General features: G+C 36.8%; 1 pseudogene; it reads left to right on the plus strand.

The window, feature by feature from the left end:
• Positions 1-30,024: 30,024 nt before the first annotated feature.
• LOC127198787 (ATP-dependent RNA helicase DDX18-like) lies at positions 30,025-82,897 on the plus strand (annotated as a pseudogene).
• Positions 82,898-144,179: the final 61,282 nt, after the last annotated feature.

A 144,179-nucleotide genomic window follows, 5' to 3' on the forward strand; every position in this document is an offset into this window, starting at 1 on the left:
AGGTTCAATGTCCCCTTTCAGTATTACTGTTTAGTGAATAGGTGGGTAGTATGACGATAGACTGAAAGGGATTTCTTTGCTATGTGCTACCAAGTAAATGTAGAGATCCGCTGTTTTAATATAAATTTTCACAAATGATCCTTATTGTTGATAATAGATTGACATGCTAATGCTTCCAGGGAAAATCACATTCACTCCAGTCATTGAACACCCAGTATCTTGTACAAAATGGTGACCTTAGAAAAGACAACCGGCCTAATTGCCAATGCAAATACTAATGATTTTTTTTTTTTTTCTGGAAGGAAAATGGTGAACAAAGGAGTAGAAGGCACTGATTGTGACAGTTGACTTTGGGAATGGCCAGCCAGCACAACTCAGGAAGTAGAACGGGCTGCAAGAAAATAGACCACCCAGAACTCAAGTTGACAGGCATCTGGCTAAGAATCAGGAGGCACCACGAAGCCACTAGAATGTTCTGTGTGTGTGCATGTGTGTGTACACATGCCTTCACCAAAGGAGGGACTTCACCTCACAAGACTCCTCACCCAGGAAATTAGAGTGGAAGAAGAGAGCCGTAGACTTCAAAGACGTAGGAGTAGATCTGAACAATAGAATCAGGATGGAGCTTGAGATTTTAGTACTAGAATCTCTACTTAAAGATATATCTCTTTGATGTCAATCCATAGCTAATTAAAAAATACCAATTGAAACTATCTGGTGTTTTGACCACTTTCTATACCAAAAATTTTAGACTATTTGGTTGCTTATTTACTTTGGTTGTGACAGGGTCTCTCTTTGTACTTCTAGGCTAGAGTAAAACTCATTGTGTTGCTTCAGAATCCTGAGTGCTGAGATTATAAGTGTAAATTTATATATTACCGAAGAAAGCTATGTTTCAGGCTTTTACATTTGAACTCTCTTTGTTGCCCCATGATGGAAAATTGTTAATGTTAGTCATTAAGAAAATCTTCATCCTTATTGTTAGCTACAGAGCCCTAAACAGATCTGAAGCAAACCATTTTAGAAACTTCCATAATTAAAATGCATTGTGTCAGCATGTCTGAAGGAGCTGGGGTAAGTCACATAGGAGTGTTTGTTTGGATATGGCTTTTAGGCTATTGACAGAAATTTGAGTTGGAGGCCAAGTAGATCAGCATGGGCCCAGGGAAAGACCAAAGGCAGGCATGAATATTTACTGACAGGCAGTTAAGCAAAACAGCCACTCTGCTGTTTGTCTTTTCACTGTCCTGAATATTTGCTTCTTATTAATCTTTTAGGATGCATTCTTCCTTTGCTGAATCTATTATTAAACACAGAACAGACATTGTGTTAGTGCTGCTGTTGTTCAGGCTGATGGGGGGAGAGACAGTCAATGCCACAGGAGGAAGTGGCCTTCCTGATTTAACGGTGTGTTTTCACAAATGACGTGTTATCATGTTCAAGATATACTGCTCTCATATTTGTTTTTAAGTGAGAAAATATATTGTAATAGTGGAATGCAAAGAAGCATCTCTTATGTCTTCTGAAACTTACCTCATAGTCTCAGGTAGTTTTAGAAATTTAAAAGATGGTGTACTGATAGAATTTTGTGATCTAAAAATATGCTGGATGTTTTATTTCACACGTAAGCTGAGGGTCGCTGTTCTATTAATCTGTGATTTTAAATAATGTCTTATGATAATTTAAAATAGTATGTAAAATAAACATTCAGTATCAATATAGTGGCAATTCCTTAACATCCTTGTAGATTACAGACAAACTGAGGACCAGTGACTATAACGGACTGGCTTAGCGATTGATAGTTATATAGATATTGATATTTATATTTAAGTCTGTCTACAAACATCTATCCTCCCAATATTTTTGGCTCTCTTCTCTTACATAAAGATGTTCATCCAGATTATACTTTCCCTATGGATAGGAAAAGGATGAGAAAGATGGTGCAGTCATGACTTGAGAGTATGGAATCAATAATGCTTCAGTGAAATAATAAATGGGCACCATCCTGCTAGTGCGCCTTTCTCCATTAGCTTTTACAAGTGAAGAATCCAATCGTGGTCATAGCGAGCTATTGAGAATTCACTAAAACAAGCGAGACACAAGTAATTTGAAATAAGATTCTGTTGTTTCTTCTATGCAAGAGATTTATGCTTTCGTCTTTTCATTTTCCAAAAGAGTCAATTTCAGGCAAACCAAAACTCCACTTCCATTTGACCTGAGTGGGTTGTGTGAAGCCGGGTGACTCACTGCTGATGGGTGGTGTCATGGTGAGTGGCATCTACATGGATAGAGTCAGTGATCCCAAACTTCCTAAAGCTCATGTTGTGTTTTAAGAATATATTTGTCTGCCCAAAAGAAAGCTGTGTTCAGTGGCAAGGAAGAAATTTTTAGTATTTTAAAAGTCAGTTGTGTTAAATTGTGGAACTCAATCAAGAATTAATATATTCTTTAACTCTCTGGATAAAATCTCCATTATTTGAAACCTATTTTCATGTAACACCCTGAATTATTTTGAAATGTTAAAATAAAAATAAAAAACAACCCCCCCAAAAAACCAAAGCAAAGCAAAATATTTGAGATATGTGGCCCAGAAAAACCTTTCAAAAACAATAGATTTGAGCTTGAATCTTACAGCTTATGTGAACTTGGGCAGAATACACAATGTTCTGAGACCCTGTCGCTCACTCTGGAAATAAATATGACATTATTTAGTCCATAAAGATTTGATATGTCAAGGGAGGTTTAAGTGCCAAAGCAGATTGCAAAATTAACATGTAAAGTGTCTCACTTTCACAAGGTTGCTTTATTTTATAATATATATTGATGTGAAATACACCAGAAGCATAGCTGCTGTGTCACTGTGTGGCAAATACTGAAGAGTAAGAATGAAATAAAGATTTTACCCCTCATTTCATACTCTTCTTCATTAAGAATTTCACAAGACACTATCTTGATAATAAGAATAGATTAAAAATCATTTAAGTAGTTCATATATATATGTATATATAGTTGAGAAATGGTAGGTATGTACCAGCTCACCCCAGTGCTGAAGTTGCTCTGGTCAAGAACACTGTGCACTCAACCATACTATAAACCTGGGATAGCATAGCTCAGATGCTATTAGCCGAATAGACAGGCAGTCCTCTAAAATGTACTGTAGAACTTAACAATTTATAGCAGTTTTGACTTATGAAAGCAGAATCTGCCTCACTATGTCACTCAGTCTCTAACAGGATGTGGTATTTCATAATATGCTTCACTTTTCTGTATGTCTTATTTTGAGAAAACTCCTTACAATGCCTCCTCTGGACTACTTTTGTATCTAAATTCAGATTTATGAATAGTTCAGATCAACTTCTGTGGATATTAGATGTCTGCTATGATACACTGCTAATGAGTCTGCAAGGCGAGCTTGGAACTATGCCAGGCTCAAACAATTCGGCCAGTGGTAGGGTTGTTTCATGTGGTTGATTTGTGGTAATTACTGGAGATACTGAATAACAGGACATTTTTTGCCCTCCAGAAGTTTCTGATCTGTATAGTTGTTATATTACAGATGCTAGCATAAAAAATCATTTCCCCCTGATTAATATTGTTTTATCTGGTATGGAAGATGCCCACACATGGGCCATATGACCGTTGTCATGAGTTCATTATTTTCTATTAGTAAATATAAATAAACAGTTCTTTTGCCTTCATCAACAAATGTTGTCTAAGCTCTTGGTCTCTGTGGTATATTGATCAGCCCCTAGGTAAACAGAAATAGTATGCGGCATATTCTGTCTTCTAGCTTGCTACCCAGGGCATAATTCAGGAAGAATAGTGATGCCAGACATCCTCTGCGCCAAAGAATGTCTCAGATCTCAATTTCTCAGCAGTTTAGAAAAGTACGGAATCACTTTGAGCTGAAACTGACCTGGGAGGCTTCGTGGAGGTAAGCCCCAGGAATCACTCCAACTATTGCTTTATGTGTGGTGTGTGTGGGATGGGACGGTCTAAGCAGAGCCAGAAGAGCTGATGGCATTTCTTCCTCCCACCTCTACTTGGTGGAGTCTTTCTTTTTGTGAAATGCCTTCTCTCTGCTAAGGCAGCTGAATTAAACTCAGGCATTGTTCATTTCTTATTAGTTGAATTACAACCAACAATTAAGCTAGATTCAAGTAAGTAGCAGCAAGCCATGCCATTCTGAGATTAATTAAGTGAAATGGAGGAAATGCAGACATTATTCTAGTTTCTTGTTGCTGAGTTCCAATTTAAGCCTGGGACTCTTAGGCCAGTGTGTAACAAACTGACCACCAGGACATTTTTTGAAGTTCTAGTTTGTGGTAGAAACTGACACTCATTGTATAGTTTTTCTTAATGCCTTCCAATATTATTTTACTGATAAAATACAATTGGAGGCTTTCCTGTCATAATTTTATTATATTACTAGAAGTTCAGCTTTTCAACAGCCTTGTCACATGTACTTTTAAAAATACAAAGGGCACATGGATTATTATGCTGGAGGTGTGTGTGTGTGTGTGTGTGTGTGTGTGTGTGTGTGTGTGTGTGTGTGTGTGTGTGTGATTCTCCCACCCCCAAAGAGGTGACTTCTATGAAGGAAATGAAAATAAAAATTTCATAGGGTGTAGGGCAGAGCAAACGCTCATCACAGACTCATCTGACAAGTCTCCTTCAAGAGCCTGTCCACAGATTGAAGATTCACTCTTTACTCAATTTGCATCCTTGGCCCAATAAATGTTTTATGACCTCCCTCTATGAGCACTCACAGCCAGAAGGAGGTAATGCAAAATTGATCGGTATATTAAAACTGCTGAGCCAAGCGGACTTGCTCCTGGAATCACACTGATTATGTGTGTGTGATTCCACAGGCCCCATTGAAACACTGCAGCATTAGAAATAGACACTCATCAGCTGCATTTTTATAACAACAGTTTTCTTCTTTTCCTTACTCTCTTAACCCTATAACCCAACTCTTACATTCACATCTTTACATCCCTTTAGGCTCATGAATAGCAATAAACATTTTCAGAAGAGATGATACCTCACTATTATATTCAGCAATATATTATCTGTAGGACAAAAGGAAAAACATGGGCCTTGGAATCAAGCACACAGTGGCTAGAATGCTAACCTCCCCACTTATCTGTTGTGCAGTTTTGAGCAAATTATTATATCTATAACCTTCATATTACTATTTGGAAGCACAGTTAATAATAACCTACCACCACGAATTGCTGCATATGTGACTAATGTTACTAGGCTTCTGCTGCCTGTGACTATAAAATAGGACCCACTTCATTTAGCATCCAGTTTATAATGGTGTGAAGTAATAATGGTATGAGAGGTTGTTTAAAACATACTCAACTATTTTAGAAGAGCATCTAAGCATTTTCTTACAATGGTCCTCATCCAGCTTCCTCATTTGTTCTTTTCTGAGAATCTACCAAGACATTTACTTACTCACCACAAGTTCTTATTTCATACATGTTTTGTGTAAGGGCGTTTTCTGGTGCACGAGTTGAATGATGAATTGGATGGGTGGGGCCCCTGCTTTTATGGAGCTTGTAACCAATGGCAGATAAAGGTTAGGGAGTTAGGAAAATGCATTAGTAATTACATGCAAGAAAAATACTACAAAGGAAATAAAATGGAGCAGTCTTGTATAAACAAACTGGCAAGGTGGTTAAGGAGGGCAACATTAGGGTTGAATATAGTTTTCTTTTAGGTCTTAATATTTGCCCCAAAATGGTCATGTTGTCAAGCTTCCTTCTGAATACTTACGATTATTTTTACAGATTTGCATTGTTCTCAACTTTTGATGTAGAATTTCTGTCTTGCAGAGGATTGTAGTTCATTCATTGACTATTAACTAGTCAAGCTATCGAGTATCAGTAATTGGAGTGAACATATGTGGATTGCTGGGTCATTAAATTAACTTTCCGACATCTGAGTGTGGCTCAGGGAGTATGGAGGAGCTGGAGACTGAAAGAACAGAAGATCACACACATGGGAGTGATATGAAGTGCTGACTTGCAGACACGACAGCTATTGTACACACCAACAGCAATGGTGGCTGTTTGCACAAGACACGCCGAGGATCAGGCCAGTCAACATTCAAGCACGGATGCGGAGGGTCTTGTAACACCACACTCCTGCTGGTAGGACCTGCTGGTATTTAATGCCTGCAGAGGGTGGAAAGTCACCTTTATTTAAATTTGAATTTAGACATGGTTGCTGTTAGCTTGCTCAGGCCTAGTTGATGGCCCCAGATATGAAATGTGAACAGCACTAATTGGAGTGAAGTTATGAATTAAAAATAAAGAAAAAGATGATCTGAAACTTAGAGATAGACAGAGTGGAGGGCAATCGGGGGAGTTGGAGGCAGGTAGTGGAGGATGGGTATGGTCAAAATAGATTGTATAAATGTATGACATCTTCAAAGAATAAATAAAATGTTATTGTGAAGACAGGGAAAAAGTATGGAGAGATGGATCTAAAAGGAAACCGAGTTTAGCTCACAGTATCAATCCCATGTTGCTCACAAATATGTGTAACTTCAGCTCCATGGGATGTAGTGATCACCTATGGAATATTTGGGCACCTATACACACACACACACACACACACACACACACACACACACACACACACTCCTCTATCCTATCTACACATAATTAAAAATAAATAAATAAATAAAAATAATACTTTTAAAAATCCAAAAAGAGTAATTGAGGTACTGAATGTGATCACTGTACACTTATAAGTATATATGTACATGTCATAATGAAACCCATATGGAATGAACATATATTAATAAAAAATATGAAAACACACAAACAGAAAAGGGTGTGATGGAGCCACTAACTGAAGATGATAGGAGAAGGAAGGATATTCAATCAAAGAAACAGAAAAAGCGAGTTCTGAGAATGAGCTATCAAGTTAGAACAATTGAAGACATGGATACATGGCTAACTGGTGAGAATGAGACGAAGTTTTACAGAAAAGGGCTGATAGTCACTTAGGCACCAGCTCCAGTGTGATTTTCAGATCAGGGCAGACCCATTAGGATGACTGACAGATGCTAACGTGTTAGGCATATGATTTACGTTTTCAGAAAAAAAAATTCTGGCTTCTTGGTAAACAACATTGAGATGTCAATTGAGAGAAGTAAAAATAGGAGACACTCCTCAGCCTTTCAGTAAGTGGCAGATACTAGTTACACAGTGAGACTAAACTGGTGATACAGAACAGAGAGGGGCATCATTGCTAGAGTAATTGTTTTATTAGGTTATTTATTTTATTTATCCTAATCAGAGCTTCCCCTCCCCCTTCTTCTCCCATTCCTTTCTCTCCCCTCTCCTCCCATGGATATAAACCAGCCTTGGCACATCAGATTGCAGTAAGACTGGACACACCTTCTTCTGTTGAGACTAGATGAGGCAGCCTAGTTAGGGGGAAGAGATGCAAAGGCAGACAATATAATCCAGAGACAGTCCCACATGAAGATCCAGATGCACAAATGTTACATATGTGCAGAGGTCCTAGGTCCATCCCATGCATGCTCTCTGGTTGGCAGTTCAATCTCTGTGAGCTCCTATGGGCTCAGGTTAGTTGGTTCCATAGTTTTGCTTGTGGTGCCCTTGAGCCCTCTGTCTCCTTCAACCCTTCCTTCCCCTCTTTCACAGGATTCTCCAAGCTCTGCTTAATGTTTTTCTGTGGCTCTCTGCATCAGTTTCCATCAGTTCCTGGGTGAAGCCTCTCTGATGACAATTATGCTAGGCTCCTGTTTGCAAGTCTAGCAGAATATCCTTTTTAGTTTCAGGAGTAGCCCCCCTCTTATGGCATGGGTCTCAAGCTGGGACAGTCATTGATTGGTTCTTCCCTCAAATTCTGCTCCATCTTTACCCCTGCATATCTTGTAGACAGGACAAACCGTGGGTCAAAGGGTTTTTTGTTGTTGTTGTTTTTGGCTAGGTTGGTGTCTCAGTCCTTCCAATGGAAGTCTGGTTACAGGAGATGGCCGGTTCAGGCTCCATAACCCCCATTCTTAGGAGTCTTAGCTAGACTTATCCTCATAAATTGCTTGAAGTTTCCATTGTCCTAGGTTTCTAGCTTGTCCCAGAGACGTGCCCCTAATCCAGTTTTATATTCCTCCATCCTCCCCGCAACCACATTCCTCTTGTTCCCATCCCCACCCACCCCCTACCCAGTCTTACCCTTCCATCCACCCATGTCTAATCTCGTTCCCCTTCTAAGTGAGATTCAAGCATCCCTCCTTGGATCTCTTTTAATCTTATCTTCTTTGGTTCTGTGGTTTGTAGTATGATTATCCTGTACTTTATGACAAGTATCCATGTTAAGTGAGTGCATACCATGTTTGTCTTTGTGTAACTCTAACCAAGCAAGTGAAAGACCTGTAAGACAAGGACCTTAGACTTTGAAGAGAGCAAATGAAGAAGATATCACTATCAGTAGAAGGAAATACTCTCCATGTTCATGGAATGGTAAGATCAGCGCAGTGAAAATGACCACCCTATCAAAAGCAATCCACAGTTTCAATATAATTACCAGCAAAATTCCAACACAATTCTTTTCAGACCTTGAAAGGAAAATACTCATCTTCATATGGAAAAACAAAACACCCAGCATATCAAAAAGAACCCTGTATAATAAAAGAACTTCTGGAGTTATCACCATTCCTGGTTTCAAGCTGTACCACAGAGCATTAGCAATAAAACCTGCATGATACTGGCATGAAAACAGAGGTCCATCCAAAAAATTGAATCAACAACCCAGAAAGCAATCCTAACATCTACGGGCACTTGATTTTTGACAAAGAAACCAAAATTATATAATGGAAAAAGAAAGCTAGAGTAATGTTTTGAGAAGATATGGCCACACTGAATACTTGCATTTTCTGTCTCCACGATTTCACTCCTTCAAACCTAGTTGGCAGTTTCCTTTTTGAGAAGCATGACTTCATTCTAATAAATTGTGATTAAAATTCACAAAGTAAAAAATCATGTTTATTGTCTTGAGCATATTCTAGAACTTTTAAAAAAACATTTCTGTGAGCAGCTTATTCCATGGAGCATTAGGACCTAAAAATTCATTCATGTTCCCACATACTAAATTTTGAACAATAGCTATTTGTGTCTTTGGAAATAAATCAAGCAACTTTTCAAATAGCATACAGACAGATAATGGTTTTAACCTATTTCTTCCAGTTTTGTGTTTTTTATTTAGAGGTTTTGGTCCATTTACATTTAAAGTAATACTAGAGCTTACATCAAGGTCCCTAAAGTCTGTGTATTAGACCAGGTTCCCAATCTGACATTTGGAGGTATTTTGCTCCAAGTTTCTTCCTTTCTCTCTCTCTCTCTCTGCTTCCTGTTTTTCTTGTGCTGAATAGGACGTGATACACAGTTGCTACTGTGCTATGAAGTTCTGTCACACCCCTGACCCCAAAATAGAATCCAATGGCTTTGCACTGAATCCTCTGCAACTATGAGCCAAGATAAAGTTCCTATACTGTTCTATTGGGGGGTTTGGTAGCACCTATGCAAAAGTAACTAGTGTCCTCCTGTACAATAATTTTCATTGTTTTTTTTTCCAAGAATCCAAAAGATTTATTACAATTTCATGAATGAAAGTACAAATATCTTTGGCCTTAGTAATTACCTTATGGTACACATTCCAATAAGAAAAAAAGACCACTTGTCCTATTTTAAAACAGAACAAAATTTCCTAATGCTGTCAGTGTAGCCCAACACAGAAATGTTGGTAATGACAACACTGTAAAAATTATGCTTTCTTTCTTTCTTTGGAAGACATATGGCAATACATATCTAAATCATAAATGTGTTCTTACTCACTGACCCACACGCAAAAGTTATCAGGGTCAGTAAGTAGTAAATCCCCCACATTCCTATCATTTTAACATACTTAATTATGTTGCATAATATTTTACTTCCAGTTTTTGCCTCCATCCATATAGTTACTTTATCAATTATATATAATTATAGTGAGTATTCAATTTAATACTTATTTTTCACTGATTATTCTATGGGTAGAATTTCCCTTATGTTTCTTTCATTTTATTTTCAAGGCTATCCTGGAACTCACACTCCTCCTGCCTCTACCACTGAAAATCTGGGATTTTTGGAGAATGCCCATTACTCTTGGGTCCCTTACTTTTACAATGCTTCTATTCATAATTTTAAATCTCTGTATGACATTCTATTGGACAGATCTTCCATATTTTATCTAAAAGTTCATTTTATGTGTTTTATTATTTGTGTTATAGGAATTTAAGTTAATAAGCATTTCCATGCACATATTATTTGTGTTTAAAAATGTTGTAAGGATAACTTTTGCGTGTGGGTCAGTGAGTAATTTTCATTGTTTTATCTTTGGCATTCTGCTCTCTTTTCCCTTCCAAACTCTTTGAATCCTTCTAGTATTTTTTTCATTCAGGGATTATATTTTTCTTTCTTTTTTTTTTCTTTTCTTTTTATTGGGGAGGGTTTCTAGACAGGGTTTCTCTGTGTAGCCTTGGCTGTCCTGGACTCATTTTGTAGACCAGGCTGGCCTTGAACTCACAGCGATCTGCCTGCCTCTGCCTCCTGAGTGCTGGGATTAAAGGTGTGCACCACAATACCCAGCTCAGTGATTATATTTTTCAACTTTAGCATTTTTTGTTTCTCTTTTGGAGAGTTTCTGTGTCCTTCCTTACATTTGTATTTGCTAATGTATCATTTTCTTTATGAAAAGTTTTCCTTAGTTTTTTAGGTATCTTTAACAGGTTTTAAAGTTTTCCCTGGCAGACATTCCCTGCTCTCCACTCAACTGTGGAGAATGGCCTGTTCCCTCTCAGATCCACAACATCTTTCTGTCTCTTTTGTATTAGTTTGTGTGTGTTGTATCATTAAGTGAGACATATTTTTCTACTTATTTGCATGTATTTTCCTTTATTTTTTGAAAACTGCATGTTTGAGTAATAGTATGGTAGTTTGTATGTTGTCTTGCTTTGACTACTGTAGATAGTCTATGTGCCAATGTTCAAGCTAAGGACTAAGCATGAGGTCTTCAGGGATCGTTCTACAGTCTATATTTGGACTGCTCATTCAGTTTCCAATTTTTATCAGATGCATAGTAAGGTTTCAATGTCAATACCTTTAGTATATAGCTAAAGAAAAGTATAAAAAATAAATAAAAGGGGACACAAAAGGGCAAATAATTCTTTAGTTTCCTTAGAAGTCATTCTCACTAGAGGGAAAGAGCCTAGGGGATGGTACTAGCAACAATGACCACTCCATCTTTTGTCTTTACCTCTGTGACTAGAAGCCATCACCTATAATCAGAGGACTAACTCCTAATCTTTAGAAAACAGATGTTTTTTGCCCATGTAGTATACACAAGCTGTATATGGTTGTCTGTGAAAGGCTGAAATTACAAAAAAAAAAAAAAAAAAAAATACATATATAGCCCCCAAACCTTGCTTGGAACTTGAAAACCTGCAACAGATCCTGAAGCTGCAGCATAGCTGTATCAGACAATTTCTTCCAGAGCAATTGTGTAGGGGGGTGATAGATTTCAGGTGCGTTGGGCTCTACAGTCTTCCCAGAATCTGTTCTCTAGTTCAACTTAGGAGAAAATGGATGGCTGCTATCTTGAACACTGGCATGCCTAAGGTGAAATTTTGACTATGGCTTTTTGGACCATCTTTAAATAACATCATATCTAGCACGTTGATGATATGGTTTGCTCATGCACATTAAAGCTGTTGGTTAAGTCCATATGTGCAATGCCCATTCTGTTGCTCTTGCCTTCACTCCATCTCAGTTGCTAAAATTTTATTTCATTGACAAGCAATATTTTCTTATCCCACACCCATCCCTGAAATATGGTTTGTAAACATACAGCTTTTGTGCAGGGTAATTTTAGATAGAATTCATAGCATTAAATGTTGTACATTTTCCCCATAGAAAAATGTGCATTATGGCTTTTTCATTTGTACAATTATGACTCACTTAAGATATTTTTCTACAAAACAAGATATTCTTGCTCCTCACAAAACATTTGAAATTGCCAGCACTGATAAACATTTTCACTTTTAAGTAGCAGTTGTCATAGGTCTAAAAGACAGCATAGGCTTAAGGAACAGACTGCACACTTTGCTAAATTAATCTGAGAGGACACATATCTAACGTACTTGCAGTAAAGTAATGATACCAGTTTTTCATATTTAAAATGATTTCCCAGGGAGACACAGGCTTTTGTTGTAAGTGAATCAGATAGTATTATTATGCCTAAGTTATAGGTAAGCACCTAGGGAGCAGGCACATTTTCTGTGTATAATTTTAACTACACTAGTATTTAAAATATAAAAATGAATTACTATAATGTATATTACTGCTAGTGGAAGTGACTAAATTTAGGTTATGGACTATAGTTCTGCCTCTATTGTTCCCTCTTCTGAAGCTTATTGTCCCAATTTATTAAAAATTGGCATTTTATTTTAGATGAATTCATCTTCAAATGTTCCCAGTGGACTTATTTATAATAATGGTTTAATTTGGCTTCCAGTGTATATTGAAAACAATTAACTATAGAACTAAATTTTTATTATGTCATTTTATTAATATTGCTTGCTATGTTAAGACTCCAGTTTAGTTAAATGATCACACTGGGTGAAGTTATGTAGTAAGAGAAGAAAAAGAGAGAGGAGAGAAAGAAAAAAAAGTATTTTGTACACTAAATAGCAGCACCCATCTCTAAAACTTTCTGTATGCTTATGTAGTATAATTAATGTAACCACAAATAAACAAAGAAAATAAAAAGTGTACATATTTATTGGGGTCAATAATGTGGCTCAGCATATAGAGGTAAGTGTGTCTAAGTCTGACAACCTCAGTTTAGTCCATGGATAAACATGGTAGAAAGAGCTGACTCATATAAACTTGCCATTTTACACACACACACACACACACACACACACACACACACACACACACACACACACACATACAATAAAAATTAAATATTTATTGTAATAATTTACTAAAGCTCAAGGCTGTTAAATGAAGATTGCTGACCCTGAAATAGAAAGTATTGAGACATTGTTAGAATATTAATCCTTTTGTATTCCTTTATTCTTTCACAAATTTATTCATTTCTTACTAAAGAACTTATTTACTTCTTCAATATATTCAGATGAAAGTTCTGATGAAAAAGTCTCTAAATTTTGAGAAAAATATGATGAAATAAACATATAATATGGTGATATTCCTTTTATTTTAGTGCAATTTTGGAGGAAAGTATTTTGAAAATTTTTATGAATACAGAGATGGTAGGAATTAGTGAGATTTGACAGGGTAACATTCACAACCACATTGACTGCATATTGCTTTCAACTTTGTGAGACAATTTCTCTGTGTGAGCCACTCTGGCTTCTGAACTCTCTGAGCAGCCCAGGCAGAACTGGAGGTTGAAATCCTTTGGCTTTACCTTCTTGATTTCTGTAATTGCAGATGCAGGCCACCACTGATGAAAACAAATCAGTTTTACAATTTTCCTTATCTTTTACTCATTGCTCAAGGTATTATTAAGCCCCATTACTGGCATGAACTCTATCTACTGTATATGGTCATTACTTAGGGATTTTCAAACCTAGATGTATAGATGCTAGCTTAAGAACACAACCAATATTGGCCAGTGCAATGTGTGTCCACCAGAGCACAGCTATCCAACCACACCAGGCCATGAATATTGCACCATAGCTGAAGCACAAGAAAAAAAAACCTTAAGACCCACTATATGAAATCATAGATGTCCTTAAAGAGAAAATGAATAAAGCCCTTAAAGAAATCCAGGAAAACAGAAACAAACAATTATAGAAAATGGATAAATCCCTCAAAAGAGTCAAACAAAACAAAACAAAACACACACTCACATACAAAAAACCAAAACAACAACAAAAACAAACAAACACAAAATAAAGCAGTTCAAGACCTGAAAATGGAAATAGAAACAATAAAGAACTGAAGGAGTTCTAGAAATGAACAATTTAAGGATGCAAACAGGATCTGCAGACACACACATCACCACCAGAATAGAAAAGCCGAAGAAAAGAATCTCAGGCACTGAAGATATGATAGAAGAAATGGGTGCATTTGTCAAAGAAAATGTTAAATCCACAGAGTTCCTGACACAGAAATTCAGGGGAATCTGGAACTCTATGAAAAGACTAGACTTAAGAATAATAAGGATTGAGGCATGAGGAGAAACCTAGGTAAAAGGTCCAGACAACATTTTCAACAAAACTATAGATAAAAAATTTTCTAACAAGAAGGAGATACATATAAAGTTACAAGATGCTTGCAGAGCACCAAATAGATCGGACCAAAAAAAAAAAAAAATCCCCTCACCACATCAAACACTAAATACAGAATAAAGAAACAATATTAAAAGCTGCAAGGGAAAAGGCCAAGTAACATATACAGGTAGGCATATTAGAATAACAACTCAGTTTTCAATGGAGAATCTAAAAACAGAGGTGCTGCTGATGCTCAGAGATCACAGATAGAGCCTAGATTACTATACCCAGCAAAATTTTCAATTCCCATGGATGGAGAATTTAAACACCTATCTACTAGTATAGGCCCATAGAAGGTGCTGGAAGGAAAACTCCAAACGAAGAAGGTTAACTATAGCCAGAACACCCAGGAAATAGATATCACACCAGTAAAGTAATTTTCAATATGTGAATAGTATTCTCAATTACTTCAGAATCTAGAAACTGTTCTTTCACATTAAAAAATCAACATTATGGAATCCAAGATGGCGGCGAGCAGTGTGGACCGTGTTTGGAGGCTCCACTGAACAATTCAGGGAATTGCACAGATTTCTGAGCCAGGAACACCAAGGTCCCCATACCACGGCAGAGGGAGTGCTCCACGTTTCAGAGGGACCAGGGTGTGGAGGCCCTGCATGCCCCTGCACATGGGAGTAGCGGGAGTAGCGCAGATTTTCTCAGATCAGAGCAGCAGTGGCAGAGGCAGCAGCAGTAGTAGTGCCACCACCGTCAGCAGCGGCGGTGGCTGAGGTTTGCAGCTCAGAGCCTTCTGGTGGAGGCGATTGGTGTGGTGGCAAGCCTCAACAGACACAAGAGGATTGAAATAATACCTTGTATCTTATCAGATCACCATGCTCTTAGGCTGCAATTCAACAACAACAGAAATAACAAAAAGCCTACATGTATGTGGAAACTAAACAACTCTCTGCTAAATGACACCTGGGTCAGGGAAGAAATATAGAAAGGAATCAAAGAGTTTCTGAAATTCAATGAAAATGAAGGAACAACATACCCAAATTTGTGGGATACATTGAAAGCAGTGCTAAGAGGAAAATTCATAGCACTAAGTGCCTTTAAAAAGAAATTGGAAGCATCGCACATAAGCATCTTAACAACACAACTGGAAGCCCTAGAAAAAAAAAGAAGCAGAAACACCCAAGAGGAGTAGACGCCTGGAAATAATCAAACTCAGGGCTGAAATTAACAAATTAGAAACTAAGAAAAGAGTCCAAAGAATCAACAAACCCAAGAGCTGGTTCTTTGAGAAAATCAACAAGATAGACAGACCATTAGCCAAACTAACTAAAAGGCAGAGAGACAGTATTGAAATCAACAAAATCAGAAATGAAAAGGGCCCAGGGCCAGACGGTTTCAGTGCAGAATTCTACCAGACCTTCAAGGGTGAGCTAATACCGATACTGTTCAAGCTACTCCAAAAGATAGAAATGGCCGGGCATGGTGGCACACGCCTTTCATACTAGCACTCAGGAGGCAGAGGCAGGCGGAATGGCTAAGATCAAAAATTCAAGCGACACCACATGCTGGCGAGGATGTGGGGAGAGAGGAACACTCCTTCATTGCTGGTGGGAATGCAAACTAGTACAGCCACTTTGGAAATCTATCTGGTGCTATCTCAGAAAAATGGGAATAGGGCTTCCTCAAGACCCAGCTGTTCCACTCCTTGGAATATACCCAGAAGATTCTCCAGCACACAACAAGAAAATTTGCTCAACCATGTTCATAGCAGCCTTATTCATAATATCCAGAACATGGAAACAGCCTAAGTGTCCCTCTGTAGAAGAGTGGATAAAGAAACTGTGGTACATATACACTATGGAATACTACTCAGCTATTAAAAACAAGGAATTCCAGAAATTTGTGGATAAATGGATTGAGCTAAAAATGATCATAATGAGTGAGTTAACCCAGAAGCAGAAAGAATCAAATGGTATATCTCACTTATATCTGCATACTAGCCCAAGGGGCATGTCCCACGAAAGCCTTCATTTACCAGGAAACTGGGACAGAGGGGAGGACATCCTATTGGGACTCTAGATGAGAGAAGCATGGGAGAATGGCAAAGTAGAAGGATCCAGAGGGTCCTAGAATCCTACAAGTAGAACATTATGATAGGCAGATCTGGGCCCAGGGGTTCTGCACAAACTATGGCACCAACCAAGGACAATATGTGCAGTAAACCCAGATCTAGCCAAGGGACAGGACATTCTCTACAGATTAGTGAAGAGAGGGGACTGCCTTTCACATGAACTCTTGTGCCCCATATTTTACCATGTCTCCTTTATGGAGAGGCCAGGTGGCTCTCGGGGGAAGGGTTGCAGGTTACCAAGAAGAGACTTTATATCCTATGATCATATACATGGGGAGGAGGTCCCCCTCAGTTGCAGTCATAGGGGAGGGGAATAGGGTGAAAGTGGGATGGAGGGAGGAATGGGAGGATAGAAGGGATGGGATAACAATTGAGATGTAATATGAATGAATTAATAAATAAATAAATTAAAAAATAAATAAAAGTAAGACAAAGTATGTGTCTTCCAAGAAGACACACAAGGGACTAAGAGATTATGAGGAGGTGCTAAGCATTATTAGCCAGTGATCAGGGGAAAGGATGTCTAAATCACAATGAGTGGATGACTTCACACCTTTGTGTAGGATGGGCACACTAAAATCCGCAGAGCAACTCCCCAGAAAACACCAGCTGGTGGCAAAGGTGTGAGGAAAAAGGACTTCTCATACACTGTAGGTGTAAAACCAAATTGATTCAATCACTGGGAAGAAAATAGTATGAAGGTTCCTTAAAAAACTCAATTGAAACTTATACAACATACAGCAAGCCTGTCCATGAGTATATAACTAAAGTTATTGGACTCATTCTTTTTTTTTAAAAGTTTGTTTCTTACTTTTACATAGATGATATTTAAATAACAGTTATAACACCATGTGCAGCTTCTGTCAGAGAGTGAGGGCTGAATAATAAAGCCAGTTATTAGTGCATGCTAAGCATATAACATTGCACTATATAGCTCTTGGTGTTATTTTATTTTATTTATTTTTCATTAATTTGTTTATTTTTAATTTATTAACTTTCCATCCTTATTGTAGCCCCATCCCTCATCTTTTTCCAGTCTATCCTCTCTCTCTTTCCCCCCTTCCCCTATTCCTCAGAAAGCTGGAGCCTTCCTCCTTTATCATCTGACCCCAGCCTATCAAGTCTCATCAGGACTGTCTGCATCCTCTTCCTCTATTTCCTGGCAAGGCTGCCCCACCAGGAGAAGTGATCAATGGATGGACACCAGAGTCCATGTCAGAGGCAGCCCCTACTCCTCATATTATGGGGCTCACATGGAGACTGTCCTGCCTATCAACTACATCTGTGAAGGGGACCTAGGTCCTTTCTATGTGTGGTCCTTGGTTGGTGCATCAGTCTCTGTAGGTCCTCCTGGTTTCTGGATTTGTTGGGTCTGTTGTTCTCCTTGTGGAGCTCCTGTCCCTTTCAGGTCCTTCTATCCTCCAACCCTTTTCTAAGTCACTCTGTATTCTGCCCCAACATTTGCCTGTGCGTCTGGTGGGTGGAGTCTTTCAGAGGACCTCTATGATAGGGTCTTGTCCTAGTCTGTCTCTTCAGGCACTTCCAGTCTCTATTCTGGTTGCCTTTCTGAAGGAGCGCTAAGCATCCTCTCTAGGATCCTCCTCGTTATTTTGGACTCACATTCTTGAAGAGATATTTGTAACCCCACTCACCACAGTGTTATAACGAAGAGTAAGCGATGTAAATGTGTCACTAGTGGGCAAAGAAAACATGACAATACATACCATATGATACCATTAAACCCTAAAAATGAAGGGAATCCTGCTAATTTTCACGACATGAGTAATACTGTAGCATACTATGATAAATAAGGCTGACACAAAACAACAGAGACTGTATTAAAAATTGTCCAATTAATATTAAACAGTCAAACTCACAGAAACACAAAGAGAATAGTGCTTGCGATAAACTGGGGGCAGCATGGACTCTCCAGGTATCAATTAAAGGTAAAAAGAATTTATCAAAGGAAATGGGTATTGTGATGTACTGTATCACATAACACCTATGTGAAACAATATTGTACTAGACAGAGAATGTAAATAGGGTAGATCTTATACAACATAAAACAATCATAATCATTATTATACTAAAAATAAGAGTGGGGACAAGGCGAAATTGGGGAGGTGACAAAAACTTGTTATCAAAATGCTCACCTTCCTACTGAAAAACCTGCACATGCAACCCAAAACATTCATCTAATGGACAGAGAACACTGCTCATATACCCCAAGTAATGGCTGATTGAAATAACATAAATTTTCAAAGCATATGGCTATATTACAAGTCTGTCTACAATATAAAAATAATGTAAAATTATAACAGAATGTTTTTCTTATGAATCTTCTCAGTGTAAATTTATACATTTTTGCCACATCTTTCCTATGAATCTGAAAAGGTTTGTGGAAATTTTCTTTCATTTTTGGTATATTCCTCATTATTTTCATGGCATTACCTACATCTGAAACAACATCTCACATGTTTGAAAATTATCCCCGTCTGCCCCCCACATGACAGATGCTGGAACTCTAGTGTTGTATTTTGGTTCCCAACTGCTGTTATAAAATTCCAATCATTCCCACCCACAGGGCAGCATGGTTCTCTTCCTTAACCCACACCTTCTTTTCATCCTGTGTTGATTATGAATGTATGCTTTGGGTTTTGTAGACTTGCAGAGAATGGGTTTAAAAATACAAACTAATATCGGTAGGATATTCATTTTACTGTGTGTTTGTGCATGCCTGTAGTCTCGGCCCTCTAGTGTAGATTCAGTAGGATCAAGAGTTCAAGGTCTTTCTCAGGTATATTGTAACTTCAGGGACACCCAAGTTTCATGAATATTTGCCTCTCAAAAAACCAAAACCAAATACTCATAACAACAAAAGAATTTAATTTCACTTTTAAAGAAAATTACTCAAAACAAAGCCCTAAGTCAAGCAGATTTATTATGGAACCAACATTTAGATAAATATTGCAAGGATTTTGTTCACTATTAGTTAACACTCTATTGTGTTTGGAATAAAAAGCACACAGCACTAGCGACATGGATGCTGTTGACCCTTGGATAGAATAAGGTCACAAAATCTAAGTGTAAATACTAATGAGTAATGAGGTTATAAGGGGCTAGACCTGAACTTTTACAAATACCTAGTAGAAATTTTCATCTTCATGGAGTTATGTAACTCTTTATTGTCTCACGTTAAAAAATTGTTCCCTTTCCTCTTCACCTACTACCTCTGTCTATGCTATTTCCCTTTATGAGTGAGATTTAAGAATCCTCCTTTGGATCCTCTGTGTTATTTATCTTCTTTGGGTCTGTGTGTTGTAGTGTGGTGATCTTGTACTATATGGTTAATGTCCACGTGTAAGTGAGTACAAACCATGTGTGTCTTTCTGGGTCTGGATTATGTCACTCACAATGATCTTTTCTAATGCCATCCATTTGCCTTCAGCTTTTCTGATGTGACTTGATGAGCTGGGGTGAATGGGTAGGGGGCTCCCCTTTTCCAAGGAATGCGGAGGAGGTTTGAGGGAGGGATGATGAGACTGCGAGGAGAGGAGGCATATAAAGTGAATAAATAAATTGATAAAAAAAATTTGACAAACAGGTATATAATTTGCCTTCCGTTTACTTTTTTACAGATAGAAGCTTCCACTTGTTATTGCTAGAAGTTTTTATACATGTATACAAAAATTCTGTATAAAAATCTAAATTATATTGCTAACCCAAGAAATGTAAAGTAATAGCTATAAATATATAAAGTCCTTTAAAAACATAGAAATGTTATAGTGTTATGCACTACATATGCATTTTCGATGATACTGATAAACAGAAAATCAAAATTAGTATATGCAAAAATGGAGTTTTATTCCGTCACTAAGAACAAGATTGTGCTATGTATCTGTGCAGGAGGACAGATTGAAAATAGAAAGAGATCAGCTGTAGGCAGAGCAAGAATAAATATGGGTAATAGAGGGTAAATAACAGTCAACATACCATACCTACATATGTAAAAATGACAAAGAAAAATCCATGCTTTTGTACAACAAATATATGCTAACAAGACACTTAAAATAATGTTTCAATTTATAATCACCTACTTTTCAATCAATACATGAGTGCAGTACAATAGTATGCACTATCTTATACAATAATATAGTATACAACATATATTTTTTGTTACTTTTGCACTGTGTATGTATATGCATTCTAATTGTGAAACTAGAATTAATTTTGAGCTATTACAAAGGAGATATTTGCAAGAAAAGATTTTCATTTGTGGATGACTTTATATTCATCAGCAAGGCTTTGTGAGATTATTTTAGACTATTTTCCTTAGGAAAGCACTGTTCCTAAGCTTGGACCTGGATATACTTATCTTTCACTTACATTTTATTCAGATGAAATTTGGAAGCGTTAGCTGAGTATTTTTATGTGCAAAATGTTTCCTAAGTATTTAAGGACTTGTGGACTTGTGGACTCAACAACTGATTTTCATGTGATTCAGGAAGAAAATAGTTCTATGCTGTGTTTGTGATTGTTCTATAATTTTCAAATGGGATAACAAAAGGAAAAAAACAAACTTTGATATGTATGGACTTTAATAACTGAATTCACCTTTCAAGGCTCACACCATATACAAGATGGGGCTACAAATATACCGACATTGTTTCAAGGATTAGGATTGTAAACAAGGTATAAACTCAGGATTTCTTAGTCTATAAGCTGTTTCTGTTCACTTGCTTTGATGTTCGTATTGTCCTGTATTTGCTAAAAGAATCCCTATGATCAAAAGTCTGGTTTTTCACTATCTTTGTAGTACTAATATTTTATAATTAAAAAATCTTTAAATTTAATCAGCTTAGTAATCATAGAAAGTAAACTTTGTACAAAAAGTATTTTCAGACACCTCCAAATAAAGATATAAATAGTTGGCAATAACACAAAACTATTATAACCTCCTGAAAAGCCACCTCGTTTCTGCACCTGTAGGAGGTGTCTGTGACAGCAAGCACCTGAGCAGTGACCTCAGGTGGTGTTCGCTCTATTCATAGGTAGTAGGCAGAGTAGCCTGATTAAAAAGCACATTAATAAATAAACAAAACTTCCTTTCCACTTGCTTCAAACTTTTACTCTAACCAAGAAGGAGCGTGGGTAGGAAGGTGGAGTTCCAATATTTTGCGTCAATCTTTGGGATCAAATTAACAGAAATAGAGGTGGCAGAGGCATGCGTTTTGCCTCCGGAAATCATGTCCAGTAGAGTATGTCAAAGTATTGAGGAAAGCAGAAGTAGAGGAAGAAACCAGATTAGAGTGTGACTTGTGGCAAAGACTCACAGAAAGGACCTGCAGTCCAGAGCGCGAGGGAACGTTCGGCTGAAGGCCAGCCACGCTCTGGCACTTAATCTAGCTGGGCTTTCCTTCGCCCCTGTTTCCCACTGCTCTATCTCTTGGATACAGGGGATCACGAGGCTCCCACAATCTGAGGGTAGCCTCGGGACTGAACGAAAAACAAGAGGTGTGTGCATGGTAAAGCTGGAGACAGCTGCAGTATCAGCCCAAAGGAATGGTAATCAGGCGAGAGGTTCCGTGGAGGCAGCCTTTGGGAGGAGACCATGACACCGGAAGCCAACGCTGTTCTCAACCTCATTCAGCATCTTATTCTTCTCGAGTTCGTCTTCTACCCTTTATACCTACTTCTTTATTGGCAACCTAAGGGACCTTGCCTGTAGACTGGGAATGGAGAATCCCTAAGGCGCTGAGAGATCCGGAGAAACTTGTAATTTGAGGACAGTATAGTTACTATATCTCTAGGTTAAGAACACCAAATCTCAGGAAATGGGGAGGTAGTTTTATATGTCACACAATGGATTATGTCCCACAAAACTTATAGCAATCATTTAAAATGTGAAAGAAATAAAAGTAAACCAATTATAACTTTCCAGAATCTCTATCCTTCAGGGCGGCGGCATACTCTGTGATCTAGATTTCAGTCAGTTTGTACCTGCCTTTCTTGTGCCCTCACATTAAGTCTTGGGAAGACAAGTGGCCTAACTATAGAGAGGGGATGCGATGCAGGACTCCTGCCTGTGGATTTCAGGGACACCCTTCTAGAAACCGATCGCTTCTTCTGGGACGGCTTTTTTTTTTTTTTTTTTTTTTTTTTTTTTTTTTTTTTTTTCAAATCAGTCTTATAGCCCGTAAACTGAAATTAGGTAACGCTTTCTGGTTTCCTTTAGGCTGTAACTTGTCAAACAGACAAAAGCACTAAGGGAAGGTGTGAAGACAACTTTACATTTTTGTCAGTTTTCACAAGCATTTCTATCTGGAGGCACTTCGCAGGAAGTTGCAGCCTCTCCTATAGATTCTGGTGGGGTGTGAAGTTTGAAACCCAGTTCTGACCTTCTCAAGTTCACTCGATGTGGGAGACTCTAAAAATGGCTTGTATCAGGCCTCTTCTTACTCTTTAAATATTCACTTGGATTTCTTTGAGATTTTTTACATATATCTAAATAAACGCATAACTATATATTCAGTATCTAAAAAATGTACTAGGCTAGATGAGAAAGAAAATAATGGCTTTGAATTAAATCTTGCCATTGATTTGGTTTATGTTCAGGTATCTTTATATATATCTTCTACCTCAATGGTTATAAATAGAAATAATATGTCTTCTACTCAATAACGTAATGCATATAAAATCTTCTTACAGCAAGTCATTCAGCTATTCGTGCAAGGCATTGCTGTGGAATCTTTAAAATAACACCTTGTTGATACCTGCAAAATATCTTACTTTCAGAGACAAATGACTTTTCCCGAGGAGACAAGAACAAATATCTATTTTCCCTCAAATAGGGCGCTGATGATTAAGCAAAGAAACAACTCCACTCAAGTCTAGCTTAGGGAGCTAGTGGTTTCATTGCAATCAGTCACAGGAGAATGGATGAGGGGTTACTTATAGGACAGATGACCCAAAGGTCGTTACATTACTGAAAATGCCACTGCTGCATGGTGACCACAGCATGAAAGCTGCAGCCCTGAAACTCTCTATGACTAGCAGATAGCTCTCTTGCTTGGAAAATCTCCTCTCATAGTCATTACCATCTCTTAGTTCATCATAGAGAATGGCTTTGTGGATCTTGTAAGACTTAATAACTTTATTTTTATATTCTTTATTATTTAAAAAAAATGTGTAAATAAAACCACTGTGCCAAACCCAAAGTTCCAGAGAACAGACTTGCTCTAGACATTTCTTGAGAATGTAAGGCCATGGATACCCAAGCGTAGGCATTAGAAAGCATTTATGCATGCCCAGGGATGGCCTGCATGTCTCTTACAGGTCACACTAGCACCTTGGACACCCTGGCTTCCAATAAAGGGTATTCCAAACAGAGACTCACTGAACACTTGCTGCCAGACTCCACTGCCATTATGCGCTTCCTGTCTTCAGTGTGGAGGCAGGGTTCCCCTTGCATGCTTCTGGCGCCTTTGTTTTTAGTTTTGTTTTTAGTTTTTGAGGATTTTTAGTTCTGAACTTGTCTATCATTCACAGCTGTGTTGAATGCAGTTTTCCTTTTCTATTTATTTTCACATTAGAGTTAAAAGTTAGAAAACAATAAAATAAAAACCAAGTTAAAATATTTTATTTTCAGTATTTGGGAGGAAGAAGCAAGCAGATCTCTGTGAGTTCAAGGCCAGCCAGGTCTACAAAGTGAGTTTTAGAATAGTCAGGACTACATGCAGAGAAAACCTGTCTTGGAAAAAAAAAAGCATGTGTGGGTTTTTTGTTGTTGTTGTTTTTTAATTTTTATTTTTTGAGACTTGGGAATTATTTACTTCTGGGCCTTGGAATTTTTATTATTTTGTCTTTCTTAACCAATGTCCCTCTTGAAAGATATGTTTCATTTTGAGGGAAATTACTACACAGCAACAGCAATGCTGAAACAGATGTAAACATTTTTTAAAAGTCTAAGTGAATGTTAAAACATGTCAGCCAGAGGTAACATAGGCAACGAGATGCTTCTCTGATGAAGTCATTTTTTGATTCGGGTCTGTAATGTGCTCCCAGTTAGCAATGTAAATTTCACAAAATGAGAATACACTTAAGATCCAAAAGGGAGGCATGTGATCAGATCATACGGACCATGCTGATCGCAGAGGAAATACTTAGAAAAATAAGCCACTGCTGGCACCCCTGGGGCCTTGCAGTCCATGAAAATAAGTTTGAATTGTTGGGATTGCTGGGCAGAGATGCACAAATATTTTCAAGAAACATGGAGTGGGTCGTGACAGGATCAGTATTCAATTGTTTTTAAACTACTGGCACAATTAAAAGAAGGAAAGATCATAGGGTAAGAAATCAGAATGACAGTGGCTGACAGTGGCTCAGTGAGAGGTGACATTGCTTACCAAAGTGAAGTTGGCAAGAAAAGGTCAAATCTGGAAGATCTTTTGGTTGGGTAATTTATCAGGTTGCGTATGGCAGAAAATATCACAATAGATCAAGTTGACTCACAGTTTTTAATCCCAATAAGTGGATTCATGTGGATGCCATTTTCTCTGAGAAGAGAAATCTGGATTCCAATAAGTCATGCTGGGTCATGGTAAGATTAAGATATGTCTACTAGAAAGACACATTGAAAAATTAAGCAGTTGTCTACATAAATCTTGTAAAAAGAGCTATTTCAAGCCTCACTAAATATATACATTTTACGATCTTCATCAATTAGGTTAGCTTTAAAGATAAGATGAGGAAAAAGCCCCTTAGACAATAAATGGAATTTTTTAGCATCCACTGAAGACTAGGTGTTTTTATTAGTGATAGCTCAAAGTCACACACACACACACACACACACACACACACACACACAACTAACTAACCATTTCAGCTGGTTACCTAGTCAAGAAAAAGTCAGAATTTGTGTCTTTGCAATCTGGTCCTAGTTTATAGAAACAAAAGTAAGGAGAAAAAAATAGAGACTAGGACTCAGGTGTAATGCAACTTAGTGTGTGGCAGTTGGAGTACAGGAGATAAAATCAGCAAAGGAATTGAAGAACAGGTATTGAGAAGGTAGAGTCTAAGTGGGCTGACTGTGTACATAGATATATTACTTAATAAGAGGTTGATATGTCAGCATTGCAGGGCACTGTGTGCTCTAATGAGGAGGGTACAAGGGAGATAACATTTAAAATAAAAATATTTAAAATTAAATATGAGCTACATGGCAGAAAGTGCTAAGAAAATAATAAATAAAATAGACAACATTTATAAAAGATTTAAAATATTAAGTTCTATTCTATTAAGTTAATACATTAGGTTGTGTAAACCTTTCACAATCCAACCAGAGACCCTGGTTCACTAGATTAGTGAAGTGAAGCATAAGCAGGTAAGTACCCAAGGTTGTTCAATCCCTATGATGTGGAACGACTTCCACCCCGAGGAGGCTGACTGCAGAAACTGTGTTGCTAAGTGGCATTTTCACAGGTACCCAACACAAGCTAGAAAGGCACATTCTGTAAATCAAAGCATTAATCAGCTTGGGGTATTTAATTAACCTTACAGTATTTGGTATAATAAAAGGAGGGAAACAAAGGCATACTTCAAGCTAGGAAGATGAACCTCAACACGTTAGCCAAAAAACAATTTGGAAAACTCTTAAAATGTTAGTCAGAAAAAGACAATTGTACAAAGAAAAGGTCACCTCCCCACAAGTGAGCGTATTTCATAGGGAAAAAATAGAAGTATTTATAAATTCCTTTTAAAGTATTTCTTCTCCTTGGAAAGTATTGTAATGTCATTTACATAATCTTTTGGTTATCAGAAGATTGGCTTTGGTGATAATATGGAACAGTTTCTACTGTACATGAGATGCAAATTGCAGTAATTGCTTATGAAAATGATTTAATATTATCCTGTATCCTTGAAGATGTGTATGATCCTCCAAAAACAGCACCATCAAGTATTTGATTTGCAAAGACTTAAGTATGCTTACCCAAAGATACACATGAAATTTTATAGTATATTAAATTTTTTAAAAGAACACAAAGAGGTACCAACTTTAGAAATACTCAGAGTGTTCTCTGCTGTGAAATTTGTATTAGTGGGGTGGCAGGTTCCGTTTTCATTGTGGTGATACTGCCAATCTTTTGCTTGGATTCCGTGGATTGTTTAAAGTAAAATATATAAAACAATCTGGTATCAGAAAAATAATATTTTTTGTGTTTGCTAATATTTTGTATGATGTTTTTGACTATGGTTGCTGATGAATGATAGATTGCTAAAAAAAAAAAAAAAAAAAAAAAAGCTGGGAAGGAACAAAAATGTGGGAACGATGTTCCAGTAATTGAAGAATAAAAGCAACTGAGAATATATTACATCTCTTTAAAGAAAAGAAGCACAAGACTAAAAGATACTATGTAAATTAGATAACGTCTCATAACTAGACATCCCACATTTCTTTCCTATTCCTGTAATTCAGTCTGAGAATCAAATTGTTTCTCTGATACCAATGACCTTTTGAGTTCCTGTTGAGTGAGGAGGATGTCGCTCCTGCTTTAAGCGACATCCAGATGCCACATCCTCTACATTTAAAAACCATGCAAGAAGTTATATGGTAATATATGTATATACACAAATGAATACATGCATGCATTAACAACTGATGAAAAGAGGCCATGAATTTGATGGAGACTGAGAAAGAGTGTATGGGCAGGGGTTGACAGAAGAAAGGGAAGGGAAAATGCTGTAAGTAAAAAAATAATGTCAAAAATAAACAACAGCAATAAAATAAAAACAATGGAATAGCTAAAGAAGTCCTAAGAAATAAAAGAACAAGTAGAGAAAAATGCCTAACCTCAACTTATAGTACAAAGTTATAGTGATAAAGACAGCTTGGTATGCACATAAAAATAAACAGGTCAGTGAAAAGAATGGAAAACCTGAAATGGTAAAGCTACGTCCACTTAATATTTGACAAGGAGGAGGCAAAAACATACATTGAGAAAAATAATGAATTTAACAAATGTCTCTGGAGAAACTAGATATCTACCAGAGGAAGAATGAAATTAGATTTTTATCTTTTTCTCATTCTTTTTTGTTTTATTTTTTAATTTTTAAAATTATTTTTACATATACAATTATTATTACACATATAAACACTAAACTACATAGGGCAAGAAGAACCATAAGAAATCAGGAATTATATATGTAATACTGTCATAGTGTTTTGGCTATTTGTATTTGGCAGCCTTAAAGACTTCCTATCTTGGTGAGTCTAAAATTCTGAATTTAAATCAATATCTACCATATCTCATCATTATCAACTTAAAACATCTATCAAGACCTAAAAACATCTTAACCCCAAAACAACTAAGCTTAAGTGTAAGACTGAACTGGCTAATCCCATCAGAGACATGAGAAGGAATAACATTAATTACCTGAGTAAACCAGAAGTACAGGTTAGAAGCTTCTCAAATGAGAAGATGACAGAGACGATTTGCTACCTGAACAGTCATCCGAAACTCTCTATAATGTTGGAGCATCATCTTCAACCTTCTGTCCCAATATATATTACAGACATATTTGTGAGGCATGAACTAGAAACTATTAAGGAATTGCTTACCCTGTCTTCGTGGAGTTTGGCCGTTGACCCTGCCTACATCCATGCTTGCTTTTGCCCAGTGGCTTGTTTGCCACATTTAAAGCCATCTCCATAAGGAAGTTCTTTGATGCTCATCATCTTCTTTGAGGTAGGCTGGGTGTTGCCAGGAGTTAACCTGTCTCATTGTCAGTGAATCCTTAAAATGCCATATTCTCTATGTCTCTGAGGGTTTTGAAGACGTTGTCTAACTATTTTACCTTATCTTTCTATACAATCATATCTATCTATTGCACATAAGATGTATATTCTTGTGATAAAATAGACTAGTAATTGATATGAGCATGATTTGATCAACTAACAATTAATTTGTATAACTTACTTTTATCATAAACAGCCTGCAATAGCACGTTCAAAGTATTGGAAATAAATATTGTATTATAATTGAGTTGTATAAGTACAATACTGCATATTAAAGTAGAAATAAATATATGTGTGTGAATAATAATCTTACATTTGAATTCTATACCAATGTATTTCAAATTAAACGTATTTTGTATCTATATACAAAATTCTATATTAGTGAATTAAAAATAACCTTGTGAGTAACAATTAAGGCATTAAGTTGAGAAGTTTCACTAATCTACTTTTTGTCCTATGATCCCTATATATTTCTATATTCCCTCTTTTTTCTTTTCAACCACTATCTTCAAACCAAGGAATGAAAGATAAAGGAAAAGAGAGACATATCTGAGTCTAACCTTGTTTTCTTTCTAAGTAAGACCAATAACTTATAACCAACTCCCAATAAAAATAAACATCTATAGTCCAAGGAAGCAATGGAAAACCTACCTAACCCCCTTAAGGGAAATGGGATCTTGTTCTCTTAAGGTTTCTTATGACTAGTTTGGGAAGAATAATATCTTTGTAGGGGCCCAAGTACATTTGGGGAAAATGGTTAAACAAGCTAAGAATAGCATTTGTTGTCCAGTTTCTAAATGCTGAGAAATTCTAGGTTTAATTAGAGTCCTGTGTGGGACAGTCTGAAATGCTGGACCAATTGGGATTGGAGGCTTTCTTCAAGGCTGTCCAGGGAGCTGTCCTGTTCTGATGAGGCACAGCAACTGAAGCCCTTGGTGCTGGAACATGAAGGATGCAGGATGTCAGTGTCCAGCATGCTGAGAGGAATGAATCCTGTCAGGTCTGATGCAATGTCAGTGTTCAACTCTTTTGTTCTGAAAACATATAATTTCTCACAAGCTTATACAGTTTTAAAATTGTAAATGTATAAGTTGTGTGTGATGCATAGATTTTTATCTTTTACCTTGTACAAATATCAATTTAAAACAGACCAAAATTTTAACTTAAAACCTGAAATTCTAAGAATTATATAATAAAATGTAAGGAAAGAATATTCATCAAGATATTGGGTGGGGTAGGAGAGTCTTGTGGGTAACACAGTAATAGCACAGGAATTAACGTGAAATACCTGGCATGGTGTTACACAGAAACCCAATGCCAAGCATAAGAAATCTCCTTTCAAGTCGTTGCTTATGTTGTCGGCAACCTCCCCAGCAATATAGGCTATTGCTGTTGCCCTTGCTTGCCTCTCAGAATTGACTATAAACCCTGAAGTTTATGTTTTCTGAAGACTTCATTTGCCTTGGACAAAGAAGTTGGTGGAACTGTGCTAGATATGATCCAGCAATCTCTTCCCTGAGAAATAGCTTTCTTAGTACTCAATGGTGATCAGCAAGCTGCCATTGAAGAAAAGCAGTTGGTGTTCACACACAGCTTAGAAGTCTAGGGACCACAGTGATTATGACCTTGGCAAGATAACCCTAAATGAGCAATCCTGACAGTTATATATCATCACTAACCAATATCTGTCTCATCAGACATTAAAAAGAAGGGAATTCATTCCTGGTGATGTAAACTAGCCATCTTCTTGTGGTAGGTGAGGCCATGGGACAGAGGGAAGAACAGCCCCTGCACCTGAGGCCCAGGGACGCTTTTAGAAGAGTGAGCAGAAAGATTGTAAAGAACAAGACATGGAATGTAACAATGTGTTTCTTATATACGACAGACAAGTTTTACATATTAAATATCAACAGTATAGTTTCCTATGGAAGAAGTGAGTAATTCCAGTACCAGTTGACTTACAAATGTGGAAGGAAATCTGTCGCATGGGGCCCCACCTCTAGAAAAATAAAGGCCACAGGAAATGAAAAACTGCAAAAAGAGGTAGAATCAGTCTCTCTGAGTGGTTAATACCCTAATTCCTTATCCAACGCCAAATAAACATCTTTAAAATATATGCAAATTAGCAACACTGAATGAACTCAGCAATTTGTATTTGTATATTTGTGGGCTTGTATATGGGCATAACAGTAATAGTTAAGGAAAAAGAGGCTATGTAAAAAAGTTTCTGCACAGAGAAGGGAGCTATGAACATAGTGAATATTGCCCAGAATCAGAGAAAGTTTTTCTTTTTTTAAATAAAGAAACACATTTAAAAATATTTATTTATTTATTATACATACAGTGTTAATCCTGCATGTATGCCTGCACACCAGAAAAAGCACCAGATCTCATAATAAATGGTTACGAGCCATCACGTGGTTTCTGGGAATTGAACTCAGGACTTCTGGAAGAGCAAACAGTGCTCTTAACCGCTGAGCCACACATATGGCCAGTAACTGTTTCAAAAAAGAGTTACATGTCCTCTGCCATCAGGGAAATGGAAATTAAACTACTTTGAGATATCCTTTTACTCCATTTAGAGAGGCTATAAACAAGAAATCTGATGAAAAATGTTGGAGAGAATATGAAGACAGAGAGAGAGAGAGACACAGAGAGAGACAGAGAGAGAGAGAGAGAGAGAGAGAGAGAGAGAGAGAGAGAGAGAGAGAGAGAGAGAGAGAGAGAGAGAATATCTTAGCAAATTAACACAGTCATTGTAGTAAAAAGTTTCAATAACTCCTCAAATATTTAAAAATAGGTCTGTCATGGGAAACAGTTGTTTATTCCTGAGCACATATCCAGAGAACTCCACATCCTGCCATGGATATATTTACACCCTTGTGTTTATTGTTCATTACAGCACGGAAGCGGAGCACCGTTGACATTCGTCTTCAGGTAAGTGGATAGTGAAAATCTAGGTCATGTATCAGATGCAATGCCATTCAACTCTAAGGAAAAGAGCAAGAACAAAACTTGCAGAAAATGTATGAACTTAGAATATGTAATATTAAGGGGCGGGTCACACAATCTCCATCCTATATAGATCATAGCTTATATATGTATACATGTACAAATATACATGTGGAAACAGTATCCCATATAGGAAGGAAAATAGTTAAAGGGCAATATAGAGTGATGAGGAAGAATGGATTCAGGTAATGGATACATAAATCATGAAAGAGGATATAATGTGAATTGTCTTGTGCTAATATGTGTTTTAACTTTTTTCTTCCTTTCCTTCCTCCTCTTCTCTCTCCCTCTTGCTCTCCCAGTGGATAATTACATGAAATATATTTGCTAGTGGAACTGTACAATGTAACATGAAGTTCCACAGCTACATAATGGATATTTTACCTGTATTAAGTTTATTAAATTGTATAAATATTTGGTATGATCGATCATCACAATAAGCTTCTAAGTATGAAGATAAAATAAAAACTGTGGCCAGTCTTTTTTTTTAAGTTATTTTAATTAAAAAAAAAGAATTAAGTTTTGGGTATTTGGTCATGGATTTTGATTCTCATGCACTAATTACTTTAAAACACTGAATACCTACCATGGCAAATAAAATTTATCCCTTAGTATGTTCATGAGCACCTCAGGATGCCTTCAGTATTTACTCTTTTACTCACATAAAACGTCAAACACTCACTATGTGAATTATAGTGTGATTGGTGGAAGGTAAACATGTTCAAATACGATCATTTTTACGGGAATGTTTTGAGTAGGGTTCTGTGGGCAGTTTGGCACTTTCCATAGATCTGATGAATGGGAGGGCTTTGAGCATGAGAGGAGAGAAATTATACATGGTGGACATCCATAAATCTTTAGAGAACTTTTGCTACAAACTACAGTGAAATGGTGAAGTTATTGGAAGGGATGTAGAGACCATCAGGATTAATTTAAATTAGTTTTTAGGTTGGAGATTATAATGGTTAATTTTATTATGCCTAGATGTTGTTTGTTTGGATGTGTGTTTAGCGATTCTGTTTTGAGACATGAACATGAAGAAATGCTTGCTACAGTCTTATTTTCAGCTTTGTTCTAACTTTTGGTAGTTTCTGGCAGCATCCTTTTTAAATATAAATAAGCATGCCATTTTATTGTGGAAATGCAGTGTAATCTGAAAAATGTGTTTTGTTGGCCTAAGTGGATATCCCAGTAATGCCTTCTACGTTGTAAACATTTTCTTCATATCTCTCTCTCTCTCTCTCTCTCTCTCTCTCTCTCTCTCTCTCTCTCTCTCTCTCTCTCTCTCTCTCTCTCCTCTCGCTCCCCTCGACCTCTCCTCCTCTCCTCTCTCCTCCTCTCTCTCTCTCTCTCTCTCTCTCTCTCTCTCTCTCTCTCTCTCTCTCTCTGTCTCTCTTTCTCTCTCTCTGTCTCTCTCTGCCTCTCTCTCTGTGTCTGTCTCTCTGTCTCTGTATCTGTATCTGTATCTCTCTCTCTCTCTTTCACTCTCTCTCTCTGTGTCTCTGTCTGTCTGTCTGTCTCTCTCTCTCTCATGTGTGTGACTTGCAATTGTAGTGTTAGTTTGTGTTTGGTGCAGGCTTCTGTCTAGGATATGAGATGTTTTTACTGCGTTTGTGTGTTGGTGTGACTATAAAAAAGGAGCAAGATAAACATCATTTAGGAAATCAGTGGCAATATATTTTTGGAATCTTGTTGTTGGTAGTGATATTTATTTTATTTTCCACATATATTATTTATGAAAAAGAAATTTAGATCTTGCCAAAACATATTTTAGCAGATTTGAAAATGGTATCAGAAGAAAAATTGTCTAGAGAAGATCAACAGGCTTTGTGGCCTGTTTTATAAGTATGCCTTTTGTTGTTTACTTTATAAATCATGCATGCAAAGAGAGTAAAATACAAAATGATTTATTAAATGTTTATGAGAAATTCTAGTATGTCTTGGTTTTAAAGTCCAAGGAGCAGACAATTAGCTCAGGAACTTCTTGTTCAGGTTATTGATCACATAGGAGTCTAAATGAAGGGAGAAGAGAAATTTCTTCTCAAGTCCACTTCCAGGGTTGAGATGAAGCAACCCTAATTATGAATTCCCTTTCCTTCTCCAAAAATTTATTACCACCATCCCACAGCACAGAGACTAGGAGAAAAATATAAAGCCTTTGACCAAGAGAAAAATACAAAGCTCCAAAGGAGGTTGTATTTAGCCTCTTTTATCTGTTTCATTCAGGAAAGAAGACATGTTTTGTCTTTCTTCTTGCTAAGGAAAAAGAAGGTGTTGGAATATAGAACTTTTTTGCTGGGTAGGGAGAATAACTCTTATCAGTTTGATTGAAGGTGTCAGAAATGTTGTGGGAAACTACTGCCCCAGAGCTCAGAGATGGGGAAGGTTTGACGTGTAGCAACTGCAGTGCTCGCTTTGTTTGTGTTTTGATTTAGTACACCCACTGGGCTTAAAAGCTTATTGTACCAGGAGAGTGAGCTGTGATTTGCAAAGGTGGTCAGAGTATGGTTTGTGAACATTTGCCCCTGTTTTACCCCTTGAATCAAATAAATAGATAGATAGATACATACATACATAAGTAGATGGATGGATTAATCATAAATAAATACATAATAACCTACTAAATAAATAAAAATGGATTTTTGTGGGCAGTCTGGTAGACATTTATTTTTTGTCCTGGTTGAGAGTATCAGGAATTTTAAATGTGTGGAAATTTCAGGTAATGTTGTAATAACAAGAGCCCCTGACCCCCAGCAAGGCTCAGTCACATGCTTGACTGCTACCGTGTTTGTGTTTTAATGGAAATAAATAACTAAAAAAATCAGGAATCACACCAAAGAAAGTGCATCAATACCATAATTATTCTTACATTCTTAATTTTTTCCCTGTGTTTACTTTTGTGCATTTTGATGAGGCACTTCGCTCCCCAGTGCCTTAGTTTTCATATGCCCACAGAGGGGTCCATAATATGCTTTTATAACCCTGCTGAGAGGATCAATGAGGTCCGTGTACATAAAGGGGCTTAATAAATGGTATGTGATTTGAGCTTTCTGGATGAAAGGTGCTACGTGAGTACAAAGTAGAGCAGCCTCCCACAGGTAATGCCTTTGCCTGGATAGCTCTGATTACAGGCTTGCTTTATCTCTTCAAAGCAGAGATTTTTCTCCTTGATTCCTTCCTGTGTCTTTGTTGCAGAAGCAAAGATGCCTATTTACTCAGTACCTTTCCCTTTTGAGCATGTCCACACCAGTCAGTGAACATGCTCGCAAGAAGATTTGTTTACTTAAGTACACACATGGCCAATCACATAGACACAAATGTGGGAAAGGAACAGTATAAAAGAAATGTTCCATGCACATCAAGCCCCAGGTGGCTCTCACAACCTCTGCCATCTCAAGTGAAACCAAATTCAGAGCATGAATTTTGAAATGAGAAGATATATTCCAAGAATGTTGAATAAGGTCTTTTGTTATAATTATTTAAATTTGACTTCACGGGTTTTCCTTTGCTGTGCAGCTCTGGATAAAACTGTTAACAATAAGGAGTTTTACAGAATAAAATGTCTCCAAAATTTTCACAGTACTATTTAATTTTCTCCCTACAACGTCTTCAGGGAAAAAGAAAAATCTGCATGCTTAGAAAGATTATGTACCCTGTCAAAACTATCCTCCTCTTAAGTGGCAAGATATAGTTTATAACAAACATTCAGTATTTTTGTACATTTCAAATGACAACTACATTTCATCACACTCCCATTTATAGTTTCTTTTATTATTTGAGAATAATATATTTACATCATGCCACCCTTTGCTTTCCTCCCTTCAAAACTCCTCATTTCCCCTCTTTGCTCTCTTATTTATTAATTATTATGTATATATTTTATATTGTTTATACTTATATATAAAGTACAACTTGCTCAGCTAGTATAATGTCACTTGTATGATGTTTTCAGGGCTGGATGCTCTTTTCCGGGGAACACTATTCCTTTTCTTTGCAGCGCTCCCCAACAGCTTAAGGTTCTTTGTGAGAGATTTAGGTTTCTTGTCATAAGTTTGATCTACTTTACCATGTCTACTGTTGGCCTTGTTCAGCTCATGTATAGACAATCATGTTGGTGATTCTTTGGAGGTGTAGCTTTTGCCATTACTAGGACACACAATCTCACAACAACCCTGTCACTCCTCCAGCTTTTATAAAACCACGCCATCACCCCACCCCCTGCTTCCACAATTGATTCCTTAGCCTTAGTTGCAGTAGTTGTATTATTAATATACCCATTGGGAGCAATGGCCACAACTCTGCATTTTATTTTATTTTTTAAATTTAATTTATTTTTGTTACATCTCAATGGTTATCCCATCCCTTGTATTCTCCCATTCTTCCCTCCCTCCCATTTTCCTCTTACTCCCCTCACCTATGACTGTGACTGAGGGGGACTTCCTTCCCCTTTATATGCTCATAGAGTATCAAGTCTCTTCTTGGTAGCCTGCTATCCTTCCTCTGAGGTCTCCCCATCCAGGGGACATGGTCAAATATGGGGCATCAGAGTACATGTTAAAGTCATATCCCACTCTCCACTCAACTGTGGAGAATGTCCTGTCCACTGGGTATGGGTTTGAAGTTTATGGCCTGTGTTGTCCTTGGCTGGTGCCATAGTTTGAGCAGGACCCCTGGGCCCAAATCTGCCTATCATAATGTTCTTGTAGGTTTCTAGGACCCTGTGGATCTTTCTACTTTGCTATTCTCCCATGCTTAGCTGTAGTTTTTAAAATAATGCTCCTATCTGTTGAAAAGAGATTTTTTCTTTTTCTTTTCTTTTCTTTTTCTCTTTCTTTCTTTTCTTTTCTTTTCTTTTCTTTCTTTTTTTAATGAAGGATGAAGACTATGCTGATTGATCCTTGGGTAAAATGACACGTATTTAAAATGTAATGAGGTTCATAGATCAGGAGAATTAACATAGTAAAAATGGCCATCTTACAAAAGCAATTTACAAATTCAATGCAATCCCTAACAAAGTACCTACAAATTTTTAAAAAGACATTGAATGATCAATTCTCAATTATATGTGGAAAAACAAAAAGCCCAGAATAGCTAAACCAACCCTATATAATAAAAGACCCTCCAGAGGAATCTCCATTCCTGATCTCAAGCTGTACTCTAGAGCAACAGTAATTAAAACAGCATGGTACTGGCATAGCAACAGGCTGGTTGACCAATGGAATTGTATTGAAGACCCAGAAATAAATCCACACACGTTTGGAACCATGATTTTTGACAAAGAAACCAAATCTATTCAATGGAAAAAGGATAACATTGTCAACAAATGGTGCTGGCTTAACTGGATGTCTACTTGTAGAAAAATGCAAGTAGGCCCATATTTATCACTGAGCACAAAACTCAAGTCCAAGTAGATTAAAGACCTCAACATAAAAACAGAGACACTAAATCTGTTAGAAAAAAAAGGTGGAATGAGCCTGGAATGCATTAGCACAGGAAACAACTTCCTGAACAGAACTCCAACAGCCCAGGCCTTAAGATCAGCAATTAATAAATGGGACCTCATGAGGCTGAGAAGCTTCTGTAAGGCAGAAGACACTGTCAGCAGAACAAAGCAACAGCCTACAGACTGGGAAAAGATCTTCACTAACCCTACATCTGACAAGGGACTAATATCCAAAATATATAAAGAGCTCAAGAAATTAAACACCACCAAACCAAATAACACAGTTAAGAAATGAGGCTCAGAATTAAATAGAGAATTCTGAACAGAAAAATATCAAATGGTTGAAACACACTTAACGAAATACTCAACAGACTTAGTCATCAGAGAAATGCAAATTAACACGACTCTGAGATTCCATCTTACACACTTCAGAATGGCCAATATCAAAAATTCAAGTGACAGTACATGCTGGTGAGGATGTGGAGAAAGGGGAACACTCCTTCATTGCTGGTGGGAATGCAAACTTGTACTACCACTTTGCAAATCAGTCTGGCACTTTCTCAGAAAACTTGGAATAAGGCTTCCTCAAGACCCAGCTATTCCACTCCTTGGAATATACCCAGAAGACACTCCACACACAACTAGGTCATATGCTCAACGATGTTCATAGCAGCCTTATTTGTAATAGCGAGAACCTGGAAACAACCTATATGTCCCTCAGTCAAAGAATGGATAAAGAAACTGTGGTACATTTACACTATGTAATACCAGTCAGCTATTAAAAACAAGGAAATCCTGAAATTTATGGGCAAATGGATGGAACTAGGAATGATCATCCTGCATGAGTTAGCCCAGACCCAGAAAGTCTCACATGGTATATACTCACTTATAATTGGACACTAGCCCAAAAGGGATGTCCCATGAAAGTCTTTACTTACCAGGAGATTGGGATGGATGCGGGGACTTCCTATTGGGACTCTAGGTGAGGGAAATATGGGAGAATGGGGAAATAGAAGGATCCAGAGGGTCGTAGAAACCAAGAAAAACACCATGAATCCAGGGATGTCTGCTCAACCTACTGCACCAAGCAAGGACAATACATGTAGTAAACATTGAACCCTTATTCAGATCTAGCCAATGGACAGGATATTATCCACAATTGTGTGAAGAGCGGGGACTGACTCGGACATGATCTCTGCTGCCCCATATTTGACCACTTCTTCTTGGTGGGGTGGCCTGGTAGCACTCCAAGGGAGGATACGCAGGCTATCAGGATGAGACTTGATAGGCTGTGACCTTATGGTGGGGAGAAAGGTCTCCTTCTGTCACAAACCTAAGGGAGGGGAAAAGAGTGAAAGAGGAAAGGAGGGAGGACCAGGAATATAAAAGTGAGGGGATAACGATTGAGATGTAATCTGAATATATTAATAAAATATATTAAATATGTAATGAGAACTTATACCCTTTGGTAAGGTGGTGGTGTGGCTGTGGGTTCTTCTCCAAGATCCATATCTTTTTTTCTTTTTCCTTTTAAATTAGATTACCACCTGTGTCCTGAGTTGGCAAGGATAATATTGAAATCTGAGTTAAGTTATTCAGGGACAAGCATTAGCATTCTGAAAAATAACAGAGCTCTCAACCACAGGAAGTATGCTCTCCTCACAGGCCCATTAGAAGACATATCATGTGGCTTTTAAGAAAATGATATACACCTCATACAGTTAAAATAATTTCCGGAGCTGGCCACTCTTGAGTGCATGTCCATCTGATATTTTCTCATCAGTTTGCAGACAATTGGCCCACTTTGGTGATGAGTCACTTAGCTCCACTTTTGGTTTTGGCACTGACAACTATATAGGTATCTCTGATATAGAGAAAAAATATATTTCCATTCTTTTACCTTAAACTTACACCTAGAAATATTTGGGCTGTTGTTTTGTTGCTTTTATCAGAAAGTATTTTTGTAATCACATATTTTTATAAAACTTGCTCTAATATGTTTTATTGATGGCAAGGGTCCTTTAAAGCAAACATTAGAATCAATCACTACATAATTAGCTTTCAAACATGTGTCTCTGATAAACACAGCTGTGAGTTCCAGATCATACATGTTAATACAAAGGAGATCGGGCATGGAATAAGCAAGGAGGATGTATCACATCCCTCATAGCTGCTTCTCCATTGTGCACTTGCAAATGTCATATGACCAGGCTCTACTAGTGTACTTCTTTTTTTTTTTTTTTCTGAAACAAAATGGTGTCTTTATTTTTATTTTTCATTTTTTATTTTTCTAGGAAAGGTATTTTATTTAAATATTTTTTATTTTTTATATTTTATTACTTTATTTTTATTACATCTCAATGGTTATCCCATCCCTTGTATCCTCCCATTTTTCCCTCCCTCCCACTTTCCCCTTACTTCCCTCCCCTATGACTGTGACTGAGGGGGATTACCTCACCCTGTATATGCTCATAGGGTATCCAGTCTCTTCTTGATAGCCTGCTATCCTTCCTCTGAGTGCCACCAGGTCTCCCTCTCCAGGGGACATGGTCAGAAATGAGGCACCAGAGTTTGTGTGAAAGTGAAACCCCATTCTCCACTCTACTAGTTTACGTCTAAAACAGTCCCTGAATGCAGAGTGGACGCCATGGTCCTCAGCATTAGGCCTAACTTGAAGCTGAGCCACTCATGTCTTTGCAGTTTCACTGAGATCTAAGTGTCTTTTCTACATTTGTCTTGTCTACGTCCCATTTCTTCCTCAGAGTTTGCTCTTCTAATGAAGTGCACATAGATTCTTGACTACAAAGCTGGACTGTACGCACCCTGCTAATACTGTTAGTTCTGCTCCCAGAGCCAGCGTTTGAGATTTCAGAACATGCTTAGGTGAAGGAAGTGAGTAAGACTGTGGAGCCAGATTATAGAATTTGTAGTCTCTGCATTGTGGAGCGGGTTGCTGCTTTCTCTTAAAGCTTCTCATATTTTCTTATCTGTACAACAGGAGTGGCAATGCTCTAACTTAAAGGCATCTGTAGACATCACTTAAGATCACAGCTGTTGAAGTTTCCGTACAGCATGGGAATCGTAGTAAAGGCCATCCTGCGGGTCCAGAAGCTAGCTTCTTTTCTGTCTTCCAACTTCATAACCTTTGTGCCTAGGGGCATCCACAGGAAACCTTGGCTAAGGCTCCATAGGTCATGTGTCAAATTGCCCACTTTGTATAGATCTTCCATTGTACACAATGAGCACCAAGCCTTGGCTAGAGGGTGATTCTCTCTGCCCCCATCCCCTTGGCTTCCCTTATCCTAGGTAATTGCAGCGTTTCAAACTGGATCTACTTTTTTTGTTGATAAGTCTTCCATCCTTAGTTCTTATTCTGAGGTAAACTAATCTAATAACATATGCTGATATACTGTTGAAGGTATAGCAGGGCTGCAGAGAGAAGAAGGAAGTAAGCTTTTAATAGCTAGGATTGTTGTTGTTGTTTTTTTAAATGTGTTTTGTGTGTTGTTTTGTTGTTGGGTTAAAAACTCCTGGCCTCCTTTTCCTTGTATAAGGGTGTTTCTAACGACATCTTGTTACTGTCAATATCTCATTGTTACTTCCCTTGATTTAATATCCTTTATGGTTGAGTTCCATCGTAACTCTGATAAGCCTGTCCTGTGCCTGTATTCTTTCTCTCATTGCTCATTACTAGTTCTTTATGTTTCAGATCAAACTCAATCAGAAATCCTTTGAGCACGCTCCAGACCACAGTGTTTATGATTATTTCACATTTTGTACTTCTCTGTATTATCTACACATCATAATTTATAGTAATATTTTTAATTTATAGGTTTTTATTTATCTTTTGTATATTTCTCTTTTTACATATACATTTATATTATTACACATGAATAAAATGATATAAATACAGCAAGAAGAACAACGAAACAACCAGGTATTATATAAATGTTACATTCATAGTGTTTTGACTATTTGTATTTGGCAATCTTGAAGAAAACATCTTTCCTGTCTTGGTGAGTCTAAAATTCTGAATGTAAATCTGTATCTCTCATATCTCATCTCTATCAACTTAAAACATCTATCAAGACCTAGAAACATCTTATCTCCTAAACAACTAAGCTTAATTGTAAGACTAAACTATCTGGTCTTCAACCCTATCAAAGACTTGAGAAGGAATAAAATTTAATTACCTGAGTAAACTGGAAGTACAGGTTAGCAGCTTCTTAAAAAAAAAAAAAGTGACAAAGACAGTTTGCTGTCTGAAAAGGCACCTAAACCTCTTTATAACATTGGAGCATCATCTTCAACCTTCTGGCCCAATATATCTGACATATCTCTTTATCTTTGTTTAGTAGGTATGTAGATGGGGCCTGAAAAGAAAGAAGGGGGATATAGAAATATGTAGGGATGGTAAGATAAAAAGTAGATTATTGAATCTACTCCTCAATTTAAGGTCTTAATTGTTACTCACAAATAAAGTGATTTTAACTCATTATATAGAATTTTGTATATTGACATAAAATAAGTTTAATTTTTATATGTTGGCATAGATTTCAAATTCAGATTATTTTTTAAATATATTATATTTATTCCTACTCTAAGATGCAGTATTGTACCCATACAACTCAAGTCGAATATAAGGTTTATTTCCAATATCTTGAAAATGGTCTTGCAGGCTCTTTAGGATAATTAAGTAATACAAGCTAACTATTAGTTGATCAAATCATGATCATGTCAATTACCATTCTATTTTTATCACAAGAAGATACAACCTAGGTTCAACATATAGATATGATTCTATAGATATATAAGGGAAAACAGGTACATAAGGCCTTCAAAATCCTCAGAGACATACAGAATATGGCATTCAAAGATGCTTTTCTTATTTTAAAGATTCTTTGACAACAGGACACTTTAAGTCCTGGCCTACTGCAAAGAAGATGATGAGCATCAAAGAACCTCCTTATAGAGATTGCTTTAAATGTAGCAAACCAGCCCCTGGGCAAAATGTCCTCATTTCTGACATGGGAAGAATTCTGCCTAAAAATGGGCAAGTATGGATGCTGGCAAAATCGACTGCCAAACTCTGCCAAGACAGGGTAAACAATAATACTACAGGTTATATCTCTTCCCAATGGAATGAGAGTTGTAACGGGTTATGGCTATAACTGCAAAACAGAATGAGTGGGGTAGAATATAGTGTCATGTAGTAAGTTAATAGACTTTCTTGATAAAAATAGACATGTTTTAGATGCTCAGAATATCCATTCTGTCTTTAATGTTCTATTTTTTCATTTTTAAGGTTTTTAAATCTGCAAAGAATAACAAATGTGTAGGAATCTATTCTTAATGACATTATAGCTGAAGAATAATTTCATGTTTAGGTTTTCCTATTGTCTTCATTGACCAAGCATAGGATTTACTTGTTTCTGTTTTCTGATGAACACATTATTAATTGCAAACTACTGACATTTAGAATTAGTTTTTGATGAAACAGTATAAGGCTAGATATTGATTCATAAGCATACACAGAAGGATGGATAAGAATTTCTTTTCTATTTTAAGTCTTTTTCCTATAACTTTAATAAATGATGGTAGCATCCATCTATATGTAACCTGATGAGCTACAAGTTAAAATCCATGAAATATTAAAATCTTCTCTTTAAACCCACATCGCTCCATTGTGATTTAAAAAATCTGCATTATCATCTTAATGGATTAATTTTATTTGGCAGTTCTTCCAAGATTCTCCTTTCAAAAATCACTTTGGGAATTAAGAAATACATTAGCTTTCCAAACCTGCTCAGTTTCATACTTCAAATATGAGCGCTCTGAGCTTGCCTCTCACCCTCCACCGCCAACCTTTCTTGCCACCAGAGATAACTTACTGGAGAAGTGAGAACATAGCTTCCTGTCAATTAATAATTAGTCAAATGGTGACCGGAATCAGAGTTCTTGGAAATAAGTTGCATTTCTATTCATAAGGATTCCATATACATAGGAATACTTTTTCATATCATCTCTCTCTTTCTCTCTCTCTCTCTTTCTCCCGCCCACCCCCCATGTGTGTGTGTGTTTCTCTCTGTCTCTGTCTTTCTGTCTCTCTGTGTCTGTCTGTCTGTCTGTCTGTCTGTCTGTCTGTCTCTCTCTCTCTCTCTCTCTCTCTCTCTCTCTCTCTCATCACTTTACAGTCTGAAACCAGCTCCCCTCCCTCTTCTCCCAGTCCCACCTTCATACCCCTCCCCCTTGCTCCCTTTTCTTCTTCTCAGAGAAGGGAAGGCAACCCATAGGTACCAACCAACCCTGGCACCTCAAGTCACAGAAGACCAAGCACATCATCTCCCACTGAGGCCTGACAAAGAAGCCCAGCTAGGGGAAAGGGATCTAAAGGCAGACAACAGAGTCAGATGCAGCCCTTTGTTAGGGCACCCACATGTTGACTAAACTGCACATCTGACACATGAGTGTGGAGGGACTAGGTCCAGCCCAGGCATACTCTTTGGTTGGTGATTCAGTCTCAGTCCCCATGAGCCCAGGTTAGTTGCTTCTGCAGGGCTCCCTCTGGTGTTGGTGACCCCTGTGGCTCCCTCTATCCTCCCTTACATTTTTGAGCTTGGCCTATTATTTGGCTGTGGATCTCTGCATCTGTTTCCCTCAGCTGCTGGATGAAGCCTATCTGGAGACAGTTATGATAAGCTCCTGTCTGCAAGCATAACAGAGTATGATTAATATGGTTAGCTCTCTCCCATTGGGTGAGTCTCAAGTTGGGCCAGTCATTGGTTTGTCATAACTGAGACTCTTTTCCATCTTTATCACTACACTTCTTGTAGGAAAAACAAATTGGGTCAAACTTTTAAGGGTGGGTTGGTGTCCTTTCCCTCCACTTGAAGTCCTATCTGACAATAGGAGGTCGAAACTTCAGGCTTCATATGCCCACTGCTAAAAGTCTCTGCTAGGGTCACCCCACAGCCTTCTGGGAACCTCTCCAGGCCCAGAGATGCCCCCCACTGATTTATATTCTCTCTCTCACGGCCCCACCTCTATCTACATCCGACCACTTCATTCCCCTGACCACACCCTTTCCCACCTAGTTACCTCCATCGTTTACTTCAGATGTCTATTTTGTTTTCTCTTCTGAATAAGACTCAAGCATCCTCTCTTGGCCTCCCCTTGGCTTTTTTTGATCTGTGGACTGTAGCACATTTATACTATACTTTAAGGCTAATATACACTTATAAGTGAATACACAACATATGTGTCTTTCTGGGTCTTGATTACCTCACTCAACACTCAGCTATACCATTCCTGGGCATATACCCAAAAGAGGCTCCACGGTCGTACAACAAAGACATTTGCTCAACTATGTTTATTGTAGCTTTATTAGTAATAGCCAGAAACTGGAAACAACCTAGATGTTCCTCAACCAAAGAATGGATAAAGACAACTTGGTACATTTACACAATGCTACTACTCAGCTATTAAAAACAAAGATATCATGCAATATGCGTGCAAATGGATGGAACTAGAAAAGATCATCCTGAGTGAGGTAACCAAGATCCAGAAAGACACGCTTCGTAATACTTGGGAATCTTTTTGAGACTAAATACATCTTTTCATGGTGTAGTTAAATGGATTTTCTCAACTCAGTTTTCTCATTGCAATAGGTAGAATCTACATGGTAACAAATAAATAAAATGTTATTCTTATCTTCCATAGACTCAGCATATTTCTTAGTCTTTTAAATATTCAGAAAATGTCTCAGTTCTCTCATCGATTGCCAGAACTTACTGTCAGGAGCATGCTTTGCATCAAGCACTTAAAAATATTGAACCTATTTTCTTAAATGTGAAAGTCTTAGTAACATTGCAGAATGACAGGGGAGGAAAATATTAAATTTCCACAATGACACCTTTCTACCATATATAGTACCATATTGTTGTAGCCTTTCTAGGTTTTATTTTTCCATAAATTCTTATTGCTTACAATAAAATATTTATATCAAGTTTCTCTCTATGATTTTTAATAAATACATATATATTATAAGAGAGAGTTTTTGAAGTATTAGTATTATATTATATAATAAATGGTTCATTTATAATTTGCGTAAACATGCCCTAGTGTTGGACATTCAGGCTGTTTTAAACTCCTTGGCATTTTAAATATTATTGTAATAAATAGTTGCAAAAATATTTTGCTTTTGTAAAAAGGAGAGTCAGAGTGGTATTATCCCTTCTTGACTTTTGAGGAGTTGAGATTAATAATATTCTTCTACCTGAAGGCTCATGTAGTCTTGAAAAAAAAGTACTGAGCTTCCATGATAATTCTGTATGTGCTTCCTTTATTTGCATATTTTCAAATTCCTTCTCAATCACCTTTCCTATTTTTCTGGAACTAGAGGAAACATCTTCATCTATGAAATAGACCAGCAGCTATAGTAATAACTGGGTAATGTACTGAGTTTTAATCGAATATAAGGACCTTTCATTTACACTGTTGTCATCATCTATGAAGCAATAAGCCCCACAAAATGAGTGTCAGTATTACACATTCTTTACTGATAAGTACAAGAACGTTCAAAGTGGTTCCTATAAGGGAACATAAGGTGAATGGTAGAAATGAAACCCAAATACTCTCATAGTCACGCTATTCAAAGTTAAACTATATGGAGTTTCCAAAACCATGAAAGTGGTTTTTACAGTGTTGATGAAATGTATAAAAGCTATGTCTGCACATTTTATATGCTGCCATGACTGTTTCTCAAATTGAATGCACACTCTTTCATCAAGAGAATAAGTCTGCAGACATAATGTCTACTTAGGTATATTGCATTCAATTAAACAATCAGCCATAAATTTCAGGCTATATGGGTGGCTAGGATGAAAATCATAGTTAAAAACATATATCCTTTGTAGTCCCTGTTACATTCTAGTTTCCAGTACACTGTGCTCCAAAAAGTAGTCACTGCACACTTCAGGTACTTAGTCTCCTATGCATGCGCACTCTCCCAATACACTCAGTCACTCACATCACCTAAGCTCTTTGCTGTGAAGCTAACAAACTTACTTGTAAATTACTTGTTCATTTCTCACCTATAAAATTCCATTCCCTATGTTATATTCAACATGGTTAAATCATTGTCAAAGATTGTTACTTAGAACTTGAAACAAAGCAAACAACAAACCCTCCCCAGGCCTAAAGCTCAACTAACAGGTACCTGAAGGTGATGGGGGAGGAATTCAAATTGTGTATCTTCACAGTGAACAAACACTTAAGTATATAAAAGAATATAATGTGACTATGTAGTCAAGATTTTTATTCAATGCTTAAAATATTGTAAGTAAATTTATTTATGTTATAAGTGAGCTTGTTTTGTTATGTTTATGGTGATACTGATTTCCTAGGACTGCTAAAGTCAACACATATACCTCTGTACCTTAGTTTAAAAAGAAGGCTGCTCTTTCTTCCTATGCCTTTTCCACTGGATATTAGTTATAGCCTATTTTTAGATGTGTTCAACACATCCTTATAATACATTCTTGGCACTGATGGTGAAGGTCAGAATTTTCTTAAAGAGTCAACATTTTATTAGCTAAATAGTACTTACAATTTAGTGTATGTGTTATCTACCATATATCTGTCTGCCTATCTATCTATCTATCTATCTATCTATCTATCTATCTATCATCTATCTATTTATCTAACTATCGATCACTTATCTATCACCTATCTACCATTTATCTATCTATACATTTTACTTATTATATGACACTAAGTTTTACTGTGTATCCTGGACTGGTCTCACATCCATGTGCTCAGGACCCTCCTATCTTGTTTTTTCCAAGTGCTGTGACTACAGTTTTGTGCCATGGTATTGGCTGCAGTTGTTTAATTTTTCCAATTTATTTATTCAAGTGCATTAAAGCATTTTAATTGTGTGGCTTTATTTTCTGATTAGAGATTTCCTTATTGATGCTTTAGAGTGTCTCTTGTATACCATAGACCATCCTGGCAGCACCTGAGTTCATGAATGTTGGTCAGGCTCCTTCAGCTTCATGAGAGAACTGATGGAAGTTCCTTGCTCCTCATTCAGCCTTTCTGTTCTACAGCTTCTAGGATGACCGTAACCTTAACCCATGACACTACACAGGACACCTAAACTTGGTGGTTTTAAAATGTATGCAAACCACAATCTGGCATCTGGGGTAGTTAAGAATATCAGTCTAGAGATAAATGGTCCTCTCAAGTGCAGATGTTTTTGCATGCATTTTATAAAGTGAAGAGACCTTCCATAATCAAACTGTCCAACTCAACTTGATCCTTTTTTATTGGTTTTCTTTCTTACCTAGGTGGTTCTCTGGTCTGCTTCCTGTTATTTTGGATGACTTTTCAAAGGTCATATAGTAGCATGTTTTACACTCTAATTTAGATAAAAACCCAGGGTAAAACTTTAATGTCTGCTCTGTCATTTTGAAAACTTTACATAGAAGTATCAGAGAACGACTCTGGAGGGAACCACATACTCCACATTGGCCATGGTCACTGGAATATCTCCTGTCTGTAAACTGTTCTGCCACCTGGAAAGCCACCAAAGGTTTTAATTATATTGCTCTGAAATCTTGACTTTTTTTCTCTCTCTCAGACTGGTGTACTCTACTCGATGGCATTAATATTTGTAACAAGATTAAAAGTCTTCCCTGTGTAGTAGTTGCTATCTTCTAAGAGAGAGTATCCAACTGGGTCATACATACTTGTTAATACTTCACAGCCTTAAAGGTCTTGAATTTATAAAAAATGTTTTTATTTATTCTCTGAGAAAATTTAGTAAAATGGTGACAATCCTGTCCTGTCCTGTTATCTGTTGTCCCAACTTTAGCTTAGGAGATAAATCTACCTGGGAGGTGGAAATAGTAGATGCTTTCTACATAGAGTCCAAGAATTCAGTCTTGAGTCAGTTATGCTCATGGGATCAGTCTTGGTTTCTATAGTCAGTCTCAATTAATGTTTAAAAAAAAATTGAAACAAAACTATATTAGTGGGGTAAATGAACATGTTTTGATAGATATACCTTAATTATTTCTAATAAACATCAAAATTACAGGTATCAAGAATCATTGGTCATTAATAGCTCTCAACATCAATGGACTCAATTCCTCAGTAAAAAGACACATTTTCATTGAATTCTAGAAAGTCTTTCATTTCTTTCTTTCTTCCCTGATGAAGTGGTCACTGAGTAGAGCATTGTTTAGTTTCCATGAGTTTGTAGGCAAACAGAGGGATGTGGAGACAAGACCTATTGTTCTGCTGCATAAAAGACATGTACATCAGCAACAAAGATAGACATTACTTCAGAGTAAAGGGCTGGAAAATTTTTTTCCATGCATATGGAGCCAAGAAACAAGCTGGAGCAGTTATTATAATATTTAAAAAACAGTCTTTCTGCAAAAATTAATCAAAAGAGATGAGGAAGGCCACTTCATATTCATCAAAGGAAAAATCCACAAAGATGACATCTCAATTCTAAACATCTATGTCACAAATGCTCATTCATAAAAGAAACATTACTAAAGCTTAATTCACATATTGAACCTCACACATTAATAGTAGGAAACTTCAGCATCTCACTCTCATGAATGGACAGGTCAACAAGACAGAAACTAAACAGAAAAATAATGAAACTGGCTGAGATGATGAATCAAATGGGATGGATATATATATATATATATATATATATATATATATATATATATATATATGTAACATTTCACCCAAAACACAAGATAATATACCTTCTCAGCATCACAGAGAACCTTCTCCAAATTTGACCATATACTTGGTTACAAAGTCAGCCTCAACAGATACAAGAAGATTACAATGACCCCTTGTGTCTTATCAGATCACCATGGATTAAAGCTGGAGCTCATCAACAAAAATAACAGAAAGCCTACAAACTCATGGAAACTAAACAATCCTTTACTTGGTTAACACTTTGTCAGAGAAGAAAGAAAGAAAGAAACCAAAGACTTTATAGAATTCAATGAAAATGAAGGCATAACTTACCCAAGTTTATGGAACTCGATGAAAGCAGTGTTCATAAGCACTAAGCACCTTCATAAGATATTAGAGAGAGAGATCCCATACTAGCAACTTACGAACCCACCTGAAAGCTCTAGAACAAAAATAAGCAGTCACACCAAAGAGGATTAGATGAAAGGAAATAGTCAGACACAAGATGGAAATCAAGTGCTTAGAAACAAAGAGAACAATACAAAGAATCAATAAAACCAAGAGCTGGTTCTTTGAGAACATCAAAAAGAAAGACAAACCCTTAGCCAAACTAACTAAAAGGCAGAGAGATAATATAGAAATTAACAAAATCAGAGATGGAAGAAGGACATAACAACAGACTCTGAGACATCGCCATCTTACCAAAAGTAATCTATAGATTCAATGCAATTCCTATAAAAAATCCATTAGAATTTTTTAATAAAACTTAAAGGAACAATTTTTGATTTCATATGGAAATATGATAAACTCAAGATAGCTAAAGCAATCCTGTACAATAAAAGAATATCTGGAGGTATTCCATTCATGATTTCAAGTTGTACTACAAAGCAATCATAATAAAAACTGCATGTTATTGGTATAAAAACTGACAGGTTGATCAATGAAATTCAGTCAAACCACAGAAATAAACCCACATACCTACAGACACTGATTTTTGACAAAGAAGTCAAAACAATATCCGCTGGTGCTGGTCTAACTTGATGTCTGTATGTTGAAGAATGCAAATAGGCCTATATTTATCACCCTACTCAAAATTCAAGTCAAAGTGGATCAAAAACTTCAACATAAAATCAGATACACTAAAGTTATTATAAGAGAAAGTGGGGAAGAGCCTTGAATGCTTTGGCACAAGAGAAAACTTTCTGGGCAGAACGCCATCAGTCCAGTCTCTAAGATTAACAATGTAATAATGGGATGTCATGAAACTGAAAAGCTTCTGTAAGGCAAAGGACACTGTCAATAGAACAAAGCTGTAACCTACAGATTTGGAAGAGATCTTCATCAACCCTACATCTGACAGAGAGATAATATTTAAAATATATGAAGAACTCAAGAAATTAAACACCAGCAAACAAAATAATCCAAGTAAAAATGGAGCACAGTGCTAAACAAAGAATTCACAACATAGGAATTTTGAGTGGCCTAGAGCACTTAAAGAAATATTTGTTATCCTTAGTCATCAGGGAAATAAAAATCAAAACAACTCTGATATTCCACCTGTCAGAATGGCTAAGATCAAAAATTCAAGTGACAATACACGCTTAGAAGGATGTAGAGAAAGGAAAAAAGTCTTTCATTACTGGTAGGTGGGCAAACTTGTATAACCACTTTGGAAATCAGTCTAGAGGTTACTCACAAAATTAGGGATAGCTCTAGCTCTAAAGACGGCTATATCACTCCTGCACATATACCTGAAAGCTGCTCCACCATATTTGCTCAGCTATATTCATAACAGCTTTATTAATTAGCTTTATTTATTAGCCAGAAACTAGAAATAACCCTAACGCCCCTCAGCTGAAGTATGCATAAGGAGAATGTGGTACATTTACACATAGAATACTCCTCATCTATTAAAAACAAGGAAATCATGAAACTGCAGGCAAATGGATGGAACTAGAAAATATTATCCTGAGGTAACCCAAACCTAGAAAGGCACTAGGCTCACTACAAAGATGTAATCAATTGGCAGCTCAGGCTTCATGTAGGCCCTCTAGTACAGGGAGTGGGGTTTTCTCTGACATAGATTCTGTTGTCAGTTTTTTGATCACTTTCTCCTGGAAGGACTCCCTTGCCAAGCTACAAGGGAAGAGAAGACCTACTCAGTCCTGATGCAACTTGATGTGCTGGGGTAGATTGAAAGTGGGGTTCCCTCTTGTGCCCCATATTGACCACGTCCCCTGGATGGGGAGACCTGGTGGCACTCAGAGGAAGGATAGCAGGCTACCAAGAAGAGACTTGATACCCTATGAGCATATATAGGGGGAGGAGGTCCCCCTCAGTCACAATCATAAAGGAGGGGAGTAAGGGGGAAATGGGAGGGAGGGAGGAATGGGAGGATACATGGAATGGGATAACAATTGAGACGTAATAAAAATAAATTAATAAAATATATTTTATAAAAAGAAAGAAAGTGGGGTTCCCCTTTTTTAAGGAATAGGGAGGGGGATGGAGAAAGGGAGGGAGGGTAGGACTGGGAGGTGAGGTTGGATAGGACTATTACCAAGATGTAAAGTGAATAAATAAATTAATAATAAAAAAGAAACATCTTGGCTTGCTTTTCCTATATTCTTATGAATTGACACCCACTATTTTCAGATTGATAGATTGGATGCTATGCTTGTGGAAGTAGAATATTCTTGGTTTTCATTTGGCATTTTTGTCACCAGAGGGAAAATAGTGATTTTTCTCTTGCATTCACAAGAGCAGTTTGCTCTTTGGTTGTGTTCATGTCAGGTGGGAACACACATGCTGGCAGATAAAGAAAGATACATGGTCTGCTTCCTCACCAGCTAGTAACCCTTTGTGGATGGTGGAAAATCAAGCCTACTTTGTGGCTTCTGTTAGGTATTGCTGTTTCAAACATTCAAATGGCAGTGAGGCCAATTAGGCTACAGCAGGAAAACCTGTCCTTTATTTAGAATTACCTAAAGCTCTAGTTGCCCTTTACTTCTGTTGTGTAAGTGGTTGGCTGGGTTCTATCATTAAGTGTGGATTGCTAAGTGTGCAGTGATTTGGGTTTAGCAGAGACATTGTATCCTTCGGTAATTATGGTTATTTGATTTATGATCCTGACATTTTTATGTTTTCAGTATTGTGAGGGAGAAAATCTAGTTTTAAGATTTGCCCTTTAAAAAATTAGAAAATTAAAAATTAATCTGATAGAATAGTACATGTCTACAAAAAGAAAATTCCAGATGTTTTTTCAGCCAGTAAGGAGGGTTGCTTCTTTTCAAAACTAAATTAGCAATTTTAATATTTTGGTAACATTTTGAAAACACTTTGAATTAAAAAGTCAAAAACCATGTCCACTATGTCCAATCTATTTGGAAGAAAGGGAAACCTTTAAAAATGTTGTGCTCTGTGTTTCATAAGAAAAGTTATCAGCACAGTATTTTTTGGTAGTGTATTTGAAGATCCTAATTATAGCAGCATGTGTAACTTACACATTGAATATTATGTTAGTTATAAACAGCCTATGTGAGAAATGGTGTTTAAGTTCCATTTAGGACAAAGCAAGCTATCCTTTAATTCTGTGTCAATTTTGGAATCACTTAAAAACTCTGTGATCTCATTTTCTCATCTGTTACTTGGGCTTCCACCCTTGATTCCAAAGATAGACAGTGATGTTCATGCATGAACGGTGAAGCACAGAAAGACGGAAATAAGACAAAGTTCAAAAGTAAAAAAAAAAAAGGTTGAATTTTTCAAGAGCTCTATCAGGGATATAATCATGAACAATGTATCCATTTCTACTCAGGAAAATGTTTCACAGCACTGTTACTACTGTAATAACAAGATGGCATATGTTAGGGATTTCAAAGCACTTTATAAACGTTATGTCGTTTCATTTTTACCCTGTCCTTATGAGATATTTTCATTAGCTATTACATCTGGGGAAATCAAGTCTTCGATTTTGTTTCTGTTGTTGTTTTGGAGAACTTCATACATGTGCATAATGTGTTTTGATCGTACCCACAACTATTCACCCGCTGCAAATTCATCCTCTGGTCACCGTTCACTATTCCTTCCCTCAATGTTATGGTTTTGCCTTTTGAACGCAGAAAGGCTGTTGCCAACACGTCTACGGGTGGAGGGCCGTTTCCTGGAGCAAGGGGCTCACCTTTGAAGAAAACCGACTGCCCCTCTCTCAGCAGCCATCAGTCGTCTGTAGCTCCTCATCTAGAGTAAGACTTTATGAGTCACTCCTGCATCGATGCTGGGATTTTGTGGGACTTACCTGTTTTATAGTTTCTGCGCATTCTTTCACAGACACTGTGAGTTCATATGTGTAGCTGTCCTGTGTTCAGACACTATTTCCCTGTAGTCATCCACTATCTCTGGGTCTTTGAATCCCTTTATGCCTTCTCTTGTGATGATCCGTGGGCCTATTGAAGGAGGAAGAAGTGTGATGTAAGTGCCCCATTTAGGGCGGAATACTCTGCAATATCTTATTCTCTGCACACTAACCAGTCCTGCATTTCTGTGTTTGTTGACATCTATTGCAAAAAAGAAATTTTTCTGATGAAGGTTGAGAGAAGCATTAAAATATTGGTTTAAAGACAATACTTACAAAGGCAGTTAAATACTATGTATATTTAGCAGAACAATTGTTGGGGGATGATCTGATGTATTTTGATGCTAATTACTGTGTGGCCAAACTTTTTCTTAATAAAAAACCATCCCACCTGGGCAGGGCAAGGGATAGGTGGGGCTTAGAGAGAGAGAGAGGAATTCTGGGAAGAAGAAGGACCGCCACCAGAAAAGGAGAGAGACCTGAAGTGAAGAGAGGAAGGCTGCCATGGGTTAGCTGGAGGAGAAGCACATGGCTGGTGGCGTGGATGGAGAATCCAGCCCAGATGAAGAACATGAGCAAGTATATGGGATTATAGATGGGAGGTAGCTTAATAGAAGTTATTGGAAGCAGATGACGTGGGATTGCCTCTCCCACTGTAGGAGGTAGTTTAGAGGATTGATATCTGCCCTGCCCCAGGTTAACTAAGGCTATTTTAAAATATAACAAGTGTCTGTGTCTTGATTGATAGCTAGCTGGTCCTACTAATAATACAGATAATACATGTAATTTTAAAATACAAAAAAATAAGTAGTATTAGGTTTTCCCATGGGGTCTATGACCTACATAGGCATGGATTCCTGCCTGAATTAATAGTGCCAAACGTGTTCCATTTTGTAGAGTAGGCCATAAATCTGAAAGTGGTTATTTGCTCCCATAACATTTGTGCCACTATCATACCAGTGGGTATATTTTTCTTGTCTGGTTATTGTAACTTTCATGTTTCATGGCTGAGTAAGACTGTTTATGACGTTATATAATCCCCTCCCTAGCATGTACAGCAATTCTTAGCACCATAAAAGCTAGCCAGTAGGGATAGTACTTTGAGGTTGGTACTCACTTGAAGAAAATCAAGTCTTAGGAGTGCTGAGTAGTTTTTTTTATGACTTCATAGAGTGAATGACAGTGTTGAGATCTTAATTGAAATGTGTATTTTTATTTCTGAAAGAAAAAAAAGCACGTAAGTTCCACTTATCCAGCATGTTGGTGTAAGAATACAACTCAATTATATATTATATTTCCAGTCACCTGTAAATATTGGAATTATGTTTGGGTTCTCTCTTTTTTGCTGCTCTTCTAGTGTTTCCTGACTTCTTGTTTTCATGTTTTGCTTTAACATTTTGTCTGACTAAGATTTCTTTGTTTTGTTGCATTAGTGGTTTTTACCTTGAAGGTATTATGCCTGGCTCCTTGGTTTTCAACTGGCAGCCTCCACTGAACCACATGCTGTTTTTCATAAATTACCCAGACTTGGCATTTTCTTGTAGCATCAGGCAGCAGACTCAGTCAGCTACTAAGTGCAGGACGAGGGTTTTGAGTGCAATCATCTAGGCTGTTCAAAGCACATGCCTAAGCATTCTGCCTTGCCAGTTTGGATTTTCTCTCTGTAGCTTAGGGATCATCTTTTCCTATATTGAGTCACCCACTCAGTAAGTGTTTGTACTAATGCCAGGAACTCAGAGAGGATGTGTGCTTTGTCCATGATGGAATGCCTGTATTATGGATGAAGTGGGTAAGTAAGAATGAGGCGTGGTCTGATACAGTAGTAGTCACAAAATGCTGAATCAGACTAAATAGTTCTCGTTCTGCATTGCAATGTTGTTTTGGATAGACATTTATATTAAAGAGTTTCTGTTGTGGATGCTGCAAAAATGCATGCTTTTGAGAAATCTTGATATAAGGTGTAAGGTTATAAACAATGTTCTAAAGTTATCTGTAGGCTTTGCTTACTTGTATTTACTTGTCTACTCTGTTATTTGGTTCAATTATATTTTCAAATCGTGTATGATACTTTATGAAGTGTAGTCTGTGATGAAAAAAATTCTAGGAAAGGTAGTTTTGATTTTAAATTTTGAGTGAGAAAGACACTTTATGCCTGAAACAAATTAGCAGGCAGGTACATTTGGCTCATTGATACTTTTTTCTAATGAAATATCAAACAAGTTGAGAAAAATGTTCAAATGTCTACAGGGATATGTAACAGAGTTTAATGGTACAGGTGAAGTCTTCTTAAACCACTTTATGTTATCACTCTTTTCAAGATAATAGGAAGCTAATATGCACAAAAGACGTAGTCTAATAACCCAACAGTAACCGTAACTTAGGATAAAATAGAAGCGTATTTTTGCCATTAACCACCTAACAAAGACATACTTTGGTAGATTAGCTGATTGAAGTGTGTGGTATGTTTGAAAATAAACTTTGAAGAAGCAAGTGAGAGATTAAAAAAAGAGTCAAAAAATGACAAAAAGATGTTTAGTATATATGACCAATGTGATGGTGGTCATAGATAATTTTCACTTTTTACATCTTGTTTACTTATTTATCCTGGCTGTAGGTATATTGAAAAGCAATTGCTATACTCAGCCTTTTACTCTCCTTTCAGTCTATAATTGTTTTTAATCCAATGAGGGTAGTTTCATGGTGACAGAGAACTTGTGATATCCCAGAAACAGAAGTTTGAAGGAGTCAAAAGGATGCCAAACCCACAAATCTCAGGAGGGTCAGAGACTATTCTTCAGGAGGTAGAGCTTATAGTTAATTATGTATTTTCATATGTAATGTTCTTTGGGACATGAAAAGAGTGTATCATTTTTGTTTTACCTCAAAATAATGGGGTTGACTTTTTCTCCCTTATCACAAGTTCAAGTACCCGGTACAACTGGATGATGGGTAACTAGAACAGAGTCGTGAAACCTTGTAATGAATTTGTGCTATACTTCCTAAAACGAGTAAAGAAATTATCAACCATCTCTGAAAATCTCAAAAGGCCCTACTCCAAATATGCTGACTCTTTGGCCCGTGGGTAGAAGAATATGTAATTTTTGAAGAGCTTTTCAGATACATTTTAGGCGACAAAGACATTTACAAATCATTATTCTTAGGACCTTAGCATTTATAAAGTTTCATGTGAATTTGTTTTGCATCTGGGAATGAGAAGTGCTGTTTTGCAAGTTTGGAAATTAGATGGCGGGGTCAACTATAGACCCAGATAGAGGGCTGAGCCAAGCTAAGAGACATTTCTAGACACTAGGGAAACTATAACAGAATTGAAGCTTCTAATGCATGAAGCTCCTTCGTCTTTAGACTCTGAGGCATTAAGTCAACAGTTCTCAGCCTCTGAGTTGCAGCCCCTTTTGGGTGGGTGGGTGTGGGGGTCAAATGACCCTTTCACAGGGTTTACAGATAAGATGCCTTGCATATCAGATATTTACATTACAACTCATAACAGCAGCAAAAAAGTACAGTTATGAAGTAGCAACAAGATAATTTTGTGGTTGCGGGGTCACCACAACATGAAGAACTGTTTTAAAGAGTCAAAGCATTAGGAAGGTTGAGAACCATTGCTTTAAGTAGAGCTGCATGAGATCACTAATCTTGGAATGTGTCTGACTTATCACCCTTTCTCCACTACGCTATGATTCATGTCTGATTTCCAGTATTAGTGTTTTCAGTGACGCCAGGATGTGCCAGACACTTTGGAGATGGAAGAAAAGGCAAGAGATGCCTGCAATTGTTTGAAGTCAGATGGCAGGAGACTTGTGGGAAAAAGAGATGAAATGTACTTTATACTAAATAGCTGTCATGCTGCAGGTATTTTGTTGCTGTATATTGCACTATCAGTAAGAATTGTAGTGATAACACTGCTGGTGTACATTATGCCTCAAGAATCATATTCTGAAGTGTTTTATATGTATTGACTCACTGAGTTCTTACCAAAAACATTCTAAAGTGGTTACCATAACAGTATCTGCACCGGGGCACACACCGAGTACCCAGTAAGCTTCACTGTCACAGAGTTGGATAGTGATTGATTCTTCTTTCAAATACTGATATTCCAGAGCCAGGTTCTGATTGAACTGCTTTCACCTATACTTATAATGTTTTTGGAATTACTTGAACCCTGACCAACCATTTAAAAGGAGGTTTCTTGCATGTAGTGCTGAGACTTTTGTTAGTCTATGGTTCTTGTGGGGAACATTGTCAGTGTAGGGACTTAACTTCTTTAGGATGTATAAACACACACACACACACACACACACACACACTTTAAAATGTATAATTATACAAATACACTTATATTTATTGTGTATAATTTTAACTAAGTACGAAATGATATAATTTCTTGAAGCTTTATCAAATAGCTTTGAATCTCTCTCTCTCTCTCTCTCTCTCTTACCCCCTCCCCCCGTCTCTCTCCTTCTCCTTCTGTATTGATGTTGCCTTCTCAAAATTTGGAGCCCTCTTTGCATTTTCCACTTCCCATTTCCCATTATCTTTATCCTGCTTCTGCCCTCCAACACTTCCATCCACTCCTGGTCCTTTCATTCTTTCCTGGCTTCTGTGGTTACTCTGGTTACTCCATATTGTTTACATGTAGCTGAGGATTTAGAGCTAGGGGATGCACATCATTTGTCTTTATGGGTCTGGGTTACCTCAGTATGATATTTTATAGTTCTGCCCACTTATTTCATTGTCTTTGATAGCTGAATAGCATTTCACGATGTATACACACAACTTTCTCATTTCCCTTTCATCTGTTGAAATGCACTTTGTTGTTTCCATTTCCTGACTATGTGACTAAGATGACAATGAACATAAATGAGCAAGAATAAGCAGAAAAGGATGTCAGTCAAGGTCTATGGACATATGCCAAGAGATTCTATAGCTGGATCACATAGTAGATTTATTTTTACTTTTGAGGATTATCCATACTGTTTGGCAGAGTGGCCACACCAATCTATGTTCCCATCAACAATCTTTGCCTGTGTTTGGTTTTGTGTGTGTGTGTGTGTGTGTGTGTGTGTGTGTGTGTGTGTGTGTGTGTTGCTGACCTTAGCCTTTTTTACTGGTGTGAGATGGAATATAAAAATTGTTTTAATTTACATTCTCATAATTGATAAAGTTAATGAAAACCCTTAAAATGTATTTATTAGTTATTTTTATTTCACTCATTCAGAACTCACTGTTTAGATCCCTAGCCTATTTGGGTCATTTGTTTCCTTAATTCTGTTTTTTGAGTTCTGTGTATATTCTAAATATTAGTCCTCTATCAGATTGATAGCTGGGAAAGATTCTTTCTCATTTTGAGTTTCTTCTTCTCTAGATTGGCTGTTTCCTTAACTGTAAGGAAGCATTGTAGTTCTAGGGCTCTGTTGCCAGTCTTGGCCTTTATTCCTTAGTAAATGGATCCCTGTTCAAAAAGCCCTGTCCTATATATCTTCTAAGAGTCTGGCTAATTGTTTTCTAGCAGTTTTAGTGTTCCAGGTCTCAAATTAAGTTTTTTTTTTTTTTTTTTTATTCAAGTGGACCTAATTTTTGTACAGCGTGTTAGACATGGATATAACTTTATTTTCTGCACACGAAATTCCAGTTTTCTCAGCACCATTTTTTGAAGATACTGTCTTTCCTCCAGCATATGTGCATCTTTGTCAAATATCAGATGGCTATAATTACTAATAATCATGTTAGAGTCTTATTTTATACTTATGTATCTACTGTAGAGGTGCAGTGTTTTTACTTTGGGAGAGGTGGTGCACCCCGAGAGAAGGAGCCTTTCAGACAGCCATACTTTGTCCTTAGGGGGATGAAGTGGTGGGAAGAAGCCCAGTTCTAGAGCCAGCATCTCAGTAAGCTCAAACAACAATTTACGTGAGGTCTGTGACTTAAGTCAATCTCTCTCTCCCCACCCTCATTCTTCCGCACTGTAGCCCATCTCCTGTCTACACAGCTGGCCTACTTATCCCTGTTCTGCCTACCACATGCTTTCTAATTTGCTATCAGTTAAGGAAAAAAAATGTTGTCCAAAAATTAAAAGGCATTTTGTATGATATCTAGTCAAAATAATATTAAAAGAAGACATCTTTAGTCATTCCTTAAAGGAACATAATATATTTATGTTTCATATCTTTTATTTGGCCATTGCCACTTTTGATTGTTATGATGATCAAAGACGCGTTCAGAATCTTTACTGAGCTTCAGTCAGCTGGGTTCCCTGTGCCTTTCAGTGCGATGTACGTTTTAGTTCATCTAGTCACCAATACAGATTTCACCACCCTCATCCCAAAATAACTGACTCCCTGACCTGACTAGTCCTGGACGATTTAAAGGTTTCTCTTTTGTCGTTGTTGTCTTCATTTGTTTGTTTCCTCTGAGGTAGCCATTTATTCCATGTGTGCCATGTCTTGAATGTTTTCTTTCTCTGTATTGACCTATTCTTACACTTTTCCCGAAGTAAAATTAAAAATAAATTTTATATTTCATATTGTATTGATAATTTGGGAGTATCATAGGTTTTGTTCTTTTTTCTTTTTTTAAAATATATTTTATTAATTTATTCATATTACATCTTAATTGTTATCCCATCCCTTGTATCCTCTCATTCCTCCCTCCCTCCCATTTTCTCCGTACTCCCCTCCCCTATGACTGTGACTGAGGGGGACCTCCTCCTCCTGTATATGCTCATAGGGTATCAAGTCTCTTCTTGGTAGCCAGCTATCCTTCCTCTGAGTGCCACCAGGTCTCTCCATCTAGGGGACATGGTCAAATATGGGGCACCAGAGTTAGGTTTTGTTCTCTTATTACTACTCATGAACAATGCTTTTATACCATAAAAGATTAATAGCCATTGATAACTACAGATTATTGTGTCTTTGTCTAGGGCTGTAACACTCACTCCTCTTGACAAGGTATTTCTGCATTTTGTTTTGTTTTCCATTGTGTGTCATAGGTCTGTAAGCATTCAATTTCCTCCTTCCTTTTAACATATCCTATCAAGATTTGGCAGTTTCTGGACACCTAATTCTCGTACATCACCCAGGAGGCATGGATTTGATGTATTATAAGTGTTCATGGAACCTCGAAGTCCAGGCGCCTCTGATTCCCAAGGACCAGTTATTTAAGTTGCAACTGGAAATGAAATAAATTAGATGCCTGAGGAACCCTAACAATGCTTACATCATTTGGTCACTTATCAGAAATGGTTCAGATGCTTTTTCTTAATTCTTCCTTTTAAATAATAGTAGGGGGAGACTTTTACAATAGATAAATGAAGAATTATTATTGGAAGTGAGTGTGTACAATTGACCTGATTAAAATGTAATGTGGGTCTGTGGGGATGGCTCAGCAGTTGAGAGCACTGGCTAGCTGCTGTTCCAGAGGTCCTGAGTTCAATTTCCACCACATAGTGACTCACAAACATTTGTTTTTTGTTTTTTTTTTTTTAGTGCAGTTCCCATGAAACTCTGCTTTATTTTTGTAAGTTGCATAATCTAGCCCAAATAAAGGAACAAAAACAAATGAATATGAGTTTCAGTATTTTAGTTACTTGACAAAATTTATACAGCTGATAAATGGTAGGAGTTTCAACCTTCATCAAAAGACTGCAAAGTCTATTGACTTTTTTCAAATAGCCACAAAGTGTATTCTATTTATACAATTTCCCTTGGTACTGTATTTAAACCTCACATTCAACCTTATGTTGTCTCTTTACTGAAAACTTTTCACAATAATCTTTTATTTCCAGAAGAGCTAGCCTGGTATATCAATCAGCACACTAAAGAAGGAGCCAGTATTAAAACAAACAAGTCTACACAATACTATCATGCTCAACACCTTGTAGCTGACAAAAATTAGCTACTCATGTCACAAACATTTGTAATGTGATCTTGTGCCCTTTTCTGGCATGCATTTGTACATACAGATAGGGCACTCATATACATTAAAAAAATAAAATACATACATACATACAGACAGACAGACAGACAGACAGACAGAAAAAGAAAGAGAATATAAACCATTTTCTGGCAGGGGAAGATTGTCTTCATCTCCCTTGGCATAAGTAAAGTTTCTCTCCCCTTATCCCCGCCCCATGACCTTTCTTTCTCTGGGTCTGGCTCTCCCTCCCTGTCTCCCCTTTCTCTTTCTCTCTCTCCTTCCTCCTTGCTCCCTCCAACCCCCTCCTCCCTTATTCCTTCCTTTCTTTTCTTGAAACAGGGTCTCATTCTGTAGCCCAGTGTGGTCTGGAACTTATTCATAACCCAGGTCAGTTCCAAAGTCTTCGATACCTTCCTGATTCGTCCTCCAGTATGCTGAGATCACACATACAGGGCACGCCATTCATCTCAGAAAACCCACCGTTACAAAGCCATGTGTCCCAAACTTCTACAGCTTCTCTCCATGGTGTGGGAAGGAATTTGGTCTATTATACAGAGTTTGAAAGCTCTTGCAATTTGCAGTCCTCTGCATCGAAGTACACTTTATTCTTATCTGCAGAGTGGATCAGATCTTACTATTTTCTTTCCTGTCTTATGATTCTTTTTCTGAGTCTTTTCAATCCCAAATCACCAATCAAGATGATTTGTGAGACAAAACTAAATATCCAAAACACTTGATTCACCTTATATTTTCCTCTCTAAATAACACATTCTTGTTAGAGGATATAATATATACCACCGCTGTGTGCATTTGAAACTGTAATCTTTTGACATCGTTTTTTCTCTTTATATTAATTGAAGTCTAACCTACTGTTCTCTTTTTAATTCTCAATTTTTTTTTTAGTAAAACTTGTCCTGGTTAAATATTCTCAAATGAAAGTTTAGAAGCTCTCTGAAAGTCATTCACTGTACCACCTGATGCCCTCTCTAAAATGTGAGTATGCATACTGTAGCTTCATCCTTTGAACTTCTAAAATGGATGGAGGAAGAGGGTCAAACCTGTTTACTGCACACACAATGTTTTTGAGTAATGTACTTAATTGTCTAAATTTTACCTTATTTTTACTTACTTGTGTTGTCATTTTATATGTATGGCTGTTTTGCTTGCTTGTATATTTGTGCTTCAAGTACATGAAAATGCCCAAAGAGGCCGTTGATCTCCTAGAAGTGGACTGGTGTCGGATTCTGAACCTCCAAGCGGCTGTTTGGAAGAAACCTAGGTCCTCTCCTCTGGAAGATCAACAAATGCTCTTTATAGCAGAGCCATCTCTGTGGTTCTTATTTCCTGAATTTTGTGAAGTGTACAGATTTTATGCCATTGTTTGGAAAGCATGAATAATGGCAGGTTTTAAATAATGAAATGTCATTATGATAGATTTTATAGAAGTACATAAAGCTTGTGAAAAATATTTAAAAGTATTTTAAAAGAAACACAGTAGAAAAAGTGATCTCATTTATATAATGATATACTTTGAACATTTATCTTAAGACTTTTGATAACAGAAATGTTTTTTCCATCATTCTTGTCTTTTAGTTCCTGAAAAATAATAAGCTTTTTTATAGCTGTCGAAGTCACAAGACAAAGAGATTCCAAGAAAACCATGGTCATAACCATCTGATGTTCTGCTGGACTGTGATGGCATTACTTAGGCAAACTCACCTCATTCATGGAGTACTCACATTTGTTCATTTTTTATTAATAGGATCTAGCTAGAAAAATAATAAATAGAAGTATAGGCAGAAAGCAGGGAAGTGAGACCCCTGGATGTCATTACACCAGCCTTGGTTCTAAATACAATCTGCCTCCCTAAGATGCTAAAGATTTTGATGACTAGCCCAAATGACAGTAAAGAAAGAGGTAGCATATCACAACAGAATTTTAAAAATACTTTTATATAATTCAGACTTCCTATCACTTTGACAGATCCACTATAGGAAAAAAATCACAAGAAGAAAGATACAGTGTGCCTCTTGGTGTCCTAGGAGCTAGCCAACCATGGCTAGGAAGATGGAGTAAAGCCAATATCTCCGCTTATGGAGGTCAGGAAGCAGGAAGAGAGAAAGCCTGCACAAGTGTGCTTCTCCCACTTCTTTTATTCCATCTCAGCTTCTCTCCTATGTTATGCCACTTGCATCCACGGTGTCTCTCTCCACTAGCTAGTCTCTTTGTCTAAGGCCTCACAGATTCTTTGGAAGAATGCTGAACTAATATCTGTTCTCAACCAAATTTATGTGCTAACAAAGATTAATGACCACAAATGTAAGTAAAGGCGTGATGGATAATCACAACTCTCAGCTAGTGAGAGAACAGCATTTGGGAATGCTTGTGAAAGGTTGTCTTGATCAGGTTCAGCGAGGTGGCAAGACCCAGTAAATAGTGTGTGGTTCCCTTCCATAGATTTGAATACTAGACTGAATTAAATCACTCTCTTTTTCCTGACATGGATACTATTTGGCCAGCTATTTTATGATTCTGCCACCTTGCCTTCCCCAAAGTAATGTTGTGTTCCTCAACTTGTGAGACAAAATAAATTCTTCCTTAACTTGCTTTTTCTAGGTATTTTGTTTTAGCAACAGTAATATAATAATTAGTTCAAAAGGGAAGTATTTTGTAGTTAGAAGTAATAATAGCCAATTGGGAATAAAGCACCTTAAATACCCTTTCTGCTTGTTTGTGCCTGCAAAGTTTTTCAGGGAAGGAAACTAGAAGAGCATTCAGCTATTCTCAAGCACCAGTGAATAGATTTCAATTCCCATATACCATAATCTCCATGATTACACAAAAATGATAATATTGAGGATGAGATTTAGTAAACACATTTAATAAATAAACCTTAAGTGGTACTTTCAGGCCCAAATTTAAAAGTAAAATAAAAGTTTAAAGGGTTAACAAAAATCTCTTCAAAGAAATCTCTTGTTGCAAATAAAAAACAGTTTTAAAATTCTCTGTCTGTTCAAATGTCAATTATTGCCAATTTTACAGGCTCCTCAAACAAGAGATTTTCATTTAGCAGAGCCAACTTTACTCTGTCTGCCAAAAGCCCATAGAATGGCCCCTTTCCATCTGGTGAATGTTCCACAATGAAATTAGAACTGTTGGAAAAATAATGGAAATCTACAGGCACATATGTACTGTAGCTAAAATATGAAAAATTTTAGAGATATTGCTACAAATTGCCTATTTAAGGGCCAACGTTAAGTTATTTAGATCAGAATATCTTTGAGTTTCTCTTTTGTTTGTCACTTGTTAGTCCTGTACTTTAATTATACAGGATGATGGTTAAATATTTTATTTTCATATATGTATATCGTGCAGTTTAATTATACCCACTCTCAATACTTACTTATCTTTTTTACCGCTTGTCATCCCTTGACCTGGACCATTCTAGAGTTTCCTTACTGAGAAGGAGGCAGTTTCCTGCCTCCATCTAGAAGTCAAGTCATTCTGTAAAGACAGGAGCCCATCCATTGCCAAACAGCAGTATTACCTCCTTTGTGATGAGTTTCATGACCCTGTGGGACGTCAGAGGAAAAGTGTAGGCAACCCAGCCCTGGAAAAGTAATGTTATGTAATGATTTCTAACCGACTTCAGCAATTAAAAGTCTTTTGCACACAAGATTTTGGAAAAGGGGATGTATAAACTTTTATGCAATGTATTAAACATTTCTGAAAAAGGAGGCACATTTTCAGTCTAATACATAATTTTAATTTCCCATAGGTTCATTTACTATAGTCTTCATTGTGGGCAAATTCATCTTTGAAAAATTAAATGAACTTCTTGTATTATTTTTTACAATTCTATGGACAGGCCACAAGGGATATAGCTCAGTTAGTGAAAAATGAGTTGCTTTTTTAGACTGCTAGGAAAGAGTGAATTGTGTGTGTGTGTGTGTGTGTGTGTGTGTGTGTGTGTGTGTACACACATATGTATATACACATGCATATAGATGTATGTTCATATGTACCTATGTGTGCATCTAGGGATAATTCAGAAATTTGTATAATACATGCACACATATATGATCAAAGAGAGTAAAGGATAGCTTCAGTTAATAAAATGTATCTCTACATATCTCTGCCTGTCCTGGAGTTCACAGCCAAACAAAGCTGATAGGAAACTCAGAGATCTTCCCCTTCCACTGCCCTCCCAGTACAGCAATAGAAGGCATATGCCACCACACCCAGCTCAATTGTTGATTTTTTGAAATATGACCCACATGTACATGTTTTTCTTTTCTTTGTCTTCTTTTGGGACTTGACAGTGATGCCCAGAATTCTTATCTTCTGTTTTATGAGAAATTTCATTTTATCAAATTATTTTTAATTCTAGTAGAATGCTGTCTAATCATGAACAGAACTCTCCAAGGCCTGGAGGATGAGAACCAGCACCAGAGGTATAAGAAGAGGGGGAGAGCAGCACGATCCTAGGAGACAAGTTCTCAGTGTTGATACTCAGGCAATCCACCAAATTTGCTCCCTGGCGGGTGCCCTGAAAGACACTCACCACAAGAAAGGAGCTTCTTATCCATAACATGGCGGCTTCCATATACCTTGAAGCCTGAGCCACACACTCTTTCTCACTTCAACTCTTGATTCCTTCTCAGACCTTTGATTAGCTTTAATTGACAGAAATGAATAGGAAGTCACTGAAACTTCAGTTCAGAAAGCATTGAAATTTCATGCGGATGTGTTTGTTCTTCATTCTCCTTTAAGAGACCAAAGACTTTATCTTTAAAAGGCTTATAGATGTGTGTGTGTGTGTGTGTGTGCGCGCGCGCGCGCATGTGCGGGGGCCGGTGTCTGGAAGATTTACAAAGCTTGGGTAATTTGAGGCTTCCAAGTTAAGAGTTGATAAAGAAGCATCTGCTTATGGATAGAGGACCTATAAATATTTTCCAAGAAATATGAATTTCCTTCAGATATATCACAGTTAATACAACATGGAGTAATATAAATGGAGACATAAATTGATGAGGCACATGTGGAAATTGATAAAGGACGTTTGATGCATCATAACATTGAAATTTATCTAAATTCAATATTGTTAAACATTCTTAAAGATCAGATGAATTATACATGAAGTATATGGATTATTTGTCCCTGGCAAACAATGGTGACATTTCTGTCTGTCACTTAGTATGACAAGGTTAGCATGTTTTATTCAAAACTTTTAAGCAGTAAAATGATTTGTATGCATTACTCTTTCTTTGGACTGTCAGGAAAGGCAGGATCAGCTCCGTTATTCTGTGACATTGAGTCAGCATGTACATAAAAAAGAAATGACAGGACAGAATTGCTTCAGATATCTATAAAACTCTTACTTAAGTTTTTTTAATCATTTAGTGTAAAAAAAACCCAATAAGATCATGAAGATAAAAGTATCTCGCAGACCCCCCCCAAATGAAACATAGAATGATATACTAGAGTAGAGTGAGTGATTTTCTGGTATAATGAATATAGAATATTCATTACTGGGAACAGATTCCTGGAAACATTTTGCTTTGGTTCCTAAGTAGATATGATAGCAAAATATTTATTTTATTCAGCAATTAACTGTAAGATTCTGACTATACTGTTCCTTTAGTAGTTACATATTAGACAGTGATAGGGTGGGGATGTTGTTTCATAGATGCTTGCATTTTGCATTCTCTGTCAGTATAACACGGGCATGAGCAGAAATGATTAGCAGGGCCGTGAGTGCTGGACCACAGCTCCTGAACAGAGACAGCCAACTTCAGTGATGTGTTTACCTTTTCTGTCATTGCTGTCCAACTTGGCAGGCTGTCAGGTCCAAACGGAGGAAGTGATGGAAAAGAGGCAGACCTCAGCTCATCCCGCTGTTCTTGTCTTTTCTAGCTCCAGCCAGACACCAGAAGAACAGCACACAGGGCTGTCACTGTGTTCTTCCTCCTCTCGTGAAGTTCTAGAGCAGAAATGAACTTTGAGGAAATCGTGCAGGATTAAATCAGATAGATCCTAGGAATCTAACTGTAACAATTGTCTTGGAGACAAGGCCAGAACTTTGAACTTATGATCTCCCTGCTTCAGATTCCTGGGGCCATCACCCTTTTAAGTCCATGATTTTCACTCCCAGATGGCTTACAGATACTTCAATACTGTATTGTGAGCCAGTGAAACACATGTAGACTGGTTTACAATGGGCAGAACAAAGTCTTTCTTGCATTTGAGATGTATATAATGGAGGAACAAAGACCCATTAACAAACAAAGCAGTGGTCTACAGGTGTGAATGTGACTCCTGGTGCTGGTGCTGGGTGAGATAATGACCACAAAGAAGGGCGATTGTCTATCTATTCACTAAACACATTCAGTTATATGCTAACTGCAGCTTTAAATATGGTCCATTTTAGACACAAGTTGGCATACATTTGTCTTCCACTGTTGTCTGCATGTGACTTTAAGGAAAGAGGGCTCTTCATGGCATGTACTGCAACAGCTGGTGTTTCTAGCTGATTTTAATTGGCACAAGGGATAACATTTAAGTATGCATTTTTTTCTGGACTTATTTAATGAAATTAATAATTATTTGATGAAAGAAAAAGCATGCTTTGTCCTCTCTGTTCTGGTATACACCTTATGTTATTTTGAGCCTGAGTCTCAGGAATCCTATCATTCACTATATTAGTGGCTTGACAATAAACTGTTGGCTCTGATAACCGCTGCTATTAATTAATGTTCTATAACATACTTAGCCCTTTATTTCCATATCTTCATCAATATTGCCATTCTCAGTATTTTTGGCATTAGTTACAAATGGTTTAAACAACTGTATATTTGTTAGAGAGACTTAATCCTTACTTCATAAGTAAATTTAGAGACACATGTAGCAAATAACAGTGATCCTCTTCCTTAAAGAGACTTACAGGTTACACCAAAGTTAGAATGTTATGTAATCTTGCCGTGCTGTCATTTTAAGTCATGCTGTCTCTGTAGAGAAAAAAAAAATGTTTCTAGAAATATTCTGACCTTTCCATTTTTTAGCATGAAAGTGACAGGATCTAAGAGGAAGCATTTTCCAAGTAAATGTGGTGAGCTTGAATATGAAATATTCATTGTGTTTCTGTTGTGAATAGGCAAACCTCTGCTAGAAATCAGAGTTTGCCCATCTATTCAGGTTATTCATTTCATGCAAATCCCAGTGCACAGGAAATGAACAAAAGACTTCCTGTCTCTTGGTATGCATTGTTACTGTACTATTCCATTTTCATGCCTAAACTTATTTCTATTCTTTAGCATTAGCAGTTTATTCAGTTTTTAAACAAATATTTGTGTGTCCCTAGGCACAGGGAGGTACCAAAATGAATGGTACTATCCTCCCATGGCATATGGCCTGGCCTACAGTTTTAATCTTTTGTGCCTTTTTAGATGCACCTTAAAAGGATGCTTTGGAGTCCCTTATAAAAAACACATATGAGGGAATTACTTAGATGTGTCTCTGTGAGCATGGCTTGCTGACTCATACTGTTCCCTGCACAGAGAGTGAGAGGAATGCACAGGCAGATGAGGATTCTGACTTGGCCTTTGCTCCTTGTCCAGCCTAGACCACATTCCCTCTGTACCAGAGTTTTCCCTATACGGAAAAGGAGAATTAGTAAGTGATTATTATCAGAGCCTTTCTAAGGATCATGAATCTAACAAATACAAAAATGAGAAAAACCCTTTATAACAGTAGAGAGTAGGCTAGAAACAAGTCCTCTGGAAGCCGTAGCAAAATATTTTAGTAACTTTGGAGGGTTTGGTAAATTTTGATTGTCTGATTCCCTTTCTCTTTTTAGATTTTGTCTTATATGTAAGGGGCTCTTATCATGAGAAATCTTGTGTTATATAAATTCAGCTGTAAATACACAACAGCATGGGAGAAAAGAAAAGAGGATAGAAAGTTAATGAGTTGCTCAAAGAGTTTTGACAGCAGCACTGAGGCCACTTGTCTTAATATTCAGGGGTACCTCTGCCACGGCTGTTATTGGCCTCAACTCTTTTTAGGACCATCACATGCTCTTTGCTCCACTTGTTTTAGTGACTTTTTAGTTGGTATATCTTGGTACTGGGGGTTCAAGGTGTGCTTTGTGTATGAAGGTGGGTGTGTAAGTGTACAGCCATGTGGTGCCCAAGCAAGATGCAAAGCTATCTTTATTGCTCTCTATCTTATCCTCTGGAGTCAGGGTCTCTCACTGAGTTAGATGCATGCTATTTTGCTCAGAATGTCTAGTCAGCAAGGTTTAAACCACCACCTGGCTCTTCTTCCATATGCTAGAGTTACAGGTATGTGCATCCATGCCTGGATTTTGAAGTGCATGCATTGGATGCTGGGGAGTCAAACTAAGGTCCTCATGTTGGCAGAACATGAGCCCTTACCCTGTGAGACAGCTCATCAGTACTCTACTCCCAAATGAACACAGAGGCCCTAGTTCAAGTAAAAGCTGATAACTGCTAAAGCAGGGGGGCATGTAGAGTGAGGGTGACAAAACAAAGCACCAATTTTAAAAGGCATATGGAGAGATACTGGGTTCTTTTCAAAATATTCCCCTTTTATGGGATAATCAAGGGTACGTTTAATTAGGAGTGATTATTGACTACTTTATCAGCTCTGCCTCTCCCATAGTTTATTGATTTTATTATTCTTAATCATTTATGCTTTTCACTTATCTTAAATGTCCAGATCCACCTTCATTTTTTCCTTATCTTTGTTATCTGCTTCATGCTACAGTTGCCTAATGGATATATTGTCATTTTATTTCCCTAAAACTGTCATAGAACTTTGTGTAGATCTTACATGCCTGTGTAATGTTTCCAGTGCACTCTCTCTCTCTCTCTCTCTCTCTCTCTCTCTCTCTCTCTCTCTCTCTCTCTCTCTCTGTGTGTGTGTGTGTGTGTGTGTGTGTGTGCAGGTGTGCCTGTGTGAAAGTATTTGCTCTATAGTAATATCTGATAAATAATTGTCCTGGGATATGAATGTGACATTTTTGCATGTAGAGTGATTTTGAATATGCTAACAATACAGATTTTTCTGATGTCTCACCCTTAGTCATCTTTTCACTGATAATACAAGGATTTTGAGATTGTTAGCACAAGACTTCAAATCATAATGCAGAGACTCCAGCACAGGTAAGAGTCCCTTATTTACATCTCTGTGTGCATCGAGTGGGTAAATACAGAATAGTGGGAAGGGCTCTGGGCTCCAAGCATGTCATGATAGAGCCAAACTCCACACCAGTATCTGGGCTCCAAGCATGTCACGATAGAGCCAAACTCCACACCAGTATCTGGGCTCCAAGCATGTCACGATAGAGCCAAACTCCACACCAGTATCTGGGCTCCAAGCATGTCACGATAGAGCCAAACTCCACACCAGTATCTGGGCTCCAAGCATGTCACGATAGAGCCAAACTCCACACCAGTATCTGGGCTCCAAGCATGTCACGATAGAGCCAAACTCCACACCAGTATCTGGGCTCCAAGCATGTCATGATAGAGCCAAACTCCACACCAGTATTTGGGGTCTGTGTAAGGCCAACTTCTGCACTTCAAACATTTACCACACACTTCTTTTTCCTCATCCGACGCTACTTTCATGCACACCTCTATTTTTATGTTAGCCATTATTATTTTTGTTCTCAACTGTATGAGTCATTAACAATGACGACCGTTTATAACGCCATATTAAGAACATAGGTAAGCCTTCAAAAGGATCTGAAAATCCCCTACTACTTTTACAAGGAAAATTTGTTTCATATTAAAAAGAAAACAAAACTATCAGCATTATGGGAGAAAAGGACATGGCAAATAGTTTAAAATGTGAAAATACATTTTTGAATTCTCTGTAGTCTGTGGTGATTAGTCTTGATTGTCAGTATTATGCAAACTAGAATCACATGGGAGAAGGTCCTCTGTAGGTATTGTGGAGAATTATCTTGGTTACCTTAAGGTGCGAAGTTCTGCCTACTGTGGGCGGAACCATCCCGTTTGTGGGAGATCCTGATCTATAGACAAAGACAGCTGAGCGACCGATTGCATGTGCTCATTCTCTCTCCTCTACTGTTGCTGAGACTATCAGCTGCAAATTTTCCCTGCCGCGATGCCCCAGCAATAATGCATCCTAACCTGAAACTGTGAGATGAAATATTTTATTCCCAACATGCCTTTTCAGAGTTATTTTTTTCCAAAAGGAATAAAACTAAAACACCTTCTCCATTATAATATGGGCCTCAGTTTGTACTCTGTGTGCATTTATAAACAGGTAAAAGAGAATGTGACTAGTCACTGGTCTTCTTACACAGAAGCAAGCTTTTTCTGAAGCATGGCTGCCTACTAGCACTTCTTGAAACTCTCAGGAAGTGAAGCTACAACTTCATGACTTTAAACAGTCATTGGCAGAATGACTTAGGGCATTCCAAGATGGAACTTACACAATGTTTGATTCTACTTTGATACAGTTTCTACATGTGAAACAAAACACAATCTGTCTCATATTTCAAAGAAATAAATCCCAGGCGGGACAATCACTCTGACTCTGGCTTGTCTAAAAGGAGGTAACACTATTTTCTTTATCCTGACTTGCTGCTTCCTGTAAAGAGGAACACCTATGTCATATTGTGTTCACAGAAGCAGTTTCTTATTTCTGAAATTTTAGTCATAGGATGAAAGAGAAAAAGAGGTCAAGAAAGACCCAGCTGTGATTTAGGATAAAGATTCTGGCTCCTTGCTACTTAAAAAATGTACCATATATCACAGTTGTTTTTTAGAAATGCTTCATGGTCCAAACTCCTATTTCATGTCCTTGAAGGCCAACTGCAGAAGAAAATTTCTGTTTCATGTCTGTATGATCAATAAACATATAACTTTTCAGAGTTGCCATGTATCTTGTGGCTACATTTACTGTGTTGATATTTCATAACTAATAGCCCCTCACAACATATATACTTACATAGACTATATATAAAGTGTTTGTCTCCTGAAACTATAAATCATTTTATTTTTAGACTGTTTCAACACATGATGATACTTATTTATATGAAACATACTTTCCTTACTTTAATTGGAGACACGCATAAACAAATCATGCTGAAAATTAATTTGAAACATAATGCAAATTCTTTCAGGCTTGTCTATTAAGCTTAGCTTACTCATGATATAACAGACAACAGTCTAGGTGTTGGGTTACAAAGCCAAATAATACCAAGAGAATAGCCTTTTCTGAGCTTACACACATTCCATTCTGTGTTATTAGTTAGAACTAGTATTGAAGAATGCAGACCGTGTTGGCAATCTCTTTCAGGCTGAATCTTCTTAAGAATACAATCTGATATTATTTATTTTTTTTCTGTGTGTCAATGGTTTATGTTGCAAAATAAAGATAATATTAAATGTGACCACAAGGTTTGGGTGAGGATCAGAAATGTTAGTGTACATAAGACATTCAAAATGGTGTCAGGCACATACACTCCAACACACCATGAAAAATTTGTTGCTACTATTATTATTTATACTATTATGAGCTACAAAACTAGATCTTGTATGGTATAGTAAGTATCAAATGTAGATACTTTGGATATGAAGGAGTACAAAACTGCTTCACTAGATAAGGTTATGTGAACGTAAATGAACAATAAAGAATGCATGTCAGTTATGGTGGAGAGGCTGAAGTGAGAGTATTAGAGGATCAGTTAGGTGGGTAGAGAGTAATAGAGACAGATGGGTCTAGTGATGTTCAAGTTGAAGTTTTTGACAGTAGCATGGATGAAACAGCATCAATCAGTGTTAGCAACAGATTTGAAGCCCAAGGCAGATCCATTATGTCAGGAGACTAGGAATAAAACTCCCTTTTTTAAAACTTATTTTTTCTAGAATCCCACATGAGAGTATTATATATTTGTCATCTCTATTTCTTCTTCTCCCCTGTTCAACTCCTCCTTGCCCTCAGTACCCCTAAAATTCTGACCCCTACATTAGTTATTGTTACATATATATTATCTACATGTAGGGATAAATATAGCCATTTGAGCCTATTTCTTGTTGCTTCTCTCTCTCTCTCTTTCTGTGTGTTTAGGGTTGAGTTATTAACGTCAAATCCAATCTTATAATAAAAATGATGCTATTTGTAATTGAAAAGACTCTTAAAATAATCAAACTGCCACTAAACTACTCAGTGCCCTGATGTGTAACTGTGTTGCTATCGATTTAGAATTTCTTTGCTACCATAGTTGGGACTTGCCCCAAAGACACAGGCTTTTGACTTAAGACCATAAGATATAAAAATACTAAAATATTTAATTCTTAGCATGGTGAAGAAAAACTAGATAAAAATTCAGAGGACTCCTTTCCTGAGAAGACTAATGCACATTCTCTCAGCAGCCATTAATTACCTTCATATAAGGGTAGTTCTTCATATAGGGTAGTTTCTCCACATAAAGGTAGTTCTCCATATAAGGTAGTTCTCCACATAAGGGTAGTTCTTCATATAAGGTAGTTCTCCACATAAGGGTAGTTCTTCATATAAGGGTAGTTCTCCACATAAAGGTAGTTCTTCATATAAGGGTAGTTCGTCATATAAGGTAGTTCTCCACATAAAGGTAGTTTCTCCATATAGGTAGTTCTCCACATAAGGGTAAGTTCTTCATATAAGGAGTTCTCCACATAAGGGTAGTTCTTCATATAAGGGTAGTTCTTCATATAAGGTAGTTCTCCACATAAAGGTAGTTCTTCATATAAGGGTAGTTCTCCATATAAGGTAGTTCTCCACATAAAGGTAGTTCTCCATATAAGGTAGTTCTCCACATAAGGGTAGTTCTTCATATAAGGTAGTTCTCCACATAAGGGTAGTTCTTCATATAAGGTAGTTCTTCATATAAGGTAGTTCTTCACATAAGGTAGTTCTTCATATAAGGTAGTTCTTCACATAAGGTAGTTCTTCATATAAGGGTAGTTCTTCATATAAGAATAGTTCTTCACATAAGGTAGTTCTTCATATAAGGTAGTTCTTCATATAAGGTAGTTCTTCATATAAGAATAGTTCTTCACATAAGGTAGTTCTCCATATAAGGTAGTTCTTCATATAAGGTAGTTCTTCACATAAGGTAGTTCTTCATATAAGGTATTCTTCATATAAGGTAGTTCTTCATATAAGGGTAGTTCTTCATATAAGGTAGTTTTTTATATAAGGGTAGTTCTTCATATAAGGGTAGTTCTTCATATAAGGGTAGTTCTTCATATAGGGTAGTTCTTTATATAGGGTAGTTCTTCATATAAGGTAGTTCTTCATATAAGGGTAGTTCTTCACATAAGGTAGCTCTTCATATAAGGTAGTTCTTCACATAAGGTATTCTTCATATAAGGTAGTTCTTCATATAAGGTAGTTCTTCACATAAGGGTAGTTCTTCATATAAGGGTAGTTCTTCACATAAGGTAGTTCTTCATATAAGGTAGTTCTTCACATAAGGGTAGATCTTCACATAAGGTAATTCTTCATATAAGGTAGTTCTTCATATAAGGTAGTTCTTCATATAAGGTAGTTCTTCATATAGGGTAGTTTTTTATATAAGGGTAGTTCTTCATATAAGGGTAGTTCTTCATATAGGGTAGTTCTTTATATAGGGTAGTTCTTCATATAAGGTAGTTCTTCATATAAGGGTAGTTCTTTATATAGGGTAGTTCTTTATATAGGGTAGTTCTTCATATAAGGGTAGTTCTTCATATAAGGGTAGTTCTTCATATAAGGGTAGTTCTTCATATAGGGTAGTTCTTTATAGGGTAGTTCTTCATATAAGGGTAGTTCTTCATATAAGGTAGTTCTCCACATAAGGGTAGTTCTTCATATAAGGTAGTTCTCCACATAAAGGTAGTTCTTCATATAAGGGTAGTTCTTCATATAAGGTAGTTCTTCATATAAGAATAGTTCTTCACATAAGGTAGTTCTCCATATAAGGTAGTTCTTAATATAAGGTAGTTCTTCACATAAGGTAGTTCTTCATATAAGGTATTCTTCATATAAGGTAGTTCTTCATATAAGGGTAGTTCTTCATATAAGGTAGTTCTTTATATAGGGTAGTTCTTCATATAAGGGTAGTTTCTTCATATAAGGGTAGTTCTTCATATAGGGTAGTTCTTTATATAGGGTAGTTCTTCATATAAGGGTAGTTCTTCATATAAGGTAGTTCTCCACATAAGGGTAGTTCTTCATATAAGGTAGTTCTCCACATAAAGGTAGTTCTTCATATAAGGGTAGTTCTTCATATAAGGTAGTTCTTCATATAAGAATAGTTCTTCACATAAGGTAGTTCTTCATATAAGGTAGTTCTTAATATAAGGTAGTTCTTCACATAAGGTAGTTCTTCATATAAGGTATTCTTCATATAAGGTAGTTCTTCATATAAGGGTAGTTCTTCATATAAGGTAGTTTTTTATATAAGGGTAGTTCTTCATATAAGGGTAGTTCTTCATATAAGGGTAGTTCTTCATATAGGGTAGTTTCTTTATATAGGGTAGTTCTTCATATAAGGTAGTTCTTCATATAAGGGTAGTTCTTCACATAAGGTAGCTCTTCATATAAGGTAGTTCTTCACATAAGGTATTCTTCATATAAGGTAGTTCTTCATATAAGGTAGTTCTTCACATAAGGGTAGTTCTTCATATAAGGGTAGTTCTTCACATAAGGTAGTTCTTCATATAAGGTAGTTCTTCATATAAGGGTAGATCTTCACATAAGGTAATTCTTCATATAAGGGTAGTTCTTCATATAAGGTAGTTCTTCATATAAGGGTAGTTCTTCATATAGGGTAGTTTTTTATATAAGGGTAGTTCTTCATATAAGGGTAGTTCTTCATATAGGGTAGTTCTTCATATAAGGGTAGTTCTTCATATAAGGGTAGTTCTTCATATAAGGGTAGTTCTTCATATAGGGTAGTTCTTTATATAGGGTAGTTCTTCATATAAGGGTAGTTCTTCATATAAGGGTAGTTCTTCCCATAAGGTAGTTCTTCATACAAGATAGTTCTTCATATAAGGGTAGTTCTTCATATAAGGGTAGTTCTTCACATAAGGGTAGTTCTTCATATAAGGTAGTTTTTTATATAAGGGTAGTTCTTCATATAAGGGTAGTTCTTCATATAAGGGTAGTTCTTCATATTAGGGTAGTTCTTCACATAAGGGTAGTTCTTCATATAAGGGTAGTTCTTCCCATAAGGTTGTTCTTCATATAAGGTAGTTCTTCATATAAGGGTAGTTCTTCATATAAGGGTAGTTCTTCACATAAGGGTAGTTCTTCATATAAGGGTAGTTCTTCATATAGGGTAGTTCTTTATATAGGGTAGTTCTTCATATAAGGGTAGTTCTTCATATAAGGGTAGTTCTTCCCATAAGGTAGTTCTTCATATAAGATAGTTCTTCATATAAGGGTAGTTCTTCATATAAGGGTAGTTCTTCACATAAGGGTAGTTCTTCATATAAGGTAGTTTTTTATATAAGGGTAGTTCTTCATATAAGGGTAGTTCTTCATATAAGGGTAGTTCTTCATATAAGGGTAGTTCTTCATATAGGGTAGTTCTTCATATAAGGGTAGTTCTTCATATAAGGGTAGTTCTTCATATAAGGTAGTTCTTCATATAAGGTAGTTCTTCATATAAGGGTAGTTCTTCATATAAGGTAGTTCTTCATATAAGGTAGTTCTTCATATAAGGGTAGTTCTTCATATTAGGGTAGTTCTTCACATAAGGGTAGTTCTTCATATAAGGGTAGTTCTTCCATAAGGTTGTTCTTCATATAAGGTAGTTCTTCATATAAGGGTAGTTCTTCATATAAGGGTAGTTCTTCACATAAGGGTAGTTCTTCATATAAGGGTAGTTCTTCATATAGGGTAGTTCTTTATATAGGGTAGTTCTTCATATAAGGGTAGTTCTTCATATAAGGGTAGTTCTTCCCATAAGGTAGTTCTTCATATAAGATAGTTCTTCATATAAGGGTAGTTCTTCATAGAAGGGTAGTCTTCACATAAGGGTAGGTTCTTCATATAAGGTAGTTTTTATATAAGGGTAGTTCTTCATATAAGGGTAGTTCTTCATATAAGGGTAGTTCTTCATATAAGGTAGTTCTTCATATAGGGTAGTTCTTCATATAAGGGTAGTTCTTCATATAGGGTAGTTCTTTATATAGGGTAGTTCTTCACATAAGGTAGTTCTTCATATAAGGGTAGTTCTTCATATAAGGTAGTTCTTCATATAAGGGTAGTTCTTCATATAAGGGTAGTTCTTCATATAGGGTAGTTCTTTATATAGGGTAGTTCTTCATATAAGGGTAGTTCTTCATATAAGGGTAGTTCTTCATATAAGGGTAGTTCTTCATATAAGGGTAGTTCTTCATATAAGGTAGTTCTTCATATAAGGTAGTTCTTCATATAAGGGTAGTTCTTCATATTAGGGTAGTTCTTCACATAAGGGTAGTTCTTCATATAAGGGTAGTTCTTCCCATAAGGTTGTTCTTCATATAAGGTAGTTCTTCATATAAGGGTAGTTCTTCATATAAGGGTAGTTCTTCACATAAGGGTAGTTCTTCATATAAGGGTAGTTCTTCATATAGGGTAGTTCTTTATATAGGGTAGTTCTTCATATAAGGGTAGTTCTTCATATAAGGGTAGTTCTTCCCATAAGGTAGTTCTTCATATAAGGTAGTTCTTCATATAAGGGTAGTTCTTCATATAAGGGTAGTTCTTCACATAAGGGTAGTTCTTCATATAAGGTAGTTTTTTATATAAGGGTAGTTCTTCATATAAGGGTAGTTCTTCATATAAGGGTAGTTCTTCATATAAGGGTAGTTCTTCATATAGGGTAGTTCTTCATATAAGGGTAGTTCTTCATATAGGGTAGTTCTTTATATAGGGTAGTTCTTCATATAAGGTAGTTCTTCATATAAGGGTAGTTCTTCATATAAGGTAGTTCTTCATATAAGGGTAGTTCTTCATATAAGGGTAGTTCTTCATATAGGGTAGTTCTTTATATAGGGTAGTTCTTCATATAAGGGTAGTTCTTCATATAAGGGTAGTTCTTCCCATAAGGTATTCTTCATATAAGGTAGTTCTTCATAAGGGTAGTTCTTCATATAAGGGTAGTTCTTCACATAAGGGTAGTTCTCATATAAGGTAGTTTTTTATATAAGGGTAGTTCTTCATATAAGGGTAGTTCTTCATATAAGGGTAGTTCTTCATATAAGGTAATTCTTCATATAAGGGTAGTTCTTCATATAAGGTAGTTCTTCATATAAGGGTAGTTCTTCATATAGGGTAGTTCTTCATATAAGGGTAGTTCTTCACATAAGCGTTTTTCCCTATCCACATTGGATATCAACTGTTGTCATTGTTTCAGTCTTGTTTAGTCCATCATAGTTTTGAAGTTTCATCAGCGCACCTGTCATGTATATAAAACATTACCTCTCATCATACTTCCTGGCCTCCTGGCTCTTTCAGTCTTTCTGCTGCCACTTCTTTGATGTTCCAGAGTACTTTGGTGCAGGACTTGTGTTATAGATTTTTCAGTTGGCTTTAGGTACCAGTGGCTTTCAATATTAAGACAGCTGTCTGCAATTGGCTGTCTTTATTGTTTTAGGCATAAATCCCCTCCTATTGTGTTCACAGCATTAGACATCATGGCTGGGTATGACTGTTGATTGCCTTTCATAATATTTTCTACATACTTAAAATTACATATACATAGATGTACTTCTATATATTATATGTAATTTTAAGTACATGTAAATTAGTAATTTCTTATGTCTTTTAAAAACATTTTTAGTGTAATTTATCTTTTCTTCCTCTTTCTTCCTCTGTACTGCCCTCCCTTACCAATTCCCAATTAAATTCTTTTCTCATTTTTTCTTCATAGGAAAAATGTGTCATATTGTACTCCTCTCTAGAGATTCTTCTTCCTGTACATTCCTCTCTCCCATGGTTTTCAAGATGACTTCATTTTGTGTACTCTGGATGTCTTGAGGTAAACAGCTTTACTCTATTAGATCCTTTCTGCCCTAGTGTTCTTTCTCACCTGATAGGCAACAAAACAATGGGAGCAAGTGTCAAAAACAAACCCTTCCACCTTTAAGTTGATTTTTCTCAATTATTTGTTACCATTACAAGTAAGTCTGACTAACATATTTTTAACACCCCTATATTTTTGTCAAGGTAAAGAGGTGTAAACTTTTTCAGGGCCCTGAGAGTTTCTCCAAACAAATTGTAAGTTCAGGGAAACTCCATTACCTGTGAGCTACCTTATATATAAGCCAGAGGTTGAGCTATGTTTTGGTGAATTCCAATACTTGAAGTTTGACAGTGCTTTGATAATTTGTATGATAATTAGAATAGCACCTAGCTCATCAATAATTTTTTTGCATAATAAAGTTATAAAAACAGGCAAGACATCATGTATTATGTTCTATTAAGATATAAAGTTGATAGTCTTTAGTATTTTTATATTCTTGTATAAGAGCTACCAGAAAGTAATTTTAGAACATTTTGTTTACTCTTCTCCAAAATACCGACTGGAGACAGGGTTTCTTTTTCTTTGCATATGCCAGAAAGGGAGCTTGACAAATTGTCTAAATACTTGGATTTACAGATGTTACAGTATTGATCCACCCTTTATGGGTGTTTTGGGCATTCAAGTGTGGATTGTAAGGCCTATGGTGCAAGCACTTTGGCACACTAACCTATGTCCCCAGCCTATGACTCTTGTCTTTGACCTTCTAGTTTTCTTAAAGTTCATCTACACTGTGCATGTGTCAGAACTGTATTCTCTCTGTAGCTCTGTGACTGGTGACTTGTGATGCAACACTTTGTTTATCTGCTCACTAGTGGACAGACATTTGGATAGATTCCACATTTGACTATCACAATATGGTGCTACTATGTGCATTTGTGTATAAGATTTTATGTGGACATATGCTTTCATTTCTCTTGAGTAGAATACTAATGGTGAAATTGTTCCATCTAGTAATTTTGTATTTATATGGTAACTGTATATTGAACATTTTGAGAAACTGCCAAGATGTATTATACAGTCAGCTTACCATTTTAAATTTTCCCAGCAAGATTATTATGAGGATTGAAAGACTGTGCAAATCATCAGAGAAGTAAAAGCTAAAACACTACCTTGCCTAGATTTGTCATTTTATTTTGTCTATCTCCATCTAGAAAAGAAGCAGTAAAGAAATATTTAGTATGTGTTTTAAAGGTATTTCTAAGACTTCTAATTTGCAAAGCCAATGAGTTCTTGTTTTGTAGCATCCTTCCAATTAAGCAAAGACTGAATATGAAATTAGTATTTTTGAGTTAGTTCCTCAGTTACCTATCTATATGTTCAGGTGTTCATTCCATAACCATATCTCAGGGACATGCCAAAGATTTCAAAGGTATTTAGAGGAAAGCAGTTGTGGCCAGTAAGACCTCAAGAATTCCAGCTGTGAGGGCTGCCTTGTCAATACAGGATGATTGTCATTTGCTGATGGATAATAGCTCAAATGCCAGAATAGAAGTGTCTTGATTTCCCCAGACCTTAAGTAAGAGAAAGAGCTGGCATTCCCTTTTCCTCATGTAGTATGGGATATTCTAGAACAAAATTTCATACCATCAGCTTCTGTTTCTGAAATGTACCACTGTACCTTCTACTTACTGCATGGTCATACTGATAAATTATTATAACAAAAATTCTACATTGCTAAAAATGTATTCAGTTTTGTTTAACCATACACATATAGAAACAAAGGAATTACAATTTATTATGCATTCATCTCTATGTTTTTCATTTATTGCTCAACTATGAGAACATCTTCAATATTCATTTTTTACATATGAATAAATAATATTCAAATTATTTGCGTATCTAATGCGAAAGACAGATAGACCCTCTTCATTTTCCAACTAGAAAGAACAAATAATGAAGCAAAAGAACAGTGATGTCAGTTACTATTGTGCTTCTATAAAGCCTTATACAATGGGCAGTTATTCTTAGTGTCAAACTTAGTTATTACTTAAGACATAAATATTCATTTCAATATTTTCATGATATAGAGTTTAAAATAGGTTATTAGAGGAAAGAGTTTCTGAGATCACATGTAAAAAAAGCGATTTTCTATAAAGGGTGTTTTGAAATTCTGCCTTTTCAATGAGGTGCATGGTGGAATTGCTTGGCTGTTGTATTTTCCCCAAATATATATACCTAAACTGTACCTAGTTATTTTACAAACTTCATTGACATTTATAAATAACTTTAATGCACAAATCTACATCAACCACAACCACAACAACAATAACAATAACAACAACAACAACGAAAACAACCAAATTCTTCATGTCACGTGCTCATATGAATGAGACTGGTGGGATATTTCCCCTTAGTACTTTTAAAAAAAAATGTCCACAGTTTCCATTCGAGGTTTACAAAATTTAGCTTTCATAGTTATAAATCTTCTGGTTTCCTTCCTAGAATTAAATTAGGAAATATTATTAATTTTTTTGTTTATAGTCTTGCTACTACATGGCCTGGTTGACATTGAACTTTCAATCCTCTTGTCTTCACTTCCCAAGTGCTGGAATTACAGATTTGTGCTACCACAAATATGTTCATTTTAAATAAAATATGTGACATATGAGTGTAAAACACTCTACAAATGAATGACATTTAAGAAAGAATAGGCTTCATGCACGTGACTGAGATTCATCATAAGAGTATCAGGTTACTTCTGGAAGGCAGGGATCTTCTGCAGCTGCGGAAACAGGCAGCAGCAAGACCCTCACCTTCCTCATCCCCCTGATCAAGCTCATCGTCAAGTTGAAGTTCATGCCCAGGAATGGAACAGGAGTCCTGATTCTCTCTCCTACCAGAGAACTGGCCGTGTAGACATTTGGTGTTCTTAAGGAACTGATGACACCACGTTCACACGTATGGTCTGATCACGGGTGGCAGTAACATGTGCTGAAGCACAGAAGCTCATCAGTGGGATCAATATCATCATGGCCACTCTGGGCTGGCTGCTGGACCACATGCAGAATACTCCAGGGTTTATGTACAAGAACCTACTTTCAGTGTCTGGTTATTGATGAGGTTGATCATATCTTGTATGCTGGGTTCGAAGAAGAATTAAAGCAAATTATTAAACTTTTGCCAGCCCACAGGCAAACCATGCTCTTTTCTGCCTCACAAACTCAAAAAGTTTTAGACTCAGCAAGAATTTCTCTGAAAAAAGAGCCATTGTATGTGGGTGTTGATGATGACAAAGAGATTGCCACAGTGGATTGCCTTGATCAGGGATATATTGTTTGTCCTTCTGAGAGGAGGTCCTTTTGAGTTTCACATTCCTTAAGAAGAATTGGAAGAAGAAAGTGATGGTTTTCTTTTCAGCACGGATGTCTGTGAAATACCACTGTGGGCTACTGAACTACATTGACCTGCCTGTCTTGGCCATCCATGGAAAACAAAAACAAAATAAGTGAACAGCCATGTTCTTTTGGTTCTGCAATGCAGATTGGGGAGTACTGCTTGTTGTACACTGATGTGGCAGCTAGAGAGCTGGGCATCCCTGAAGTGGACTGGATGAATGAAGTATGACCCTCCTGAGGACCCCAAGGAATACATTCATCATGTGGGTTGAATGGCCAGGGCCCTAAATGGAAGCAGGCACACCCTGCTCATCCTGCTCCCAAAGAAGTTGAAGCAATCCAAGGTTCCATTGAATCAATTTGACATTTCTTGGTCTAAAGCCTCAGCTAGAAAAACTGATCAAAAAGAACCACTCCCTCCACAAGTCTGGCCAGGAAGCATCCAAGTCCTACATGCGAGCATATGATTTCCACTCTGTCAAGCAGACATTGAATGTGAACAAGCTTAATCTGCCTCAGGTCGCTCTGCCTTCTGGTTTTAAGATTCCTCCTTCGTTGATCTGAACATGAGCAGCCATGATAGCAAGCTGAAAAAGAGAGGAGGTGGCGGTGGATTCGGCTACCAGACAACAAAGAAAGTGGAGACATCCAAGATCTTTAAATATGTCAGGAAGAAGCCTGCAGCCCTCAGGGAGTTAGTTCTGTCCCTGAGGGGAATGGCTTTCCTCCTGGGTTGACTTTGCCCTAATTTCCTCACCTCTGTTTAAAAAAGGAACTTTTATCAACTTTAGGATCTTTTTGTCTTTATTATGATGATAATATTTTATTCTTAAATATTCTCATAAAACAAATTATCTCATTGTTTTAAAAAAAAGAAGAAATTAAAAAAAAAACCAGTGACTGACATTAGAGTAGTGTGGGGCTGAGGAAAATATGAGAAGGGCATCACAAACTTCATTTAAAGCTCCGTTAATAAATTACAGCAGGACCATATGAGGACTACAAAAATAACAGTGCTGGTGGCTCCCAGGTGAGAGGGGTCTACACTGGTGGAACACTGGTGGGTAAAGCCCCAGGCCACCCAGCTAATCCAAAGAAAAGTCCCTGGGTCCATGCAGGCTTGTACACAGTCTACAAAGTCTAGCCACTCACCTGCAAATGTGCAGTACCTGTGCCCTCTGAGTATTAGACTGAACTGGAGACTAGAAAACACCAGTGTTCTCTGTCCTGCACCTGACAAAGCCAACAGGGTCATTGGGGCAGCTCTCTGCTCAGATACCTTTCTGCTTGCTCCTCAGCAACCAGACCCACCTACGTCAGAAACAGCAGGCAAGCAGAGACTGAACTGAGAGGAGATGGCTTGGGTGTGAGAGAAAAATCCCATTGTCTATACCTACCATCAAACTCAGACCATCAGGGACCACAAAACCTGCTAACATCAGAGACATCACAATGGGAGGAGGTCAGGGTAAGGATACAAGCAACAATCCCAGGGCCATTTGACACCACCAGAAAGTAGCAGTCCTACCACAGCGTGCCAAGGAGATATGATCACACCCAACGCAAGAGGAAGATTTCAAACTGAGGTTATGAAAATGATAGAGGCCTTAAAGGAGGAAAGTAAATCACACACACACACACACACACACAGAGAGAGAGAGAGAGAGAGAGAGAGAGAGAGAGAGAGAGAGAGAGAGAGAGAGATATGAAAACAGTGACCAAATTGCTTAAAGAAATTAGTTATAGACGGGAAACTACCATAAAGGAGGATAAGGAAGTGAATAAAAGGATCCAAGACCTAAAAATGGAGATAGAAGCAATGAAGGAAACACAATCTGAGATAATCCTGGAAATGGAAAACCTAGGGAAGAGGGCAGGAACTACAGACACAAGTATCACCAACAGGATACAAGAGATGGAAGAAAGAATCTCAGGGATAGAAGATATGACTGAAGAAATCGATATAACAGTCAAAGAAAATGTTAAATCTAAAAAGCTCCAGACACCGACGGTTCATGAAATCTGGCACACTATGTAAAGACCAACCCTAGAATAATTGGAATAGAAGGAAAAGAAGACTTCCAGTTCCAAAGCTCAGAAAATATTTTCAACAAAATCATAGAAGAAAACTTCACTAATCTACTACTCTCGATTTCTTAAAGGGCAACCATGATCTAACACTGCTACTCTAAACACCAAACTTCTAACACCTGGAATCTTTGGCCCCAAACCATAGCAGTGAATAAATTAATAAATAAAAATTTAAAAGTGTCATTTCACTTGTGCATACTTACATTATTAGGATAGACACAATGATAAGTATGATATACTAGAATTTTTATTGATCTTCAAGTAAGCCTTAAGCCCTGGGACTTGTGTGTGTGTGTGTGTGTGTGTGTGTGTGTGTGTGTATGTGTGTGTGTGTGCAGAAAGCAAACTTGAAGATCTGAGTTAGATCTCCATGGGATTCTATGGTAGAGTACTGACTTTGGGAAGTTGTCTTCTGACCTCCACATATGATGAATACACCCAAACTGACAGATAGGTGGACAGGTAGACACAAACATACAATACAGTCACACACATACACATTTTCACATATACACACAGGAATAAACTAAAAACAAAGCAGTGATTATGCTAAGAATCACTCTCCAAGTATTGCCAAAGCCAAGCAAATTTGTAAAGAGAAGAGTCAGATGACCATTCTGGCTCTCCATTCCTAAATGTCAGTTTAGCAGTCCATGTCTCATACCTTTAATTTCTTATCATTACTTTGTGGATATGAGTTCCAGCAGGTCTCTGTTAGGTGATTCTTCTGTGTTACCTTACATTTTCCAGGGCATTTGATTACATTTAACTGGAGCATATGTTCCTCTGCAAGAATAAAGTGGCTTCACTCTATGCCTGGCTTATTGGTATGGACAGTTGAGCCATCCATCTTGATTTTTATTGTCTCAGCCAAACAAGGGACTTAACATCATTAGCACTGTCTCCTTAAAGAATGATCTCTAATGCACTGGAAGTCATTTTAGGGGGCTGTCTTGAATTTCTTCTGTTTACTATTAAGGTGATCACATACCAGCTTAAATTCAGAGGAAAGAAAAGTAAGGTTCCTCTCTCATTGTAAGAAGAGCTAAATAATTTGTAGTCCTCTTTACTTCATGATAACAACCTCTTAACTTGTTGAAAATCCTCTCTTCATGCTATAGTAAGCTTGCACACAAAATGGACAATCAAAATGTTTGAGAAGAGTGTACAACACTATGCTAGAAAATGAGCATTGTGGCTTGAAGTTATTTATCACACAATGAAAGGAATTTACACAGTGTGATGAACCAGATATAAAACTTAACCTTACAGGATTTTATTTTAATTATAATAATTCTTATTTTATAACTTTTGAAAACAGTTTTTTCATATGATATATTCTGATTATGTTTTTTCTTCTCCAAACTCTCCTAGATCCTTCCAATCTCTGCACCCACCCACCAGAGTTCACACCTTTATTTTTCTCATTATAAAACAGGCAAGTATCTACAAATTAATAATAATTGTTCTGATGATGGTGATGATAATGATAAATCAAACAGAAAAAAGCATAAGAAACACGTATAGATGCTGATATACACAGACAACCCATAGAATAAAAACCAGAAGCCATAGTATAAAAGAACAGTAAGGTCAAAATATGGAAGGAAAAAACCCAAACCAACCAAATAGCATTTTCCAAAAATACTATTGAGTTTGTCATGTGTTGGCCACTTACAGCTAGGCAGGTTTAATTTGCTTCCTGTTAGAGAAGCCCACCAATATACGACAGCCAAGACTCTGTCTACGGTTTACTTTCAATTAGAAGTAGATGTTATTACTTATAATTTATTAATTAAATTAATACATTATTTATAATTATCTCAAGGTAATATAGATATATTGAGTATATTCACATATGCATACATATAATCTATCCACTGGAATTATGGTTACATTTTAACTGAAAAAAAATGGGAATGTATTTTATTAGAATTGCTGTAGATTTTTATTTATTTATTTTTATTTTTTTTGTTTTTTATTTTTTTCTACTTTAGATTTTTAAAAGCCATCATAAAATATACTAAAAGAATATAACATAATTTATATAAAATAATGAAGTGGTACATGTGGCCCACTGAGAGTGAACTCTCCTATCTAGATATTCCTTAAAAGTAGAGAAGAATATTCTTTTTAAAATATGAGGCATTTCATGGTAAACTTGTTTCAATGTTATATTGTGAAACTATTCTCAAATTTCATTTGTGAGTTATGAATATGTTGTTAGTGTTATTTACAGTTGAGTGCAGATTAAACATGTTTTTGTTTAGCTTAATTATGAAATGGCAACACTTGGGATTGTGGCTTGGTTTTCCTTTTATACATTTAATTTTTCCTCTTGGTAGGTGCTGGTTATTATTTTCCTCCAAGCTGCTGAGTTGCTCAGAAATGAAATTGACGTTGACTACTCAATATCAAATATGCTGATTAGAATTAACAGCATGGAAGAGAGTTTCAATAAAAATGTAATGTCATTTAATAAATTAGCATGTGTAACAAGCAGGCTAAAATATGATTTAATAAAGTTTCTTGATTTTTTTCTCTAATATATTACATCCTGACTGTAATTTCCCCCTCTGTCCCCTCCCACCAGTGTCTTTTCCCATCCCCTTTCTCCCTGATTTCTCCTCTCTGTCTCTCTCTCTCTGTCTCTCTGTCTCTCTGTCTCTCTGTCTCTTTCTCTCTCTTTCTCTCTCTCTCCCCCCTCCCCCCACTTCCTCTTAGAAAAGAGTAGGCCTCGAAGGGACATTAACCAAACATAACAAGCTACAATAGGATGAGGAACATCCTCGTTTTCTGATTGAAAATGTTTACTGATGATCTCGCAAAACATCAACGCTTAAATCCCAGGAGCACTTGTTCTGTGCAAACCCTAGCCCCATGCACCTTCTTTCTGTCTTTCACCTCAGGTGAATGAGCCTTCAGACTGTTCACCTGGACACTAACTATTCTTCCAGCAATTTGAAAAATTCAAGTTTTTTATCTTTTGTGATATATTGGTTATATTTCTCATCACTGTAAGCAAATACCTGGCAACTTAAGAAAAAGTTTGCTTTTTCTCGCTATAGTTCATTGTGGAGAACAGCTTGTCCCTGTGGCTGAGGGATGATGCAGTGGCTGGTCTCATTGAAGTAGCAGAGACAAAATACAGAGCCAGCAGGACCAGAAGAAGCAGAAATGACCTATAACCCTCAGAGGACCTCCTCCGGCAACTAAACAATATGGGTAAAAGGTCAACAACCTCACTAAACTGCACCACTAGCTGGGGGCAAAGTGTCCAAGCACAAACCCATAGGGGATATTTATACGTAAGCTAAACACATAGGAAAGTTATTTATACTCTCTATGCAGTCTAAAGTCAGTGGACACTGGACAGCATTTTAAATCCTCTACCACTCTTTGCATCCTGATGGCACTACACATCATGCTCGGCCCATCTTCCCAATGACTTCATACAAGTTCATGGGATACCTTGCTCCTGCATCAGATGTGAACTGAATGTCTCTAACCACTGGGTCCAGGCTTTCTCTGATACGACAACTTTGATGATATGTGAATCTCATGTTAAATTCATACATGTACAAGCTAGAAGTGTGGGGTGCAGAAGCTGAACAGAAAGCATTTCTTTATTCTCCCAGGGGCCAGATGGCTGGGAGGCACATTTCCTAACTCTCTCATGTGACTATTAAAGGGTAGCGTGACCACGCTCCCATGATTTTATTGTGTTTTTCCATTTAATATCCTGTGTCATTCATGTCTATGATTCTGGCAGTTTTTTTTTTCTTTTAGTACATTCCCTCTATATGTTTACTTGGATGTGAACTCTTGTCTCTGATAAGTGTTTTGAGGTCTTACAAGGCACATTTTCTGATCACTAACCACTTAAGTGGTCAATAATATGTTACAATATAATTGTAGCATGTTTCTTCAAAGTAAAGCTGAGAGCATTCCAATATGTGAAACTTGTTTTCAGCACAAAGTGCCATCCATCTTTATCTTGTTCCAGCCATTTCTCTGCAGGTATATCTATGGCCTTTGCTCTGTTGGCACCATGACAAGAAATTTTAGACAAACGTTGACTGTTTTTGAACTTAGATTTTGGGCAAAGGTACTTTGAGTCTTAGAGACTTCGACTTTTTCCATTAAAGTTAGTCAATTTTAATTCTTCCCCTAAACAATTTTTGGTATTAAACCCTGTAGATCATAAAGACAGTGGTCCTAAAATATCCATAAATCTATCCCTTGTACTTTTTATTTTCCACAGGCAAACATGGTTCCATAATATTAAATGAGACATTCCATAAATAATTTGAATTTTAATTTAAGTACCGCTCTCAGTAGGATTATAAAGAATTATATCACCATACTTTTTCTGTTCATGGATGTAAATGATCTTTTTGCATTCACATTGTATATTCTACCCTCTAATAGGTACTTGGTAACCTGCTTGGTTATAGGATTGATTTTTATGCCTTGATGTGTTTTTATGTAACTGTTATGTTGAAGTTCAGCACAATTACTATATTAGTTACCTTCTCTCAATTCATATACTGACTCACATAGACATTGCACTATTTCACACCCTTAATTTAATTTAAGACCTGTGGTAAAGTACAATATGGGAGAAAACAGTCAGATAATTTTAATTATAATATTTATTGGCATTGAACTATTTTATTATAATTTCATTGACTCTAAAATACAAAACAAATTTTATATGTATGACTAGCATATTAGTTAGTAATGAAATAAAATATGAATGAAACATGACATAAACTTTAACTGGATAAGGATTTAAATTGGAGCTGGCTCCAACTGATAACTTTAAAAGTTGTCAATTTATTTTGCATATGTGAAACCCAATCTTAGATAGCATTTATCAAGCCTTTTATTTTTTATTTTTTAATTTATGCACTTAACACTCAGATTGTAGTCCCATCCCTTGTCTTTCTACACCAGTCCCCTCACCCCCTGCCTCCCCTAATCCTCAGAAAGGGGAAGCCCTCCTACCCTATCATCTGACCACAGCCTATCTAGTCTCATCTGGACTGCCTGCATCCTTTTCCTCTGTGGCCTGGAAAGGCTGCCTGGCCAGGGGGAAGAGAGCAAAGAGTGGGCATCAGAGTCCATGTCAGAGGTGGCCCTGACTTCCCATATTATGGGACCTTTAAGGTGCCTGTGCTGCCTATAGACTGAATCTGAGCAGGGATTCTAGGTCCTCACCATGCATGGTCTTTGGTTGGTGACTCAGTCTCAGCAACACTCTACCCCCTACCCATTGGTCTCCTTCTGGAACTCCTGTCCCCTCCAGGTCCTTTTGTCCCTCAACTCTTCCACAAGACCCTTATTTATCATCCTTTACAAAAACAAAGTTCAAGTGGATTAAGGAACTCAGCATGAATCCAGACACACTAAATCTGTTAGAAGAAAAAGTGGGGAAGAGCCTTGAGGTCATAGGCACAGGAGACAACTTCCTGTACAGAGCACCAGCAGCTCCAGCTCTAAGGTCAACCATTAATAAATGGGTCCTCATGAAATGGAAAAGCTTCTGTACAGCAATTGGCATTGGCAACAGATCAGGCCTTTTATAATTTCTATTTTGTTACAGAAAAGATATTATCATAATAGATTGAGATCTACAACGTCACGTACCATATTCATGCTTAATCTAAAAAGGAAACACTCTAGGGCGTGGCCTCTACTATTATTCCGCTAAATAAATAAAACAATAAAATGATTCACGTAACATGCTGCTATATATAATGATCAGTGCATCACTCTGTCCTCATCTTACAACAGAGAATAACGAACACAAAGACACACATCTGGACACCGTGCAGAGAGTGAGAGATTTGAAGCACACATCCTAAAGGCCATGTGTTTATCACATCTACCCCCTAAATGTTCAAGGGTGTACATGAAAGAGGGGACAGAAAAATTTTAAGTGGATGATTCCAAAGAAACTGAGTCTTCTAGACACACACACACACACACACACACACACACACACACACACACACTATATATATATATATAATATATATAGTGTGTGTATATATATGTATGTATGTATGTATGTATGTATGTGTGTGTGTATACACACACATTATACAGAATGTATTATACTTACATAAAAGTATGTACTTTATATGAAAACACGTTGAAACTGAGATTGTGAAAGTATACACGGGACATGAAAAGTTCAAACCAGAGAAAGTCCAGGCATGGAGAAGAGGAAGTGGACACAAAGTCTCACCCCTAAATAGAAAACTGTAACTGATAGACTCTGGGAAAAAAAAAATCACATTTCATCAGTAGAATGACAATGGATCTATTGAACATACTCTATGGCAAGCCCTAATCTCAGGAGTAATTGGTTAACACAATTCACACTGAGTTTTGTTTGTGTATATGCTTTTTTTTGTTTTTGTTGTTGTCTTACAAAGAGACAGAGAGAATGCCATATTAGGTGGTTAGTGAGGTGGGAAGGGACCCTGGAGGAATTGGTGGAGGGGAAAGGCTATGATTAAATTATATGAACTTTTCAATAAATAAAATATAAAACATATAAAATCTTAACCCTGGTTATATCTACCTAGTATTTCACATTTAGATACATTTTTTAGTTTCTTATTCATTTTATAAACATGTTTTTGACATGTAATGTAAACAGCAGCTTAAAATGACTATATATATTTACTTTAAAAAGCATAGAAAGTATTTGAAATTCGGGGTAATAACTCAGTCCTTACAGAGGTCCAAAGCCAGCATATGAACCAGAGTTGAATACCTAGAACCTATTCTGAAAAAAAAAAAAAAAAAAAAAAAAAAAAAAAAAAAAAAAGCAGGTATGGTGGTCCATGCTCGTAATCTCAGCGCTGGAATATAAAAACAAGGAGGTAAATAGCAAGTCTCGGCTGTGTGGTGAGTTTCTAGCTAGTGAGAGACTTTGTCTAAAACAGTACAATTTTAAAGAGTAGATGGTGCCTGTTCTACTTTGCTTTTCTATTCATGTGATAACCTCATAACCAAAAGCAACTCATGGGGAGGAAAGGATTTTTTTCTTCCTATTTACAACTCTCAGATCACAGCCATCACTGAGGGAAGTAAGGACTGGAACTCGGCACAGGACCAGAGGTAGGAAATAAAATGGAAACTAAGGAAAAGTTGCTAACTGTCTTGCTTCTATGAGTAACACGCCCCTATAGTAGCACTTTTCATATCAACTACTAGTGAAAAAAGACTTATCTCCAGGCCAATATGATGGAGACACTTCTGCAATTGAGGCTCACCCTCTCCATAACACCCAAAGTCGTCCTCTGCCCTTTATATGCATGCACATTTCCTGCCTAATTTCATTTAAAATATGAAAATTTGTTACATAGGAAGTTAAAAGTCAGATACCTGGAAATCTTTATTGTAAAGACAAAGTTTTTCTTCATTCTTTCTAATGTTTGGATGCTGTGGTTACTCAGGTTGTTAGCATAGAAAATAACAGAAAATGCTTAATATAGAAAGTGCTCCTGGACACTGCACATTGCTAACTGATGGGAATTTAAGATTTTAGTTGAGTTTAGTTATTAAGATTTAGTTAGTTATTAAAATTTTAGATATTTAGTTAATGTGATTTATAAAAATAATTTGACTTCCTACTTTAAATATTCTTTCAATTAGAACCATTAAAAAAAAAGAAAAAAAAAAAAAAGAACCATTTTATATTGCCTGACTACTTTTTGTTTGGGGGGTTTTTGTTTGGCTATTTTTAAAATTAGGTTTCTTTTTTAACATATAAATTTATATTATTACACATGGGTAAAATAAGCTACACACAGCAGGAAGAACCACGAGACAATCAGGAATTATATGAATGTTACATTCATAGTTATTTGGCTATTTGTATTTGGCAAACTTGAAGTAAACAACTTTCGTATCTTGTTGGGTCTAAATTTTTGAATGAAGATTAATATCTATCATATCTAGTCTCTATTATCCAGATAGTTTAGTCGGTCAATTAAGGTTAGTAGGTTAGGGGTTAAAATATTTTTAGATAAAGATAGATGTTTTGAGTTAATAGAGATGAGATATGATAGATATTAATCTCCATTCAGAAATTTAGACCCAACAAGATAGGAAAGATGTTTACTGTTTGTTTTAAGTGTGATAATAGAGGAATAAATTTCAGATGATGACTTTATTCAGGGACAAATGTGAACTGGCCTGGACAAGCACATTTTATGCAAGGTTAATATGTCGCCTTTTCCTTTTGTCTTCTAGCACCAAGTCAGTTTTCCTTGCCTTCCTTTCTATATCTTTCTTCCTTCATCTATCTATTTATGTATTTTAGAAATAATGTTTGTATTAATTATTTAAGAATTTCATGGACTGTATTTTGATTTTGCTCACTCCACTTCCATAACTCCGTCTACATCAGCCCTCCCATCCTCCTGTCTATACGGACCCAACTTGGAGTCGTTAAGCTTCCTCCTCCTCCTCCTCTTTCTTTTCTTTTCTTTTTTCTTTTTAAAGCCTTCTCCAGTCCAGTTTGTGTTTCCCAAGTGTTCTTGTATTTATACTGAGGGATGTGGTTGATCTTCTAGATATCACTTTAATAAAACAAGGCAAAACAACAGCTACAAAACTGGTCTCTGTCTTCTAGAAGCAATCAATGCCGACAGCTTTTCAGATATAATATATGCTTTGAAAATTTTCTATTCTATATGTTTGTGTGCACCTGTAACTAAATGTATAGCATTATTTCTTAGCTGTGTGTTCAGTATTTATAAATAATGTGCTACATATCTTATTCTACTTGTTTCTTTTTCTTGTCAAAATGACAGTCCTAAAATCGTGACTATGCAGTTAGTTGTGTAGATGCAATTAATTTCCATTAATGATTTCACTGTTCTTTGGTTTATATATCTAGAATACTTTCAACATGTTTGGTGCCACTGTGTGTTTTTCTTGTACCTGTATCCAGGAAATGATTGCTCTGAAGTGTTATATAATACCTAAAAAATCATTCTCCATCACATGTGTAGACAGTCAGTATCCTACCAGCAGAGTTTCACAAATGATCATCAACTGGTGCTATTTAGGATGTGATTTCACTTAGATAGGGGAGCAAATGGTATATTGCTGTTTCAATTTACCTTTCTCATATTATCGTTGCTTGCGTAATTATTAAGCACTTGTTTTTTTTGGTTTTTTTTTTTTACTGCATTGAACATGTAAGCATTTTTGCAGCTTTCAGTTGAGAATTGTGGTTTGTTTTGCTGGTTTATGGAGATAAAGTGTGTTACAAATATTGGTGTTTACTTGTGAAGTCACAAAGGTGGGACTGCCCTTGAGGATTTTCCCCATGTAGATGCTTAGACTGCCTCTAATGTCCTCTGTTTGAATCATGACTTCATAAAATCTCCAGATGTTATTCATTGTGATGTATGCTTCTAGTTATTTAACAGCGCCCTTTTCTACATTAAAAAAAAATATTTTCCCACGTTTTCTCAATCTTACCTCTATGTAGTTTTCCCCCATGGTAAGAACTACAAATCTTTTTTGTTTTTAATAAAATGTTCTAGTGGTCCCAGTGTCACTTAATATTCATTGTCTGATGTATTATCTCTGCCAATATTCATGGTCTGATGTATTATCTCTGTCAACAGTTTATTTTAAATGTATTTTTATTTTCCACTTTATTTATTTGTTTGTTTGTTTGTTAAAACAGAGTTTTACTGTGTAGCCCAGGATGGCCTGGTTCTTCTGAGCCTTGTCTTTCTATCACTTAAATGATGTATTCACAGTTGTATCTCAATACATAGAGCTATATTTCTATTTGCTTTTATTAACTTTCAGTACAATTATCCTATATATTCTTGTTCAATTACACTTGCTTTGCTACTTGTTTGTTTTTAAAGGCTTAAAGTCAAAATGAATCACTATCCTCTCTTGTTCTTAAAACATTACACTTCCATAAACCTAGGAAGGATTATTTCTGTGATATTACATAGAATCAAATTGTATGTATTGACTAACTTGTTTGAGAGTCTTTATTGCATAAAATTGAATTAAATAAAATGTATATTTATTAGAGTTTTTAAAAATACCTATTTGGAGAGTTCACTCTAGCTTGCAAAATCTCCCCATTAATGACAGTATTTGTTTTTTAAAAAATATATTCTTTTATTGTAAAATGCCTTTAAAATAAATTTTATATTGATTTCTTCTAGTTTAGAGAAATATTATTGAGTTTTAAATTTTTAAATCTTTCCTATTTTATCTTTGTTAATAAGCTTCATGATTTTTTTGCTCATAGATTTGGTATGTGAAAAAATTAGTCAGACATGTGAAAAAACACATAAAATAATGAAACAAGAGTTTGTATTAAAAGCAAATACCTCATATTAAAGAAAAAAAGATTGTGAAATAAATTAAAGTATAAATAATATTTCACTTAAAATTTTATTTTGAAATTTTTGTTGATTTATTTGTTGACAGTTACATACATGCATATAATATTTTATGATTACCTCTTCCTTCACCTTCTCTTTTCTCTCTCACATTCCCATAAAGCTCCTCCTCTCCCTACTAGCCTCTTTCCCAGTTTCATGATGTTTGATTTTGTTGTGTGAACCACTTAGTTTACCCAGGACCACCTCTGTTTCCTCATTTCCCCTGTACCCACACCATTTTTTTTTTTGCATAAACATTTCTGTATCAAGTATTGTTCCCTCTCTGCTGTCATGTTACCTACATTTTACTATCCCTACTTAATCTGAGATATCTCCCTCCTAATAGTCTTTCTAGTCTCCTGCTTTCTAGATGTACATCATGCTTTAAAATTGTTTTTTAATGCTCACTATTGCCCAATTAGCTCTTTAGCATTTTTCCTTACATGTTCATTCAAGTACACAAGCTCTTTTGAGTTTGAATCAGGCATCTAATTCTACCTATATGTCAGAGGGATGAATAATAAATATATTCTGGTATGCCCAAGAGGTCAAGAAAACAATTTGGTTCACACAGAGAATTTTCTCTGCCTCAGGGCCCTTTCAAATTGATGCCTTACAGAAAACCTTCTTTAGATTTGGAAAGGTCTGTGGTTATAATCTTATCAACTATTTTATCCTCTGCTTTCATTCCTTATTATTCCTTTTGGTTTTCCAACAGAATGGAATTTGACACTTACATTCTGTTTTTCAACATTTTAATCTTTTTTTCTATCCTTTTCCTGCTGCATCTCTGTGTTTCTTGTATGCTCTGAAACACCTTCCTGACCCTGTCTTCCAGCTGAGGAATGTAATTGTGGTTATACTCTTTCTGCCTCACTCCCAGATTACTTCAAGTCTTATCTTCATTCTAGAAATACCTGATTTCCTTGCCCTATGTTCTGTTCCTTTTCCTGTGTTTACAGCACATGCAGTATACATTAGATTACTGCTCTTCCTTACCTTAAGTTACTTGTAATTCATAGGACGAATTTCCTCTGACTTCTAAAATAGCTTTTGCATTACTTACCTCCTAAATATCACCTTATTTCCTTGAAATAAAGGGTAATGTGGGAATGAATCGAAATGACAAATTGCATTAAAAATAGAACACTGATAAGTTTCTGGGTTAAGTTGGCCACTCTCGTTTTTCTCCACCACAAAATATCCCCTGTTCTCAATCTCTGTACTTAGGACTGTTTTGTATTGAAGCTGCTTCTACTTTCAAGGCAGTAGGCTGCCACGATCCACCCTAATTTTGAACTGGTAGACTCACAGTGTGTTACTGCTGCTACAAGTACATTTTACAGCCTCTAATAAACACCCTGTGGGCAATTGTTAGGTGAAAAGTATTTACTGGATAAAAAATGAAATGAATGTGATTGTGATACTCATAAAAATCTATGTAACGGTAAAATAAAAAATGTAGAATGAAAATACCCATAGTGAGCTGGGCGTGGTGGCGCACGCCTTTAATCCCAGCACTCCAGAGGCAGAGATAGGCAGATCCCTGTGAGTTCAAGGCCAGCTTGGTCTACAAAGTGAGTCCAGGACAGCCAAGACTACACAGAGAAACCCTGTCTCAAAAGACCGGAAAAAAAAAAAAGAAAGAAAGAAAGAAAGAAAAAGAAACAACAAAAAAGAAAAAAGAACCCATAATACCCATAGTGAAAGGAGAGAATGGTCTGTCATTTTTCTTTTTTTATTCACTTTACATCCCTGTCACAACCCTCTTCCTCCTCTCCTCCAGGTTCTGCCCTCTCACTATCTTCTCCCACCATTTGCCCCTTCCCCTTCTCCTAAGAAAAGGGGAGCCCCTCCCACAAAGCTGCCCTAGCACATCAAATACCATCAGGACTAAACACTTCCTCTTCCACTGAGGCCAAACAAGGCAGTCTGGCTAGAGGAAAGTGATCCAAAAGCAAGCAACAGAGTCCATATCAGAGACAGACCCTGCTCTAATTGCCAGGGGACCCTCATGAAGACCAAGCTGCCCGCCAGCTACATGTATGTAGGGGACGTAGGTCCATGCTCTTTGACTGGTGGTTCAGTCTCTGTGAGCCCCTGTGGCCCTTGATGAGTTGACTCTGTCGCTCTTCTTGTGTACTTCATGTCCTTACTGGGTGCCTCTGCACTTGCTCCAGCTCTTCCACAAGACTCCCCAAGCTCCAACTGATGTTGGCTGTGGGTATCGTCATCTGTTTCAATCTGCTGCTGAATGGAGCTTCCCAGAGAACGCTTATGCTAGGTTCCTATGTGCAAGCAAAACCATGTATAATGAATTCCGTCAGGGGTTGGCTCTCTCCCATGGGATGGGTCTCAAATTGGCCCAGGCATTGTTTAGTACTTCCCGCAATCAAAACTCCATCTTCAACCCTGTATACCTTGTTGGCATGGAAAATTTTAGGTCAAACAATTTTCTTGTGAGTTGGTGTCCTACTCCGTCCACTGAAAGTCGTGCCAGGTATATGAGGTGCCACATTCAGTCTCCATATCCTCCACTGCTAGAGTCACCCTCATATCCTCCCAGAAGTCTACCCTGTCACTGGTCTCCAGCTTGTTCCAGAGATGCTCCCCCATCCCGCCATTGTTTTCCCTTCTTGTTCCCAGACCTCTCACCTCCCACCTCAGCACTCTTCCTACCTGATCCCTACCCTTGCTCCCATTCCACCCAGTCTCTGTTTTCATCCAATTCCAATGTCCAATTTTACTTCCCCTTCTGAGGCAGATTCAAGCATCCTTACTTGGAACCTCCTTATTACTAAGTGGTTTAGCTGTGTCTTGTGGTATCACTATCCTCAATTTTCTGAGAAAGTGCACAAACTGATTTCCTTTTTTACAAAATGATTTAATTAATTTATTCAGATTACAACTCAATTGTTATCCCATCACTTGTATCCTCCCTCCCTCCCTCCGTCCTTCCCTCCCACTTTCACCCTATTCCCTTCTCCTAGGTCTAAGACTGGAGGTGACCTCCTCCCCCATCATATGGTCACAGCTTATCAAGTCTCATCTTGGTAGCCTGCTTATTCTTTCTTTGAGTGCCACCAGGCCTCCCCACCAAGGAGAGGTGGTCAAATATGGGGCAACAGAGTTCATGTCAGAGTCAGTTCCCGCTTGTCTTGTCCCTTGGCTAGATCAGAATAGAGGTTCTATGTTTACTACTTGTATTGTCCTTGGTTAGTGCAATAGTTTGAGCAGAATCCCCTGAGCCCCAATCCACCGATCGCGATGCTCTTCTTATAGGTTTCTAGGACCCTCTGGATCCTTCTATTTCACCACCTTCTTTATTTCTCTTACCTAAAGTCCCAGTAAGATGTCCTCACTTCTATCCCAATCTCCTGGTAAGTGAAGACTTTCATGGGACATGCCTTTTGGGCTAGTGCCCAATTATAAGTGAGTATATACCACGTGAATCTTTCTGCTTCTGGGTTAACTCAGTATGATAATTTCTAGTTCCATCCAGCAAACTGATTTCCAAAGTGGTTGTACAAGTCTTCACTCTCACCAGCAATGAGAAAGTGTTCCTTTTGCTCCACATCCTCACCAGAATGTGCTGTCACTTGAGATTTTGATCTTAGCCATTCTGACTGGTGTAACATGAAATCTCAGAGTCATTTTGATATCAATTACCTTGATGTCTAAGGACATCAAGGAGTCTCTGCCATTAAAGATTGCTCTGTTGAGAATCCTTGGTTTAGCTCTGTACTCCATTTTTGATTGGGTTAATTTGTTTGTTGGTGTTTAATTTCTTGAGTTCTTTATATATTTTGGATATTAGCCCTCTGTGGGATGTAGGTTGATGAAGATATTTTTTAAATCTGTACATAAGCTTACATAGGCTTTCTGTTTCACGAGGTCCCATTTATTAATTGTTGATTTTAGTGCCTGAGCTGTTGGGGTTCTGTTCAGAGGGTTGTCTTCTGGGCCAATGAGGTCAAGGTTCTTCCCTAAATTTTTTTCTATTATGTTTAGTGTATTCAATTTTAGGTTGAAGCCTTTGACCAACTTTGACTTGAGTTTCATGCAGGGCCATAAAAATGGGTATGAGAGTAACTGTAGCACATAGAATGAGTTTAGCAATGTCCTTTCTGTTTCTATTTTGTGGAAAAATTTAGGGAGTATTTGTATTAGCTCTTCTTAAAATGTCTGGTAGAAGTCTGCACTAAAGCAATCTGGCTCTGGGCTTCTCTTTGTTGGGAGACTTTTAGGGACTGATTCTACTTCCATAGGGGTTATGTGACTATTGAGATCTTTATTTAACTTTGGTAAGTAGAGTCTATCAAGAAAATTATCTATTTCTTTAGATTTTACAGTTTTGTGGAGTACAAGCTTTTGAAGTAAGACCTAGTGATTATTTGGATTCCTCACTTCTGTTCTATGCCCCGCCCCCCATTTCATTTCTGATGTTGTTAGCTTGGGCATTATCTTTCTGCCTTTTAGTTAGTTTTATTATTTATCTTTTTAGTTTTTGTCTCCTTAACATGTCCATTGATGAGAGTGGGGTATTGTAGTCTCCCACTATGAATGTGTAGGGTTCTATGTGTGATTTATGTTTTACTAAGGCTTCTTTTACAAACATTGGTGCCCTTGCATTTAGGGCATAGATTTTCAGAATTGAGACATCATCAGAGTGGATTTTTTCTTTAATGTGTATGAGGTGTCTTTCCCCATCCCTTTTGAATTCTTTTGGTTGAAAGTCTATTTTATTAGATATTATAATGGCTACTCTTGCTTTTGTCTTGGGTTACTTTCATGGAAAATAAAATGTTTGTTGCTGTGTTGTGTTTCTTGTATCTAGCAGAATTATGAATCCTGCTTTCACATTCTGTTAGTCTATGTCTTTTTTTTTTAGTCAGGGAATTGAATTCAGTGATGCTAAGAGATATAAATGAACAATTGTTGTTGATTCCTGTAATTTTGATGTGGTGGTGGTTGTGTGCATGTGTGTGTGTGTGTGTCCCTTCTTTTGTTTGGCTTGGTGAAATTATTTATTTCTTATGTTTTCTTGGGTGAATTTACCCTCCTTATGTTAGAGTTTTCCTTCTACTATCCTAGTGGAAAGATATTGTTTAAATTTGGTCTTGTCGTGGAATATCTTGTTTTCTCCATCTAAGTTGATGGAAGGTTTTGCTGGATACAGTAGTGTGGGCTGGCATCTGTGGTCTCTTAGGGTCTGCATGACATCTGCCCTGGCCATCCTGGCTTTTAAAATCTCTGTTGAGAAAGCTGGTATAATTCTACTTGGTCTGCCTTTGTATATCACATGCCTCTTATCACTTTCACCTTTTAATATTCTTTCTTTATTCTGCACATTTAGTGTTTTGTTTATTCTGTGGTAGGAGGATTTTTTTTTTTTTTTGGTCCAATTTGTTTGGTGTTCTGTAAGCTTCTTGTGCATTTATAAGCATCCCTTTCTTTAGGTTAGAGAAATTTTTCTGTGATGTTGTTGAAGATATTTTCTTTGCCTTTGACATAGGAATCTTCTCTTTCTTCTTTTTCCATTATTCTTAGGTGTAGTCTTTTCATAATGTCCCAAATTTTCTGGGAGTTTTGTGTTAAAAATGCTTTAGATTTTTTTCGACCAATGTACCATTGTCTTTTATTGTGTCATCTATGCCTTAGATTCTCTCTTCCATGTCTCATATTCTGCTGGTGATACCTGGGTTTCGAGCTCTTGTTCTCTTTCGTAGGTTTGTCTCAGTTTGTATTTTCTTTATTGCTTTTACTTCCATTTTTAGGTCTTGAACCATCTTATTCATTTCCTTCTTCTGTTTGCTTGTATTTTTATGTATTCCTTTAAGGGATTTATTCGTTTCTTTCACCTGTTTGATTGTATTTTTATTTTCTCTTTAAAGACCTCTACCATTTTTCATAACATTAGATTTAGGTTTGTTTTTTTGTTCTTCAGGTGTGTTAGGATATCCAGGGCTTGTTGTAGTAAGATAGCTGTGTTCTGGTGGTGTGATGTTGTTCTGGATTTTGTTGAGTGTGTTTTTATACTGGCCTTTAGCCGTCTGGTTGTCCCTGGTCTTGGCAGGCCTCATGGTTGCTGATTGCAGTGGGCCTTTGCAGGTGGAACTAGTAGTCCCTGCTGGCTGACCTCCTCTAGTACTCCTTGCTGGCTGCCTGCCTGGTAAAATCCTGTTGGCTGCTGGATTTCAGGTAGAGCTGAAGCCTAGAAAACATCACATATGCATAGGGTTCAGGGCAGACCTCACAGCTGTTAAGTTTACCCAGAAGAATCAGGCAGGCAAGAGATTGGGGGAGGAGGGTTCCAGTTAATGGATTCATTAATTTAGTTAATATGTATATACAAAGGGTTGCTTGTGGCCTAGGGCAATAGAAAATCACTGAGATGTAAACTGGAAAGGAAAAAAAACAGATCAACAAAACAAAAAAAAATCTGATTTTAATATATGTAAGTAGCAAGAATCAACTCTATGTACAATTTGTTAGAAGGGACAACTGTGATGGAGAAAAATAAATCAAATGTATGATAGATAGTCACAGACTAGGACAGAATGATTCAAATAGAGAAGTAATCAAAGAGAATGTGGATGCATTTATTTCAGGGGTTTTTTTTTGTTTTGTTTTGTTTTGTTTTGTTTTTTTTACCACTTACAAACTATGTAGTTATACACAAGATTTATTGTGAGTTTTGAACAAGACACTGTGTTTAAAGACCTATTTAATGATATCAAACAGAGAATTAATACATGGTTTCTATTAATAAGATATTATTTTGTATACAGAAGAATGAGGGAAATGGAAGGTCCAGAGGGTTCAGGAACCCCACAAGGAGACCATCAAGACTGGCAGATCAGGACTCAGAGGGGCCTGTACCAACCAAGGACAATGTATGAAGAGAACCTAGAGTCCTTGCTCAGATATAGCAAATGGACAGATCATTCCCCACAGTTGTGGGGAGAGCGGGGACTGCCTCTGATATGAACTCTTTTGCCCCAATACGAGGGCACACAGAGGAAGGGGATGCAGGCTATCAGGATGAGATGTGACAAGCTTTGGTCAGACAGTGGGGGAGAAGGACCCCCCCTGTCAGAGGTATAGGGGAAGTGAACAGGGCAGAAGAGGGAGGGAGGGTGGGAATAGGAAGATACAAGCAAGGGCATAACTGTCAGGGTATAATATAAATAAATTATAATAAATAAATAAACCCATTATGTATTAACATACTTTTATAGTTTACGACTATCATTTCTGTTTGTGGAAATCACTTTTAGTTTTTTAATAAATTACTGACAAATTAGCAATAAATTCATAGAAAATTTGTAAAGATGCTGTTTTCATATTTGAATTTCTGTTATAGTCATATAGACAGTCAATTTCAAAAATCATCTGGGCAAGGAATTATTGATGTAAGGATAATCACAATAAGAGTGTGAATTAGTGAACCCTACAGTTAAAGGGTGAATGAAAAGGTTAAGTTCATTTCTCTCTGGTGTTAGAGGATAAAATAGTGTTCTCTATCCTTTCTCTTCCCTCTATATGAAATATGGGGAGAACATTTACAACAATTTTGTCATAAAAGCATCATAAGCAAGCCTCAGCCTTATTCATGGTGTTGGTCTGCATAAATACATGCACAATGGTGAAGAAAATTCATTCTAACTTAGCATACCTCCACACCCTTTATCCACATGGAAACTACACGTCTTATTACTCTATACTCAAATTTGGTCAGGAGTGACTAGTCTGTAGTCTTGCCAATTTTAAAAGTTGAATGTCAGAAGCTTATGACACATTTTCTACAAGAACTTTCCAAAGATATGTCTACAATGTCTTTGGGAACAATGAATAATCATTTAGAATTATTCCTTTAAGTAAACAATACTCAGTATGTTTTGGTCCCTTTGGTAATACTTTTATATCATTACATGAGTCATGAAAGCCGTGTTTGCTCACTAAAATCTGTGGAGAGGGATGGTGGTGGTGAATTGTTCCTGTGCAATAGCGTTTTCCTCTAGGTTACTCATGAAGCTCTCCAGGAGGCATGGTGTGCCATTTGGCAACCTTGAGTTTAGATGTGTGAATTCTCTGCTGCCCATTTGTAGATCAAGAATAAATAAATGATGGTCTAAAATGATATTTTCTCTAGAGTGTTGTTTTGCTCTTCCCAGATGGACATGCTATCTCCTATTCTAATGTCTAACTTCCATTTGTAGAGCAAAGAGGTACAGCTCCATAGACATCCAGCTATCTTCTTTTGATAGATGAATGGGAGTTAAGGAACAGTCATCTTTTCTTTTCATGAGAATCTTGCTTAGACATAACAATTTTGCAAAACTTTAATAACTTACATATGTATAATTAGGTACACCCAAATGTTCCTGTCCTTTTTATTTATTTAACATACATATGTGATTGATATACATATATATTTATACATGCAAGAACAAGGGGGTAAGGCAGTGGTTCTCAACGTATGGGTTGTGATCACTTTGGGGGTCAACCAACTCTTTCACTGGATTGCATATCAGATATTTCCAGTAAGATTCATAACAGCAGCAAAATTCTGGTTATGAAGTAGGAGTGGACATAATTTTATGGTTGTTGGGCCACTAAAAAAATAAGAAAGTATATTAAAGGTTCACAGCATTTGGAAAGTTGAGAATCTCTAAAGGAAAAAGTAATATTGGAAAAGAAAAGCAAATTATTTAGGCTTTTGGCATGTAGAGAAATTATCTCAAATATTTTTCATTGAAACACTTATGTAGGGAAAGCATGTTTTGGCAGAGAAAGTCTTTATTTTCAAGTTGGATGGAAATACTTAAAAAATGTTTTCTTTTATGGGTGATGATCTTCTTTATTTAAATGATAAATTGCCATTATAAACACTATCATTTATACTTTGAAATTTCAGGAGGTGGCTGCTATGCATAAGAAAAGCAATTGTCTCAACAAATACCTGTTCGTATTTTCCATTTGTTCTTTAGTACTGGCAAAACTGTTAAGTCCAAAATGGAAAGCCAGGCTGATGTTGGATATCCCATGAACTGGCTGGGCATGTCCCAAGGGACGTTGCTCATTGTCTACAAGTAGTTATAAAACTCAGCCTGTCAAGTCCAAACTTGAACACTCTTGATAGGTGAGATGAGCTGTTTGTGGGAAGAAGCATCTCCCCTCTCTCACCAGTAGAGCCAGCAGCAGGGAAGACAAGCTCAGTAGTTAGTACATTGTTTACTGGCCATGGCTTTGAACCTAAACAGCTGACCCTGAAAATCCCACTGGAAGGTAATATTGTGGGAACAGTTTGAGGATTACTGGGTGCTACAACTTTCAGGGTTACCTAAAAAAAAAAAAAACCTGCATTGAGCAAAGGCATTCTGTAAAATGTATTCTCTCAGCATTTGCCAGGATATGACTTCTTCCTAATTCCAGCACCATCCACCCCAGTAAATGATGGTCCATAGCTGATTTTTCTGCCCTGCAAGGACTCAAGTTGCCAGGAGGGCATGCCAGTGACTTCATTTAAACTTTTGTTTAGTATTTTGGGAATTGTCAATGAGTGTGACTCAAAGTAAAAGCTGTCTCTTACAGTATGACTCAATGGTATTTAAAGGTATTCTAAATGCTAAATGGGAAAAATTGCTGGCAAGATTATGCCTTCTTTGAAGTGTCTTTAGGGTATTACCCTGCAGCAGTGCTGGCTGTGACCCATTCTAGCTTCAGTGTTGATGCTGTTGGTGATTCAAGTGGCACTGGCTAAGGCATACTGGCTTATTAGGTCAGGCCTTGAATAGTCATGATTTAGAACAATCTCCAAAATAAACTGATTGAACTTTATGATTCTCAGTCAAGCAGATTCCTGTAAAATAAGCAGTAGCAGGACTTTCTCAGTGACTTCATTTGATACAGAACAGTTACTTAGACTTTTTTTTAGACTGAAATCTCTTATCAGATTGAGTGTTCCTTTTCTGTTATTGGCTGTATAGTGTTGATATCCTTGCTTGCAAATCACCAATAATACTCATCTCTGAATCACTGTATTTTGCCCCTTTCTTCAATTAAGTGGCAAATCTGATGAGATCTCTAACTTAAAATTAATGTGCATGATGTGAGTTAATAAACATAGAAGGTTTGGTACCTGGATAGTCAATTAGTCTAAAATCTCCGTTAGTTAAAATGTGTTATCATCAGTGTGACCTTTATTCATTATAAGTAAAACAAAATATTTGGAACCTTGTTTAACCATCAAGAAAAAGTTTAGTCTAAAACTCCATTTTTTTCTCATTTGGACTACTTCTTACTTGTGGCAATGAAATAATTGTTCTAAGGTGGACATTTCACTAGTGCACATTATTCTGGATTAAACAACTCCCCCAACACACACACACACACACACACACACACACACACACACACACACACACACACACACACACACACACACTGTTCTAGTTTGGATGGCAATATAAAATGGATGTACATATATTCGATGTTATTGCACATTGTGATACTAAATGTTAGCTGCAAGGAAGGGTAATTCTACTTCATTTTTTCCGAAATACTTTCTGTGGAAGTTATAAATTTAATCCCTACCTTCTTCTGGCCTATCTAACACAACTTCTCGCTCCTTCTAGTATCAGTTCTTTGTTTTATGCTTTTCTGCCCAACATTTTCATCATGACATGGGTTTTTTTGTTTGTTTGTTTGCTTGATTTGTATATTTTTTATATCACCTTTCAAAAGCCTGACCAATTTAGTTTAATCATTGTTGGGGATATCTTTCATTGGGTGTAGATACTCCACAAAGTGATGGAATTTTTTTCAGCATGGGTAACTAGAGGGAAGCCATGATAAAATCTAAATTATCTTTTGTAGACAGTTGGCTGGAACTACTGAGGCTTCCTTCTTTATTCCTACCAGATAGGTTATATTTTACTAATAATATATTTTAACAAATGCTTTTTAGTTTAGTCAAAATCGGTTTTTATTGTTCATTCTGTTAATGGGAACAGTGCCTAAAGGCAGATAGCAACTTTGTACAATAGCTGTGTTTGCAGGATTCTGTTGAATTAAGCCGTACAAAGGACCAGCTGCTCAACCCGAAGTTCAATGGAAAATGGAAGCCATTGGGTTCTTGGTTTTGGATTTTCATTTTATCTATAAGACTACAGAAAAAAATACTTCTGGGATAAAATAGAATATTAAAATATGAAAGCCTCTGAGCAAGCTCAAAGTATTTACATACATGAGACACCCCACAAAGTCCATATAAATGATTAAAGTATTTTCTTGTGCTATCTTGTTAGAGCAATGTAGCCTGGAAGGGCATGTGTTTGAGGAAATTGCTTGAAACGTAGTGAGAGTGGTTGCATCAGATTAAATGAACAAGACAGCTGGCTTTCCCCTTTCAGGAGGAAAGGCTTCACCAGGAAACATTATTGACAGGAGCAAATAAAACTGCTCTGCTTCTGAGAATTTGTCTTCCCTTTTCTAGTCTCTTTTTTGAGACAGAAAGAATAGTGGAGGCAACTGCTTGTGAGATGTCAATTGAGAAAGTGTAAAAGGGAAGAGGAGCCATTTCCAGCTGCCCACCATGTTGGTCCTGAGCCCCAGATCCCCCAAACAGCTTATTAATAACAATGCAGTGAATTGTTCACATTCGTTTGGAATTTGTTGATATCTGGGATGATAGAACCCATTGTTTCTTTTAGAAAATTGTTTTTAAATATCATTTTCAAGTGAGACATTTAATTTATAGGTTCCCTATTCTAATATTTGGTTCCATAGTTTGACAAATAAATTGAAACGAGAAAGCACTGCTAATGCATACAGACTTATTTTAGGATTTACTTGTAGTGCATTTAAAATATCTTTAATAATTTTTATTTTTGAAGTTATTATTGCCTCACATTCTCCTTAGGTTTTCTCCCTAGACCCCTCCCATGCACTGCCTGTTCTCTCTCAAATTCATAACTTCCTTTTAAAATTGTGTATTTGTGTATTTTGTTACAGAAGTTACAGAGAGACCATATTTATAGTTCAACCTCATTTAATGTGTAACCCCAAACTAAACCATAGATGGAGAAACTTGAATGCAATGATATTTTCAAATTTGTTTATTTATGCTCTTTTAAAATACCATTTGTTGATTAAAATTTTGAATCTTAACATCTTTTAATTTGGTAAACTAGATTTTAGAATAATTCTTTATGAGTTATTTCATTCTTTTCACTTTGCCCTATTATATTCTAATGCCTGTAAGCAGAGTCTACCCAACCTTGAGATGAATTTTGGAATGATAATTAACTTTGAAACTGCAGCTCTGGAAGCTGCTGACCCCAATGCTTTCATAACTGGATAAGTAATATCCACAGGAAGTTTTGGTGCTTGCGCATAAGAATAGTTCCTCCATTTTTAGAAGGATGCCCTGGCTGGCTAAATTTGAGGCAAGAGAACTAACACACCATTGGTGTTCTTACTGTGACACTCCCAACATTCTCTACTGACACAGGCCTTCCACCCACAGATTATAAAATTGGAAGGAATCAACTAAATCTTCATATCTTACTGATGTTATTTTCCATGATTAATTTTATTTTTATCAGTTTGTATCTCTCTGTGTGTAGTAAGTGTATGCCACATGTGTGCAAGGACCTGCAGAGGTCAGAAGCCTGCATTGGATCCCCAGAACTTGAGTTCCAGGCAGTTGGGAGACACTTGATGTGAGTACTGGCAACCAAACTTTTGTCTTCTGCAAGAACAGCAATTGCTTTTAATTTCTGAATCATTTCTCCAACTCCTCATTACAATTTCTTATAAACCAACTATTTCTCATAAACAGCAGGATGTAATTAAAGCTTTGAAAAGGCCAAAATAAATGTAGACTAGAATTCCTGATTAGAATATTTTTCTCTTTGGATGTCCCTTATTGATAATAGAAATCAATGTCTGGGAAAAAAGGCTAATGCCTCACTTTTAGAATATAATAACCTAATAGTATGAGACTATTCAAGCCAGCACAATCTAGAAGTAATCTAAGGCTAACATTTAAAAAATCTGGTCAAACTTTTAAGCTCAAATTTGTACTAAAATCATAAAAAGGGATGTTCATTGTGAAGGTGTAAGGTGTTTCTATGTCAGTAATACCTAAAAAGTGTTTGGAAATATTTTTTAATACTTTAAATATCATGTACGGTCCTAAAGAACATTTCTCAATAGAAAAAGATAATCTGATTAATTTGTGAATAACAGTTTCCTTAATTCACAGAGATCTTAAGCTATCTCTTGTAATTTCAGAGATTACGTTCTCTGGTGCAATAGGCACTATCAAGAACAAGTGCCCAGGGGTCAAACCACGGCACCAGCCTAGGTCAACACAGGCCGTAAACTTCGAACCCCTACCCAGATCTAGCCAATGGACAGGACATTCTCCACAGTTGAGTGTAGAGTGGAGTTTGACTTTCACACGTACTCTGGTGCCTCGCATTTGGCCATGTCTCCTGGAGGGGGAGACCTGGTGGCACTCAGAGGAAGGATAGCAGGCTACCAAGAAGAGACTTGATACCCTATGAGCATACACAGGGGGAGAAAGTCCCCCTCAGGCACAGTCATAGGGGAGGGGAGTGAGAGGAAAGTGGGAGGGAGGGAGGAATGGGAGGATACAAGAGAGGGAATAACCATTGAGATGATATATGAATAAATTAATAAAATAAAATTTTAAAAAATGCCAAAGAACCAAAACCAAACCAAACCAAACCAAACCAAAACAAACCAAACCAAAACAAACCAAACCAAAACAAACAAACAAACAAAAAAAACCCAAAAACAAATAAAAAAAGAATAAATGAAAAACATTAGAAATCTCAGGAGAGACTTACCTGACATTGTAGTTTCTCGTCATCCTTTCTGTATGTCCATCCTCCTGTTTTTGCACCGTGTGTTCACATCAGGAGCTATGTCCATGTTGTGAAAGTACTTAATTACCCAGAATGCTTCATGTCGTATTTTCTCTTATTACAAAGATACTCAGTCAACCATCTTTTCTGATATAAGAAGAGCTCTTTATACTTTTAGCAACTAGGACAACAATGCTTACAATTAAAAAATGTAAAAAGTAAGTTTTTTATTAGTTAAAAATAAGAATCTATAATTTTATTTTCCAGATTCAAATCCATTCTTATTTTATTTTCCTTTTGCCAACAGTGCAATATTTGCTAAGTAAAATGTCATTAAAATGATGAAAGTGTTTATGGTCCACGTAGACATCAAAATCAATCAGTTTTCTTCAACTCTCCTCCCTGAAAAAAGAAAACCCAAACTTTTAAAATTCAATCCATTGTCTGTGAATGCTATCAATTAAATCCTGAATAACATGGGCTTGGGTTTTTCCTCAGAGATTTCTCAGTGCTAGTCATACATGACAATATAAGAAACTGTCAAATTTATTAAACTTATATACAACTTAGTGTAGCACATTTACAAAAGCTAAGATTAAAAATAAGCTTGAGGAAGGAGCACTTCAAATGTGAAATCCATGATCATTGCAATGTGACTATTCTTACCCCCTACCCCCCCAAAGGAGGATGGCTACTGTTTTTCTCCACCTCTCTTCTCCCTGTTCTTTGTCAGAACTTGTCAGGCCAATGGGCAAACGCTGTGCTCTTTGGTCAATCAAATCTGAGGTTAATCAAATCAAATCTTTAAGGTCCTGAGTGTCTTTGTGAAGAAGTGAGTATCTCTTTATTGCAAGAGTGAAAAGAGATCAGAGAAGACAATGAAAAACATGTCCAAAGGAAGAGAGAGGAAGATGGCTTCCTTACAATGTATTAGGTTTATACCAAGTTTCTAAAATTGCTCAGTCATTTTGCAACATAAGTTGACAAAAATTAAGGACTTACATAGTGATCTACTGTGAGGTATAAAGTTAAGTCATCTGGGTTGTTATCAGGATGAGCCCTTTGGATTAGTATGGACAAACCATGTTGTCTGTTTCCATGGACACTTGTTGCTTATGTCTTCAGTTTATGATTCTTCTTCTGTCGACATGCTTACTTTTAACATCTTGTTTCCATTACAGATATGCTTCTAATGGTCCTGCCTCTACCTTTATAAAGCTGTCTGAAGGTAGGGTGACTGACTGAATTTTAATTCTAGGTTTTGATCTGTTGTAGCATAGCATGGTATTCTATCCACCTGAGTCCTCATGTGATTTGCCACTGAATACAAAATACAATAAAATAATCACCTAAGGTTCAATTATTGTGTTTGAAGTAATAGTGTTATTATCTTTAATATGCTACCACAGAAAAATGGAGGGATTAGCTGCATTTCTCTGGGGTGGATCCTTGCTGGTGATTTAAGTAGAGTGAGATTAATGGCCTGCTCCTGAGCACCTGCCATTAATTCACACTGTGTTGTCATGGGTGAGTCGTTATGAATTGCTACTTTCTCGTTGCACTATGTTGCCCTTGTTTTGCTGGTTTTGTTTGTCATCATAGGAGTCATTTGTTCAGTTACTTTTGCTACTCTCAGTGTTTCTAGCAACCTCTAATAGAATTTAGTCAACAAAGTTATTTTGTTAGATAATACATGCATGAATGCATCTAAAAGTAGAAAGGAAGGATCTTTACTCTTGGTAATTAGTCGGTAAAAATCCTGCACTTTCTCTCAGATTGACTAATGTTTATTTTACTACATGCTTTCCATAGAGTCTACAAATCTTCAATTTTATGTTATCTAATAAAATAGTAAATTATTCTATGGTTTTTCGCAGGTGTTTCATTCATTCCTCAGTCAGAATTTTATTTTGAGCACCTAATTTGTGTTGCTCATGATGTTCAATGCCAGGATATACAATAGGCAAACTGAATGAATTTCTTGTCCTTATGGGTCTCGTACTGCGGTATTACATGTTTATATCTAGATTTCAACATAGCTTTGCATGAGTCCCTACTGATAAAGGTATGTGTTCGTTCCTTTAAAAAGCAGGTATTTACTATTTAGAGCTCAAATCTCTTCTTATAAATTGACCATGGAGTAGACATCATACAAAAAAATCTGACTTCCAATTGGTTTGAAATAATGGGAATATAGAGGAAGCAAATGCAAATGTCTTACTTAAAACTTCATTGAAATTAGCATAAATAATTCTAGTTCTGACGGGAAAAGGCCCAGTGGCATATTTTAAGGCATCAGAGAATTCTGTGCTAGCCAGAGGGGCTGGCTCAGGCTCCTGATTTAAACTTTCGGCAATCCATTAGCACAGTAGAGCAGTCCATTTTTCTTCCTTCGTTTTTGCCTATGCCACATCTTTCCTTTCTGCATGGTCGTCCAACTTAGGTAACTCATTATAAAGATCCTCTCCTAGTTTACGCGTCTTTATTTTACTGCTTATACATCTGAACTGAAAATACCGTCCGTTCACACTACAGTTATTCTCCCAGGGGTTAATGTTCCTCTAACTATGCCTGCAGTTTGTTCTGTATACTGATCTTTAGACTCAGCCGATAACTCATGGTTATTATTTGTTTCACTGGACACTAAACAGTAAACACACCCAAGATATTTTATGTAACCTCTTCTTTATTTTATATTTCTTTCTAAAACCAGCATGCCACACACACTCTCTTTCTCATTTCCACAATGTTTCATACAGCGTCTGTGTTTGTCCTCAACACTTCTCTGTTTCACCCACCTCTCTCCACATGACTCTTCTTTAATATCAGGGCCCTTGAGTAGAGATTCTCCTTGGAAGACCGAATTACTGTGCTAAACATCAAATTTCATTTTCTCTCTTCAAGGTGTGAAATTTTTTCCTTTAAAATGTAAATTTACCATCAGCGCAAGTTAGGTCTTTCAGTTTGCATTTCTTTCAACATGAACAGTGTACTTTGTTCTGAACTCTTAGTAGTTACTTAAATATCTAATACCACCACCTAGTCTTCAATATATTTCTTGTGGTTTTTCAGGAATACCTGTTGTTTCCTTTTCTGCAGGATAGCTCCTTCAACTCTCCTTTTAGATGTCAAAATCTTAGAAGTAATCTTTAAACTTTTTTTTATTTTTAATTTCTTCACTTTACATCCCGATTGTAGTCCATTGCCTCTTCTCCTCCTGGTGTCACCCTCTCTCCCTCATACCCCCTCCTCCCTTCATCTAGACCTCAGAAAGGGGAGCCCTCCATCTCTATCATATGACCCAACCTATCAAGTCTCCTCTGGACTGCTTACATCCTCTTCCTCTGTGGCCTGACAAGTCCACCCTGCCAGGGAGAAGTGTTCAATGAGTGCGCACCAGAGTCCCTGTAGGAGGTAGCCCCTACTCCTCATATTATGGGACCCATAAGGAGACTGTGCTGCCTATGGACTACATCTGAGCACAGGGTTTATGTTCTTATCACGCATAGTTTTTGGTTGATGTGTCAGTCTTTGTAGCTCCCCCACCCCAGACCCCAATTTCTTGGCTCTGTTGGTTTCCTTGTGGAACCTCTGTCCCCTGCAGGTCTATCTATCCCCCAATTCTTCCATAAAACTACCTGTGTTCCAGCCCAAAGTTTAGCTGTGAGTCTCAGCATCTACTTTGATCCTCTGTAGGGTGGAGTCTTTCAGAAGACCTCTATGGTAGGCTCCTGTCTTGTTCCTTCTCTTCAGAAGATGGAAATATCTCCTATGCTCATGGATCTGTAGGATTGATATAATAAAAATGGCCATTTTACTGATAGCAACCTACAGATTCAATACAATTCCAATTAAAATGCCAAAACAATTCTTTACAGACCTTGAAAGAACAATTTTCAACTTCATGTAGAAAAACATAACAAAAAAACCCAACCCTGAATAGCTAAGACTGTCCTGTACAATAAAAGATCTTCAAGAGATATTTCTGTCCCTGATCTCAAGCTGTAATATAGAGCAACAGTAATAAGAACAGCATGGTACTGTCATAGGAACAGACAGGTGGATCAATGAAATCAAATTGAAGACCTAGAAATAAATAAACCCACACACCTATGGACATTTGATATTTGACAAATAAGCCAAAACCATACAACGGAAAATAGATAGCATCTTCAAAAAAATGGTGCTGATCTAACTGGATATCTATGTTTAGAAAAATGTAAACTGACTCAAGTACTTATCATTCTGAACAAAATTCATGTCCAAGTGGATTAAAGACCTCAACATAAAACCAGACACCATAAATCTGTTAGAAGAAAAAGTGGGGAAGAGGCTTGAACTCATTGTCACAGGAGATAACGTCCTGAACAGAACACAAATAGCTCAGGCTCTAAGGTCAATAAATAAATGGAACCTCATGAAACTGAAAAAGATTCTGTAAGACAATGAACACTGTCAACAGAACAAAACGACAGACTAGAGATTGTGAAAAGATTTTCATCAACCCCTCTACATTTGACAAAGAGCTAATATCCAAAATATATAAAGAACTCAAGAAATTAAACACCAACAAGCCAAATAATCCAATTAAAATATGGGGTTTAGAACTAAACAGAGAATTCTCAACAAACATCGAATGGCTGGGGAACACTTAAAGAGACCTGATACTCTGTTATCAGATGGTGGGAAAGGATAGCTACCCACCCCCAGAAGAGGTCTGGAGGAGGGGAATAGGGTGGAAGAGGGAGGAAGAGTGGGATCAGGAAGATAAAAGCAAGGGGAAAACAATTGAGATGTAAGATGAATAAATTATAATAAATGAATAAAGAAAAGAAAAAAAAAGGAAAGGAAAAATGTCCTTAGAAATAATCTTGCCACCATTACTCTTATGGTGTTGGCTTTTCAAATCTTTATAATTGTCCTCTGTAAGATTTTCTTTAAAAATTTTTTTTTCTTACTTCTCCTATTTTGTGCTTTAATTTCCAAATAAGGCTTGATGTCCTCGGATCAATATTAGCCAAAAAAGCAAAGACTAAATCTGAGATGCTGGAAATCTTATGCCCAGTAAAATATCTCTGACAAGCAAATAAAGACTTATACATTGGTTGTCTAATCAGATAATGAAAATATAAAAGTATTAACTCCAATATAGAATGCTTTAAATAATCATGCAAGCATTGTAGACTCTCTTTTAATTTTCTTATGTTCAATAATATTTTGTATAGCAAGATGTGCAAAATTCTTAGCTAAATTGAATTATTGAATTTGAGAATTCAAAACTCATCAATCATATTTGTTGATTTCTTTTTGTTTTCTAAGGCATTCTCCCCTATTTATGAGTCTGTGGTTGATTTTCTGAGTCAAGAGATAAGGAGTAATCTTTAATGTCTATTTTTACACAATAGATTTATATACTCAGTTCTCCCCGAGAGAGATTTCCTACAGTGCAGAAAAGTTACTGTGGACTGTCATCTTATTTCTTTAATTCCAGATAAATTGTGACTTTTAGGTTTTGAACAAGGAGGAGAAGAAGAAGAAGAAGAGGAAGAAGAAGAAGAAGAAGAAGAAGAAGAAGAAGAAGAAGAAGAAGAAGAAGAAGAAAAAGAAGAAGAAAAAGAAGAAGAAGAAGAGAAGGAGGAGGAGAAAGCTATATAGGGAATGATAATGCTGTGCAGAGTTGAGTGTGAGAATTTACTTTATGAAATACTATGGTAATTTTCTCTTTTAGATATTTTTGACAAATTCATAAATAAGTCCATATTTCAATAATGATTCTCTGATCTTGCTGAACTTCTCACTGGTCCAGGCCAATGGTTTGTGAAATAGGTTATATATTGCCTATGATAAGATGAATATAGATATTCTTATTGCTTCCTCAAGAATTGGAGATACATTGCTTTCCTACTGGCCATACAACTTCTTCTCTGCATATAACAAAATAAGTTATAGATAATAAAATAAAAGTTGAGGAGGACTTACAGCACAGGGCACCAATCCATCTCAATATGTGTTAGTGTAAGTTTTAATCTCCATACAACTACAGATAATAATAATATATCTCCAACAATCTATATAGACAATGCAAAGAAAGAAAATATTCTTAAGTTCTGAAATATTTGCAATTTTTGTGCAGCCATGTGTCTGTCAGTCTTTTTTCTATTACCTAGTAATTGCATTTGTTTGAGAGATTATTGCCTTTAGGCATCTGCATAGATTCTGAAATGAAAGGCCTATGATACATGAACATAAAAATATTTTAAAATGGATAGTGAAGAATTTTCTCCTTATGGTCTTATTTTGCTCTATACAGGACTTTAAGCTAATTTATGGCTTGGGCATATGCTGTCCTGACAACTATATTATAAGGTATCATTACTGCAAGTGGTTTTAAAATCATTTGCTTATTCCTATGACAATTTTAATGTTCTTTTTATTTTCCCACACTATATTTTAAAATACCAAAGGTAGAAATATACTTTTGTATTACCAAAAAAAAAAAAAAAAAAAAAAATGCACTAGGACATAGTCTACAGAAGTTATTTCCCTCCCCCCCCCTCTCTCTCTCACACACACAGACAGACAGACAGACAGGCACACACACACACACACACACACACACACACACACACACACACACGTGCTATTTAGAAATGGCTAGTGTTTTCATGTTTTTCCATGTTGATTAATAACATCTACTTGTACTTGCTCGTATGTGTGGATCTGCATTCAGGAGAGTTCTTTGTGCCCATTTATGTGCCCCTCTCTAATATTAGTGATTGGGCAGCATTAGCCCTTGGATGGATTACTGAATGCTATTTTCACTCAGTTTTTCATGGCTCTATGATATCAGAAGAAGACTTACTTTTAAGTTTGAATGAATCGTAGCCAGTGTTTCCCTTTGTGCCAAGTACCGCCAACACTCAATTACTCAGGACTTCGTTCTATATTTTCTGGTTATCCTCTCACTCTATGCTTCTTTCCCTCTGCTCATACCACTGTTCAGTGCTCATTAGAAGGGCAGTAAGGAGAAAAAAAAGCCTTATGAGAAGGCAATCAAGGTGAATGCAGATGGGCCATTTTGTAGCTGTTAAACTTTTCATAATAAACATCTATTATGATAAAACAGCATTGACCAAAATCAATTCAGGGAATAGAGAATTTATTTTAGCTTACATTTCAACAGCACACTCCATTACTGAGGGGAGTTACAGCAGGAATTTAGGGCACAAACCTGGAGCAAGAGCAGATGCAGACTCCGGAACATGGGGTGCTTACTAGCAGCTTACTGCCCAAGGCTTCTTAACCTGCTTTCTTACAGCACCCAGAACCACCAGCCTGTGAATTGACACCACCCATGATGGGGTGGACTCTCCCACATGCATCACTAGTTAAGAAAATATGCTATAGTCTTGCATACAGACCAATCTGGTGGGGACATTCTCTCAAAGTTTCATCTTCCTAAGTGACGGAAGTTGGTTTCAAGTTAAGATAAAACTCACCAACACAAAATCTGATTAGCAAAACCCAGGAGAGTGTCCTCCATACACTAAGCTTGCACATGTGGGTTACACTTACTGTTGTTTCTCATATCACCATTTAGCTCACTGTCCCAAGAATGTACTAACAAAAAAGAATTTCCCCAAACAAAGTGTTCTCCTTATAAAAATAATGCGAAAATATATTATAAAGATATACTCTCTTTAGTATCGGGCACAGCTGTCCATTATATGTAATAAATTAAATGTGCTGTTTGTGATAGAACTACCCTAGCATTCTTATGCATTTTGGAGGATTTGTTAGAGGATAATGACCTTAAATGAGCTTCCATTCTTAGAATTTTGTTAGATTTTGTGTCTGGTTATAGCTAGCACTAGTGGAGTATGTTGTAAACTATTCTTTTGTCCACACTTAACAATTTTTCTCAAATAATAGAAAAATGAAGAGTGTGCCATTGTAACCGTGGGAAGGGATATTTGTTGTACGTGTTTCCATATTCTGATTTAATTGGTTGGGAGTAGAACAATATGCAGCAAAAATTAGGGAATTACTGACTACTATTATACTGGCGAGTAGAGTTTATGATAGCTGTTAGAGGTAACTGTGAACGGATAATTTTAAAAGAGATAATAGAGAAGCACACCTATTTTTTCTGTGAACTATACAAGACAAATTTTCTGCATATTAGATTATATGTCACAAAGTTGGCATCTGCATTGAAATTTTGTTTGAAATTGAAATAATCAGAATAATATACTAAAAGACCATCAGCTCAATTCAGCTACTACCAAAAGAATTTTGCAATGTCTATATGTCTCTTTATCAAGCCTTAGAAATTTTCGTTGTCCTTGATCTGTGAAATTGAAAACCACAAGACCTCAAATTATTCTTTAACATTTTGGTAACACCTGACTTATATGAAAATTGTTTTCTCATTCTCATATTTTGTTTTCTATTATATCAAAATATGATCTTCAAAATTCAATTTTCTATATTCTTGTATATTACAAAACTGTGAGAGTATTCTATTTTCAGTGCTATCCTCTTTTGATATATATTTTCCAGTGTTATTTTGAAAATACGAGCATGTATATAGGTTGTTTAGTTATTTTGAATAATCTGGGCGTGTTTTTCTCATTTTTCTAAGGACTAAAACATGTAGATGGACAAGACTAAAATAGATTATCAAGCCATTCAGTGAACACAAGATATAAGGGCACGATTCAATTAAAGAACTAGAACACCAAGTAGAATGTATCAGAGACAATAAGAAAAATTCTCAAGGAAAAAGTTAAGGTGACTGTGATAAGAAAATGTAAACAATAAGTCTATTGTGTTGTCCCATGAGAAAGCTTAGGTGGTGTGGTATGGCATTCTGATAGACACTGAAACAGCTAAACAGAAATTAGAGCTATGTATAAGCAGCACAATTATATGAAGATGGAATGATACAGAGATGAAGATGAGAGTGCTACCACATTTATAATCAAAATGCATTATAATAAGAAAACACAGAGATGTGAGGGACTATCACATGACAAAACCATGTGTTAAACTTGTTCCTGGGTGAACCAAAGTTTGCCTTAGAGAATCTAAGGTTCAAATTATCAAATTGCAATCAGATATAGTGAACAGAAGAGCATTCAACAGAAAACAAAGGAGTTGGGGAGATGGAATAGCAGGTACAGTGCTTGCAGCACCAGCATGCGGACCTGAGTTTGGAACTCTGCACTCACATAAAAGGCAGAGTATTACAATGCACATCTGAAAGTGGGATCCAGTGGCTAACTGACAAGTGGCAAGTTGTAGTTTGAGACACACCTGTATCAAAAACTAAAGAAGAGAGATATTGATAAACAACAAAAAATACAACTTAGGGTGACTCATGACTTTCACATGTGCATACATGGGTAAACACACCATTACCATTACGCACAAGTGCATGCAGTACACACACACACACACACACACACACACACACACACACACACACACACACAGAGAGAGAGAGAGAGAGAGAGAGAGAGAGAGAGAGAGAGAGAGAGAGAGAGAGAGAGAGAATGAATTGAATTCTTTATAGATGTTAATTAAAGTTAGCCCTACAGAAGAAATTATTTCACCTTTATGATTAACTATATATGTGGTTTTATTAATTTTGTGCTTTCATTTAATGCTCCACATTACTGAGCTACACTAAAAAACAGCATTTCTTGCTATGAGAGACTAACCTGTTCCTATGAAGATTTATATTTAGCTAAATGGTAATTATCACCTAAATTGTGGCAATTTTTTCTACCCTGATGATTTCGATGCTTTATTTTAGTGCTTTATTATCAATGCATTCAGAGACATGATTGCCATATCTGGGAATTAAGTTTTCATAAACTCAAAACACCTTTGCTCTGTTCTAAATACATCTCTTCTGTTTGTTTATTATCTGTGCTGCCCTCTACTCTACCCAAGGACACCGCAACAGGCATATGTACTCTGCTCTTACTAAAATCACCATTCTTCTTCACTGAATCAGCATACATATGATTTTCCATTGGATTAGTTTGTGTAAGCATAACTAAGATTTTAATTTAAACAAACACAAACTCTTTAATCTGGCTCTAGGTTAAAATTGTCCAGAGCAAAAATTTACATAAGATTTGGAAGGTTAAAGTTCAGCACCAGTCATGTCTCTCTTAAGTTCATTGAGAATAAACGTGGTAGCACATGCATATCAGTAGGGCCGAGAGCTTCCTTGCTTCATCTTGTGGCATTAGATTTACATATATGCTATGATCTGGTCTAGCTTCCCTCTTCTTCCCTCTCTCTCTCTCTCTCTCCCTGTCCCTGTCCCTGTCCCTCTCCCTCTCCTTCTTTCTCTCCCTCTCCCCGTCCCTCTCCCTCTCCCCATCCTTCTCCCTCTCCCTCTCCCCATCCCTGTCCCTCTCCTCATCCCTCTCCCTGTCCCTGTCCCTCTCCCTCTCCCCGTCCCTCTCCCTCTCCCCATCCCTGTCCCTCTTCCTCTCCCTGCCCCTCTCCCTCTCCCTGTCCCTGTCCCTCTCCCTGTCCCTCTCCCTGTCCCTGTCCCTCTCCCTGTCCCTCTCCTTCTCCCTGTCCCTGTCCCACCCCCTGTCCTCTCCCCTGTCCCTCTCCCTGTCCCTGTCCCTCTCCCTGTCCCCGTCCCTCTCCCTGTCCCTGTCCCTTTCCCGGCCCGCTCCCCTCTCCCCGTCCCTCTCCCTCTCCCCATCCCTGTCCCTCTTCCTCTCCCTGCCCCTCTCCCTGTCCCTGTCCCTCTCCCTGTCCCTCTCCTTCTCCCTGTCCCTGTCCCACCCCCTGTCCTCTCCCTCTCCCTGTCCCTCTCCCTCTCCCTTTTCCTCTCCCCCCTCTCCCTTTCTCTCCCCTCTTGTTTTTCTGAGTAATATCTGTATCATAATCTTAACCTAAGACACAAAGGAGCCAAGGTTTTGTATGTAGTCTTCATACTTTCCTTATTACAGTTCCAGTTCAATGGACTGTTCCATGCTTCATCTTAAGCTTTGGTTTCACAGCACCCCCAGTGTTCCAGGAAGGTTGGTTAGTAATACCATTTTTCTTTTCATATCTCTCTCTCTCTCTCTCTCTCTCTCTCTCTCTCTCTCTCTCTCTCTCTCTCTCTCTCTCTCTCTCTCTCTCTCTCTCTCATAAGCTTATTGTCTTGACATTGTCCTTAAAGATGTGATCTCCTTTGGAAAGTTGCTTATCCTATGATTCTTTTAGTAGTTTTATTTTCTTGATTGAATCTTTGTTGATATAACAGAGTCATTTGGTTCTAATATTAATAGGGAATGATCTCAATTTTCTGACCATAACCCCATATAATTGTTTTCTTTGCGCTTTCAAGTCCATGGTACCGCTCTTAACACTTGTTATCACCAGCATATAATTTGTTCTTAACCTGCTCTGATGGGACCCTGACCTCCCAGTGGGGATCACCAGTACCTTCTCTGTAAAATGTGAAGGTAACTCTACCCTCTGTGTTATTCTGTTAAAGCATGCACAGGCAGCCCCCAAATCTTACCTTCATTTCAAATGATTAGCAAACTGTGTTGATCAAATTTGCAAAAATATGTCAAGAATCCAGCATGGATTCCAAAGCTTGTCTTGTTTCAACTAAATTTAATGCAGTTTCCTTCAGATATCTGACCCTTTAATGACATTAAGACTGGTCATTCCTATGCTCAAGTTATGATTCTATTTTCACTCAAATGAAGCTAAGTGCCTTCCATTGGCTCACAAGAAACTAAATATGTTGAGGCCTGTGTTTCCTTCCCTGTGTTCTCACTTCTATTCTATGTATCCCTGGAACATTTTCTTCCTGGTCAGCATCATTTGACCTTTGATTTTCCTGATGCCACCTTTTACTGAACTTGGCTAATTCCTTCACCCACTATCGAGTATTTACCCAAATTCATTGTTCTTAATAAAACTGAATTGAGGGAAACCTAATATTATAAAAAGCTATTGTGCCTTAGTTATGTGCTTATCCTCCCTCAAGTTTGTCTACAATTAAGAAATATTTATAAATTGCTAATAAAATATGATTTATTTATTCAGTACACCTCTTCATTTTCTGCCTATCTCATTTAAGAATTAAGTTCCAGTTGACTAGATTCTTCATGTGCTTTTTTCCTTGGATTTATTTAGTGTGTATGTATATGGGTGTCATATTGTAGTGGTGTGTGTATGTGTGTGTGTGTGTGTGTGTGTGTGTGTGTTTGTGTGCCTGTGTGTCACTGTGTGTATATGGAGCTAAGAGAAAAGTTGCTGAAAGTGTAGGTCCCAGGGAATAACCTCCGGTCATCATGGTTGGTTGTGAGAACTTGTACCTACTGAAGCATCTCAGCATCTACATTTTCTGCTTTGAGCATTGGAATATGCCAAGTGCATGTATGGTGCCTGACCATAGTAGGCACGTTATAAAGAGTGCCATGAGACCTTTAGTAAAGTCATTCTCAATCACAACAACCTATGGGTTCCCGCTTACTTTTCCTGATATATAAGGTCACTTTTTTTTAACCTGAGATCCCTTTTTAAAAGGTTTTATTATAATTTATACAGATTATATTCTGAATGTTTTCCCCTTACTTGTATCTTCCATTCCCACCCTCCCTCCCTCTTCCACCTTATCCCCCTCCCCTACACCTCTGACAAAGAGAGATCTCCTCCCCAACCATATGGCCACAGCATATCCTTTCATCTAGATAGCCTGCTTCCCCTTCCCCTGTGTGCTACTGGACCTCCCCACTAAGGGGAAGTGGAGATACTTTTCTTTAAAGAGTTGTCTTTGGAATAATTTAAAAATGTTTTGATATTATTTGTTTGTCATTATCTATTATTCATAGCTATCAAAAATATATGACTTGGAAATCCCCTTTGATGTGACAGAGCAATTTAGAATATACAATGTTTACATATAGCTCTTCAGTGTAACTCACCTCTTTTAATTATGGTCCCTGCAGTATGGCATCATTGTTTTCATCCATTTTAAAATTATTTCCTCTTCTGTATCTCTCTGGTGTTGAAATTACTATTGATGGTTAATTGTTTCCTGCTATTATCACCTTAATCCTATTCTTAGCCCCGCCCCCATTCACTCAGTACCACCTTCCCTCTGTCTTCCCACTAAACACCTTCCTTACTCTTCAGAAAAAGACATTCTACCATACACCAAGACACATTAAGTCAAATCAGGACTGAACACATCCTTTCCCACTGTGGCTTGGCAAGGCTGCTCTGACTGGGGAAGTGATCAAAAAGCAGGCAAGAGAGTTCATGACAGAGATAGCACCCCTCCCCTTACTAGGAGGTTCATATGAAACCTGAGATGCCCATTGATTACATTTATAGCGGAACCTAGATCCAGTCCATATGTGGTCCTTGGTTGGTGCTTCAGTCTTCGCAAGCCCCTTTAGGCCGTGGTTATTTGGCTCTATTGGTCTTCTTGTGGAGTTCTTGTCCCATCGAGAGCCTTCTACCCTTCCCACCATTTTTCACAAGACTTCCTATGCTTCATGCAAAGTTTGGCTATGAGTCTCACTTTCTGTTTCTATCTGCTATTGGCTTTAGCCTCTCAGAAGACAGCTATGATGGGCTCCTGTCCGCAAGCATAGCAGAATATCATTATTAGTGTCAAGGGTTGGCTCTCTACCATGGGGTAGACCTCAGATTGGGCTAGGCATTTGTTAGATATTTCCTCAATCTGTGCTTTATGTTTATCCCTGCACATCTTGTAGGTAGGGTAAATTTTGGGTCAAAGATTTTGTGGGTGGGTTGGTGTTCCCTTCCCTCTACTACCTGTCTGGTTAGAGGGTGTCCTATTCAGTCTCTATGATCTCTGCTACTAAGAGTCTCAGCTAGAGTCTCCCCCATATCCTCCCAGAAGCCTACCCGGTTGTAGATCTTCAGCTTGCCACAGATTTCCCTGCCCACAGTTACTCTTCCTCTGCAGGCCCTCTTGTCCTCCTGGCCCTGTTCTCCCTAGGTCTGATCAACACCCTCATTTGTTTCTGTGCTCTTCTCCTACCTTGTTCCCTGTTGTCAACTGCTTGAGCTGCCTATTTTATTTCCCCATCTGACTGATAAAGGCCTAATATTCAAACTGATGAGTATATTTTTACTCAAGTTAATTCCATTATGGGGCTTTTAGGACCTGGCTTTGTCCACTAGGTTATGAACTTCTCTCCCTGTATGCACTGTCATTTTTTTCAACTTCATGTCACATGTCATGTACTTGTACTTGTCCCTTCAGTCAGTGAATCACATTATCTCTCAATACTAGAAAGATATTTTTGGTTTTGTTTTCTCTTTACTCTCTTTGTTTGCAGTATGTCCATGTATGTTGTGTACACATGCATGTATGTTAGAGGTCAAAGTTTAACATTGGATGTCTTCCTTTTTAAATCATTGTCTAAGTTATGTTTTTTGGACACTATTTTATTTTGCTAAATCTGGAATTCACTGACTTAACTAGACTGGGTGGGTGGTCAGTAATCCCTGGGTATTCTTCTCTCTGGGTCTCAGCATTGGCCTAATTGACACTTGCCTGGCTTTTTACATGTTTCTGCTGATCTAACCATGAGGTCTCATGCTTGACCACAAGCATGTTATCTACTGAGCCGTCTTTCTATCGCTTTGGGGATAGACTATATATAGCTACTCCGTCAGCTCCAACGTCTGTGATCTATGTTATCTAAAGTAAAATCATCTAGGCTGTCTTAATGTTTATAGTATTTTAAAAAGGACAGCAAAAGATATTTTAATTATTCAGACAAAAAAAATGAATCTAAGAGTATTTCTCAAGGACGAATTATCTGTCAAATAGTTACTAAATGGTGATTATAAAAATGTGAGTAGAAATGAAAACTTTTGAATGGAAATGTAAAACAGTAAAGATAATTGGAAACAGAAATTGCATCTATTCCATGTTGGATAGTGAGCTAGCTTCATGCTTTTAGTGGACCATTCCTTTTCCAATCTTGCACTGGCTGGGAGTTTCTCAGATTCTTCTCAATTCTCCAATATACTCATTATTTTCATGCTACTTTTTCATTGCTACTTTCAACAATCTCCCTGACTTTAAACTTGTTGCATTCAGTGTCTATTTGTCAGCACTTACTTATCTCTTGGAGCTTATGTTTTACTTTTGTTTTCCTACCCTTACTTGGAGAGTGATCACACTTTTCTTTGAAAGCTTTACACAATGAACTAAATCCAGGCAGTGCACATGGCTTACATGTGTACGGATTCTTTCTTCTCACTATATAAAGTCTAAGAAAAGAAATTCGGGGAAATTAGTTGACATAGTGTGTTTAAAGCGTAGCACATGTATCTTAAGTACTTGCTATTCAGTTAAAATTTCAGGTAACTGAAATACTGACCATATAAGGGAACCTCTGAAAAACTAAAGAAATAGTAAGCTGTACAGTCCTGGGATGCAGAGATAATACTAGATGCAATTGGAAAAAAATTGATACTGGCATTCTATCAAATTTACAGTTGAGAACAAGAATAACAGCATACTGAAATAAATTGAAACACCCATTGAAAAAAATAGAAAACCATGCTTTTTCATTAGTATGACTGGAGTTCTGAAAAGAACACAAAGATTTAACCCGATAAGCTATGTGGATGTTTACTTTATAAGACAGTAACTTTGGTGAGGAGAAATATTTCTGGATTCTTATCATGATGAGTTCCTCTCGGAATGCATTCATTCAAAGACTATTTTCTCAGTACCAGAAAGATGAAGGGGTGATTTCATTTGTAAACCAGTGTGCTTAATCACATGTTTTAAGAAAGCTTTGGAAACAGTGATGGGCAGGTGAGTGGTTGGAGTTTTCTGTTCCTAGAGGCTCTTTCAGAGGCTAGTGACTGAGAGAAGGAGAAGCTCCATGTTCCCTTCTTACCTAAATCACTGGTGCTGCTCCAACTTCAGCCCTGCAGACCCAGGATTGATGGGTGTTGGTGACATCAATTATATTGGGTGGTACAGAGATCAAGCCAATGTTGAGCTGAGGGTGAAATCTAGACGGTCTCAGCATATTGTTTGTATGGGAGCAAGGGAGGCAAGAGCCATTTCACACATACTGTTCTTATCCCAGGACAAATACAGCTTTGGCTGGTTAAAAAGGATAATGATAGTCTTTTTAAAAAGAGTGGGAAATACATAAACAAAAGTGAAACAGAATATTTTCCTGAAGACTTAGAGGAAACAAAGCAAATATCTGAGAATGACTTTTATGAGAAGCAGATGGAGACTTACGGAGGCATCTGCGTGGTGACATCTAAAATATGGAGTAGACAGGACTCATGGATGAGAAGGAACTTGAGCATCAGCATGTAAATCTTCTTTCTCTTTTCCAAATACCATCCAATGTACAAAATAATACAAAAAATTACAAAAACAGATGGGAAATTCAGTAACTTTTTTTTATATAAAATATGGGAGAATGCCACCCATCTGCCAGGAATACCAAAGATGGAACAATATTTCATGAAGGCACTGGGGAAATACCTTACAATCTTTAAAAAAAAAAGGAAAGAGACTTCAAAAGCTTGAGTTAACTTTAGTGAGAGTGGCTCCTAAAGGCTTATATGTTTGCATATTTGAGGCTGAGTTAGTGGAATTGCTTGGGAAGGGTTGAGAGCTGGGGTCTGGGAGAGGGTATGACTTTGAGGCCACATGTTGACTTTGAGGCCATGCCTGGGCCAGTCTCATTCTCTCTGTCTGTAGATCAAAATGTAAACTCCTAACTACTGTCTCTTGTCATGTCTTCCTATCTGAACCTGTAACCAAGCCTGCAATTAAATAAATCCTGTTTTAAATTGCCTTCCTAATGGCGTTTCATCACCGTCATGGAAGAGTAACTAAGACAGAGCTAAACAAGATACTAAAAGAGAAACTAACTATTTCCTTGACAATGAAGACTAGCTGAACATGCATTGTGGAGCATTAGGAGGGAAATGTTTCAGAAATTCCTTCTTGTTCATCATCAGCGGAGGTCAGGTTGAGCTTCCTTGGGACAATTAAGGCAGTGTGTCAACTTCAGACAGAATTAATACCGGTTGTTTTCAGATAGAAGCAGTAGGCATGAGAGCCAGCACACCCAAGAAGGTTAATTGTTCCATGTGGAAAGTACACTGAAAAAAGAAAAGGAATTTCAGAATCTATGTTATACCACAGAAAATTCAAAAATCATGCAAAGATTTGTGACTATGTTGGCTCTGAATAAGCGAGGCAGGGAGACCATGAAAGACGTAGTACAGCTGTACCATCCGCCAGTTTTTAGGTGCAGGACATAGGTTTTGGAAAAATGTGTTACTGGACTGAAATATTTTAAAGGAAATTTTAGATTAGGCTCTAAATATAGTTCAAAATCATAACATCTCTATAACAAATAAGTCTCCACACCAAGCAAAGTAAGTAAATATTTTAACCTGTGTCAGATATATAAACAGCAATATTTGAGTGAAGCAGTAACAAACTTAAAGGATGAAATTGAAACAATAAGAAAAAAATAGTCATGTGTGAGAATGTTTAGTCTTTCATGGAATGTACAAGGCAGAATAAAATTAAACAGCAGGGAAGAGAATACAAAGAATATCTAATATTTAAGTAGTGAGTCTCATAAATATTAAAAAGGAATAGTGCATGATATAGAAAGAGATGCTAACAGAATATAAACACCCTAATTTTGAGTATCATCAACTCATTATATGTTAAGTAGTAACATGTAGAAAACAGATTTGCAAAAGTGCTCACACCTTGAATTATTTCATTTAACATTTTTGATTTCTGAGCTTCACAGTATCTATAATGTTCATCTGTACATGAAAGCATATCATCTATTCAAGAATACTCAGAGATACTGATTTGGTCTAACAACCATTTCAACACTTCTGGAAAGAAGCAATATGTAAAGGTGTAGATCTATGAACAAAATGAATACTTACATGTAATTTATATACTGAAACACAGGAGAACACTAACAGACCAGGTACAAGATACTCTTTAAATTAAGTCATTAATGGACTTTATTATCTCCTGAAAATCTAAGTCAATGATTTTTAACCTTCCTAATGCAGTGGCCATTTAATATAGTTTCTCATGTTGTGGTAAACACCCTCCAAACATAAAATTACATTTGTTGCTACTACCTAACTGTAATTTTGCTACTGCTATACATTTCAGTGTAAACATCTGTGTTTTCTAATGACCTTAACTGAGACCTGTAAAAGGATAGGTTGACTCCCCAAAAAGGCTCATGACTTCCAGGTGGAGAACTACTGATGTAAACTAAGGTATGAACTAATACATTATTTGAATTACTGAAATTATGGTTATTTATAGGAGAAAAATATATTATAAGTAATTATGGAAAATAATCTATATAATGTATAATAGTTGTTTGTTTTAGTGAATGGCTTAAAATTTTAGATTATATCCATCCCCATCTCCAACAAAGTGAGGTAGAAAGCCTGGTGGACAGAGTTCAGACATGAAACTTTTGCATTTCTCCTATTTTCTTTTGAATCTAAAGGTTTTTTATTGTGATGATAATTAGAAAATTCCTACTGCTAAGTATTTAAAACATTAAAAGTAAATTTGTTTTAAAATTAAAAATAGGATGTGCACATTTGCATTTTTGGGACTAGGAGGCGGTGCTCTATGATCTGGGTAAAACATTGCTCTTCTTCCCTTGAGCTACCTTTCAGGTTCCCATAGCTGCAGGACACAGCTATCATGCATTCTGAGTTTCATGCCACATGACCCTATTGGATTTTTTCTCTTTTGTCTATTTTTTCCTTGTAGTTTTCTTTACAACTATAGGAACTTTTTCGGCCTGTTCAAGGTAGTCCATGAGTTCTAACGGGTATAGTACTCCCAGTGATGGACCATCCTTATTCATTGAGGACTGAGGGCAGATGAGTCAGTTCCTAGCCTCTGTGTTTCCCCAACACCACACTGATCAGGCTTATTTGTCATGCTTCTTAGAGGATTTTCAGAAACTGAGCCTTAGTTGCCTATGAAGATATTTCCTGCATTTATGTAATTCTTTCCACTTAAAAAATTACACTTCAGGTTTCTCTCATGTTCTCTCTAAACTTCCTATAGTAGGCTACCAAAAAAACAACTCAAGGGTACTTGAGCTATCAACACAGAAAAATACCAAATAGTTAGCCAAAGCCAAAGGGCTTACCTTGGCTTACAGTTCAGAGGAATAAAGTCCATCACTGTAACCTTCACCAAGTCTATATCTACCAAAGGGCTAATATCCAAAATATATAAGAACTCAAGAAATTAAACACCATCAACCAAATAACCCAATTAAAAATGGGGTACAGAGCTAAACAGAGAATTCTCAAAAAAGGAATATCAAATGGGTGAGAAACACCGAAAGAAATGTTTAGTGTTCTTAGTTATCAGGGAAATGCAAATCAAAATGACTTGGAGATTCTGTCTTATACCTATCAGAATGGCTAAGATCCAAAACTCTAGTGACAGTACATGCAGGTGAGGTTGTGGAGAAAGGAGAATACTCCTACATTGCGGTGTGAGTAGAAACTTGCTCAACCACTTTGGAAATCAATCTGGCTCCTTGTCAGAAAATTGGGAATAGGACTACCTCAAGACCGAGGTACCAATCCTGGCCATGTACCCAAAAGATGTTCCACCATACAACAAGGATATTTGCTCAACTATGTTGATAGCAGCTTTACTCATAATAGACAGAATTTGGAAATAACCTTGTTGTCCCCCATCCAAAGAATGAATCATGAAACTAGTACATTTACACAATTCAGCTATCAAAAACAAAGAAAGCTTAAAAATTTCAGGCAAATGAATAGACATAGAAAAGGTCATTCTGAGTAAAGTAACCCAGAGCCAGAAAAACAAGCATGGTATATACTTACTTACAAGTGGACTCCACCCAACGGGGCATTGGGACGGATACTGGGACTTGCAGCAGGATGCTGGAGAAATTCTGTGAGTTGTATGAAAGTGTCAGTTGGCTGGTAGATCTGGACCTAAGGGAGCCTGCACAAACTGAAGCACCAACCAAGGACATTGCAGGCAGAGTACCTAGATCCCCTGTTCAGATGTAGCCAATGGGCAGCTCATTCTCAATGTGGTGACAGGGAAGGAGAAGAGGGATAGGGAGAACAGGGGACTGTCCCTTGGTAGAGAGGCCATGTGGGAACACAGAGGAAGGGCATGCAGGCTAGCCAAATGATACCTGATAGGCTGTTGTTAGATGGTGGGGGAGGAGTAACCCCTTGCAGCGGAAGAGAGTAGAGTGGAAGAGGAAGGGAGGGTGGAAACAAGAAGATGAGAGTGAAGGGATTACAATCTGGATGTAATGTGAATAAATTATAATAAAGATATCAATAATGGAAGAAAAAAAGAAAGAAGGAGATAGGAAGAATTAGGAAAGTCATGGGTCACAGGAGCAGGAAGCTGGCTGATGACACTCCATCTACACTCAGGAAAGAGAGTGCCAGAGATGGAGCCTGGCTAGAGATCCTAGTAGTCATTCTCAGGGATGAACTTCCTCCAGCAAATTTCACCTACTAAAGGCTTTATAACCTGAAACAGGCCACCAAAAGGGCACTAGCTGTTCAAATATATGACCCTCATGGGACACATTTCATAATCAAATTATAACACTCTGTGTGAAAACAAATCATAAACTATTAACGATGATGATGCCACAAAGTTTCTCAATGTCAATTATTGTTTACTGGAAAATAAATAAAAATAAACCAAGAAACTATTTGAATAGAAATAATCAAAGAAAACAACACTTAGAGCAATAACTATCAAAGTTAAAACTTATTGATAGTAGGATAAAGTTGTATTTTTATAAGTTTTCTTTTACTAATCTAAATTAAATTAACAGTGAGATACTTCAAATAAGCACTCAACAGAGCACACCTGATACTGTGCTTTGGGTTAAAAAGCTATTGGAAAAGTCTTTATATAGTATATATATTTTGAATATATTTAAATAAAAATATAATTTATTTTGGAGCTTGAAGAAAGATTATGTCTATACATTATTTCTAAAAGAATCACAGACTTTGTTGTCCATGTTTCTGTGAATTGCAACATAATAAAATCATGATAACATCATAAAACATGTTATATTGATTACAATCAACATGCTAAAATTCCAAAAGGGAAAATGATTAGAAGTGTGTAAATAGAATCAACAGTATAGCAGTATTTAAAAATATACAGATAAAGTAGAGCATTAGAATATAAAAAATAGCCATAATCCTTCATCACTTTTGGGAATATTCTAGATTTAGGTCCACACATGCTTACAAACACAGTGAAATAGGCAGAAGTCATCATTCCAAGGATCTCATATCACTTGGTTTATCAAACTGAGCCTCACAGACCCATAAGACTGAGGACTTGGCAGTTTTCATTCTACTATTTTTAAATTTTTATTTCATTAATTTATTCAAATTATATCTAAATTGTTATTCCATCACTTGTATCCTCCTGTTCCCCCCTCCCTCTGCTTTCACTCTATTCCCTTCCCCTACGTCTATGACTGAGGGGGACCTCCTCCCCCCACTATATAGTCATAGGCTATCAAGTCTCATCTTGGTACCCTGCTTATTATTTCTCTGAGTACTACCAGGACTTCCCACCAAGGGGAAGTGGTCATTCTAAGTCTTAACAGCATTGGCTTTGAAGAATATTTTCATATGCTTCTGTCACATCTCTGACTTAAAACATGTTAGTGAAACACTTTTAGTTATTTTTTTTAAAATGGTTTTGAAGATCACAATATAATTATAACATTTTACCCTTCAGTATTTCCCCTTCATATAACCTCCTTGCTCTCTTAAATTCACTCCCTCCTTGTCATTAATTGTTGCCATATACATCTATGTTTATAATATTTCTTAGTATAACCCTTAAATATAACAATGTCACTTGTATGAATATTTTCATGGCTGACTATTTGTTATTAGATAACCAATCCATGTGGTCTTCCCTGGGTAAGACTGCTTCTCCCTGCTCAGTATTCCTTACTGGCCTGAACTTCCTATGTGGGGTTGTGTCCGATAGGCTTCTTCCTGTCCATTTTTGCACATTTATTCTTGTTGTCCTCCTTCAGATTCTGCTTAGGAAGTCAGGTTGGTGAAACTTTAAAATTGTAGCTTTGGAGATTACCAGGAGACACAATCTAATGGGCAATTCCCCAGTCCCAGTGGATACATACACAGAACAACACTTGCATGCAAGGCTAGGGGAACTTTGCAGAAGAGAGGGAGGAAAGAATGTTGCAGGCTTTAGTGCTCCTTTGTTTAGAGACAATGTCTCACTATGCTCCTTAAGAAGGTCTCACACCCTGAGCTCAAGTGCTTATCCTGACTCAACCTCCCAAGTAGCTGGACAAAACATCAGTAAAGCCAAGCTATCAGAGAATGGGGGAGGTAGTCCAAAAATGTCATCATTGTAGCATTTAAGCTGTGGAGGCTAAGTGTGTGGTACCATCTTAGTTAGACTCAATTTTCAGAGAGATGTGAGAAGAAAAGATTCTTTGAGAATCTAAGTCTGATTTCAATACTCAGGCATCTCAGAAAATTTAATAAAAAAAAAAAACAGTAGAAAAAAGTTATTTGGCCATTCTCTTTTTTTAAAAAAAAATTTTAAAAACACATTTTTATTGAAAAATAAAATAATTCATATTACGTCTCATTTTCTATCCCATCCCATGCATCCTCCAATTCCTCCCTCCCTCCCACTTTCACCCAAATCCCCCTTCCCTATGACTGTGGCTGAGGGGGACCTCCTCCTCCCCCTGAATTCTAAGATGTCCCAAAACTTTCCATATACAATATTAATATTTTAGCTATGAGCACTTTTACCCTTCTAGTTAAATTTTTATGTGGATTAGTTTCAATAAGATACAGAGTCTATCCTGGAAAAGCTGAGCTAATAACACAAGCCCTTGAAGGTAAATCATTTTCTTAAAGCTCTCACACTGGGCAGAGGGCTAAGGAGAGGCGCTGTGCTGCGGAAGTAGAATTGGCACAAGAATCTATGAAATCCGAGAATGCCGGTACCTGATTGATAGTTAGTATGACAATAAGGAGCTTCTGGCTTACTGTTATAAGCAAAATAATTCATCCAACATCTAATGATTTTTGGAAGGTAAAATTAACTCCCAGATAAAATGCCAACCCCGGGTAACATGAAGAACATGAAGATTTTACCCCAGTACAACCATGAGCAGAGAATCCAGCCTGGACTTTTTAATAGAAAAGCTATGATGCAATAAGTGACTATTGATTTGCATGCCTGTGAGTATACCATTATTTGTAAAAACTGCATAAAAATAATAAGAACAAAGAAGAGAAACAAAGAAATATCTGAGAGTTTTCTTGGTACCAGATGAGAAGATACTTTTCATTTTTAGAGCGAGTTGGAAGGACTCAAATGTCAGGGAGTCAGGGGTAAATCTAGTTGTAGACTCTAGAGAAACATTTCTGGGGGTGGTCTGTATGATGCTGTTACAATTTGAAGACAGGTTACGACTCACAAAACTATCTAAATTTAGAGTGGTTAGTCTTTGATGCCAAAGAAAATAATGATAGGATGAAGGGTGATGGATGAATGAGGCATCCACCCTGTCTTCTCTGTCCATGACTTCCCTATCTGCCAATGTCTTTCTCTGTGTTTCTGTCACTGCCTTCTTTTCTGGAGGTCCATAAATAAAATGTACCCTGTGACTGGATGATGGTAAGGTAGGGTTTAAAAGGGAAAACCCGTGCCAGTAACATTTCGAAGTGCTCTGTGAGATGATCAGTACTGAGAATCTTGTTTACTTAGGGATAGGGAAAATAAATGCAAAAGACTCTGAAGAAAGCATGAGCTCTAAATTCCCTGATGAACACGTGAGACAGAAGTCCTTTTTGCAAATTTGTAGGAGTTAATAGGAAGGATTATTTGATACTTTATCGTATGGTGGGTTTCTAAATCATGGTGACATGGTTTGATTCTTTATGGGCAGAAAAAAGAGAGGCTAGAAATAGTAGCATGGAGAACACAGAAGCCCAAGGAAGAGGTGCTGAACACTTGACAGAGGTGGCTGTAACAACAGACGGAATGTAATGGAGGTGTGGCAGCAACAGAAGTAATGGAGGTGTGGAATTGCAGACCTCACGTCAGTGACTTCTCAGTCAGCTGAGAGGATGTTCTGTTTGCAACTCTTTGCGATTATTAATGTCATTTATCTGGAAATGTCATTCACCATGTTGCTAAAACTTCTGCAAAAAAAATGATCCCAAGGCTGTGAAGTAGGAAATAAAATTAGAGACTGAAGTCTGGCTAATGATGAGATGTCCAAGAACACTGACGGATCATCCTCATATCCAGTCTCATTCTAAGCAAAGCATATTGAACGAAAAGACAGCATCAGCAAATCAGTATATTAGAATTACCTGGAACAGTTTCTAATCATTTCAGTACATGGGTCAATATCATGGATAATCACCAATTAGTTACATTGCTTCACGAATGCCAATTCCTTCCAGGGATGTCTCCCTTCCGTGCTGTGCATTGTGATAGAGTATTTTGTAGAACTACTTTGTAAACAGCTTGTATCACTACTGAACAGGGAAATTCTTCGCAAACATGTGCTGCTTAAGTGCATGCTAATGCCACTTCTCTTTTCGTTTTGTCAAGGTAATACAGTATATTTAATGCATTCAGGGTAGGCTGTAGAAACTGAAACAGTTATCCTTTAGTGTCCCAGAAGTCTAATTACAAGCCAGCTAATTCTCTTTCTCTATGTTCTGATAGCTCCTCTATTTGAATAAAGAAACTGTGTAATAGAATGACTTTTGGCTGTATGTTTCAATGTTAATAAGAAGCTGTTTAACTGCTTCTAAAAGTTTTTCTCTTTCTCCTAATACTCTAGTTGAAATGAGTCAGAGAAAAAACAAAACAGAACAGTTTTTCTAAACTTAACATGGCATCTCAGTACTCCCTGGTACCAAGAGCTAGACTGGAAATTCATTCCCAATTTTCTCCCTTTGCCTCTTTTTCTAAAACAAATATTTAACGAATACCTATAATATTTCAAATGTTTTTCTAAACATTCAGCAATACATAAAATTTATCATTATAGTCTATCAATTGTAAAGACAAGTAAAATATACAATTGATCATATGATGAGAAATAGTATAGCACACAAAAAGAAGATAGTTAAATAGCTGGAATAGATTTAATAAGCTACATGGTAGATTGGCTATATTTTGAAGACTGACTAGCTGTTCACTAATATTCAAAATTTGATCATTAATAATTAATGCTTGCATATTCTTTTATCCCATTTGTGAAATGAAGTTATCTTTGAAGGTCTTACAGAAAATGTACTATAACAAGTGAAAAGATAATTAGATGTTTTTCATTTTATATTTTCTGTCCTTCACCTTTTTAATGTTCCTCTTTCTGAGATGTACTATCTATATTCTTACTTTCTAAGATAAAATGAATACTAATCTAATTTTCCTTGCATGAGAAATATTCTCCTACCATTTCTCCTACCCCCTGAAACCTCAAAAATGAGCATACCGCCATTGCTCACTATCCTACACTTTTTTATTAAACATACTATTTTACCAAATCCTGATGCACAGTTAAAGCTATGTAGATAGTAAATATTCAGCCATTCTTTGAGTGCCTTTCCTTCATCTTTCAAATCCATATACTTGTTAGGACTCTACTTTAGTCTGCCTGCTAGTGATGTCATTGCCTACCTGCCATAGGGGCATTGCCTTGCTCAGGGCAATGTAAAAGGACAGTCCTACCTCACCCCTCCTCTCTCTCTCTCTCTCTCTCTCTCTCTCTCTCTCTCTCTCTCTCTCTCTCTCTCTCTCTCTCTCTCTCTATTGTGTAGATATCCTGGTATCTGGTGATATGGACATCAGATAAAACCTACTTAGAAGACATACAGAGGGTTACTTCATATTCATTAAAGGAACAATTCATTAAGAGGACGTCACAATTCTAAATATATACACAAAGGTGCTCTCAAGTCCATGTAAAGATAGACTATTAGATTTAAAGATTAAACTTGATTCTACATAACTGATTATTTAAATAGTCCATTTTAACCAATACAGAGATCATCTGAAAACATCTAAACAAATATTTGAGTTAAACAATACTATAAATCAAATAGATCTAACACACATCTAGAGAAGAGTCCACTCAAATGCTAAAGAACAAATATTATCCTCAACAGCCTAGGATATTTTCTATAAATTTATGTAGATACGAGGATAGAAAGTAAGACTCAACAAATGTAGTAAACTTGAAAGAGCATCCTGATCCCATCTGGCTACAATGAAATAAAGTTAGTTATCAATGACATTAGAAACAACAGAAAGCACAGAAGCCCATAGAGAGTATACAACATTCTAGTGAATGCCAATTGTGCCAGGGAAGAAATCAAGATGGAAATTTTAAATTAATTTAATTTTATAATTAAAATTATGAAAACACAGCATATCAAAATCTATGTTACACACTGAACGCAGTACAAAGAGGAAAGTTTAGAATAAGGGCACATATTAAAACAAATAATATAGATCTCAAATTAATAACTTACTGCTGCACCTGAAAGCCTTGGGAAAACATTACTCTCCAAAGAGAAAGCCGCATGAGATATCAAAAATAATATATTACCATACTTCATACCTGAATCCCAGAAGCTCAACTAGAGAAGGGGACTCCTGTGTTCTAGGATTTATTTTAGACTCTTTGGAACACAGATTCCTTATCAACAAACCTAGAGCAGTTGCTACTTCTTGCTCCCCAAAAGGAAAGAGTATAATGAAACTAGTGTAATGAATCTGCATTGCATCTTGTGAGAGGGGAAGATTATTTACACTGTTAGTATATGAAAGGAGAGGAGATGAATACTTGGAGATAAAGTTTTGAGTGTGGATTTGTGGTGGGGGATAGGAAAAAGTATGTGTTTGGTTAGCTAAATTAGTGATACATGAAGGGTTGCATATTCAGAGACTCAGTGTGAGAGGGTTACCAGTTATTACCTCCTGACTGTTTGATTTCCCCAAGCCTTACTCAGATAAGTTGGTCACAGGATTATTATGATTTTTTCCTCCTAGATGCTTACAAATTCAGAGCTGGTTTCAGCAGTTTATGAATGGTATATGATTATTTCTGTTAAGTTATTACATAGGTATCCTGAAATAAAAATCCTTCTTAAAGACTCCTTTGAAGAGAAGAGGGAGAAAAATTTATTCTAACGTGGGCCTTCTTCAAACAGAATTAGATTCCTCTTCCTTTAAAAAAAATTCCACATCTATAAGCTGGCTTGAGCTGGGTATGACTGAGGTACTACAACTATTTTCATTACTCATGTTAATTTTTTTCACTTGATGTAGAACTTTTCTGTTTATTTTTATAGATCAAATAATGATATAATAGATATTTGTAATAATCAACTATCATTTTTATGACTAACCTAAAGTGCATTGTTGGTCTTCCTGATTTAATAGAAACTAGGAGGCATTAATTTATGCCGCAGGAATCCCTGTTCCCATTGCAATTCCTGATTTCACTCTTCTGTTCACAAAGTAGTATGCTTACTTTTTCTGTTGTAGCTGAGCTGAGACACTTGATCTCTGACACACTGAAATCTAATTACCCATTTAAAATACCCAAATATTGTAGTTACAGTTTTTCCTATGTACTCTGATCTCAGAGTAGAGGGATGAGAGAGCTCTTCCTGGAGCAGGCATGTTTTCTTCATCCTTTGAATAAAGATGAGGAGGAGATTTTAACTTTCCTACAATGTATTTTGATCATATTCTTTCTTCTCCTACAACTCCTTCCAGATACCCACCCACCCATACCCCATATTCATGTTCTCACTCTTTAAAAGGACAAATCTAAGACAAAACCAAATGTAAAATCCCCCCCCACACCCCCCCCCTCTCTCACACACATACCCCAAACAAAGCAAACAAAATACGGAATTGGTTTCATTGGGACAATTACTCCCAGGCATGGGGCCTATCACATACTCCAGTCGATTTGTCCCAGTACTATTCCACTGAATACAACTGTCACAGAAACATTGTCACTATCCCAACTAGAGCATCCAAGGTAGTTTGTTTGTTTCTATTTTAACAACAGAATTCTGTGATTCAGTGAGGGCAAATCATACTGTAATTCAGCCAGCCATAGTATGGATGCTGCATTCAATTCTTAGCAATTTCAGCCATAATATACAAGGAGAATAAAAGATCATAAGTAGTTGGAAGTATGACTGGAAAGATGAGTTTACGTCAAGAGCTATGTAAGTCATAACATATGGGATAAAGATGGGATATTAATACTTATTAATTCTATTAACACAAGGTCTAGAAGAGAATTCCAGACTTCATGGCTACTACAATGATACTTGTCGTACAGGCACGATAATCCTGTCTCGGGCCAAGTGTAGGACTAGGACTGCCTAATACAATAATGGCAGTGATCAGGACAGCGGGGGGAAAGTGAGCGTTTCTCATCATAGCAGTTTAAATTATGATCTCTTCATTCCAATGCAAAGCTACCAATACTGCTCGAAACTTTAGACATGAGAAGCCAGGCAAGGTTACCCGGGGACAAAAACATACATTCCCTTTGAAATCAGGGATATCTAGGTTCACTTCTCATCTTCATTTGCTACTGCTCAGTAATCTGAGGTTATTCATGTACCTTTAAAAATATTTGGTTCAATTTTTTCGATACACTTTCAGCCCATTCTTTTTGCTGATGTTGTTAAACACACAGTTTGAGAATCTTCAAGTCTCAAAACGGTTCCTTTATCAAGGAGTCGAATTTCATCAGAACTTCCGTGAATTTGCCCACTGTAGTGCTTTCCTACGTGCAGGGCCTTTAACATAACCTTATATGTGCATGATTAAACGGAAGAGGAAGCAAACAACACCACCTCTGCTTGAAGAACAGAAGATGGACTGTTCTCAGCAGACCACTTTATTGTAATGTTCGCAATCTTCTTAGAAAGAGGGAGGTTAAGGTTAGTGCTCAGCCTAGTGCTGTTGTGTAGTGATTGATAACAATCTGACAGAACACTTATATTCTGTAGCATTAGTAGCCTTTGATTTTCTGAGATTTCTTGATTTTGAAGTAACAGAATAACAAGTAGTTATAACAAATATTAGATAGAATTCATAATATATGAAAGACTCAAATAGAATTCAGATAAAACTGTGTTTCACTGGCTTTAATCCAATTTACATGATGGAAAGCAGTTTTCAAAATTCTTTTAAATTATATTTTTGCTATGGGACTTTGCTATGAGTGTCAAATTCAAATTTTTAATGTTGATTGCCTATTGTAATTGTAAAATCACATTAGAATATTATATGATGTTAACTTATAAAATATTTTCTGGAAATATCAGTATATCAATTGCTGATATTAATACATTTTTAACAAAAGCGTATTTTTTTATACCAGCGATGAAGGAGAAGAGAGAAATTTGGCATTCTTAAAACAATTTTAGGAAAACATTTCGATTTTCAGTGACACTTTAGTGGCAGGAAGTAAAAGACAGCAACAGAAAAATGTTCACTACCCACACCATTGTGTTTGCCTTCTGGGAGCCTGTTCATATAACTCAAGCCTAGGAGACTCTTGAGCAATATTATCAGCATTACTAATGGTCCCATTAGTATTATTTGTGATATTGGTTGGGAATTTTTTTCCAGAGCACATCATTTACAACTACTAAAGTAAGCACATGATATCATTTGATACTAAGAGAATATTATTTGTGTATATGTTTCAATGAAGGGTTAATTGAAAATAAGATTAAGAATTTCTTATTAACATGTAAGTGTGTATGCTGTGCTATATTTCTGTAGAAAGTAAAATTTAAGTTTTGGGTTAAAATGTTATTTGGTTTTCATTTCTGTTACTGTTAAAAATAATTCAAAGAACTAGAATAAAGTAAAAATGATAAGAATAAAAGCATAAACTCAGAAAAAAATCATGACCCCGAAACATTGCAATTTATTTGTTCATATATACCCAAAAATGGTGTCAGGTATTTGTACCTAGATGGACAATTTTTAGAAATAGAGTTTTCATAAGCCATTTTGGGAATGCTGGAGCTTGACCATAATGCTTATGATGTTTAACAGTGCAGGACATTTTATTTTTGCCAACATTCACATTTATTTCTAGTTCTTGCCTAAAAAATTAGTATTGTGAAACTTTTAGTATAACATAGTACAATAATTTGGTACTGAAAGTGTTTAATAACTAATTTAAATATTACAAGTTGTCTTTATGGTCTTGTGTATACCAACTAAGAAATGTACCACTCTGTTTTATCTCCTGGCTATGCTTTAATTATCTTTTTTGTGCTCTTGATTTTGCTTGCTGAAATGTTCCTACTAATTTTCCTAGGCTCTCCTTCTATCCACGGTGTTGCCTTAGAAGGCTATGAGTTGTGATGCTCTTGCCTCAGCCTCACAGATATCTTGGATTGCCGCCATGCACTGTTCGGCCCCCCTTATTAGTTTCCTAATATGTGCCCAGTCCATGTGAACTCACTGCATGTATATTTTCTCTTATTCCAGGACTGATGATATCATTCAGACATTCAATCTACACAAACTTTGAAAGTATAAAATTTACAGATAATAGATTGTACAAAATAAGACAAAGAAGGTTTATAGGTGACGATACTGTCTACATATTAGCAGTCTTACTTCTTTCTGTGAGACCCATCTATGATAAAGTGGTACCCACGGAGTGGAAGACCTGGAGTCTCACTGTTGGTCTTCTGTAGAACCATGGTGAAGGATTTTATTTCATTTTCCTTATTACAAGTGTTAGCAACTTTAACGGACATGTATTATTACATAGCTTAGTTGAGAGTTAATATAAATGTATGTAAATGATTTACAGCTTCATAAAAAGTAAAGGCCTTTGAATAAGGTAAGTCATATCAATGTTTTTATTGCACAATTAAAAATAATATTAAAAGAAGGTATTTAGAGAGGTAACCACTTGGTAGGTCAAATTCCATATTGAAAATGGAAGCCTCTTTACCAAAAACAAAAACAAAAAACAAAAACAAAGAAACAAAAAAGGCATATACACAAAGTTTAGAATGAGCTTGGCCTTAAGGGAACTTACCTCAACCATCTGGTTAAAACTCAGAGTCCATTGCTTCCAGGAAGATACATGCTGGTCCATCTGAATTGACATCTGTGTGCATGCTGAAGTCCCAGAGGATAATTAACAGAGAAATCTCCAACAGCATTACTGACACAAGCCTGGGGAACTAAGCCATAAAATTCTCTATATAAACAAGTGGCCTATATAACTACAGAACTATAAATTCTGGTCTTGCCCCAGGGGCACCTGAAATGGCCAGATGCTCAAATAAAAGTAAAGTTATTTCTGAAGTGCATGGCAAACAAGATTTTAAGCTCACACCTATTTTGTGAACCAGTATTTTCCAGGAGGCAGGTGAATTCTTGCCACCTTCTTCATGACAGCTGTGCATGATGTTACATGAACAAATTATGGAACACATTGCTCTTTTTTTTTTCAACCTCAGCTTCTGTTTTCAATTTGGATAAACATTTGATTGAAGAGTCACACATATAAAATGTATAAAGTAACTGTGTAAAATGTGAATTTTCACAAGTCCAAGGACCTTAATAAAAAGAACCCAAGTGAATAGCACAATACTAGTTAGAGGACTCCCTTGTGGTCACACATGATACTAGTTATCCGAAGCACAACTACATGAGAGCACCTGTAACATGATAACACAGCTGTATCTAGTATTACAAATATTAAAGCATGAGCATGTTATTGTAAACGTGGCTTCACATTATGTTTGTACAGAATAGATAAGTTCATTCCAATAAGTTCGAGTATTAATTTAAATGATCAAGAAAAGAGAGACCAACCCTATGGCTCTCATAGTCATTAATGTTCAATTATCACCATTATTTTGATTCTTAACATGGTATATTTTGTAATTAAATTTTTATTGGTGTAAATTAATTATACAAAGTAAGTTATGATACATGAGGTCAGCCTACTTTGACCATATGCACTTTTTTGGGCTATTTATTAATATTTTTCATGCCTCCCACTTTATCCCCTTCTGCATTTCTCATATTTCTGCTCTAAGTTTCATGTGCTTTTCTTCTCATTTCCCATATTACTAACACCTGAGAAATACATGTAATGTCTGTCTTTCTGAATCTAGCTTACTCCACTTAAAAAGATCTCCAGGTTCATCCAATTTCCTAAAAGTAACATTTAGTTTTTATTTATGACTGACTCCATTGGACATAGACACTACATTTTCTTATGCACTCCTCAGTTGATGGGCACCTATGTTGACATTGTAACTTAGCTTTTGTGATTGGTACTTTAAAAATGTGGCCATGCAGATATCTCTGTAATAAGCTCTATTTTATTCTTTTGGCCACGTACTCAGAAGTGAAAGTGTTGGCATCATATAAGTATTTTTCACATTGTATTGATTTCTTCAATTGAAATTTTCATTTTAATTTTCCATTTAATGACTACATTATTTTTTTTTTCATGTAGTAATTCTTGATGTAGTATGCACCTTCTATTGCTAGTTTCTTCATTGATTTTACAAGGAAGGATGTTAAATTTTGTTGGAAACTTTCATTTCCTATTTCTAGTAAGATGGTTATGTGGTCTTAAATTCTGTGTAATGATATGTTTATTGACTTGATATGTTGATCTATTCTTGTATTTATGGAATGATCATTATCTATGGTTTTTTTGAAGAACACTTATATCTTTAAAAGCTTACTAGAATATATCAGTGAACTCATCTTATCTTCACATTGTCTATTTTGGCACAACTATTATTAAAGTTTTTAATCTTGCTTCTCATTTTAAACCTGTTTGAATTCTTTTATTGTTGTTGCTGTTATTTGTTTCGCCTTGCTTTGTTTTGTTTTATATTCTGAAATTTCAACTGGGCTAAATGTTATATGTCTAGAAATTTTTCCATCAATGTGGGGAATTAAAATAAATGTGTGTGTTCATATTCATGCTGGCGTGAGGTGGGTTCACATGGGCATGAGGAGGTCAAAGGGCACCCTTAGCTGCCATATTCATCAAAACTTTCTGCCTATTTGAGTCAGGCTTTCTCATTGAACAGCCAGTGAAAAGGGGACTCTCTTATTTCTATCTTACCAGATTTGTGATTATAAGTGCTCATCAACATGCCTGGCTTTTTAATGTGGATACTAGGGATCGAACTCAGATACTCATGCTTGCAAGAATTGAGTCGTCTTCCATTCCCCGGTGTGTCTATTCTTAAATGAAATTCTACAACTTGTACTCGCATCTGTTTGACATTCAACTGTGAAACTCATTCATAGTATTTTACTTCATCTCAATTACGTCTAGAATATATATTAGTTTGCCCTTTCGATTAGATGGACCTAGGAAATGAATATTATGAATGATGTTAAAATATTTGTAGGTGTATTTGGGTAATTTTTCCTATAGTTCTACATTTGGTGCTTTTATTGATACATTTTATGTGTGTGCACATGACTTTAGCCAAGACTAGCAAATGATATTTTAGAAAATGTATTTTTATCATTAAAATAAATATAGTAATGGAATTCAAAGACGTTTAGTGAAAATGTATAGCATATAATTAATGAAAAGGATAAATATGCATATCTGCATACTCACAAATACCAATTAATATGCAGCATTTTCCTATGTATAAATGTTTTTTCATTCAGTTTACATTTCCTATGAACATAGCCAACTACTGTACTGATTTTAAATGATATAGGTTCATTTTTGTTGCTCTTAAATATTCATGTAAATGAAACGATAGATTTTGTGTCATCATTTTAGGTAGATGTTATAGAATCCTCTGTGGAGTGGCTGGATTGGCAGAACAGTTTTTTGTTTCCACCCCACGTGCCTCCACAAATACACTCTATTGTTGGATTACATAGGAATTTGATACTCAATTCAGTCTTGTCTGACTTATAATTTTTTTAAGAATTGTGGGCATAATATGAATAAGTTTTCTATGAAAAGCAAGTATGAAGTTGTATTGTTTTCATAATTATTAAAGGTAAACATTTAGGGAATAATTTACTTAGTTATGAGGCAGGTGAATAATAAGATGTGTGAGACAATTCCCATAATTCTGGAAGGCACGTGCGCCATTCTCCAACTTCTCAGGTTATCTTTGAAAACTTACTTGTGTTTGTATTCCTTGTGTATTATAACCGTTCTTGTGACAAAAATAGAGTTGGTTTATGTTTTAGTTCCTGTTTGTTCTAATGGAAGTATCTGGATCCTTTTTCATCAGAATTTGACAAAAATCCTGGTGAAATTTTGTGCATAAATTTTATTTAAATTGAATGTGCATTTTTGTATGTTGATTTGTAGAAAAAAGCTATGTCCTAGAAAAAAAATATGTATATATACATGATACCTTTATTTTTCACCTGTATATTCCTTTACATATCCCTAGCAGTGTATTTCAGTCTAAACATTTTGTTTTCCATTTCCCTGGCTTTGTGGTATTTTTCTATAAAATCTCCGCCTATCAAGTGGCTGTAAAAAAATTCACCTGTGCATTTTTTGTGTATGTTTGTGTATATGTGTAATCACATTTTCTCTATAAAGGTGTGTGTGCATGTGTCTCTCTGTATGTGTGAGGGGGGGATAGTGAGGCAGAGAAACAGAGAGACAGAGGCAGAGGGAGACAGAGACAGTAACAGACAGAGACAAAGAGAATGACTATACGTACATGGAAACCAAAGGAAAGCATCAAGTGTTGTTCTACAGGGACTATCTAATATTTTTGTTTGTTTCTTTGAAATGGAGCCTCTCTCTGTCCTGAAGCTCTCCAAGCAGGCTGTGCTGGCAGGGCAGTGAGCGCCTAAGACCTTTCTGCCTCTTAGTACTGGTAACAGCTGTACACACCCCTGCCATCCCTTTTAGCAGAGGTTCTATGAATGAAGCCAAGTCCTATGCTTGCAGAAAAGCTCTTTGCAGATGAGCTATTGCGCTGGCCTCACCTATGACCCTCACAGGTTTTATTTTTTTGGCCTCTCACATATTGCCACTATGATTCATCTTGGATTAATATTTGCATCTTCTCTCAGAAGGCTTATTTTTCTTTTGTGTATTTGTCACATTAGTACAGTATTATTTAAAAAAAAAAAAAAAAGAGTTACATTGTCTCTGAATAGCTCCAGAGAATTTGTTGACTATCAGTTGAATATTTTGTGAGTTTTCCTATAAACACTTTATCATTGACTCAGATTTTTATTTTTATGACAGAACATTGCCTCAATTTTGTATGGTTATAAGGAGATACCAGTAATGATAGGAAGTAAGTTTATTTGTGTTTACTGAGATTCTTGTTTTTATTTGTATAACTTAGAATCTATTTGCCTGTTTCTAAAAACCAAGCTGCTGTTTTTGACAATG

This window comes from Acomys russatus, chromosome 2 (genome assembly GCF_903995435.1).
Source record: "Acomys russatus chromosome 2, mAcoRus1.1, whole genome shotgun sequence".
NCBI classification, from domain to species: Eukaryota; Metazoa; Chordata; class Mammalia; order Rodentia; family Muridae; genus Acomys; species Acomys russatus.